The sequence below is a fragment of the Ostrinia furnacalis genome, unplaced genomic scaffold (genome assembly GCF_004193835.3).
Source record: "Ostrinia furnacalis isolate ACB-3 unplaced genomic scaffold, ASM419383v2 OfSCF0688, whole genome shotgun sequence".
Taxonomy (NCBI): domain Eukaryota; kingdom Metazoa; phylum Arthropoda; class Insecta; order Lepidoptera; family Crambidae; genus Ostrinia; species Ostrinia furnacalis.
The window spans coordinates 45,438-189,616 of NW_021130927.1; the positions used below are offsets into that span (position 1 = coordinate 45,438).

Below are 144,179 nucleotides of genomic sequence, written 5' to 3' on the forward strand. Positions count from 1 at the left end.
ACACGTCCCAGTATTTACCCTACCACTGCTTTTGGATAATAAATGGGCCAGTGCTGAGAAGAAGCAGCGCAAGAAACTCAGTCACTGGTGTCAAAATACTGTAAGTAGCATCTTAAATGTTACTAATCTGTAAAAGTAAAAATCTGATTCAAACAACAAACCTTCGATAAAAATACAGGAGGACCACGGCCTATAGACATTTTTGATTTGTACTACTACTAGTACTCATAATTTAGGTGGACCATGACCGAACAGCCGAGCACTGCTCAACAGTGCATCGCTTTCCATAATGTGAGATTGGAGAGATTCATACACAGTTCTATAGGTATTTTCATACCCAATCTACTTACAGAGCTGACATTTACTATCTCTAATAAAACAGGATTACAAACATCTCAAATCCACAAAAACTGTTTGAACGAACTGATTTTATCCGCCGACATATTTATTACAAAGTCCCTAAGATGGGATGATTGTGTGTGCTCTAAGCATATTTAAAAAGATGACAGCATATCATGCTATAAACTTTTATTGCAAAGTGGTACCTATTACAAATACATAAGAAGCCACGGTGTTTACGTTGATGTGTACATGAATTGCGGAATAAAGGTCATAGCACACTTATCAACCTGAAAAGGGATCAACATCGTATCGACTTTCACCGCGCTGTCAACCGCAAGGCGAGGCATTTACGTTACGATGCGGAAAAAATTTATTTTTATGCATAACAAGGCAGGTATTTGACCACAATCGCACCTGGTGTTATGTGTGCGTTGCAGCAGTTGCAGTTCGGAGTTTCCTACAATGAATACTGACCGCCTCGAGTTGATACTTTTACCATCCGTTTCAGAGTTGATAAGTGTGCTTCGTCCTTTAAACGGACTAATACAATATTCTGCAAGAGGGAAATCGTTGAGGAAACTCCCACCATATTTGATTACGTACACGTTTATTTAGGAGTAAAGATATTTTTAAGGAAGCAAACGTCGTATCACATACTGCTTCCAAACACGAAGGTTGATTCTCTTCTGCTTGTAGACAAAATGACACTTTGACAGATACAATTTTGTTAACGCTTGCTGTAAACAGTGCTTTTACCATGAGTTTACGTTAGTCGTGCTCGCTAACGAATGTGTCAAAAACATCTATGAAGATTCTAATTCTTGAAAGTAACCGCTAGAGGCGCTGTATAATCTGTCATACAATTATTGTCATTTTTTACGCAGTCGCGAGCACACCTAACGTTAACTCATGGTAAGCACACAGGTCAAAAATGACGAAACGACCTGATAATTAAATTTAATTTGTCACAAATATATACATATTTATTTACTTGGGTTAATCACATTATCTAGATATAGGTTGTAACATCTAATCCCTACATTTACGGAATGTAAGTCAAGTCACTCAACGCGAAGTCGACGAGTTTATTCGACTATTTTGCATATTAAATATGTGTTTTCTCTTCCTTTTTGGAGAATTGAATAGAGCTCTGTCGCCCGTACTCACAAACATTACTATGAGGTCTCACAGTGCGCGTGGACACACAGAGTGACTCATGAACCAATCACAGAGCTCTATTCAACCCTGTACGCTCAATTTGCTGCTTCACTTAAGCAAGCATCGTTTGTGAATACGGGCGTTAGATTGGTTCGTGTATCACCCTATGCGTCCACGCGCACTGTAAGACCTCACAGTAATGTGTGAATCCGGGCTTTNGAGGTCTCACAGTGCGCGTGGACACACAGAGTGACTCATGAACCAATCACAGAGCTCTATTCAACCCTGTACGCTCAATTTGCTGCTTCACTTAAGCAAGCATCGTTTGTGAATACGGGCGTTAGATTGGTTCGTGTATCACCCTATGCGTCCACGCGCACTGTAAGACCTCACAGTAATGTGTGAATCCGGGCTTTAGTATAAACCGATTACTCAAATTGATCTTTTGATTGAAGCTGACCAAACTATTATAACGGCCGATAAAAATTTTGTATCAACTCTGTAGTCTGCAGGGTCTCTTATTTTAGCACGTGTCCAAAACTATGAAGGCCTCATTCCTGAAATAAACTTATTTAATAAGTCGAACCAGTATCGCTGTTTTTCATTACTAAGCCCGTATGAAAGGAATATAATGGATTTATCAAATAAAGTTCGGCCCATGAATAATAATTCCTAGAAAGACTGTGAACAAAATAACTACGAGGACAAGTTTTTGTTATTAGTCTCAGAAAATATGGAAGTGAAAGTTTTTATTGTAACAGTATTGCCCATTTAAGTCACGTATTTTACCCCGACTCCCCAGAATAGAGGTAATGTTTTTGGTATAATACTGGGATATTGAGTTTATTTCAATGTATGTTTTTACGTAAAATCCACTCCCATTTTTTGGTTATGGGCTCTTTTTAAGGCCTTACTATGTGAGTACATTATTTTAAAAATAAATTGAATTGATATAATGTTTTTACTTTTCTTTTTCTTTTACTTAGCATGATTAAAATTATTTCTAAACGTTAGTTATCAAATAAGGTAATAAGACAGAACTTCATTCGCTATAATAATACCAATGCAAAAGTAATGTCCAAAAAACTCCCTTCCCATCAGTATTTATTGCTATTTGGAAAGCTCTCTGCACCATTAATAGTGTTTTCCTACGTGTTTTTTCCTTCCAATGTAATATTTAAACACAAATTCGTGACTGATTTCTTAAAACCTCAAGAGGATTTTCGACACTATTATAATCAAAGATGACATGTTTTAAATAAAGAAATGTATGTAATAAATAAATAAAATGTAACCCCAAACTAGGTTTCTATCACCCAAGTAGGCCCACTGCCCTCGCTGTCGCACGGCGTGCGCAAAGTCTAAACCAGTACCGCGTAGACCTTACTACGGACGGACGTCCGCCGCTACGAGCCGCGATGGTAGTGACCGTGTGTGTGTGACTTTATTGTGCTACGAACTTTCTACGACTGAGGTTGGTTAGTATATTGGTGTTCTTTTTTGAAGAAAATTTTTCGTAGTGTATTTTTGGAGAAATTTTTGTAGTGTATTTTGTGTTGTTTTTGATTGAGGTATGTTGGTTTTAATTTAATTATGACGTTTTGAAAAGCAAGCACTTATATGGAATGCTTGTGTGAAAAGTTTGTAGGTCAAATTAATTAGCTTTTCGTAAATTATAATCTTTGAAAAACGTTTACGATCATTTGATATTTACTCTCTTATTTAATTTTTTTACCAACACATAATTTAAAGCACTTTATTTCACTATGATTCTGATTTAGCTAAGAATTTATCAAGTGATTTGAACAAGTTTTGTTTTCATTGACATAAAACTGCGCAAATAAAATTTGTATTGGAAGAAAACGTCATTAAATAATATTTGCCACACTTTGAAAGAAGGTAAGGTATTATTTAACTTAAACCTACTATAGTTTACGAGTACCTACACTCTAAATTATTTCACAGACATTTTTTTTATAATAAGCAATTATTCATCATATTATTGGTAATAGCACAGCTAGAACACTTCTTCTGACTTCTGAAGACAATTTGACTATATTATTACATTTATTTTACAAAAATATCTTTGAACGAAATTCAAACCCACGGTAAAACTGTTACCATCTTTAGCAAAAACCAATAAGCCAAGGCCGTAAAATGCTACAATAAGTAGATCGTTAATGTCCCTAGATCTCAAAATAATGACGGTCGCTAAGCTTGGTGGATTGCTTATACAAGCCTCCTGCGGTTGCAGGTTGGAATCTCACTGTCACTGGGGACATATTTTAGAACCCTGGGTTACGGATATGTTTTTGCATACTTAAGTACGCATCTTTATGAGTACTATGTGTTATCTACCTGATAAGTAGTTGCTACATGTCTGCTTAGTTTTAAAAAAAAATACCTCTCTAATTTAAGATACATTCCCTCTATTTTCTAGAGGTATTTTCTAGAGTCTAGATAGACTAAACATGTTTGTGTAAAGACTGTGTGTGTACTTACACAAAATAGTCCAGCGGTTACTAGATATCGAATTTATTTGCTAATGCCCTTTAAATAGTCTAAAATAGCTAATTTCACGTCAAAATTGTGGATAATATTTTTTATGCAGCCCATACAGCAGTCTAGTATGGTACATACCTGTCCTGTCAGTACCAATTCACTCTCGCCTTAAAGAGGCCCGGACTATAATTCTCGGGGAAGACAGAAGCAGTGAATTCCAGTCCCTGCTGTAATCAAATAGAGATTGAAATTTGACAGTTGACAGACAAAATTGGATTGGGATTGATTAAGGAGAGCGGGCATAAGTAAGCTTTTGTCACCTTTGTTTGTAGTCTGGGTCTAGTTGATAGGATTGTTGGCTCAATTGATTTATTAATGAGGTGCGAACTCTACTCTCACTGGTGTCACATGCAGGTGGTAGTTCACACGGTGAAGAATTGGGCTTTCACTAAGTAAGCTTTTAGTTTCTTTGTGTTTGTTCTTTTAGGAGTTGTTTTTGAAAAGGTTTTCTTTTGGGGTGTCTTTTAAACCAACTATGTATGTGGAGTTCTTTTTTTTTTTCTTTTTTCAGCCAAATGACGTCCACTGCTGGACAAAGGCCTCCCCCAAGGTTTTCCACAATGAACGGTCATGTGGAGTTCATAACTTATTTACTACATACGTTTGTCGGATTACAATGAATATTGGCCTACAAAGTGTCATGCAATTTAACATGGAAAATAAATTCTAAGTATCTGTTATTATTAGAGAGTAACAATCAAAATTGTTTGCACTGAAGCTGAAAGTTACCGTTAGTTGAACTTATAAAAACTCTAATTTCAGTTTGTAAAGAAAAAACAATAAAGCCATAATTAAAAAATGTGATGAAATATGTATATTCATTGTCAAAAATTGCAAGCAACTGTCGTATCCCACACATAAATAACTGTTGTCTAGGTAAAGCTGAATTGCAGGAGTCAAAATTTGGAAGTAGTATTTTTTTGCTACCTTGTATTAGAGTAAGTTGGATAACTAACCCAAGGTTGGTTTCAAGTACACGCAGATGCAAACAGGGCGTATTTGTACAGGCACAGATGGATACTCAAGTTACTTACGGGCCGTTGGATACTTCACACGCAAAGGAATTACCGTTACTCTAACTAAAGGATCGATCGAATCCGTCTTAGGACCGATACGTGACGCTCTTATTAATCAGTTTGTTATTCTGTTGCAATCTGTAATTGGGATTATCTCGATTGTTCTGCAAGGAAATGGAATCTACGTAAATAGGTAATCTCAAGTTTAATTCTTCATTCAAGAAACGATTGGTCTAACTAAATAGTTAATGACATAGGCTTGAATCTGTATTTTATAGTAGTATTGAGCTATCAGCGAAATTCGATATAATCAAGCCATACATTCTGTTCTTTGATTGTTCTAAAATATATTGAAATAGAACCGATCAAAAGCCTCGATTGATGCTTGAAATTGAATCGAATTTTGAGCATCGTTCCAAATTTCCAAATACATAGCTAATTTTCTCAAAGTCGGTCCCTCCAATCAAAAATAATTACACACACACATCAATGTTAACGTAAACAAAGCATGAAAAAATCCTACAAAAAATTCGCTTGTGGGCTTAGGTGCCCTGCTAATAATGAAATGAAAATGTAGTCTTGTAATCCTTTTGGATCTCCTTCTTATATGTAGTTAACATAAACCCTCTACAATGTCTGTTGAACTATTTACAAGTAGCCACCTACTTTCCTGTGAGTTTCCACGAGGGTTTTCTTTTCTCTTGATCTTTTGGATTTTACTTTTCTACTTCAGAACTCTGACGGCATCTCCAACTGTTGTGTTCAACGTGAATAAATGATTAAGGCTTTACTTTAATATGCTCTACCTTGGCTAGAATGAATTTGTTTTAGTCTAGTAAAACAAACAAAATCCTACATTTTGGTGGAATAGTTTTACTGTAGGTATCCAACTTCCAATTACTCCTTCTATGTTTTTCTGATTAATTTAATTGCGGGTCCAGTGGCAGTCTTACTTTCATATGTAGAGTTGGGAAAAGTTTAGTTTTTGTAGGTATCAAAGCTTTCCACATTAGGAGACATGCCTGCTTAGATGAGATTGTGATTACTTTCGTTAGAAATATTACGATTTACTTCGAATTTTCATGCTTAACAATCAGTGTTTAGATTTTATTGGCCACTATTAATCTTGATGACACAGGACTTGAGTGAAATTGTATTGTGACCTCAATTTCAGAATTAATCCATGAAAACAAAGAAATCTTATCATTGAGTTCTTGCTAAACTTCAATCGATATTTTGCAATACTTTGAAACACCCATTTTAGAAAAAAAAAACATTCAATATTTCACCTTCCATACAAACTTCCCAGGTTTTTAGTTCCATAAAAATAGGTCAATCTAACATTATTATTAAAACGCAAATTCAAAACATTTTTCGTCTTTGCACGGAAAAAGGTTCGTACTTTATTAATTTTCCAACTTATTTGGAAGTTGGCAGTAAAATGTTGTATAGTTGGTTATAATTAGATCCCAATTACTAAAGTTTGATGAGGCCTAAATTTAGGCTATGAGGCTTCACATTTGCTCTACACTGACGTCCTTTGGTTGAAATCACTAGTTAGGAATATACAGGGTGGAATTTTGTAATGCCACCTGGAGGGAAAGTACTCTTAATACTGGAGATAGAAAATTTTACTCAAAGAAAACATTCCTTTATTTTTGAAAAGAAAGAGAACTGCATTCAAAGATTTTTGTTTTTTTTTCGAAAATTCACCACCACACCGTACAATTTTCTGTAAGTAATTAAAATAATTTAAGATTTCATGGCTTTTCTTTCATTTGATTTATCAAGTTTGTTACCGAGATTTTATCCTTATACTTTACCCTAACCAACGATGCAATAAAAATACAGGATGTAATTTTTAACAGATTTTAGTTAATTCGATTCCCGGGGGTGTGGTACGCAAATTTTTGGAAATGTTTGAATGCAGTTTCTTTTCAAAAATAAAGGAATGTTTTCTTTGAGTAAAATTTTCTGGCTACAATGTTGAGAGTACTTTCCCTCCAGGTGGCATTTCAAAATTCCACCCTGTATATGGTTCGATCAGTTGGTACCAAATGCCTGGCCTCTAAATAATAATATTGCCTTTTACTGCACCAAACAAATCTCTATGTATCTTTTAGTTGCATCACAGATCTACTATGGCAATTAGACTGTGTTCCAATGCTATGCTATGGCTTTTGGCATCGAAATCCGGCCTAGATTCGTTGATACGTAAACCATGTTGCATAAGTCTAGCTGATGGTAGTTCCACATGGGACAAGGTTGCTGGGGCAGTTAAGACTTTATTAATGGGGTAGAAAGTCGTTTTCAGCTATTTGGTTTTAATTTCACAAAATAACTGACTTGATATTAAATGAAAATTACTGTTAACTAAAGAGTTTTCTTGCTTTAAGGTTATGAAAACGGCAGGCAACTGGGATAAAGCTTTAAATTTTTTTAATTGCCCTGTTAACCCCTCCAATTAAGCTAAATATTATGCTTTCATTAGGAGAGGGTTCACTACAATAGTCTGAAGTCAGTTTCGAACTGAACCTTATTGAATCTTAAATCTGCAGTCTGATGGGCCACTGAAAAATATTATGAAAGAATGAAGTCATAAAATATCAACTTTATATTTTATATAGGAAAAATAAATTAATATCTGGACACAAATAAATTTCTTAGAATAAATCGGTGTAGGACTGAAAGAAAACGCGCAATGGACATTGGGAACTTTACTATGAGAAAATGCCCCACGGCGGACAAAGATGAAACGTATTTTATTTCAAAGCTTTATACTTGTAGGTATATTCACTTAAAGCGCTATGTTGTGACATATGGGAATTTTGAGATATGACGAGTCTAAGTTTAAAATATATTTGTCTAATGATTTGATATTTTTACATGTTATGTTGTTTGGCATTGCAGAGTAACCAATAAGTAATAATAAGTAAATAAAATAATATAAATAAATAAAATATTATAAATAAATTAATATTAGACAACATCTCATACATTACTCCAACCCAAAATAAGTAGCTAAGGCATTTGTGTTATGGAAATCGGGAACGACGAACCACAACACACCCAAACCAGAGACAATGTGAAAAGATCGTTTTCTATATTGTCTCGGCCGGGAATCGAACCCGAGACCTCAGGATTGGCCCGGCACATCTTGAAAACCGGTGTGTGCGCCTCTCCGCCACGGAGGTCGTCAAAAATGTTACCTATGTGTATTTTTTACTTAAGTATATTGTGGCGCTATTTCTTGTAAAAGAAATTCCACGTGACCTCTGTTTGTCTCAAGGAATGCTTGAGATAGTCTATGTTTTCTGCGCCGCAACACAGATCGATCACAACTAAGACAACGGTTTTGTCTATCCATTTTAAACCGAAACCCAATCAAAGAGCAAATGTCCGTAATACAAAGCAATCAGTTGGTTCAGTAATAAGTTAAAAAACACGGGAGCGCACAGATCACAACGACAGATGTCATTTGGCGTATTTTTGTGATGATACTATTAATATTTAGATGCAATAAAAAGTTTAAAAATGTAAAATAAAATAAAATATTAAAACTTCATTTTCTCAATATTCCCATATAAAAGAGAAAAAAAAAATGCACGAAAATTCATTGGATATTAGTATGTATCATGTGATAGGTTTCGTTTGTGTCCGCTACTTTTCGAAAATTGGGGCAAAAAGTTCCCAATGTCATTTACGCTCAAAATAGAATTTAATAAAAATGATTCCAGTTATTCTTCCATTTTTATTCAAGCTTTAGATCTTTTGTAAACTGACACAATAAATTAGTTTAAATAGAACATAATTTTTGACTTGAAACAATTTTTTTATGCATAACGAGGCAGGTATTTGACCGCAATCGCACTTAGTGTTGTGATATGCAGTCGAGGATGGTACATATCTGTCCTTTAAGTGCCTCACTCTCACCTTGAAAAGGCCCGGATTATAGTGTCCAGGAAAGACAGCAGCAGGCTGCCTGTTTTACACACTTCACTTCGTTATATTTTTGTATCATACTAATATAGTAGAGGTATATTAAAGTACCACGGGAAAGGACTATTTACTAATAATGCGCGGGCACGTTTAACCTCGGTAAATAATTCTCATCATCGCGAACATCCCAAATATTACGCGTTCCAGTTTAAGAGAGGACGTCAATTAATAGCTTCCATATTACAGTATGTAAGTTAGTTTAACAATATAGGTAATATTTTTCTTTTAGCGCCATCTATTGACAATTAAGTTTTTAACACTATCCCCCTAATAAAAATTACACACGCGTTGTGTACTAGTTTAAACTGAGGCTTATGAAGATGTCGTTTTAAACAAGCGTTCGACATGCAAGCAACATTATTAGTAAGGAAATAAGTTAAGAACTCTAATAACAGTAACAAAGATTACTATACCATAATGGCTTCCTGTATTTTCTCCATAAACCTTCGACTTCCATACCAAGAAGTTTCCATTGCGCCTACTGCTTGTATATTATGTAATTACATGCACGGTATACTGGTTTCATATAAATGCTAGATTGCACATACCTTTATCGCTCCGTAGTCACGCCATACGTTCCTGGTATTTATTTCTACCCTCGGCAATTTAATAAGCCATTAAGGTCTTTAACAGTTGGAAATAGAGTGCTTAGTGAAATTGAAAAGTGTCATGAATGTGTTCAGAAAGACGGATATGAATCAGCCATAATGTGCAGATGCGGGGAATGGTACGTAAAATCTCTGAGTTGACAAATGTAACCATTTAACTACTGGCCACGTAAAAAACAAGATAAAAGACAAGATGCCCACTGCTGGACAAAGACCTCCTCCAAAGAGTTCCACAATGACCAGCCTTGCACAACACTTACTTACAGCCCGCGTCCAGGCACTTTGTGACATCATACTATAATACGTAGTGTGCATGATGACAAAAATGCTGCTGTAGAGATAGATAAAAACTTTATATATAGACATACACATAAAATACATTACCCAGCATTACAATTTATTTTATGATAATTTGTTACAAAGCTTCCAGTGAAGTTCTATGTAATCCTATCATATTACATCATTACACTTTACAGTACACAATATAATTAACATTAACATTTTAGCATTAGACACTACAATGAAAATAAATGTGTACTGTACTAGTAATATTATTCCCAAAATACGTGGAAACAAATTATTTCTGTGCTTAGATGATCCCATGGCTTTTGAAGGTTAACTCACTATGTTTTAATTAAAAACGATAAAGCGGCCGCTTCTCTGATACATTTTTAACCCGTCTCATGCGGCCGGGCTGATACAACGTGAATTTTTAACTCCAGGTCTAAAAAACCCCGCTTGTAATTATCGCCACGCTGGTTTTTAAATTGCTAATTTTAGATTGTAGATCGTATCATAAAAAGGTTTTTTCGTTATGACAGACTTGTTATTTTCTGTTTGTCAACTGATAAGTTTGTGTAATATTAGTGGTTTTTAAGATTCATTTTGTGAATCTGAGAAGAAACTGTGCCTCTACGAAAACTAAGAGTGTGGCTTCCATAGAAAATAATGTATTAAGTAAGAATTACAAAATTACAATTTGACTCGAAATTATTATAACCTCAGATCATAGAAAGAGAATAGATATGAAGTCGCGCGTAACTACAACGAGAACCAGTGACCCCACATTTCCCCCACCACAGCTCCCACACACACATTCAACTGTGTAAAAACAAAGCGACTGAGAGTCTACGTCAACATGTGCAACCGGCTTAAAAGTGCTGTGATTGGCCAGAAGGCGTGCCTTATGGCCAATCAATGGCCGCGTGACGTGACGCACACTTTGAAAAAAGCAATTAGAGAGAAGAAAGATAAAATGGAGTCGATAAGATATCGATACTTTAAATCCTGGGGGCAAGGCTCGTACAGTCACGGAATGAAAAGGTTCGTCAGTTTTCAAATTGATTCCTTCAACGAATCGCGAGCACATATTACCTTTTGAAACTATGTTACAGAATAATCTCGAGTTAGAGAAAATAATCTTTAACTGTTCGGCACTAAAGTTCAAAATTATTCAGATTAAAGTTGTTTGACGATTTAACTTGTCAAGAAGATTATTATGATTGATAAACTAAAACCTTCTTGTTGGTACAACCTGCCATTATCTATTAAATAAAATAAACTACATTTTGTAACATTGCACTGATGGGATAGAAAAATAAACAAGCAAAAACTTATTCGTTAGCAAACGTCATATTTATTTAAATGTTAGCAGCAATGTTTCTTGCACGGTTATGTTGGCAGGTTTGACTCTTACAGTACCTAGCGCAAGCGAAAACCGACACTAAGGTGACGAACCTTTTCATTCCGCGACTGTACATTAAACGCAATGCACTTTATTTATCTATCATAATAATATTATCATAATGTGAGTAGAGATATTCTCTGTCAGTTCGTGTGTTACATCTTTGATTTCATTTGGATCCATAACATTATATTTCCAGCCATACTAGTTATCGGTATAAAATCAATCTTCGATACATGCATTCCAGACACTAATTACGTCAATCTCAACTCATATTTATGACGTATAAGTTATCTTTACAACGTACATGCAAAAATGTTTCGTAAAACTGATGTATTAATACGCTCGCTGTTTTAAAAACGTTTGTATCGCTTGCGTTTGTGTTCTGTATTATGAAACCGTACGACTGACAGCTTGTGTACACTTCATAACGGGCGGGTGCGTTAAAAATACTTCACTTCTATTCGCAGAATATCAGGAAAAAGTGGTATACATGTTACATTTTGTTGGCTGAGCTATTTGTTAACTTGACACCTTGACAACTTGGGATTTGGAACGTGCTCAGACAACCCAAGATAGACTGGCCAAAAAAGAAATATGCCTCACGCAGGACCTCCCTGAGGTCCAGGAAAGCTCTTGAGAGCTATAGGGATTATTTAATTACTTTTTAGCAATAAAACACTAGCGTTCTATAGACGTCAAAAATAATATACAGGCAAAAGATGCAAGAAAATACAAAAGAGTAAATTAATAGCAAAAAGGATGTGTGTTCTGCACAAAAAACAGTTCAGTTTGATAATATTGATCTCTCCATCGACTTCAGTTTTAAGCTGAGACATAGAAAAGGGAAATTTCTTCACATTGTTTCAGAAATTTCTTTGCATTGTTCTTCGCATATTACAACTTTCCACACTTTATTAATAAATCTATCTGACAACACTGACAAGTAATATTCCTCAAAGTAACACGTATGTAGTATGTAAAGCCATCGATCCGATTGTGTCATGTCAGAACTATATGGCTGCTTAGCTAAGCTCTGACATTGGGGTTACGGGACTATTCTCACTTTTCTATACGAATACTCTTTTATAGAGAAAAGATTTGATTGTTTGCTTGTATTGGATAGACTCAGAAACTACTGGACCGATTTGAATTTTTCAACCTTAATAGGTCATAGCACAATTATTTATCAATCCGCCGCGAGGCGATGCGTTTATCTTAGGCCCAGAACAGACGGTGAAACGCAACTGCAACGAAACTGCAACTGCTAGTTACTTTTGAGTTGCTTCTAAGTTTCTGTCATAGCGTCCGTTGAGAGACCACACATGACACGACCAGTTTGAAACTTTCAGTTTCAGTTTCATTCATCAGAATCATCACAAAGTTGCAGTTTCGTTGAAGTTGCGTTTCACCGTCTGTTCTGTGCCTTACGGTGCAAATGAGTGCGTTGAAATACGGAGTTTCATACATATGTAGAATGCTGACCACCTCGAGTTGATACGGTTACGATACGTTTCCTGATTGAAAATATAAGTGTGCTTCGTCCTTTATAATCCTAATTTTTTTCTGATGAATATACATAGGTGGTACGAAGACGTGGTCCTGGTCAGCTAGTCTTTCCATAAACTCGACGTTTCAAACAACTGATTTATTCTTTATTTTTTGTCATATTCTCAAAAAAATGACTATTGTTATTACATTTAATAGACTGTCTCTAAACTTATAAAAACTCATATTTTTTTTGTGCAAGTAGGCTTTTGAAAAGCACTTTCACACGTCCCAGTATTAACCCTACTACTGCTTAAGGACAATAAATGGGCCAGTGCTGAGAAGAAGCAGCGCAAGAAACTCAGTCACTATTTTCAGCCTCGTTTTCAAGGGCTTACAGAATTTAAAATATACATAGTTATAAATATTTATGCGAGCTAGGCTAGGCTAGATTATTATACATAATGTATGTATCCCAAATATGATTATGAAGCAAGAACCTCAATAAGACTTTGAAAAAGAAATATTGCTTTTCCATTACCCGGTTCGATAAACATTACGCATCGCTAATCGCGTATGGCTCATCACTCATCGTTGGAAGTAGAGCACACTTTACGAGTATATTTTTTACGCTACAGAAGAATACGATAAATCCTTAGGGTAACGAGGGTATTTAGACGAAGACATTAATATAATTTTAAGCCTTTTCTCAAAGCATTCGCTAAGGCTGGGTTGCAACATCTTACTTCAACTTTGACAAACGTCAAAAATCTGTCAAACTCCATAAAAAGCACCGGTTGTTGCAATAGTAACCATTAAAGTTAGGTTTTTCAACTCAGCCTTAGTATAACAAAGTGACGTAAATGAGACATAATTTTTGAAAGATTTCGTCCTCCTCGCGAACTAAGAACGACTTTTTAGTTCAATTCTTTTATTTTTGATACCGTCAATTTTATTTCATGGTGTAATAATTAGAGAGAATTGGTTGTAGGTATGTTTGGTAAATTCAACATCTTATCGAATCTATGTCATTTAGTATTTATAAGACAAAATATCATAGTTCTTAATTTATTAAAATGACAGACCATTGTTCCAGTTGAACTAAATAAGATACTAGAAATATCACTGACACAAATCGTCAATCACAATCTTTATTGTCTAACTCATAACACTTTAAAGATGCAAAACTAACAACTTTTAAATCGGGTTATTCAGTCGTTGCATCGCAAAAACTAATCTAGACCAGTTATCAAAGTATTCTATTTAAAACAGAATCTGCTAGCTGGCCGAAGACTGATCCAAGTTGGGTCGTATTGCTGTTATTTATAAGCCGTACAAAGTCTCGCCGAATCGATCTCTGTCAAACGTTTTCAGTGTTGTTCAGATGAAAAATTGCAGGCTATAGAATGACAGCAACGACCTACATACCTATTGAGGCTATAAAGGCTAACCCCGTAAAGTTAATATTTTAAGGATAAGGGTATGATGCGGCTGTGATCGCGATAGTGGCGGTGTTAAATGGGGAATGCAGAATAGTTTAACAAATATAATTGTTATGAAATGTTAAAGACAGGTCCTTAATCAACGCTTTTTTTAAACATAGGGACATTGTTTATTTGCTGATACCTTCAGTTTCAGTTAATTAGTTTCTTTTGAGAAAGAATACTCGTGTAATACCTACCTCAATCTCATCAGTAGGCAATGTGCACCACAATAAACGTTAATCAGCATGCATTTGACGTCTAAAATCATCGACAAGATTTTATCACAGCGCGCATCATAGCCCGGCTGGTAACATAAAACACACTTACTTCTTACTAGAATCTGAAATACCTATGGGAAATCATGAAGTTTCCCACTTTCTAAAATGTATCCAATACTGACAGACAACTATTCTAACAACTATATTTCAAATAATAAACCACTCATCAGAATGTAACGCAAGCAGTTAAAACTATTTTTAAAACATTCAATAAAGCAACAATGAACTTTAACCAGTTATTAGTTTTCCGTTTGTACAGCGAAGTGAACATAAATCCGGTGCAATGGGAACGCTGATGTGAAAATACCGGTTCATTTTACCGGAACCGGGCGACCGACCCGGAAAATAAGTGTAGTTCATCTGTTTTAAATACCGGTTTTGTTTACCCTTGCCTTGTTTGATTGGGACGTTATTGGAGGGCAGTGTTGTAACTGTGAGGTATTTTAATCTGGAAATTGTTTTTCGTTTTCTACACTAATATTTAAAAGTGGGAAGATTTGATTGTTTGTTTCAAGCGAATAGGCTCCGAAACTTCCGGGTCGATTTGAAAAAATCTATCAGTATTAGGGCATTTCTACTGTACGGTGTATTTTATCTCAATTCGGTGCTAAAATTTATATTTAGTTTTTTAAGTAGTTTCAATACAAAAAAATAAATGTTACTCCATTCTGAATATAAAAATAGCATTGTCACTAAATATTGTTAAGTGGTTTATGAGAAATGTTAAACATCGAATTGAGAGAGCACCGAATTGAGAAAATGAATCACGGAATTGAGAAATGAATCTCCAAATATAAAAATCGCTCCGCAAACTTATAATACCTAATGTATTTCAATAATTAATATAATAAATACTTAAAACGTTTTGATATCTGATTGCTGGTCTATTAGTTAGATGGTTTTATGTGTCTGAAATACCAATGGAATAAAACAAAAATCCTAATCAATATGTTTAATTTTTTAATAAGGAACTATAATAAATTCTTATTTTTTATATATTATTTTAATTTTATTTAAATAAAACAAATAAATACATAACACAGGGTCTCTTTGTTTATTTATTCTTAACTTTAAACATAAAACAAATATTGCAAAACCCAAGAGCTAGATTGACCTGACACTATACCGAAGAAATTATATCGGACGTCAGTTTGTACACGATTAAAATGGCACTCAAATAGCTGAAATACAACAAGGCACCAGGTGTTACGGCATTATAGCGGAAAAACGAGTAAATTCTGGAAACCGGACACTCCATTTTAGGCCAAATTTCGCCCGTTTTTGAACTTTCGGATTTTTTCAAGGCGAGATGTAAAACCTGGCGGTCTTCTAAATATGCTCTCCATCAAGTCAAAAGTCCTATAAATACGTGTGATTTTTTTCAAGTCCGTACTTCAATTTTAAAGGTACTTTTTCGCCCCAGTAGGTCGATCGGTCGTCCCCGTAGAAATGCCCATTAGAATCTTTCGACATTTCGACTTGTATAGATAAGTTTTTATTGCTGGTACAAAGTTCGCCGGCTCAGCTAGTACTAAATAAACTGTGTGCCTACACAGTCACATTTTGTGTTTGTCACATCGATAGACGGGATTTACTAGTGTGGGTTGGATTCTGAAATGGCATTCATAAAATATCTTAAGCCATTGAGAATTTTTAATAACTACATAGCTTTTGAATTTTATTGATAAAGTAAAAATGTAGCTGTAACGGTGCCGATATGGTATTATTTTCTCGTTTTTCTGTAACATGAATAAACACTGATAGATTTTTATTGAATTTATATTTTTACTCTTCCATGTCCGTTTCCGAATTTTTAGAGTTGCTTACAGTCTTAAAAGTATTACTTTTTTTGTTATTCTGACACCCGTTTTCAAATGAATTTAAAATATTTGAAAAGGACCAGAAAAATCTTAAGTTTTAGGTTCTTTTTGTCTTAGACACATCTATAATATCTTATTTAATTCTTTCACTACATTGCAAAGAATACAGTTTAAAATACAATACAAAAGCCAGACACAGTTGTGTAAAAATAAGAATTTCAGCCCAACAACGATGAACGTGAATACCGGAAATAGGAAAAGAGGGGTAGACCGGATATAGCAGGTTCCGTAGTGGATCACTGGGCTTTGGATGGATTACATTCTCATATCCGGTGCAAAGGAGTTTTATATCTACCCACATATTGATGAAAAAAGTTTAGTCATGCACGATCAGGGGGATGAATCTCAACATGATGGATCATTGTTGGAACTTTCATATTTATTCGGGTCTGTATTTCAAACGAACAAAAAAAAATCCTGAAGAATTACTTTGTTTGTTTGTCAGTTATCTGTTTGTGAGTCAAGTACTTTTTATAGGGAATGCGTTGAGTTTAACGAGCTCCGCTGACTTTAACAAACGTTAGAAAACACCGGTTAAAGTAACTTGGTGCAACTCAGCCCTACTGCAAAAAGTCGTTTTATTGTTTTGTTTCCAATATTAGACATTAGACAACATTTTACTGACATAGAAAAATATTCCAATAACGTTTAAGTGTGATCAAGTGAAGAAAACAAAAGAAATTAAAATTTGGCTTCTTCTTTGCCGATATCGTTTCTCGTTTTTCATAGCAAATACAAAGAGAATCCTACCAAATACGGCAATAAATCAATACTTCTGTTACATATTTTGGGACAAAAAAGAAAGTTTTTGTCGCTTGTATATTCTGTAAGAAAGTATGATCAGCAAAACGATTTTTTCTTGCATTTACAGTAACATATTATTTGTAATAACATATTTTGTAGAGTTAGTATAAACGTAATAGGTAATTGGGTTCGTTTAGGTATGTGTAGAAATGTAGTTAGGTTCATAGAGTCTTGTACACAGAACTTTGATTTTAAGTGGTTATTTACAGATAGGCTAGGAACTGGAATTCGCTGCCCGCTGCTGTCTTTTCTGAACACAATAATCCGAGCTTTTTCAAGGCAAGAGTCTATACCGAATAGGCACTTACAGGGCAGATAATAATATGTACCATCCTCGACTGCATTTCACTTAACATCAGGTGCGATTGTGGTCAAATACCTGCCTTGTTCTGCATTTAAAAAGTCACCCTATGGCAAACAAATTATAATTTCTACAGTTAACAAAATATCAGAATAAGATTTGTTGAAAAATGACACAAAACATATAAGATGGCACAATGTACCGTAGTCTAAAAATAGTATCTATCTAATATATAAGTAGCTATAGGTATATTCAATTATATTATTATACTGACCAGAACTTGCTGACTGCTATTGCCGTTCTTATGAAATACGCAGTCAGGAAAAAAGATTTATGAGGGAAGCCTAATCAGGCGTACCAACCGTAAAATTTATTTAGCAGCAATACCCCGAAAGGTTTCGTTCTATTATGTATTCTATTGGGTATGTGAGTTCTTTGCCCAAATATATTTATTGGCGGAATTTCTTAGATGTTTGCAAAAACAAAAGGGAATTACTCGAACAAATCTTATTTTTCATCGCCAAAATATTATTTGCTTTGTGGCGCAAATCATTGCTCAAATATTGTAGGTAGTATTTTCATTAGGTAACATGCTAAGATTAACAAACTATTTGGTTTATATTAGAGACTAGCTTTTGCCCGCGGCTTCACCCACGTGAAATTTGTTTGTCACATTATCACAGAAGATCGTCATAAATTATAGCTTAAATGTTATTCTGGGTTATAAAGAATAATGTTATAAAGTTTCATTAAAATAATCATCGTCCAGTACTTTTTGCGTGAAAGAGTAACAAACATGTTAACATCCAGACATCCATACAAACTTTCGCATTTATAATATTAGTAAGATAAGATGATTAAAGCCCAAAATAAATAGAGGTATCAAGTTTAAGATAATGATAACAATCAAGTATAAGTATGTATAAGGTTATATGTAAATATAAGGTCAAGGGTACGGAAATAAATGCAGCAGTTCCACGGATAACTAATTTCATCGGAAGAATAAGGCCCAGAACAGACGGTGAAACGCAACTGCAACGAAACTGCAACTGCTACTTACTTTTGAGTTGCATCAAAGTTTCTGCCATAGCGTCCGTTGAGAGACTACACATGACGCGACCAGTTAGAAACTTTCAGTTTCAGTTTCATTCATTAGAATCATCACAAAGTTGCAGTTTCGTTTCACCGTCTGTTCTGGACCTAAGGGAAAAGTTTCAGTGGCTATAACGTCAACAAAGCTTTAAGGGAAATAAGCATATGATTTCTGAAATCAGCTATTTTTAGCATCCAGTTTAAGGAAAACCTCAGTAAAACAACTTAAAGTTAGCCAAACACGTGACACAAATTTATGGTCCCAAATTGACATGAAGGGACACTGTCAGTAGTCAAATATGGCGGAAGGGACATCCGAGTTGGCATGATCAAAGAAACTTTTACTTCCTTATCAAGATTCGACGTCGACCTATTACATAGGGTAGAGCATTTACATAATCGAACAAGAAGGTCCAGAATTGTAAATTGAAAAATTGGATGGAAAAGTCTCTTGGGAGACGTCTGGAATTTTTCAGTGGGTCGCAAATAATGTTAACTATTTCTTCTTAGGAATTGTATGAAATAATGTCAAGATAATGTTTTGCTTATTTACCGTCGATTTTGTGTTTGTGGCCTATCTATAAGGCATATGCACCGTGTCGTAATACTTAGTCTACATCATGAATTTAAGAACGTCATCATCATTATCATTTCAACCCTAGGTCGTCTGCTGCTGAACATAGGCCTCCCCCAATGATTTCCATGTTGACCGGTTGGTAGCGGCCTGTATGGCATAGCATTTTATCGTGTATCCTAAAAATCATACCTATTTGTTTAAATAATGTTCAGAGTCAATCAGTCACTAAATGATGGCAAAACTTAACCATGAATTGGAGGTGTAAAATTTATGGAATGGCTGAATGAATTAAACAAGCACTCAATTACCTTATTTAGGTACCTTTTAACCCTTTTTTGCAGTCGGGTAAAAGGAAAAATATTTTCCTAACAAAAAAAAACTTTTTTTGCTATCTCTACCAAGTCATAAAACAACTATCGCCGCTGGTTTACCAGCTGTTACGAACAAAAAGAGACAGATTAGTTTCTTAACTTAATTAGTTGTTCTTGGTAACAGTTTTTTATTGCATTTGTCATTGTCTTCCGCGTCCAGCATAGTTTCTTTTTTTCTTTTATTGTCTTTTAAAACGGTATCGGTCTATTCAGAATTGATTTTTTCTTGTGTTGATAGAACAAAGCTTACTTTTTTTATTAGTCATGAAGAAAACTTTTCAGCAGTTAGTTTTTTTTGTGTAGTTAAAAGTAACTTGACTAAATTGATTCTTGTTTTTTATCAATTTATAAAAAGTGACAATTAAATTGAAGTTTAATTTGACTGGAACTTCTATTTAAATGTATAAATATTTGTATCATTAAAATCAAATTACTTCATGACTTTCTGGTTTCGACTCTACATACGCATAATAGGCAGGTATTTTTCTCGCCAAATAACAAAGGAGCATCTGTATTTTTGCCTAACGCGGTTAACGTAAAGAAAAAACAGAAGGGAACAATAATAGCTTTTGATTGATCAGTTTATACCTTCACGATAATCACTTTAACCCGTGAGAGCTCGCTGAAAACCTGATTATGAGGCGCAGAGGGCCTGAAAGACCCACTGAATTCAATTTAGTCTATTGCCAGTGACAGTGTTTTACAATTCTTCTTCCCAGAAATGTACGCTGGGAATATTATTTTTGCAAAATGTGGTCTGATATGAACACGTGTAATGAGAAAAACAGAATAAAAGGTAATGTTTTTAGAAGAAAAAATAATTATTTAGGTAGTAGGTACTTTGTGTTTGTTAAACGAAACGAAAATTTTTTATAGTACAAAGGCCTTTGATGGACACTGCCGTGTAAAAATAAACTAAACTTTATTAATTTATTACCAACTAAGCGCTTCTTGTCAACCATTTTTTCCCTTATTCTCTCGACACACGTAAAAAAGTGGCCTATGTCCTACTCCTAGGTCTCATCTCTTTCTATAGTAACCAAAATTCATCAAAATCAATAGTTTAAGTGGTTTAATCATGAAAATATTACAGACAACGTTACTTTCATGTCGGTTAATTTATAAGATTTTATAATAATTTTAAGTTTGGTCACGTTTCTTTTGGTATCAGCTATCACTACATATTATAATAGGCAATAAAAAAACGGGCAAAACACATTAACATGCAAACTGACATTTGTCGCCATTTCCCGTCAAATGCCGACCCAACTATAGCCGCTATAACCGTTCCGTACACGCAATTGCGTTTGATGACTGTTCTGCCATTTTCATTTTCTTATATCCCGGCCAAATTCCGGGTGGCAGCAGCAGCGCATAAGTGTCCTTCTAGTAGTAATCTCTGTGTACTATTAACAGTACAAGAATTTTTAATTAAATCTCGGTTATTAAAAAAATCATTGAAATTATTTTAAGCAATTTCATCATCATCATCATCATCATTTCAGCCACAGGACGTCCACTGCTGAACATAGGCCTCCCCCAATGCTTTCCATGTTGATCGATTGGTAGCGGCCTGCGTCCAGCGCTTCCCTGCTACCTTTACGATGTCGTCGGTCCACCTTGTAGGTGGACGTCCCACGCTGCGTTTTCCGGTACGCGGCCTCCATTCCAGAACCTTTCTGCCCCATCGGCCGTCAGTTCTGCGTACTATGTGCCCTGCCCATTGCCACTTCAGCTTGCTAATACGTCGGGCTATGTCAGCGACTTTGGTTCGTTTACGGATCTCCTCATCGAGGGCGATTCCACTGCAGCGAGGCGTTAGGCAGGGAGATGTTATATCTCCGAAACTGTTTACCGCTGCATTGGAAGACGCTTTCAAACTCCTGGAATGGAAAGGATTCGGCATAAACATAAATAGCGAGTACATCACTCACCTTCGGTTTGCCGACGATATTGTGGTCATGGCAGAATCGTTGGAAGATCTTGGCACAATGCTCGAAGACCTTAATCGAGTTTCCCAACAGGTAGGCCTGAGGATGAACATGGACAAAACGAAGCTTATGTCGAATGTCCATGTTACGCCCTACCCAGTTTCAGTTGGGAGCTTAATTCTCGAGATTGTCGACAAGTATGTCTACCTCGGACAAACGATTCAGCTAGGTAGGTCCAATTTCGAGAAGGAGGTCAATCGTCGAATCCAACTCGGCTGGGCAGCGTTCGGGAAACTACGCAACATCTTTTAAGCAATTTATGACTACTATATTATGACCCTACTATACACCATTATAGGGTTGAGCTAACATGGGTTAAATGGAGCTAAAGCCTCAAATATCCTGACCAGATTGATCGTCGTATATAATAACAAATCCTTTTTTTTTTAAGTAGAACAAGGCAGGTATTTGACTGCATTCCCACCTGATGTTATATGAAATGCATACCTGCTCAGTAAAATACCTTATAGGCTATTGAGCAACTGGTCTGCTGAAGGTCTGAACGAAATCATAGTAATTTTACATCAAAATCGTCCAGAAACCGCATGTAGTAAACCGGTCACGTAGTGCAACGTTGAATAGCCTCAATAGCCTCATTTCAAGCTATAAGCCTTTATTGTCTCCAGACAGATAATGCGTTAAGGCCTGTACCACAGAATATGAAGATGCAGAAGGTCCACTTTTTCACACAAGATCATATCAAGCCTAAGACTTTGACGTAACCGTCATCACACACAAAAAGAGGCGTGTCTGGTAGAGTCATGCCTGTTTTCACCATCAATCCCTAATTTTTAAGTGACCCCTATGGAAGCAAAATTCCTGTCATGTGTTACCATAGGGGTCACTTAAAAATTAGGATTTGATGGTGAAATTGGGCATCAGTCACCTTTGATGTTGATCTGGCATTGCTACTCCTGTGTAGTACCTAATCAGGATCTCCTGCTTTCCCGTCAATAACAAAAAAGGTAATAAACAAAAAAACGACAGGATTTTGTCAGCGCCTATTAGTTGTGAGCTTCCAAAAGGAATTAGGCCTGGTTTCCACCAAAGCGGAGAGATATGTTTGATTAACCATTATGGTTTCCGAGCTGATGCTGAGCGTCGAGATAATGTGGAAATACTCGTTATTTCTGATTGGTTATTCAAACACATTACCCCTCTGCTTTGGTGGAAACCGGACCTTATTGTCTAGGACTAAGAGTTCATTCGTTCATATCATCCTAATGACGTCCACTGCTGGACAAAGGCCTCCCCCAAGGATTTCCAAAACGACCAGTTCTGCGCCGCCCGCGTTCACGTTCTTCTAGCGACCTACACCAGTGGGCGTAGTTTAAGTTTACATAAAAAAAATTATTCGATATCAAGTGCGTCAAAAATACAGTGTGTCACGTTAAAGTGCACATATGAAAATAGATGAAACTAGACCTATTTTTATCGACAAAAAAAAGGTCTAAATTTTTTTTTTTTAAGTTTTTTTTCTTCATTTCATTTTTTACCTCTTTTTTGTCGATAAAAATAGATCTAGTTTCATCTTTTTTCATATGTACACTTTAACGTGACTCACACTGTATATAAAGATTTTAGTAGTTCTTTAAAGTATCCGCTAGGGGCACTGTACAACCAGTCATACATTTAATGTCATTTTTTTACGCACTCGATATCAAATACGTTTGTTGTAAACTCGCTCTACGCCCCCAGATCGTCGGTCCACCTAGTGGTTCTGCCTATGCTACTAGGACTAAGAGTACTGACCCTTAAAGCATTACGTCTCCATTCTAAATAATGCCAATAAATAGGCCAAGACACGATTTCTTTAGCGGCTCGAATGGAACGTATTGTGTCGTAAAGGTTATTTGAAAAGGGTAGGTTTTGATCCTATTCATAGTAACGATTTGTTTTTGCTTTATTTGTTGTAGGATGACGTCAGCCCTAGGTCATGACGTAACACGTTATGACGTTTGCGATATCAGAGTCGATTTCGTCATAAATAACTAGGTATTAAAGGAAAATGAGAAATGAAAATATGGTTTTACATAAACATTCTTCGTAGAGGCGGGTTACTTCAGCTCTAGGGGACAAGTTTAGCCTGAAATTATAGGATAAATTTCCCACCTCTTTATAGCAATGTCGACAAACGACTACTATTCGTAAGGTAATGTTAGATAGCGATAACCACGCCTATTTATTTTTAGTTTGCTCAATTTCAATACTTTTTGCTGAGCCAAAGTTGCCTTCTAGGGCTAAAGTAACCGGCCTCTACGTATCTATAATAGTAAAACAGGATTTAAAAATCAAATCCATGTAATACCAAACTACTTTTCAAGTGAAATATTATAACCAAGTGTAATCTAACGCCCGTATTCACAAACGATGCTTGCTTAAGTGAAGCAGCAAATCAAACGCACAGCATTGAATAGAGCTCTGTGATTGGTTCATGTGTCACCCTGTTTATCCACGCGTACTGTGAGACCTCATAGTAATGTTTGTGAATACGGGCGTAATACTCAATATCATATAAATTATGGCTATCAGAAACTGTATTTTGACCTCAGTAAAAGGTTTATAAAATATACCTCATAACATCTAGGATAATCACATTTAGGCGATGTAACAAGGATCTTTCAAATTTCATGGTTCATGTGCACAAATTCGTTTTGGCACATACTTATTTTGTGGGCCATTAAGTTCATGTTGCCACGGCAAACGTGGGCTTTACTCGTAATGTGCGGTACACACGGGATCCAAGCAAATTGTTGTTGACAATCTAATTTGTTTCATTTGCTTGATGTAAACAGATTTGATACGTGTTTCAGGAGTTTAATTTTGTAGTGTCATTTTGTTGAGAAGCTTAGGCTTAAATAATTTAGAATTGAGAAGTAATTTAGAAGTAAACCTTAACAACATTGTAAGAGACATACAATTTTGTGCAATAAATATTAAAATAAATAATTAAGAGTACTATGCTATAAACTGGCAGAAAATTAGTGGGTCAGTTGATAAAAATTGTGTTTATGAGTTTTGTTGCAAATGATAATGTTCGTGTCATTAACTTATTATTCGCCAACTGAATAAACAACAGAATGACTGAGAAAAAAAGTAGAATAATTTAGGCAAGGGAATCAAAACATAGATACTTCGAGTTTTTTATTAGAAGCGAAATCACTATTAAATTTGTTTTTTTTTTTCAATAATAAACATAATCTACATTTTTATGTTTTTTTCTGAATATTCTCATGTTTACCTTTCCACCTAAATCTTCGACAAGCGTCATAAAACTCCGCGAGTTTTCTCGTTATTTTTGGTAAAATATGAGCACTTTGTTTTCTTCGACACAAGCTTACGTCATCCTTCAACCTTGAAGGAGAAATATTATAGCTATTATAATTTGCATTTTGTATAAGGCAAGAGTTTTGATCTATGTAGGTTTTCTCTAAGAAAATATGAGAAGTGCTTGTCATGTTGTGAAAAGTTTTCAAGTGAGTGTCACGTCATGATTATTATAATATAGGTAATATTCTTTAAAGATCAGTAGAACCAGTTCTTACCTCCTATCAGTTTTTTTTTTGAGTCATTATTTTTAAGAAAAATCTTAACTTGCTAACAATTGAAAACTTTGGGAGTTAATACACATAAATATGCCCAATTGATTTCTAAGTGACTAACGCCCGTATTCACACACATTACTATGAGGTCTCACAGTGCGCGTGGACACACAGGATGAACAAATCACATATCTCTATTCAACGCTGTGCGTTCGATTTGCTGCTTCACTTAAGCAAGCATCGTTTGTGAATACAAGCGTAAATTACTTTAAAGACTTGGGTTAAAATGATGTGTATTTTATGATAACGGCGATTAGGTAGGTATCAATAATCACAGTTGTGTGTTTCGATTGTGAACGCAACAAGATAGGTAAAATAATAACTCCTAACGTTACGTTAACATAGGAATTTTAGTTTTTTTTATTTTGTTCGTTAAACATCGTGAATTTATGGGACTTCACCCGATATCGTCTTCTAGATGTACACGTGCACCAATAAACCCTAACCGGTGAAGGTTGAGTTCCCCGAGGGAACGCTAAACTGTTTCGGGACCGCACGAAATTGACTGGAATTGAATAGCTTTCTGCATTATTAAGTAAGAAGATAAACTACAACGTTTAAAAAAGGAAGATTAATCCAATACAAGAACACCAATATTTAATAAGACTTAACTGCGGAAAATTGGAAGTCTTAACAGTTTTCTTTTGAATTACAAAATTTCTCCAACTCATTTTGAAGGCACCCGGAGCATAGAGCTGAATTGGCGTGGCGTAGCGTAGTGTCACGTTTAGAGGCTTAGTGGCGTAGTTTAGTGCCAGTACATTGTAACTGTGTGTACAGAGGAAGAAATTTTGATTCGAGTTTCTAATCGTTTCACTCTGTCCCTAATCACAAGAATGTTAATTTAAAATCATTTCAGTTTCTTTAAAATCAGTAAATAGCCAATTTAATTATCATAGACAAGTCAATCAATAGATAAGTGATGTCATCTAAGTATTAGGTTGGAACAAAACCTTCAATGTACGAGTATTATGGACTTTATCAAATCGAAACCAATGTCTCTGGAAAAATCTGAATTCACCATCGACACGACATTAACATGCTTGAGCATCAAGAAATAATAAGTAACATTGTTCTTTTAGACTTTAACCCAACTTTAAAAATCAAATCACTCCTATACACCATGTGAATGTGAAACTAATAGCTATAAAAACGTACCCAGGCTTTGAACCCGTCGCCATTTAGCTTTGTTTCTTCAGCCTTCGGGATGTAACTTCCCTAGGGAGGTTATTACATAAGCACTTATAAAGGCGGCAGTTTTTTATGGCCCGAACGTGATCAGAAACGCCACCTGAATTAGGTATACGAGATCAGTGGCTTCGGAATTGCTATCGTTAAATGTCTATCTATTTATAGCAGCCTTTGGGGTTCGTCTTCGAACATAAAATCCTCTTCAACCTTCCACCGTCTTCTGTCTGTCCAGTTTTTTCCAGCTTGTCATCTGCCCATCTTTTTTGTAATCATTAAATGTAACTAGTCAAAGTTATTGATAAGTTGCGGTAGAACTTCCAAAAACTTACATTTCCTTGCAAAACCAGCTGATCCAATTTATGATGAATTGAAATCATAATATTGAAAAGGAATGTTTACAAAATATTTTCTTTAGTGCTAAAATAAAAATGATAATTTTTACAAGGATCCATCCATCTTTCCATACCTACTCATGATGTATATAATAGCACATCTGACTAATCTTTTTTTCTACTGCCACAATAATTAGGCTGGGTGTCACAAACATTGTGTTTCTTGAACTGTCGTATTCTGCACATTAATCTGTGACAGACCAAATTCAACTCACGCAGTTAATAAACAAGTCTCACTTTTGTTCTTGACCTTCACCCCACATTCCCTAATGGTAAAACAGTGCGTCACCAGGTTTTTGTGGTCTGGGACTCTTGGCACGCTGCCAAGGTATTCTTGCCGTCAAATTTCTTACGACAAAAGGGACTTTTAGTTTTCTTACTTTATAGCACATGTAAGGAGGCTGTGTACGTTTATTTCTAAGGATCCAAGGTTGCGTTATAGTGACACTATGGGTGTTTTTTATCCACAACGAGAAAGCTCTTGGCTTGCATTTCACCTGATGGAAAATGATGATCAGGCCTAAGGTTAGGGAAGCAAGTTTCACCCAGAATCTTCAACCACAGAGGAACTGGATATTTTCCAACGGTTAGAATACAAAAAATATGTAGGTGAATTAGGTAATTGGGTAATGCTTTCTTATCATTATTCGATGATCATTAATAAAATAAAATTTATGAGTCTCTACTATCTGTCTACTTCAAAGCAAACTGATACTCACATAACAAGGAATATTACGTTCCTATAATATTTTCATGATCAAATTGGGATAGTATCTAGTATTAACTGTATGAGTTTGCTGCCACAAATTGCTTGACAGTGGTAATTTCCACAACTATGCACCCTTGCAACTATCATAAGAATCTATTAGGACATCCTTTTTTTTGCTTCTAGAAAAATTGCCGCCTCTTTTTTAGTCAAGTTAAACTAAACATTTTGACCATTTTGACCAAGTCTGTCCAGTTTGTGGCCTGAAAGCAATTGGTCTCGATCCCTTTCCTTAATACCGCCGCCGATCGCCTAATTTCTAAAGGCCGTGGACCATGAGATTTGAGATACTCGTACTTTGTGACAGAAATTGGGAAAATTCCATTTTTGAGAGGAAAAAGGAGCACCGAAATGATAAAATAATTTTTCTACGCTTTTTTAAAAGTAATTTTATTCAGGTCAATTTTAGGACACCAATCGTTTTTGGAAACCAAAAACTACTGTTTTGTCACTAGTAGTGTAACATAATATTAATTAATTAGGTACCTACCTAATTATTATACTACCGTTATCTTAATTATGCTTATTTTTAAACAAACACAAATAACGATTTTTAATTGAATTTCGTAATGCTAATGTCGATTGAAAATACATATCTCTAAAAAGTCATAAATAGAATGGTTCCTATATTAATTTTGACGTCCAAAAAATGAAATCATCTACATGTTGACTTATTGCCTCAAAGCCATGAAATATTAACAATTGATTTCCGCCATAAATTCACCATGAATGCCAATGACCCAACCCAATATCGTTATTGTGATTCCTATCAAAACTTAGCTATGAAAATGCCATTGAATATTCATACGATCGTAATAGGGTAATCTACCCAGTCACCGGACGCTATACGATTTTAGAGGAGGACGTTAACACTTGGTGGTGACTTTTTATTTAACACTTAGTTGCCTAAAACTTTTTTTTAATAATAAATATCCTTTGAAATTTAGCACTGCTAAGCAAATATGCAAAGTTTGTAGGTACCAAAACGAATATAAACTTACCTAATTATTTTTTCGTGTTATGTAACCGATGCATAATTTAAAGAAAACACCCAGTCTGAAACTAAAAGATATCTAATATTTTGCATAACTGTTTGTGTCGTTCGGATATCAAACATCTTGACCTCTGGTATATCAAAGTCCAGCTCGCGAACGACTTTTATATTTCAGTTCATCAAACATTTAGTCCAATAACTCGACTACCTTTGAGTGGCCTATAACTGGGAGTTTACCCTATAGACTTAGTTAATAATGGAGACAGATTGGGCTCGTAAATATGTAGTGTTATAGTCATTAAACATAATGGGGCATCAAAAAACGATATAATGGACGATAATTTGAACGCAGCTATGTTGGTAACCACTTAAATAAAGTAGTGAAATTGAAGATTAGCATATTTGTTTAGTTATTTCATTTTCCTTTTTTTTCATCAGTAATAGGATAGGTAATTAAGACAAAAGATTATTGTTAGAAATATTTCTCATTTTTCAGAGCCTAAAAATAAGTCTTATTAAAAAGTTGCAATTTAAAAAACATTTACCTTAACTAATTTCAACACAGACCATTTGATCTCCTGGATGCTATTAAAAGCAACCTTTAAATAGACGGATACAAACGAAGAGCAAACGGGTTTGTATTTATTTATGACTTTGCAACATATATAGAAAAAGAAGAATGTTTATTGAATAAATAAATACTTTATCTCTTAACTTTAAAAAAATAGAAGCCGATATGATGTCAACTGTAGTCTGTAACTGTATACAGTCCTTAAACGAAAAACAGATTATTTTTTAAATATTTTTAGACACGGAGATAGTATGAAAAACTGTCTGACAAAAAAACGGAATACAACTTACCATATTATTTTTCTCTCCCTATCTACTACTAGTAATGTTTTTAGAACGTCTGTCGGGGCAGTTAATATGATATTACATATAATAAAATGGAATACTAATATTTTTTTTAATAAGTAGAAAACATGAAAATTCACCTTACTACAATATAATACTGTAAAGTAGTAGAAAATAATAAGTCTATGATTTTTTGTCTGGACTCAAATAAAATAAACAAAAAAATAGAACAACGACTGATTTAAGTTAAAAAAAGTATTTTTCTACAAACTCGAAAAGACAAAACTAAACAAACGGCCCAGAATAGTATTGAATTCCAAATGAATTGTCGTTGAAAGCAAAACTAGGTCTGGTCTAACTGATCATGAATATTTTAACTTGTTGAGGAGAACTTTAGGTTAAAGTGTTTTAGCAAGAAACTTACGAAGCTTTTGGTGGTTTTGCTTTTTATAGTTTTGTTTATCAAATAAATGTAACTTCGTCTCAATATTTCTGAATATAAATTCTGGTTAGAGTTTCGGTAACGATTATTGTTGTTTATTCTGTATTTTATTACGGCGGGCGATGTTATAAATAAGCAATGACCAACCTATCAAAAATATTTTTGTTTATGTAAGCAATGGAGCTATTTATTCATCTGTGCAGAATATTAATGAAACTAAATGATTTTATGTTGAATATTCCGTCCAAATAAAAAATAAAACCATTTTAATTGTATTCTACTAAAGACTACATTTTGTGGAGTTTCCTTTTTAGTTGTAACTACTATAATTAACTAACTGAGATCTATATTTTTATTTTTACACTTTGATTGCTATTGATAATACCTGCCTTGTTTTTGATAAGCAAAAAAAAATATGGTTGAACAAACCCAATCTTCTTTACCACATCATTTTTTTTTCTATTGACATAAAATTTGAAAAATAAATATACTTATCTGACGGTACTTTTAATTCATGGATTGTAAAATGTTGTATGTTTATACTGCAAAATAGAATTTCCCACTGAATCATTGAATTAACACCAACAGTTAAATAGATTTCGGTCATCCCTGACAGGAATAAATTGTTCATTCTGAAATAATCCACACACAATTTGATCATCCCAATTAGTCTCGACAATTTTATGTAACAAATCCTCTGAAATCTGACTCTATTCATAAATATTATAAAGCTTTGCAATACATACACACAAATTCACTCTGTCTATTTTAACCACTCAACCGATTTATAAAGATAGATTTAGACCCAGACAAAAACTTAAGTTTTTAATTCAGGTTTTTAAAAGAGGGACGCGCGCAAAATACTTTGTGAAAACCGAAATACTCGCCGTAGAAGTTGTAGGTTAAATGCAGTGTAGTTATAACATTTTAAAGGGTATTAATTCTTAACTTATTAGTTGATTCTTACCTATACGATCGCAGAAGTAGATTAGGTACCTTGTTTTAAACCAAAATCTTTTTTTTTTCTTCAAAAATTTTACCTTTTTAATCAAAGAAGGAATTTCACAATATTTTCCCTATTAAAGTCCCTATTTTTGCCTTTTCGGAATCCCTATTAAACAGGGAGTTTTTCCTGTAATGTGCAGACGAATCCCCGCAGGATCATTTTAGGACGAAGAAAAATTAAATTTTGTAAAAAATATTTACAATTCAGAAAGCTGTTTGAGATTTTTGTGGAAATTATATAATATTTTTCTCTGTAGTTTAGGCAGCTATAAATATAAAATGATATATTATGAAAAGAATAAGAAATAGAATTGTTAATAAACTTATAGTATGCACTAGGCTATTTCAAAAACTAGTTAGTGAGACAACTCTATAGAAAAACATCTTGAAGGTAGTGTAACTTTTAACAAGTTTTATTTTAGTCAATCTACGGCTTTCGCTAGACATTATTTTTATGATACATCCTAGTTGTCCGGAAAATAGCGTACCAAAATTAAGAAGATGATAGACTAATATGACACCCTGTATAAGCCAAGCTACAGTTGACCAATGGGCTTTTAAGCACATAGCAACGTCATTCACAGCTGCAACTGTGACTGCAACTGCAACTGATGTTGATTGATTTATTCTCACTGGTATTCAGTAGGATGGAAACACACTGAGGACAGTTTATTTCAATCTTTAGTACAGTCAAACCATTGATCCAAAAACGTATTTCATTTTGTTCGTTCGTTTCAGCCAAATGACGTCCACTGCTGGACAAAGGCCTCCCCCAAGGATTTCCAAAATTACCGGTCTTGCGCCGCCCGCATCCAGCACCTCCTGCGACCTTAATCAGATCGTCGGTCCACCTAGTAGGGGACTGCCCTCGCTACGTCTTCTGGCCCCTTTATTTTGTTTTGTTTTTAACCATTAACATCTCTATTTCGGTTAACTACAAAGTAACTGGCCCTAAGGGCTAGTTTTTATCTGCCGTTAAATCAACACATAATTAAATACAGGACATAACTAGCAGAATACAATAAGGAAAAACATATCTAAACATGATGAAGATTATTATGTCTCGAATACCGACCGCGACACGTGTTGCTCTAACCACTAAGGAAACTAATTATAATAATAACCATAATTGAACTAAAACATAACGAATACGAGTAATAAGGTTGTATATTTTACAGATTCAATATAATCTACAAACTCGCTTAATAATTATAACTATACTAGTTTCAGGACTATTGGTCTTAAAAAAATATTGTTGTGTTGGATAGCACATTATTTTCAAAGAAAGCTACCGTAATAGTCGGAGCACATCATCAATGAAAAATGTCGCGAAAACGCTAAAAACTTATTCAGTCTTAGTACCTATCTTCGCGCATACGAAGTCGTGGCTAGTAGTTACTACAAAAATACATTGTTATGAACTTATTAATCACTTTGCCTCATGACTATTAATTTTTAGTTTTTTATATCGGACATCGGACATTTATGATATTGAGTAGGACATTTATATTGCGTATTAATGAGATAATACAGTCTATTGTTTATCTCTAAATAGATTGTATGAATGGGAGTATTGGTAGGTAGTTGTTAATTGCCCTTAATTGATATTTATTGTCCGTGGTGCATAATCTTTTCTTAAAGGTTTCAAACCTTTGTTTATCACCTGTCATCCGCTTTGCAATGGAGGGAAGTCGAACCTTAATTTCGAACTCCTCCTTTCGAAATGTGAGGTGGGAATAGTCCCTGTATGAATGGGAGTCGTTACGAGTACAGCACATCAAGCTTAACATATTATGCATCTTATTTCGTTATAATAAAGGCTGTTTTACAACAAAAATGTGTAACCTGATGTGCTGTCGACTGTACAATTGATTGGAACAATTAATTGTTTTGACGTTGAGGAAACTCAGATGTTACTTCTGACATTGTTAACATAGATGTATTTTTTATGTATAAAATCTAAGTACACAATAATTACTTAAGTGATATTAATTTATGGTACCTAACATACCAGTATTATAAATATCACAATTACTTATTGTAATCTTGTTTCTATTTATAATAAAACATTTAACATTACAAAGTAGGTAGTAGCTGTGGTAGTAGTAGGTAATATTCTAAGTAGGACGAGGTTTTCTACTCGTAGCTACTTTTCTAAATGTTGATTTCCATTTCGAACAGAAAGTCAAAATGCACGTCACGTAACTCTCTTGAATACATTTTTTTTTAAATAATATCAATCAGTATTTTATAGTAATACTCAGATAGGTACTTACCTATAATTTACATATTACTGAAAACCTCATCATCATCATTTCAGCCACAGGACGTCCACTGCTGAACATAGGCCTCCCCCAATGACTTCCACATCGCACGGTTGGTAGCGGCCTGCATCCAGCGCCTTCCTGCTACCTTTATCAGGTCGTCGGTCCACCTTGTGGGGGACGTCTCACGCTGCGTTTTCTGGTACGCGACCTCCATTCCAGAACCTTGTTGCCACATCGGCCGTCAGTTCTGCGTACTATGTGCCCTGCCCATTGCCACTTCAGCATGCTAATCCGTCGGGCTATGTCAGCGACTTCATTTCGTTTACGGATCTCCTCATTTCTGATTCGATCTCGTAAAGAAACACCGAGCATAGCCCTCTCCATAGCACGCTGTGCAACTTTGAGCTTCTGTATAAGGCCTATAATAGCCACATTTCCGAGCCATAAGTCATCACAGAACTGAAACCCTAAGTTGATTAGTTTATTTATTAGTATTTAAAAAAACAAATGACAGTTTTTTTATTGTTTTATTCTTTATTATGGAAACAAACAGCATGAACAGATTTCAATAACAAAGACACTTTTATCCCCCATTTTGTCCTCTTCAAATATTTGAGACGAAAAGGAATCCTACGCCTTATTTTTGTCTTCCTATAGATTGAATGTCTATCTTTACACAAAAAAAATGATTTAATGATAAAGAAAGACATGAAAACGTAACAACACAAAAATTACTACCTACTTATAGCTAGTATAGCACATAACTATAACGCCATAATGCGCTAAGTATCAGTTAGACGTAACGACTCTTTGAAATAAGCTGCAAATTACACTCAAACCGCCATAAACCGGTTATTTCTGGAAATTACCGGAATAACAAGCGTTTTATGAGTAAAAGAGTTAGAGCCGCCATTTTGGGTGGCAGTGATATTATTCTCTTTTATCTTTGGTAGTTGTAAAGTAAATTATGTTTATATCTGTGCAGTTGGTGCGGAATATCCCATAATAATGCATATAAATGGTAATAATAAATATGAAAGTTTGTGAGGATGGGTGTTTTTTACTTTGATGAAACTTATTATAGTCAGAAGTATATTTAGACGTAACGGCTGTGGCACATAATATTTTGACTAATATACCTACGTGTACTTGCCTAGAGTATGTTTAGAAAGGGCCTTTAGAGTTATATGGTTGCTTCTACATGAGAGAAGAAGCGATATCAAAGCTATTCGTATTTAGCTATTCGTGAGCTATTAGTTACAAATCAACTAACTTGACTAACTGATAATAGAGAAAAAAATTATACTTTACTTTGTAAGAGGGCGCCGCGTTGGGTCGCCCTATTTGTAAGAGGGCGCCGCGTTGGGTCGCCCAATTTGTGGGAGGGGAACCTAACCTACAGAGAGAAATGGCCAAAACCAATTTTATAGGGCTTTATCTCGTGTTTATTGCCAATCAACCTATGACTAAATTACACGATCAAAGCAGACAACCTCTCAATTACGGAATAGTCGATACAAACAAATTATCACAGTAAAGTTAGGATCGGCATGTACATATGAACAATACTTAATAGTAAACAATACTAATTTGCATTGACTAATTAATCTTATGGCAAAGCGTCATTTTAACATTTGAAGCAAAAATGAGGATCGGTATATGCATTTGAGCCGGATCCAATGGTAAACTATACAATTGTATTTACTTGATAGACTTTATTANAATTTTAAAAATACTCATAATATGTTGTCAGGCTGTTCCCAGAATAGCATTCCATTGGTATTCCCTATCCTTAAGATGTAATTAAACTTTTAAAAGAACTAAAAATAACTTCTGCATCGAAATTGTATTTTTAAAAATTTATCAAATTTTTAACAAATTATATTAGTAAGACTAAATACATCAATGAAAAAATTTGTTAGTTTTTATTTTTAAATCACCTTTAAACTATTATTTTAGACAGACTACAGCAATATATAGGCATAAACACACTTAACGTAATTTTGGCCAACTTTTGAGGAAATTTCACCTGTGTGCGGCGGGCGCATCGTGTTCCGTGGTACGGAAGCGCGGAGCGTCGCGGACGAACTGACTTCTAGGCCGGCTCGCACGCCTTTTATAGCCAGCCGGTGAGCGCGTGTGACGCACGCGGCGGCGTGCGGGGTCTCGGGGCAGGGTAAACCGGCTGCGCGCGCGCGTAGACCTCGCTGTGACGTAGTGGCCGGCTCGGCGCTGGTACTACAACTTTGAGTAATTTACTTAAATAAAACTTAGCACACCAGAATAAAGAGAAAATTTCAATACCATGAAACTACGAAGTAAGTTTCAAAAGAAGTAAGTAAGATATTGAATTAATATTAATTTAAAACTGGAGCTCATTCATCCATACTTCGTAAACTTATCTTGGAACTTTTGAAGTATGGTTTTGCATTTTGAAGAGTAGCTTGGGGCCTTTATAGTTAATGCGATGTTCAGATCGTTATAATAAAACTTGACATTGATTATTAATAGCTATTTTACTTGAAAAACTTGTTAATAAAACAATTTTATTAGCTTCCACAAATGTGGAATCAGGTAGTTATGCCTGAGGCTCAAACACAATGTATCGACTTTAGTAAACATATTACAAAAGATTTAGTGCTTAGTAAAGCTTATTGTTGCAGTTGTGTGTTCTCTTTCGAGTTATTTAAGTGAAAATAAGAAAAATCCTTCAAAATTTAGGTCCAAAAATAAACTTGCTGAACTAGGCCAAGGATTTGTAACCCAAAATTTGAGGGACTGGTGCCTAAAATATATTTCAAAAGAGTCCCATTATGTCCCAGTAATGAAAAACAGTAGGTAGCTTGGTTTCAAAGGCCTGATGTCAACTATGGTGATCATAGTAAGAAAAATGAATAAAACGCTATTCGTTCTGACTGTGGATAAATAACTAATTTCATTACTGACACCAGCTCACACTATAAGCAAAAGTAATTCTTAGGCTACTACTTAGCGATTGCAAACATGTTTTTTAACATCATAATTAAAACCTATCTATCAGTTGTAAAAATGAAATTGAATTCCCCCAAATAATACCGATATCTTGTCTGGCCGACGGGCTATATGTATAAGAAAACTATGCCAAAGCCATAACCAAGACAATTTTTCACATAATATACCTTTCAATTCTAGACCGCATTGACCGGCCATATAAATTCCAGAGCACCCATAATGGCTTCCCTATACACTTTAGTGAGCAATATCATTCGGCTCAAGCGGATTCCAGGCTATTAATAAAAATACTAATACCCTCGCACTGTCACGTGCATTCGCAGTATTTTCCTATTTGTATACCTACAGAGGTGATATTTGAATGCACTGGAATGAAATAAAAGTGCTTATCTTGAAACAGGTACAGTTTATATTGGCGTTAGAATTAACCTATAAATCTAAAATTAATGAGTTTTCAATCTCTACATTTCTACAATGCAATGCTAGGTGATGTACGAGCAGGTATAATAATATTATCTTAGTCTATCTGAGTCAGGTATAATAAGAAAACTGTCATTTTTGCTTTATTGCGTCTAAAGCTGAATTTCACCATCTTACTTTAACTTTAACAAACTTCAAAAATCCGTCAGACTTCATACAAAAAAAACACGGTTTTTGTTATAGTTACGGTTAACGTAAGTTGGTGCAACTCAGCCTAAGAAAACAGAAAGCATTTTTGAGTTAGAAATACGAGTAGGTACTTATGCCTTTTCTTCTCTTATCTTGTAGGCTGTAAAATCGGAGTTTACAAGTATGGTGGCTTTATGAGGTGCCGTAGTCTTATGATAGGTGTTGAAATCTTGCCATAAATAGGCTCCTTATAATTTGTGTTCCCAACTTAAAACAAGAAAAAACTACAAATATTTTCTTCACCTTAACTTTACCATAATATTATTCAATTTCTCTCTAATTTGACCCAATGTAACCGCTATAATGCAACGTCATTTGTACAGTTACCGTCAATATTTCGTGATACCCAAAGTCACGATAGCCGAACGGTGAAGGGGTCGGAGTGGCCGACTCGAGATCCGGGGAACGCGGGTTCGAATCCCACCGCCGCTCGACTATTGTGGTGAGCCCACTCGTAACACAAGCTTATTTAGCTTAACACGAGGGGCTAAAGGGACTATTAGTAATTTGGGCAATACAAATTGCTAATAATCTTAAAAAAAAAGTATAGTCAACAAGTTCGCAACCTGTGTTTGTTACTTGAAATAAGGTTGTGCTATCAACTTTTTGGTCACTTTGGGTGTCACGAACTATTGGACGCTGACTGTACTTAAGTAAGTGTGTGCTGAAGTGGTCGCGTGCATCAAAACACTTCCCCTCATTGAAGGGTGTTTGAAGGCCGAGACTCATAGCACTTTGTATTTCAAGGTTTGTTTATTAAGCTAAGTAATTGCCTTTAAGTACCCTTTCATTTTGTTTATGTTTCGACTTCATACACTTAAAAATTGTTTGAATATTTTTTCCGTTTTCAACATAATTTTATTGATGCTCTGCTCCGTGACAGATTATGGCCATAGCCTTCCTCGATCAATAGACAAGTATCCAAGACAAAAAAAGATTTTTAGGGCCCTTAGTGAGCAACTACGTTCTAAAAGGAACCCCCATGCAAAATTTGAGACTCCTAGCACTTGTAGTTTCTGAGATTTCTTGATGAGTGAGTGAGTGAGTCAGTAACCTTTCACTTTTCTATACTATAATATTATAAAGCTGAAGAGTTTGTTTGTTTGTTTACTTGAACGCGCTAATCTCTACCGCTAAACTACCGGTCCGATTTGAAAAATTCCCATGTATCGAGGAAGGCTATTATAGGCTATATACCATCACGCTACAAGTAATAGGTGCAAAATGTTGCGAAAACGGGTTTTCACGCGTACGAAGTCGCGGGCACAGCTAGTATAGATATACATTTGGAAATATCTTGTAAGACTAAATAAAACCTCTATTACTTAGATATAAGGCTCGTACTCATTCTAGAAACATTTTCTCGTAGATAAATAAAACATTTGACCCTTCCAGACTACAATACAGATAGTAATAGTTTCGTATTCCGGTCGTCGATAAAGTAGACCATTTATCTTCATTTTGTCTATTCTGTATCGTGAAACATAAAGTTGTATAGTTTAGTTGTAGCTGTTTCTCTATTACGAGTAGATGTGACTTATTTTGTCTTTTCTGAATTCTGAATTATCATTATAAACAAAATTACAGCTTTGATTTGACAAAAACATGGATTGTTGTTTCTTCAACCAACTTAAAAAAGGAGGTTCTCAGTTTGACCAGTACCTATGTTAATCGTGCCTATTTAAAAATAAAGTAAGTACATAAGTTGGCCTTTAAAGAGCTATTTAAACGTCCCACATATTTTTTTTTATTATGAAACTAGCTTTCCGCCCGCGGCTTCGCCCGCGTGGAATTTTGTCTGTCACAGAAAAACTTTATCGCGCGCGTCCCTGTTTCAAAAACCGGGATAAAAACTATCCTATGTTCTTTCCCGGGACTCAAACTATCTCTATGCCAAATTTCATCAAAATCGGTTGCGAGGTTTAAGCGGGAAAGCGTAACAGACAGACAGACAGACAGACAGAGTTACTTTCGCATTTATAATATTAGTTGGGACTAGTTGGGATTAAACTACTAGACTGCATCCCACTGAGCACCAGGTGTGATTGTAGTCAAATATCTGCCTTGTTATGCATAAAAAAAAAACTCTATCAGGTCAACGGTGAACACTCGGTCACTATTATTCTCTATCTATTTCATTAATTTTACATTATTATTGTACTGAGGATATTTATAATTTAAAACAAGTGAGAAAAGCTCTCTTTCGTACTCTCAAGTATAATTTCTTAGAAGTTGTAAGTAATTTTCACGTGAAGCACTAGTTGAACCGAACAAATAACACGACCTAATCGAGCAACTGAGCACTTCGAATGAGTTCTGTCTAGTGATGCTTAATAATCGGTAATTTATTATAGATAGTTTGGCAAATAAATCATAGGTACTCGTAAGTTAAGTCAGCGCCTACCCAGTTGCTGCCTGATAGCTCATAAATTAGTGTAGCTTTGATGTAATAATAACTGAGAAATAATTGTAATATTATCCTCAGTATCTTTTTGAAAGTACTAATCTACTATCAAGTACTTGTTCTGATAGTACATAGCTTATTGTATTCGAGATGTACTTAAAGAAAAACATTATTAATTTGTACTTTTTATATTGTATTCCCTAGAATATTTCTTTTAACAAAGCTTGTCATAGTTTTTCCTTATTATTTTAGGTAATTAGAAAATATCAATCTTCTAGATTCTTACAGGACAGTAAAATTTATCTATTAAAGGCTAACGGTATTTCAGCATCACTAGTTTTGCCAGAACAGACGCTGTGTAATGAAGCGAGTTGTTAGTTGAGTCGACAACTACTTCGTACTATTTAGTTCAAGTATTTTACAAACCTTATTCTTAGAAGACATTCGGAGAGATGTTGTATTTAAATACTGTTTACTTTTCTAATAGCTTTGCTCAGTTTGTTCATTTTGTTCACATGAACCAAATACCTTTCTTTGTTCATTTCAACGAAATATCGCTTTGGAAAATAATTTCTTTCTAAGCTTATTTAAGCTCCCATCGAAATACACAAATTCCTTCAGAGTTTCATAGAATTAGAATTTTTGTGTCCAATAGAGCAGTGGATTAAATTCCAAGAAGGCTCAACTGGATTTTAATAAAATTTAATTAATATTGTACAAATAGATTTTTAAGCTGTGATTTGATTGATTCTGTAATATTTAAATTATTTATCTAAAACAAGCTTTATAAAGGCTTATAAAGAACTAATGCAGGTTCTTATTGTTTTAATCAAATTTCGTGGAACGTGCGCTCTTTAAGCTCTAAAATAAATACATAATACCTCTACTAGAAAACCTGGATGTGTAAACCTTTTAAGGTATACGTAAATTTCAAAAGCTGGAATGCTGGACATAGGGCTCTCGCAAAAACGCACCTTTCAATTTTTACCTTGTCTTGTACTTTTCATTTTTAGCTTCAAATAATGAAAAAGGGCTACTATAAAGTCGATGATTATTTAAGAGATAAAAATGTTTGGGATGCGCCTAGCTCGCATAAATATTTATAACTATGTATTTTGAAAACCTGTAAACCTTTGAAAAAGAGGCTGACAATAGTGTCTGAGTTTCTTGCGCTGCTTCTTCTCAGCACTGGCCCATTTATTGTCCTGAAGCAGTGGTAGGGTTAATACTGGGACGTGTAAAAGTACTTTTCTAAAGCCTACTTACAGAAATAAATGAGTTTTACTGAGTTTTTACTGAGTTAGAGTTTTTAACCAGCGACCTTTCGCAAGTTGTCACTCTACCTAGTAGGGCATGTGTATATGTATGTACTTTTATACAAAAATAACATACAGACATCGACATAGTTTAATATGTACTACGCACTAAATGTCTTGATCCGAACACTAGCTCTATTCAACTGAACTGTACTGCAATCCATACACTTTTGGTTGACATTAAAACTGCACTAGTACTCTTAAAGCGATCAATGCATGTTTTAATAGTTTGGTTAGACGACACAACTAATATTTTTAACGCTGCAGCGAACTCTAATTTAAATTATTTCCAAACGGAACAATAATTTTGCTACCGACAGCTTCTCTATCCTTTCAAACTCTATGTATACGCCTCTAGTTTTCCATACTTAAAGCAAATTAAATAAGCAAAACAACTTGTGCAAGTCCACTTGAACGAGCGCCGTACTAGAGTTCCACTCGTAAGGGCCGGTTTCCACTAAGATGCGGGGACGAGAGATATGCGGCGAAGCTGGCAAGCTATTTCCACCAAAGCGGAGCGGAGAAAAGCGGTGCGGAGATGAGAGGAGAATATGTGCGGTGAAGCTGGCAGGATATTTCCATCAAAGCGGAGCGGAGAAGAGCGGAGCGGTGCGGAGACGAGAGGAGATGTGCGGCGAAGCTGGCAAGCTATTTCTACCAAAGCGGAGCGGAGAAAAGCGGCGTGGAGATGAGAGGAGAATATGTGCGGTGAAGCTGGTAGGATATTTCCACCAAAGCGGAGCGGAGAAGAGCGGTGGTGCGGAGTCGAGAGATGTGCGAGCTGTGCGTAGCTGTCAGCTGTTACGCCTGTATTTACAAACGATACTTGCTTAGGTGACGCAGCAAATCGAACGCACCGTTGAATAGAGCTCTGTGTTTGGTTCGTGTGCCAGCCTGTGCGTTCACGCGCACTGTGAAACCTCATAGTAATGTTTGTGAATACGGGCGTTAGTCTATTGCTATCTATGAAACTCCGCACCGCGCCGCGCCACCGCCGCTGTCAATTTTATAGAAAAACAAGGGCGCCCAATACTTCTTCGCTCTACTCCTCTTCATTTCCACCAAAGCGGAGCGGTGCGGAGATGTGCAAATAATGGAACCTGATTGGTATTCAAAAAACCTCTCCGCTCCGCTTTGGTGGAATCCGGGCCTAACGCGATCGAGCCAGCCGAGTGTGTAATGAACGCTTAGCATTGTTTGCGCACGTTCGCTCAGGTGTGTTTGGCGTTTACTGAGTTCCGGGAAACTTAATTATTTCAAATCGCAATGCTATGATAGCATCTGAGTTCAATAGCTGATCGAATCAGTAGGTCCAATTCTACATCCAAACAGTAGTGGGTACTCCACACGTGTTTCAGATTTTTTCAGAATCCATCCCCTTATCACATTATTTGAATATTTTATGGCGTTTATTGCTAAGCTCTCTCCAACAATGGCTTCCGCAGAATAACAGCATCATGTTCTGGATTCTACTATCTCAGAGCATGACACATGCTGAGCGGCAGCCATTTTTTGTTCTAACTCCCTTTAATCCAACTGTTTAATTGTGTTAGAACCAAAATAAATGATTCTTTCTTCTTTAAAAGGAGGAAGTGGGTAGATAAAGTCTGAAAATTAACATAGGTATTTGTATGGTTTATGGAGTCGCTAGTTGCATTTGTATTGCACAAATGACTTATTAACTCCTAGAGCTAAGTTGAATACCTATGATTGTGTTACGAGTGGGTTCACGACAATAGTCCAGCGGCTATGAGGCTAGAAGTACTAACTAAAGTAGTTTTTTTTAACTTTAGATATTCGTAGAATCGGATCAAGGTTAAATGGTCAAAGTTCTCCCTGAAAGATAGTCGATTTTACCGAAAGAAAGTCAATGAAGCTTTGAATTGAAGTTCTCAATTATAAAAGTTATTATCATTTTTACGGTGCGTATTACGAGTAGATTAACGGACTTTATTACAAAAACTGGCTCGCAGTAAAATTTTAAAACTTTTAAGAGAGTGAAGATTGAATCTACAGTTAATTTCAATATAATTGCGTAAAATACCTGTATGGGAAAAGATAAGTATCGATGAAATAAAATATGTGTGCTTTATCCACCTATGGTTACTTTGGTCGATGCATTAGAATTACACAAATAATTTTGGAAATATTGTATCCATTATGAAGGTATATTTAAAGTCAGTTTTGTTACCCAAGGTATAATAAATTTATATAAACTAAAGTGGTATACATATTTTTAATACATTACATGTAAATAAGTAGCTCAATTACTTGAGTACTACAATAGAGTTAATGTATCAACCACCATTAGATAATTTTATAGATAGATCAAGTGAACTGTTGTTATGTAACATTCTTCTGTCGTGAATTTAGCCGAGCGTGTAATTCGCTCGAGCATTCGCTCGGCGCGAATGTTAGCTCGTACGGATGCATTCCAGCTGCAGGTCGAATAGGAATTCGTGCTGGAGCCCAAACACTCGGGTATTCCAAAGGTGGAACTTGTGATTTTAGCTAGCTTTTAAACATTTTTGGTGGGGAAAATCTGTAGAAAATAGGTACGAACAATTTATTTTGAAAGAACAAAATAAAATTTTCTGAGACATTTTAAACTGCGCTGTTAAGTTTCAAACTAGCGACACCAGTATTACAGGTACCAGAAAACGGTTATAAAAGCAAGCAGAAAATACCTGACAATGAATGAGTACAAAGGCTCATTTAAAGAATACAAAAACTAGTTCATTATTTCAACCACTGCTGAACATAGGCCTCAATGATAGCCAGATTGGCCGATTTAACCTTTAGTCCTTTTTGTCACCTTGTGGGTGGTGGGTGTGTGGACGTTGCGCTTGACAGTACGTGGTCTCCATTCCAGAACCTTGCTGCCCCATCGACCATTAGTTCTGCGTGCTATGTGCCATGCCCATTTCCACTACATATACTGCAGATTCTCCACCTACAAGGCACCTGCAGGCGGTCCACCTACAAGGATGACATCGTAAAGGTAGCAGGGAAGCACTGGACGCAGGCCGCTACCAATCGATCAACGTGGAAAGCATTGGGGGAGGCCTATGTTCAGCAGTGCTCGTCCTATGGCTGAAATAATGATGATGATGATGATGATACTGCAGATTCTTGCACTTAGTGCACCAAACCCTCGACCCCTGGCGTAGCAGCTAAGCAACTATAGCTTTTTAATCGTGTCCTTAACCACCATCACCATAGACCCATAGGGTCTTCTAATAATACAATGTCAGCTGACTCATAAAATAGGATATGACAACAATAACTAAGACTTAATTGATATTCCACAATAGTACAAACACACGTGCCCGGATACGATATAGATTTATGATATCAAATTCCGTTGACTCAATGTTAGAATCATTTATTACATTATGAGCCATTGTTTTTGGCAATGACAATGAATGGACAGTTGCATGTGGTCTGTCTATTAGGAGACCTAATGGGTTTTCGTATTAATTGATAACACAATGTATTAAATAAGTATTGCTTGGGCTTTGTATTGATTGATAACACTTAATGGCAAATAAGTATTGCTTTACAAATACTAATTGAGTCTATGGCAATAGGTTTGTAGTAAATACTTATCATTCATCCCATGCGATTTTGCGAGAATGTCATGATTGCATCTTGCATCAATAGTTTTTTCTATTTCTATTTAAATTTATGACTTTAAAAAGTAAATTCAGTTAGGATGTAGTCAACTACATTACAGTACATTACAGTACACTACGTAGATATTTACTTGATTAGTTGTTCCTCGTTTTTTTGTTTTATCATTTTCAAACCTACATTTTTAAAAACTTTAAGGTTGCGCCACAAAATATCAAATTGCATGTAGCCTGTACCTGAAGGTATTCAAATTATTGAAAGAGTATAATGTTTATTTACTTTGTAAAGAAATCTTGAAATTAAAATGGCGGCGTAGAATAATTAACAAGAAGCCTTGGCAATGACATTCTCTGAAACGGCTTCGCCAAGTATGTGGAAAATATTTACGACGTAAAACTAATGAAGTAAAGCGCAGTAAGTTCTTTTAGAGACGATAGTGAAAATATGATAATGCAAAGGTACTACAGAAGATGGTATGTTAGCCTACCAAACGTTGGACCGACGACCTCATAAAGGTATCAGGAAGGCGCTAGATGCAGGATGCTACCAACCGTTAAATATAGAAATATTTATTTCACCATTGGATTTTGAACTTTGTTTTTTTTTTCTAATAAGACAGTAGATTAAACAATATTACTTTAGAGTGGCAGAGAGTGATCCTGCTGCATCGAATTCCTTTGCATTACACTCATGAAAAAATAATTCATTTCAAAACATAATGTAGTCACGAAAATTGTCGTTTTTGTAAAGTCACGCGAAACAAAGGTGTTCCTATTATTCGCGTGTGTTTGAGGCCATGGCTTATAAATAAACATATATTTGCATATAACCACACCTAGGTACTTTGTTATTGTTGGCATATCAAAGCCTTCGTGTTGTGTTTTCAAATAATAAATATGACTACAGCTTCATGATTCGTTGTATATTCGCGGTATTTTTCACTGTATTACTACAAATGCATTTTTGGAATATTAGTCATTTGTTTTTTGCACAAATTACTAATGTCCCGTTAGCCCCTCGTACTAAGCTAAATATGCTTGTGTCACGAGTGGGCTCACCACAATAGTCGGGCGTCAGCGGGGTTCGAACCCGCATTCTTCGGATGACGAGTCGGCCAGTCCGACCCCTTCACCGTTCGGCTACCGTGGCATTGAACCTTATCACTGATAACTCAGTTTGTAATTCAACTAAAAGCTGTCTTCTTAATTCTTAATCTCAGTTCAATAACCTGTCCCTAAAATTTACCACTACTCTAACCATCTAACTTTTATTTAGTTCTAACTTCAGACATAAATTAATGAGTTTATTACGGTGCTTCTTCTCAGCACTAGCCAAATTGATACAGCTAGTCTCGCAGCGTTGTTAAACAAATTGAGACTTTTCTAGACTTTTATTTCGATTTTTTAATATTTACTAAAGTTTGACGACTTTTAAGTACATCTATGTTCATACATCATCTTCGTTAGGTTAGGTTAGGTTTATCCCTGTGTATGGGCGAACCCAGATTCCGAGCAGCTTCTGAGGGGGAGGGGGAAACAGATTTTAGGCAGTATCCCCGCTTAGACACTCAAGGACGAAATAATAGGGTCGTACCATTTGCAGGGGGGCAGCTGCCCTTCTAGCACCCCTCGATACGTTCATATCCCTGTATCCAAGATTCAACCAATTGAAATTATACATGTATTGTCCACAGATGAAGCGGACCAGTTAACGCACGCCGTCACCATGACCTGTCCATTCCGGAGAGCGTCTTCGCAGCACCAATTCGCCAACGGCTCCGGATCCGGCACCAAGAAACCGGAGTTCCGGTCGCGGCAGTCGTCGGTGCATCTGCCAGGCCCGGACGAGGATGAGGGAGAGAGGAATACCCTGACCCTGAAGAATCTGAGCGAAGCCCTGCAACTGCTGACGGCTCCGTCTGTAAGTATTTTCTTTCAACATTATACAGTGTGTTTGGGATAGGGCTAGCGATGAAATATAAAGAAAAAAGATAATGAATTTTAGTTTTATTCATTATCCCCCAAGGTTTTCCACAATGAACGAGTTTGCGCTGCCCGCATCCAGGCTCTTTACGCGACCATTGTTATAATATACCATATTGGCCTGAGTGTGACTCTACTTTACACAACTGAACTGCGCTTCTTCATACTAAATGCAAAGCTGGGCCACTCCGCCTGCAATCATAAACTAAAGTCTCCAGGGTGAAGTAACGCAAGGTTGCCTGCTCAGTAATACATGGAATAAGTTATTAAACTCAAGGCAAACTGCATGTTCTCAGCAATCTTAATGTAAATAAAACATTACTGTTTTAATTACAACAAAGATGTCTGGGTGAATTTTATGTGACTTTTGTACCCTTTCTTATTTTTATCGTAAAGAGCTACGATTTTTTTATAAATCTTGAATCGTTAGGTACTCTCCTCTGCAGGATATTAAATTCTTCTTCTGTAAAATTATAGTAAACTAGCTGTGCCCGCGACTCGAACGTATAGAAATAGTTTGAATATTTTTTCCCGTTTTCGCAATATTTTTCATTGATGCTCTGCTCCTATTGGTCGTAGCGTAACGGTATACATACATACAGCACATCTATCTCTATAAGTGGCCTACCCATCACAAAAAAATCGTTCCTGAGATTAGTGCGTTCAACCAACCAGACTCTTCAGCTTTATAATATTAGTAAGTATAGAAGTATAGCTGACGCATATCGTTTAAAAATATGAACCTATTACTTTATTATTACTTTTAAAGTTTGATTTACCTACTGAAATCTCATCATGAATATCGTTTTGTTTCCACTACAGGAGCACGCCCTTTCTAGTCTATCAGAGAAAAATGGAGGCTATACAGGGTGGAATCGATAAGTGATCTCATTCGATTATTTATAAACTATACAAGATATCGAAAAACTGGTTACTGATCCTGAAAGTGCTTCACGAGCTCTATCCAACGGTACCAAAATTAAGTTAAAGAATTAAATTGATCTATCCGAAAATTGAATGTTTTCAGTCTCCATACTAAATGAATGCCAGCCAAACAAAATTAAAAGTATTTTTTTTTTATTAAACAATAAACACTTAAAATGAACTCGTAAATTGCATTTTTATTTAAAATTATTCAAGGACAACATTGGTTTTAGGTTTTACTTGCTATAATATTATCAAGACATGAGTGCCATGACTGTGGCTGTACTAAATGTATGGAAGCTGAAAACATTGAATTTTAGGATGGATCCAGTTAATTTTGTAACCTATTATTGGTGTCGTTGGATAGAACTCGTGAAGAACTTTCAGGATCAGTAACCAGTTTTTGAATATCTTGTATAGTTTTTAATATTATGTGGTTTTACTAAATGTATGGAAGCTGGAAACATTAAATTTTTGGATAGATCCAGTTTATTATGTAACCTATTATTGGTACCGTTTGAAAGAGCTCGTAAAGCACTTTCAGAATCAGTAACCAGTTTTTGGATATCTTGTATAGTTTAGAAATAATCGAGTGAGATCACTTAACGTTTCCACCCTGTATGTACCTCATAAAGGTAGCAGGAAGGCACTGGATGCAGGTCGCTACCAACCGGTCAATAGGAAATTATCATTGAGGGAGACCTATGTTCAGCAGTGGACGATGATAAAATGGATGATGTGGCTGTGTGCGGTGTGTGATTAAAACAGCTCAGAGTCAGACTGAGCTGTCAGTGTGGTCTCTCAAATGATGTACAATGAAACATAAAACTGGTTTCATTATCAGGGCTTGCGCAATAAAAACAATTGTACGTAGCGTGAATACAAAGTAGGTTACCTAACGATCGATTGAGATAGAATGCGGAGTAGCGTCTTGATGGCCTCTGCGCAAAGCAGCGTAACCCGCAAAATAACCTTTTTCTTGAGTAAGCACTGTTGATAAGTAATATGCTGATAAAAAATATTTAAACTATCATACCGGTCGTCAAAACATAAATATTTTCAAGGAAATTGCAACAATTTTTAAAAACTTCAAAATATTTATTTTTACTTTTTTCAACGGATAATATAATCTACGAGCATGTATCCAATAAAGTCATACATACATAAACTAACTGTAGTTTATTCCACCATTATCTTCTCATGTTTATGTTAAAGGTTTCACACTTATGCCATTTTAGGTAGTAACCATCGATATGAGATCGGAATTCTATTACCATTCATCGTAATACATTGACGTCTCTCCATCGTAATGTTTTATTTATTTGGATACATAACTATTAATAAGTATACCGTAGATTGATACTAGGGGGAAACTTGGGCTCAAAACAAAAAGGGGTCTCTATCGAATCGAATAATTTTTTGTACGCCTAATGTACACAAACTTTAAGCTTATTTTTATGCGGTTTGGGCCAATTAAATTAGGCTTAAAATGTTAGGCGTACCGAAGGGCACCCCAAAAAAAGATTTAATTTCCCACCTCTTCATAGCAATGTCGATAAATAACATAATCATTACTGACGCCTATTTATTTATACTTGGCTACAATTTCAATACTTTTTGTTAAGCCAAATACTTCTAGTGCTAAAGTAACTCGCACATGTAACATACGAGTAGCAATGTCTTGTTAGAAATTACATTTTAATTACTTATGTAACATTATATCGAGGTTGGAATTATTACTACGACTTACCTACGTAAAATCATATTATACGGAGTTGGAATTATTGTTAGGACAATGTTCTTGGAAGGGATTTGAAGGGATTATCATTGTATGTGTACTCAATCAACATGAAATAACGTACGCCTGCCTATTATGCCATATTTAGCACTTAATATTGAAACGTGAATGATGTTCAAACCAGGTTATTCAGCAATAATAAGGGCGATGGAGCGTGCTATGCTCGGGGTTTCCCTGCGTGATCGAATCAGAAATGAGGAGATCCGCATGAGAACCAAAGTGACAGTGACAAAGTGACATAGCCCGCAGAATCGCTAAAATCAAGTGGCAGGGGGCGGGGCACATAGCTCGTAGAGCTGATGGCCGCTGGGGTAGAAAAGTTCTCGAGTGGCGACCACGAGCCGGAAGACTTAGTGGGAGGACTAGGTGGACCGACGATCTGGTAAAGGTCGCGGGAGGTGCTGGATGCGGGCGGCTTAGAACCGGTCTTTGTGGAAATTCTTGAGGGAGGCCTTTGTCCAGCAGTGGACGTCTTTCGGCTGAAACGAACAAAGATGCCATATTGTTTACCTTGACGTCAGTACCTATGTATTTTGTCATACAGACACTTGAAAGTTTAGGTGAGTATAGACAAGAGCATTTAATTGTAAAAGCCGCGAGCGAACGAGCCGCTTTAAAATGTTAGTGTATCATGGTGTATCATCTGTCACGAACCAAACATCATACATTTTACCTGTATTGTACCATTCTCAAGAACGTTACATTACATAGAAATGATCTATTCCATTTTACTTTTGAAATTAAGAGTTAACAGCAAATTTTTTAAATTATTAGATTAGTGTATCAATAGCTCAATAGATCAATCGAAATCTATTCATAAATGCAGATTGATACTTGAGTATCGTTTCATTAAGGGCCGAGTTCACAATACGCGCAACTTCTGAGTGGACTAAACTCCTAACAGCTACAGTTTGTAGTTGCACTTTGTAGTTGTAGTTATGATTAGTTTGTCGAGTTACGTCGTTAATGATACTGTAACGGAATCGAAATACAGGTCACTGTGGAATTGATGAAAGTTGGAGTTAGGGTGTTCTCTAATGAAGACCTCGTCTACTACTTCATTTTAATATTTCCTGGCACTTAAATGTATTTTTTATTCATTTCATTTGATAACCGATTTATGCCCGTTTTCGCCATCAATCCCTAATTTTTAAGTGACCCATATGGTAACACATGACAGGAATTTTGTTTTTATAGGGGTCACTTCAAACCGGGCATTATTCAAGCAATGCATTTTGCAAGATTGCAAAAACACAAATCTGACTCTAACGTCTCCCTGGGAAATAATGTAAGCTCGTAAAATGCTACTAAACTCAACCTTCAAAGGGTAATGCATCGTCATGCGACGCGTCCGTGCCACGAACGTGTCACTTGTGAACTATTTCTCTGAATTATTCGTTTAAATATGTATATTAGATTCGTAGGTACCTACTACCTTATTCCGTGACTTATATTGTATTGATAAATGGTAGCGTGCCCTTTTCCTGAAACAAATACGGCTTATGCGTATACTTTTATGTAACACTTACCTAGGTGTAAATAAAGAGTTTATTTAATCAGGTTAGCTGAGCAACGAGTACGTTATAAATACTGGTAAATAATGTTTTGACGTCATTAATCTAAGTATACTTTATTATTTATCAGAAACTTCTAGATATCAAAATACCCGTTTTTAACTAAACTTATTAACCGTCTAAAACAGTTAAATTTAAACCAACAGTGGTTTCATTTCGACCGCAAACGTCCACAAAATTGTTCATAAGCCGTCCCAAAACTTTGTGGGACAACCAAAAACGTGCAACACAGGAATGCAGAATTTATATCGACAAAACCGATTATATTCAGTGAGTCTATTCCATTTCTATATCTATTCGCCTGGTCATAGGCTTGTCGAAAATATATCGATATATTGGGCTGTATAAATATTTATTTCTATTATTTACAAAACTGATTCCAGGTATGGAAAATGTTTAGAAAAACATTCCATGTAACTATTTCTATGAACTGACGTATCGCTAGCAACGGATGCTGTTTCATAGAAATACATAGAAACCAGTAGTATCGTGACAACACGTCGTCTACAGTTGCAGAGGAACCGACTACGAACTTGCACTCAATGGGGATGTTGCCTGGGTCAAAAAGCAAGAGTTTTAATTAGTCCGTCAGTTAACTTATCAAAAAATACTTTACACGTATTTTTCACTTTTTCAAACTAATGAAAATTTAAAGAGATATAGCGCCCCAAAGTTCATAAGAAGAGGCCCGTGACGTCACCGCTTGCTTAAAAATGCCGCACGTTGTGACGTCGTGCGCAACTTCAACGCACCATAACTATGTAATTATTTGTTAGATTGACAAATAAAATTATATGTGTCCAATATTTTTTGATATTAAACATTACGGACTAAAAAAATTTTTTTAGGCAACTAGCCTATTTATGTAATTTCATTTATTATTTCAATTTCATATTTCAAATCCCAATTTAGAATCGAAACAGGTTTTTGTAGTTTCATAAAACATTATCGACACCTAAATATCGACGTTCTTAGCACATCCCTAGTCCATGTTGGAATCTCATCCCGAATTTGGTTCACGGAAAATTGAAACGATAACATTTTCAGGTTTTGCTTGGATTTTATTTTAGAGGTGAAATTCAAAGAAATATGATTTTGATTTTAAAAAATTTAATGTTTCTCGTTTTATCTACGAGTACATCCAATAAAATGATTTATAATTACAATGATTAATTTCTGTAAACCTCTGAATACTTTTAGGCCGAGTTGCACGATCTTAATTTAGCATTAACAAACGCTAAAAATCTGTCAAACACCATACAAGTAACATGGTTTTGTTATAGTTACAGTTAAAGTAAGTTGGTGCAACTCAGCCTTAGTTATACAGCAATTATAGTCAAATATGAAATGAACCGCTAAAGTCGTTTCTGAGACTAAAAAACAAATGTCATACTTCATTAACTCTTAAGATCCAAACGAGTTTTTAACGACGCACAAAAAAACGATACAATTTATCGCTAACGACAGCCCAAAATTCGCACACAACGCGACAACTGGCCGGATCTTTTTTTAATTTCCGAGAGGTGACAGCTTTCATAATGAAACTTCCCGAAAAAGCTCCCTCAGCGATGGGGAATATTAATAGACTAAAATAATACATTGGCTTCATCCGGTTAGTTGTTATTTTTAACTGGCTTGAGAAAAAGGCGGAGGTTCTTAGGAAATCATCATCTCATGTTGATGAAATGATGGAATGTTGAACTCCTTAATGCTTAGGAGTTGGAGGATAATTCTTTTCATTTTATAGATAAGTAGGTATAGTTAATAAAATCGGTGCCAGCAAATTTCATAGTACGTTCATAATTTTGGCACTGATTCCGAAAGTATCAATAAATTATGGTACATATTATATTAACTCGTCCTAATTTAGTCATTATTTTATACTTTTTGAGCATGATTTTTGGAATCGGTTTAATTTTTTTGTTAAAATTAATCATTTTATTTTATACCTAATCCATTTGGAAAAGAATTAGGGGGTTATAATCATGATTTATATTAAAAATGTTCCCTAATATGACTTATGGAATGGAAAAAGTTTGGTTTGATGTTAAAAGTTATTATTGCTGGGCAAATGATTAAAAGCCATCAATTGCCGGTTTGAAGATATTTTTGTGGTTTTATTTTTACCTGAATCGTGTTCAAACGAACCGCAAACTTTACTCTTTTGGAACAAAGTTTATGGAGATGAGATTATTGGAATTATTTATGTTCCACTTGAAACGATGTATTTACCTCTCCCGTTCGAAATATTATATGATTTATGTACTCATATCGCTAAAAAATATTTTAGAATATGAGTGAGACAAGTCATCATCATCAATCATCATCATTATGAAGGTGCACGACTCTCTCTATTTACTCGAACCATAGCCAAATTGAGGATTTAGAAGCTCACTCATTTAGGTATGGGTTACCTACGTGAGTGCGACAAACGTTACATCGAATTTTGTTTCTTCGAAAACCTTTCTGCGAAGTTATTATACTGCGACGCCTTGTTATATCGATGCCTTGTTACTGCGATGTTACGTTACACCGAAAAACTTTACTGCGTTTGTCGCACTCACGTAGGTAACCCTTTAGGTATACACTCCCCACCTGGCCAGACGGGTTGTAAACATCAGAACTGGGTGTGCCCAGTATCAAAAACATAAAACTCTATTACATGCATATTTTATTACCTGGTCTTTTGTCCTTTTTTTCACTTTGTTTAACACCTAATCCTTTCTAAACCAATATTGTTGTTTGTCTCAAATTCGTGTCATCTGCCCTAAATCTGTCGCGTTTAATTAAGCTACAGAAAATTAATCACTTGGAATGGCGCCATAACTTGTTATGCTCAACACAACATATTCGCAGGTGTTTTGCTTAAAGTGGCATATTTCATCATCGTCATACAATCATCGAACATAGGCCTCCCCCAATGATTTCCATAAGGACCGGTTGGTAGTGGCACAGAATACATAAGTAGTGGCCTGCATCCAGCGCCTTCTTACTACCTTTATAAGGTATGAAGTGGCATATTTTTGTACTAAGACTGTGGACTCGTATAGAGTGGACAGAACAGTGTTTTTGTAACATGATTGAGAGTAAACATGTAGTCATCATAATAAATATGCAGATATTGTCGCTTATCATTTGCCACCTGTCATTTACGTATATTAATATATCGATCCTACACTTGACTATTTCGTATTGCTTTTTGATCAATTTCTTTGATTGTTGAAGGATAGTTTAACTTTCGCTCAACCTTACCTTGGTTAGTTAGATTAAGACTAAAAGCTGACAAATTCATAGATTTGCATTAATTTAATTTGATTTTGGAATTTCAAAACTCCATCATGGTACTCTCTACACTCATCAGCTAGCAATTACCAGTTAAATCGATCGCAAATGTCGGCTTAGGCGCGAATGTAGTCATAGCAACACGTACCGTTATTTCCTGTAAACGAGTAGAAAGCAAAATCGACGACGAACAAATTGCTTCGATGTGAAACCGATGTGTTTCCAACAAACTACGTCTGGCTGGTGCCAAAGTTAAGCTGATTACAGACTCGATCGGCCCCTGTGTCCCAAATCTGCTCCCTCCAATTAAGCCAGGACCCGATCGCTCGAAGCGCGACATACGCGATCCAATCGTTTTCATTACTCACACGTGGACCTGGACACCCATCTCAAAACTAACCATAATGTGGTGAACATAAAGTTCGTTCTCAAACCTTTGGGGAAACTGCCAAGGTGCTTTATAAATTGCCTGTAAACATTTTGACAAAGAGACTGTGCCCGAGTTTGTTAGTATTAATTAAAAGGGCTGTATCTCAACCAGCCCTCATTTATTTTAATAACATTGTTAGAGCTGGGAAAATTAAAATTCCGAAAATTTAGGAATAGCGATACAAAACAATTAAAAGGTGTCTGTGAGATAGAATTCCGTGTACTTTTTAAAGGCATGTATTTAAATGATCTTTTTAAATTAGCAAAAACGGCAAATAAAAAAATCTAAATGGTCATCTATTTTAATGATTGATCCTCTTTCTTTGAGACATAAAATAAATGAAATCGATCGATATTTTAACCTCTTTTGAACTACGCAAAAAAAATTTGAGATGTAAAAATTATATCTGATCGTTACTTGTTGGTCCTCAAATATAAAAGAAATGAGCACCAAATATTCAATATTGTGATACTTTTTTAAATAATTCGATTTGTATAAATTATTTTTTGTCTATATCAAATAATCTTCAAAATAAAATAATTATGTTATGGTACTTATTTTTATTAAGTTGTAGTCAAAGGATGGAAACTATTTAAAGGCACTTGATGTTCAAAGATTTCTTTTTATTAAAAAAGCATACTTAACACGTTCACACTGCGTTAGCGGGTCGAATTGACCTTAGGTGCTGGATGCGTTGGTGCGGGATGGATATATTCGGTCTTTTCAGTAGTACGAAAGATAAATACTGTTTTGCAATTGTTTCGTCAAACACAGTAAATATTTGGAAAAAACAACTTATCAGGTCCTTACAACCCGATGTCGCACTAAAAGTAAACAAATATCGTTTAGTGCTTTTATCGTGTCTAATCGACCCGTTGACAGATGACTTTATGGTCACTGATCACGGTCGAGATCGGTATACTAAGGGAAAATCAACCTTGCGATTTAAAAAAAATAAAGAGGTAAAAATTATGATGTCGGGTTCAGGGATGTCGGAAGTAAGAAAATATTTTACATAGCGCCTCTAGTCCCAAACTAAGCAAAGCTTGTAATTTAAACAAACATGGCAATGTACCATTCTGCTTGCTTATTGGCCGCTAAGCCCTTAGCCAACTCAGTAACCAATGACGGACGATTGTCACTCAACCACAAAGTACCGAGTAAATTAAAAGATATTTTTTAATTAAAAATATTAACCAATAATATTTTTTGTTAGATCAAATATATTTTAAAATTAAGTTATACATAGATCGAAATGTATTTATTAGGTGATCAATATTCAAAGGCAAACTTGATATAAAAATCATCAAATTAACAAAATTAAAGATCAATAACTAAAAAAGAGGATCAATTATTATTTTTGATTACCAAATAATAAAAGAGTATGTTAAACATAAATATTATGTTACCTTAAATGAAGATCATTCATAATTTATCCGTAGATCAACTAATATAGACCCAATAATTAATATAAAGATAAAATATAATAAAAAACATCATTTATTTTTAAAAGTGCACATACAAAAAAGATCAATTAGTTTTTAGAGGATCAAATAATATTGTCCCCTTTTTAAATAGGCTTTGTCCCCTGTTCTGCACGCGTTTGATTTTAAATAAAGCGCTTCTTCGAAAATTTGGAAATACATAATGTATCAGCTTAAGATTCACTTATCAATAACATTTTTCTTTTAAATTAGTCAATAATCGTTAAGTACATTGTTCAAATTAAGATTAAGTAGTGGCTACTTTGATAGGCCCATGGGAAGCGCAACTACATGCAATCAAAAATTGACTATGATTGTTGGATAAACTTAAAACCTTCACTGGTTAGGTTTTTATTGGCAGTCAAGCTGTAGATCCTGGCTACACAGGAGTTGCAGCGGTGTGAACGAGAGTTGGGAATAATCCCAAATCCAGCTGGAAATAATGGTCGAATATTCTATCATTTTAGAGAGTAGGATCATAGATAACTTACGTACTTATTTGTTCTTTAATAAGGTTTAATATTCCTTAATGATTTTACAATTTACATCGTAAAACGTATTTAAATTACAACGTTGGCGCGGAGTCAAACGGATTCAGATAACACAAACAGGAAAGACAGAGGAACTCCAAAAACAAACCGCAAAGCGACGGAACCCGCTTATCAGGTTCCGTACATGTGTTAATACTAATATAAGCTTATTATTTCACAGTTCTACATAAGCACTAGATTCTTTATGATAACATAGCTTCTATAGATTTAGTACCAGTTATGTTTTATTCCAAGTGATCACATATGAATTGAATGAAGAGATCTGTAAATAAACTAAAGTCGCTGACATAGCCCAACGGATTAGTAAGCTGAAGTGGCAATAGGCGGGGCACATAGTACGCAGACCTGACGGCCGATGGGGCACCAAGGTTCTGGAGTGGCGGCCACGTACCGGAAAGCGCAGCGTAGGACATCCACCCACAAGGTGGACCGGCGACCTCATAAAGGTAGCGGGAAGGCGCTGGATGCAGGCCGCCGCCAACTGGCCGTTGTGGAAATCATTGGGCATTTAGCAGTGGACGTCCTATGGCTGAAATGATGATGATGATGATGATGACATATGAATTTAAAATTGATAGTCTTCAAAATGATATTTATGTTCATTACCTATTTAGGTTTAAGATAGCTCGAAACAATAAGAGTGATTCCATTCTTTTACTCGCAAATGTATTTGAGTATAATATCTATCCAAGATCTTCTAAACAGCAGGTGACATCAAGTACTCTGAAAAGTAATCTTTCACTCTCTTTCGTCTCTCACACACGTGATTGCTCGCTCGATCCGCTCTTTTCCACTGAGCTAAGCGAGCAAAAGCAAGACAATGAAGTAATTCTACTCATGCATATTTTCCTTCATGATCTGTTTAGATTGTGTAGTAACTTTAGTATAAATATCTTGTTAAAATTTTAAAAATAACCTTTCACAATAAGCCGGCCTCGATAAGATTTAATGATAACATGCTTTCGCCCTTATCATCAGATACTTTGGACAATTCATTAATTTATTTACAAATAATTAACGTTCAAGTAAAACAATAAATTATAACCCTGACACCCCGTAGCGAAACGCTTTAGCTCAGTTGAAGGTTTAAGGAAATTAAACAACTTGGATCAAGTTTCCCCAAAAGTCGTGATTACAGAATGTAAAATAAATAATAAATAAAACTTTGGACTTCTCCAACTTCGAGTTTCGCACCCATGAATTTGGTAAGTCCTTAAATTTTCAATGAAAGGGTACCGTTTGGAGATCTTTAAAGTTTTTGAAGAAGTACGTTGTTTTCAGATAAGCCGCTATAATTGTCTTGATACAGGCTGTTTCTAATTTATAATTGAAACGAGTGGCCTTATGGTTCGCCAACCCCATTGAATACGAGGCTTAAGAAAGCAATGTAGGGTAGGTATGTAGCATGATGACTGATGATAGATTAAAAAGGCGTTTCAATGGAGACTAATTACTGCTAATATGAATGAAGCAATTGTTTAAGCGCACTCATTGTTGTATGGTTTGTGAAATACAGTTCAAGGCATCTTAGAGTCATTACTATGTTTTCAAATACATATCATATCTCCCTCTTAAACAGAATAAGATAGAGAAGAGAAGAAAGAATAGAAATTAGAAAGCACTCTACGTCATCGACAAATATAACGTGACGTCATTTTGTCACGTGAAGTGACGCGACGAGCGTGATAAAAAATAATTTAATTCTAAACCCAAAACTTTCAACTTCATTATTAAGTTTATTTTTAAACAAGAATTTCCTTATTTCCTCCACTCTGTCCTGAGTTCCAGTGGAAATTCCACGAATAGGGTTGCCATCTCAAATTGCAAAATCAATTAAGTAATAGGTATTCGATTGCTGAAGAGATACTTTTACTTCACGAGGAGTAGGTACTTATTGGCTATCAATATTAGCATCAAGGCAGCGCCCTTTTTATCTACTGGAGGCGTAGCTAAAATGTATATCTGGATTAAAGAGCCTCCTGTTTTAAAAAGTAAATAAACAACATTATAGAATGCAATAAAGATTAACCTCACACACTTTAAGCTAACCAATATGCCATCTTATAGTAAGTTCCATGATTGCAACAAATACCTATCTCTATAATAGAGTAATTCTAATGTGTTGTCGACAGCTGTACTTCTTTCATTTTAATTTCTATCAATTGCGCTCAAATTTTTTAATAAGGGTACCTATACTTAACTAGTTATTAAGTTCCTCTAAGAAACAAACTTCTTGTATCTGTCAACCCTACATTTATGGAACAAGTTTTCCCAGGGACGCCGCAAGAATGTTCCAATAAGAATAGTTTGTTCCACCTGCAAATAAATGGGGGATTGATGTTCCAACCCTTTGGCTGAAAAAGCTTCTGTTTTTCCATTGTTTACGATATGTTCCGAGTAAATGTAGGGTAGTGTATTTGAATTGTTTCTGAAGTCAATAAAAGAACTACATATTGGTATTGAAACCAATGGTATGGATGGTTTTATTATGAAAATTACACTGGAATATGGAAAGTTTAATTGCAATGCTATTTTCAGGACAATAAAGGCTGATTACATAATAATTTATCGAATACACTTTTAGTTCTTGTTTACTTTGTACATGTATGACGGCTACAATAAGTAAATAAAACACATCACCACTCATTTGCGTCACGCAGTCGGGTAAAAAGAACAAGTTTTTTGAGTAGATCACTATGTTTATATGTATATCTGCCAATAACATCTCGCCCGCTAAATCTTCAGTTACTCCGTGATCGTAGCGCTTGAAACAGTGCCGAAATATTGGCGGCTCGTCAATAAGGTAGATGGTAGCAATCCTACCATATCCAATTTAGTTCATAATTTACACTGACGCGCCTCCCTGACACATTCAGTCAACATTCAGTCTAGGCCAAGTCTCTGCAGTGGAAACTAAAATAAAAAATACCAATAATGATGATGATGTTGATACAGTATGTTTATAGTAAGGACCTTGTTTTATTTGCTTAATTGTTAATTAGGAAGTAAGGTACTAAGAACTTTAATCGGAAATCGTGAAAAAGGCCTTAAGTGTCACATTCACAAACATTACTATGAGGTTTCACAGTGGGCGCGGACGCACAGGGTCACACACAAACCAATCACAGAGCTCTATTCAACCCTCGTTCGATTTTCTGCTTCACATAAGCAAGTATCGTTTGTGAATACGGGTGTTACTCTTCATAAAAAGGCTCCACGCCCTGCTTTGAGTTTCACAAGCTTCAATATGCGTAATAAAAAGCTTTTAAAGTATCCGAGCTCCTTTTAATATTATCGTCACTGAACAGACGCGGGTGATGGATGGGACACTTAAACCGATTTTTAAAGGCATGTTGCAAGTGGGAATGAACTATTAGTCTTGCGGACAGTGCGACGCGTGCGCAATTAATATGGGACAGAAAGAGTTGTGGCGAGATTGTGATAAATTGTAGGAGAAATCTGTTGGCTGCGACTTGTTTTAAAGCGTGGGAAAAGAAGATTGGGACAATGAATCAAGCTTAACAATGTGGCTTTCTATGAAGAATGAAGAAAGACGTCAGGTATTAAAACCTGACGCCTTTTACTTCTTTGATGACGTCTTATTCACTTTAACAAATGAATGTCGCAGTACATTTGGTTTTAGACTAAAATCTCATAATGGAAGTTGTTAAGCACAGTATGTTTTTGCAAGTAGGCTTTTAAAAAGCACTTTTACACGTCCCCGTATTAATGCTGAGAAGAAGCAGCGCAAGAAACTCAGTCACTTATTCAAGGGTTTACAGTCTTTAAAATATTATTTTTTCACTCTGACTTTCTTAAGTACGAATACTCTATACTTACCTATTGAGGCATTACCTATACATATACTTACGTATATTTGCCTACTTGGATAAAATGTTAAATTTTGGAAAGATGGAATTTTTGTTCGCTAGTGACTGCGAGCAAACATAGATAAAATGTGAGAGAATAAAAACATATTCATCAAAGTTATGTGTGTAAAGAAAAGAGAAAGTATCGTTGTTATGTGATTCTATTGAAGGCCAACTTCAATACTTACCTTACATGCACTATTCCACCTAGAGAATTTCCAATTCGAAGTACCCCAACGTCAAGTAGGGTGAAACCTCCGATTTTCTCCTGCCATCTTTATAAAAATAGTCGTGTTCGACATACAATTCTCATTTTACTTAGATAAATTTATCAGAAACATATCTAAGAAAGCTAACAGCCATTTAGGCGTTACTTAGTAACAGAACACCTTAAGTGACCGCCGGAGGTGTCGCGGCAGAGGCAAACGGACAAAAACGGCTCAAACCCTATATCGGGTTACTAATGGAGCCGTTGATTGGTTGCACGGCTTTATTGTGGCCGAAATGTCGTTAGCTCTAATTGTTCTGTATAACTGGTGTTATAGGAGAGGCTATTGACACTGTAATAGAACCCGAGGCGTTACATGGGCTACATTTTAGTCTCGTTATACGTTTTACGGAACCCTAAGTTCCGTAGCCAAATGGCAAAAAACGGAACCCTTGTAGATTCGTCGATGTCTGTCTGTCCGTCTGTCCGTCCGTATGTCACAGCCATTTTTTTCCGAAACTATAAGAGCTATACTGTTGAAACTTGGTAGGTAAATGTATTCTGTGAACCGCATTAAGATTTTGTTGCAAAAATAAAATAATAATAATAAATATTGGGGGCTCCCCATACTTAGAACTGAAACTCAATTTTTTTTTTCATCAAACACATACGTGTGGGGTGTCTATGGANAAGAAAATGAAAAATCGAAAAAAAAAAACATATGATGTACATTACTTTAAAAACTACCAACGAATATTGTTTTGAACAAGATCTAGTAAGTAGTTTTTTTTTAATACCTCGTAAATCGTAAACCGCTTATTACCGCGTAATCTTTCATACAAATAACTTAAATTAAAAAAAAAACATTTCATAAATCAATGGTACGGAACCCTTTGTGCGTGAGTCCGACACGCACTTGGCCGGTTTTTCTTTGTAAGATTAATTGAATACGAATATCCATATACATAGGTACTCTAAACGTTAATTAGATAGGTAATTAAATAATGCTTTTGTTACTGTTTTCAACACAATAGGTCAACGGTCGACGAGGTCGAACTAGCGTTCCTGGAATCTTCAATCGACAGTTCAATACCACCGTTGGGCTATTTTCATCTCCATTTATAGTTAACTAGTGATTTTAAAAGGCTATTGCGTCGGTTGATTGCAAGAAGTAATTAACTAGTAGAAACATGATTGCCATTTCAGGCACTGCGGTATTTTGGACGAAAAGATGTTACGTAGTTTCCCGAACGCTGCCCAGCCGAGTTGGATTCTCAAAATTGGACCTACCTAGCTGGATCGTTTGTCCGAGGTAGACATACTTGTCAACAATCTCGAGAGTTGAGCTCCCAACTGAAACTGGGTAGGGCGCAACATGGACATTCGACATAAGCTTCGTTTTGTCCATGTTCATCCTTGGAATCGCCTTCGTGCTCTGCTCCTGTACTCGGACCGACATGGTGGCGTTTTTGTACAAGCACTTCAGCACCTCGATATACCGATAGTCAATACGGCACCGCTGGAGAGATTGTAACACTGCCCAAGTCTCAATCGAATCGAAGGCCTTCTCATAGTCCACGAATGCCAAGCATAGTGGCAAGTTATACTCTTTAGTCTTCTGTATAACCTATCGCAGCGTATGGATGTGGTCTATGGTACTATAACCTTTTCGGAATCCGGCTTGTTCGGGAGGCTGGAAGTCATCGAACCTACGCGCGAGACGGTTCGTGATGAGTCTCGAAAACAGTTTGTAGACATAACTCAGATTTTATCACTATTTAGTTCCAAAGTTTTTACACAAAAAGTCATTAAAAAACTTTATTAAGTTCTGGCAGTTACTCAAAACAAAGTGTGTATCGACTATGTTACGACACAAAATCATTAATGGACAATAATTATTTTAATGCTATAAAAATTGACGAAACTGGATTTATCAAGTTTTACAAAAATAAATCTTCCAAAGTACGGCAGATATCCATTGAGCGATTTTTGCATAATCCCAACTAATATTATAAATGTGAAAGTAACTCTGTCTGTCTGTCTGTCTGTCTGTTACGCTTTCCCGCTTAAACCTCGCAACCGATTTTGATGAAATTTGGCATAGAGATAGTTTGAGTCCCGGGAAAGAACATAGGATAGTTTTTATCCCGGTTTTTGAAACAGGGACGCGCATGATAAAGTTTTTCTGTGACAGACAAAAATCCACGCGGGCGAAGCCGCGGGCGGAAAGCTAGTATAGTATAAGTCGCGGCCAATATCGCCATGCTAGTATGACTTTTTGTAGTTAATGACTTCTTGCAATCAGCCGACGATTGACTCTCAAAGGTTCTGAGTTTGATTCCCACTAACATCTGTATGAAACAATTACCTCAAAACTACATTCAAACAGAAATTCAACCTAATTATTATATGTTTTTGATTTCCAAATCGCAGGAAACAATCAAATCAAGAAATGAGCCTTATATTTCATTTTGCCTCACCTTTTCCCAATTCAGATTTGCTATACGGATTCTTATTCCATGTTCTATCCATAGGATATTATTGTGCAATACAGTAACCCTGACAGCACTACTATGGGCTCCCGGCTTCCAACGTAAGGCGGAGATATCCGCTTAGCTGTGACGTATCCTTGCCTAGAATTAGTTGGGTTTAGTCTGGCTTAGCTTTATGTATTTTTAGAGCAATGTGAAGTCTAAAATATATGGTATTTATATTATTTTATTTAAAATACATAAAGCTACTTACTTATAACCTCGAATTTTCCCGAAGACTATAATCCGGGCCTTTTCAAGGCGAGAGTGAATAGGCACTTACAGGGCAGATATGTACAGTCACGGAATGAAAAGGTTCGTCAGTTTACAAATTGATTCCTTCAAAGTATCGCGAGCACATATTACCTTTTGAAACTATGTTACAGAATAATCTCGAGTTAGAGAAAATATTCTTTAACTGTTCGTCAGTAAAGTTCAAAATTATTCAGATTTGTTTGACGATTTAACTTGTCAAGAAGATTATTATGATTGATAAACTAAAACCTTCTTGTTGGTTCAACCTGCCATTATCTATTAAATAAAAAACACTACATTTTGTAACATTGCACTGATGATGGGATAGAAAAATAAACAAATAAAACCTTATTCGTTAGCAAACGTCATATTTATTTAAATGTTAGCAGCACTGTTTCTTGCACGGTCATGTTGGCAGGTTTGACTCTTACAGTACCTAGTGCAAGCGAAAACCGACACTAAGGTGACGAACCTTTTCATTCCGCGACTGTACCATCCTAGACTGCATCCCACTTAACATCAGGTGCGATTGTGGTTAAATAACTGCCTTGTTAGGAATAAAAAAACTAAATGTATTTTAGAGGAGTATGGAGTAAAATATACTCGTAAGTATGGTAGAAGCAAGGTAGTAGAATTACTTATATTTTGTACCAAAGGAATTCCAAATTAAAAAAATATACATATTTAATCACAGAACGATCTTTTGTAATTTTCCTTGGAAAAGGTAAATATTTACAGTTGAGTTGCTGGAAAAATCCCACGGAAAAAATTCGTTGGCATGTTTCTTTTATAATGTAACAAATTAAGTATTTTTATTACTCATTGATTGTTTCAAGCTAGTGTAAAGCAGAAAATAACTGCTTCGTTTTTAAATTAAAATCGAGAGCGAATATTACAGTTGAGAAGACAAAGTTTTTGATGTATTTTCAAGGTATTTCTATTTTGAGACTGCGACAGACTGAGAGAATGTCGATCTCAATTATTTACTTACTAGCTGTGCCCGCGACTTCGTCCGCGTGGAATAATGACTTTGGGTAGGCACTTTTAATGATTTAGTCTAATTATTTTACAAATAGCTTTTGCCCGCGACTTCGTCCGTGGAGAAGTCGAAAACGTTCTCATACGATTATTTTTAAATGTTTTAACGTTATTATCTAAATGTTTGAATACTTTTAAAATATAAAAATCAGGTTAAATAAACATGAAAATATTTTTTCTTATATTTTATGAATATGCAGCTCGGCCTTTGATCCGGTGAAAGTTACTCGGTGGTATTATTTTTTTACAACGAAATCGAAAACTACACCTACCGCAGTATTATTGGTAAACTTTTTTTTATATTTTCCTACGGGTGCTAGAATCACCAAGCTTCCAGCATGCCACTGGCCGTGGGAGAAGGAGCTTTTCCTCAAGACTACTCCCACTACCTCAAGGGCCTCCGCCAAAACTCTCGCGCGAAAATGAGTTTATGTATACAGCGCAAGCAGGTGCCCGCGGCTTGACCGTCATGCATTACTATGCATTGTTAGGCGAGCGCACGCAGCGGGCACCAACTCCGAGGTTAAGTGGAGGCCCCTAGAGTATGATAGTCTTTAACATGACATGATTGTAAAAAAAATGCACTAATGAGTAATTAATATCAACTTTGAAGCAAATCACCACTAAAATAACTTTCTACCCCTTTTTAACATAGTTAGGGGGTGCATTTCACTAAAATACGAAACACATCTTCCATTAATTCTGTTATAGAATGCTTATGCGAAATTTGAAGTAGATTGAACGAAGGAATCTCGTTATCCCATACAAACTTTGCCCCCCCTTTTTACCTCCTTAGGGGTAGAATTTTGGAAAATCCTTTCTTATCAGATGCTTACGTCTTACAAAGAATACACCGTCCAAGTTTCAGGTCTCTACGATCAGCGGTTTAGGCTGTGCATTGATCCATCAGTGGCGCGCGCAGTACTTGATCATTATTTTGCTGCGATGATATTTTAAAACTGCGATATCTTCTAAGATATTTATTGAAATCGAATGGTGTAAAGGCCAAGTATGTTTAAAATTAAATACTTGTGATGAATAACTTATTTATTTGGATAAGGATTAATATCATGTTTATGAAAAAACCTCCGCAAATAATGCATTAATTTAAAACAGATTTCTTTTTGCATAAAAAGGGTTACTATGAGCCAACCTTAAAAGATAGACATATGCTATCGCGGACTTTTTTTTAGAATTTTTAAAGGGGAACAATTCTGTCATACATGATTTTTGCGTAACTTTAACCGTTTACGCAGCGTCAGCTCTCAAAAGGAAAAAAATCACTGATTTGAAACATTCTTCATTGGTGCTCCGCTCCTATTGGTCTTAGCGTGATGATATATAGGCTAAAGCCTTCAGGAACTAACGGGCTATCCAACACAAAAAGAATTTTTCAAATCGGTCCAGTAGTTCCTGAGATTAGCGCGTTCAACCAAACAAACAAACAAACTCTTCAGCTTTATAATATTAGTATAGAAGTATAGATAAACTAAATTCCATAGGGCATTCTTAGAGCCAAAATAGATGCTTGAAAGTTTTGAAATATTTGGCGTTGGCTATGAAAGAACAAATTTAAAAATGAAATCAGTATGACAGAAAACTTAGGCTGAGTTGCACCACCAAACTTTGACCGTAAATAGTAACGATAACCGGTGATTTTTGTACGAAATTTGATAGATTTTTGACGTTTGTTAAAGTCAAAGTAAGATAGTGCAACCCAGCCTTTAAACATTTTGAACGTTAAATTAAACCTATTTATTTATAACTGTTTAACAATATCATCAAACGAATTTCCAATATCATTATTACCGTGTTTAAAACGTATCTTAAACTTTTCATCTGAACAAAGCCCTCTACAATTCCTTTGATTAAATATTCAAGAACAACTTTGCTACTTATTCTTTTAATTCTCAAAAAAGGAATAAGTTCACCTAAGTTTTTGTACATTATAATTTGTTTGTCGTTTCGTCTTTGTCAATATTATTATTTATTGATTTGGACGAAAACTTCTAGGGGTTCTTGTGAACTTACTTCGGGAGAGTTTTGTCAGAAAGAAAAATAAAATTGAATTTCTTTGTGAACGCCAATTTCTTATTTATGAAGACCGAATTACGTGAACTTCGAAGGCTTTTGTTACGTTCCTTTTTGTTGGATGAGTTGAAATCGTTCGCGAATGAAAGTTTATCTTTTTATACCCATTTGTTTAATTTTTCGCAACTCTCGTTCAGTTGGAAAATTTAAATTGGCTCGATGTTTTGAGACGTTACAATATTGTCTAGCGACTCAAAGATTAGCACTGTTTGAATAAATTCAATTTTCTGTAAGTGCTTATTACGTGTAATGAATAAGTTAAGCTGACAAAGTTTGTATATATGTAGACTTATAGCCAAAAAGCAATATCTTACAGACTAACTTAAGATGGTAATGCAAGTAACAATAATCCCCGGTAGAAGGAACATAATTGGAACTGACTTAGATACTGTATACGTGTATTATCATGACATTTTGTTCTACAAACAAAATTATTTTATTTGATTTGTAAATTGATTTTCTATGTCGTGGTGTCATCCTTTTTGAAAAATTATTAGTTTTACATTTATATATAATTTATTTTTCTATTAATCAAATCCTATTACACTAGCAAGATACTGCTCTTGATTCTTTGGACTATCCCTATTACCTTACTAATCATTTTAATGCTAAGCACAAAAACATTTTCCTAGACATACTTGACTACTCAGTTTAAAATGGCCTAAGTCTAGTTTCTAAGCAAATACATGGTAATATATGCAAAGGAATCTCTCGCTTGAGCGAGAAATTAAAAATAATTGAGAGTAAACCTAATTAAGTAGTAGGCCTGCTGTCCTAGTACGTAATTAGGTTTATTCTCAATTCTTTTCATGTAAGACAAAAAAGTAGGCCAATTAAGGAGGTTAGGTATTGTAGGATTGTTTTCTTAAAAATAAAGAACGTTAAGTTGAGTATTATAGACTATTGCAAGCATTTACTTATAAGTTATAATAGAATAACGAGCCGCTCTATGAAATGTTCTACATTCACGAACTAAAAGTGCTTTTGTAAAACTAATCTTTTACCTGTATTGTACTATTCGTAAGAAAATATATTGTTCAACTCGTACATACTCGTAGGTATTAGGTAAACAAAAACGACAGTTTAAATTATGTAATGAAACAGTTTATTTATCATATTTTTTCTTTCCAGAATGAATGCCTGCACGCAGCCGTGACATCACTAACGAAGAACCAAGCGGAACACTATGACAAGTATAACTGTTTGTAAGTACCTACCTATCATATTTAACAAAATGATTATTATTACTATCATCACATTATAATTTATAAAACAAGCCTCACATCAAGTCCTTTCGCGGTAAACTAAAAAACTACTGAAAGCATTTTCATGCAATTTTCACTAACAGATGTGTGATTCAGTTAAAAGTACCTCATATGTTTTCAAAGAGAAAAAAACAGGATACGGCAAATCTCTACAAATAGCATGTGTCTCACACTTATTAGGCAAAAACAGAAAAGAGGCAAGTACCGAGACTCCAAAAAGATAAAAGCTAGATAGAAATAAATGCGGAAGTAACTCTGAAACTGAAAACGTGAAAATGTCCACTCTAATTCCTGAATACGAGGAAATTCAATTGATATTTTATTCACACTGCAATATATTACAAAATGAAAAGGGAGATTAAAGGATGTGGGCTTACGGTAACCTTTCCGTGAATCAATTTACTACACTCGGCGTCAAATAAATCGCACCTCCCGCGACAAGCACTTTCAAGCGTATGTATTCCCACTTCCCACCAATACTTATTGGCATCATTTGAAAGCCTAGTTCTAAGCTTTATTTCATTAAAGGTTGGTTACCCAAAAAATGTATCCTTTTTAATTAAAAGATCCCGTGTCTCTTGGATTTTTAATAGTGTTAATAGTTTACTAAGAAATTAAATGTGCTTAAGTTTATTTATTGGGCTTTCAAGTTCAAGTAACGCCAATATTGATGGAGAACCATGTTTAAGATAGAAGAAATCTTAAAAGTAATTATCGCGGCAGGTGCGATTTATTTGACGCCGAGTGTAATTTCCAACATAAAACGTAATTATTTTGTTTAATCTATCCAACTTTCTTTACACACGGGATTGAATGTGTAAAACAGTATTGAATCTACCTACATTCGCGGAAATAAGGTAAAAACATTATAGTAATTAAAAATAACCTTTACATTTCTAAATAAAACCCCAATTTACTCAAACAAGACCCATTACCAAGTAGTGAGGGGACAAGTAATGAACTAGGGACAATTAAATGGACTAGGGACAATTTAATGAACTAGGGACAATGTAAATTGTAATGAACTGATCTGGTCACTGACCGTAATTCTCGTTAGTGTAGTCGAATTAGGTAATTAACTTATGCTAATTATATTGGGTCATGAAATTTAATATGTCAAACCTGTTGAAGTGTCGTGTTAATTGTTTTTGGATGAGGTTTAAAATGAATCAGTTGATGTTCAGAATCTTCTTTGGTTCTTATGTTCATTTAGGTAAGCTGTTAGATTCAGACGTATATCTAACGTGGTTCTATTCCCACCCACATTTCCTTACTGAACACAATTTGATGACCTACGTACAATTTTAAAAAAAGATTTTGATCAAAATTATTTCTCAACAAAATTTTTTCTACTTCATTCTACTGAAAATATTTTTAGTTAAACACTATTCTATACAGGCTCAATCATTTATTTCTCGTACCTGTCCATACGTCACTATTTCGTCCACTCAATCCGCAGTATGGAGTGCTAAACAGATTTTTACGTTCCGAACCGTTGGAAAGAATTTCGTTTAATTGCCTTCAGGCGGGGTTGTAAAAATAATAGCCTCCGGTATAAGCTTAATTACTCCAGTCTTCAGGGATTTGAGTGGGAATAGGGCTTTTTTAAATGCGGAACACTTAGAATAATGTATATTAAAGAAACTTTTTAGACGACTAAAAATAGAATGAATAATCCGGTCAGTGAATAAATCAGAATTGTCGATTATAAATGTTTTAATAACGAAATCAATGTCAAATCAGCAGCAGACTACCATTAGTATTTATTTATCTAAATAAATTCTTTATTGCACACAAAAAATTGCAGTACAAAACGACAAACTTGTAACTTAATAATAAACTAATACAAATAAATAAGATGCTAAAACCCCATCGCGCAAACTGCGCACCTCGTTGGAATGCGACTCTTTCTCCCACTTATTCGCACACCTCCGCGTTCGCCGTCCGTACCAATAGGTACGGCTAGCACGAAAAACTTTGAGTTCAAATCGTTTGCGTACTCAAATCGCCACCAAACGATTTAGTAAGAAAACTACAACAGCGCCCTTGTGAACGTGCCGTAAATTGAACTTAGTATGAGATGTGGTTGCACGAAACTTATTTTGAGAATCAAAATTGTCACGTTATCGTTTAATCCGAAGATTGAGTATCGAATTTTATCGAATACGCAAACGATTCGAAGACGAAAGTTGTTCATGCTAGAGGTACAGTACCTCTAGTACGAAAATCTTTCGAGTTCGTTTCGTTGCGTATTCAAAGTGTCATCGAAAAATTTTGTATGAAAAATTAAACAGCGCCCCCTAGGGCGGCTATAATATAGGGGGCGCTGTTTAATTTTTCATACAAAATTTTTCGATGACACTTTGAATACGCAACGAAACGAACTCGAAAGATTTTCGTACTAGAGGTACTGTACCTCTAGCATGAACAACTTTCGTCTTCGAATCGTTTGCGTATTCGATAAAATTCGATACTCAATCTTCGGATTAAACGATAACGTGACAATTTTGATTCTCAAAATAAGTTTCGTGCAACCACATCTCNAGCGTCGATGTGACGTCACGGCCACCAAGTGCGCAGTTTACTGGGTTGTACCGTGTTTACCAGGATTATGCTGTTTCCTAAACAGTGACCAAATCCATAATTACTCAGTTGTTGAATATTAGGATTTACTACAAATATTATCTTTTTCTAGACGGAGGCTACCAGACGACGTGCGATCATGTAAAAACTACGCATACCTTCAAGAAATTTACGACGCGGTACGAGCGACTGATAGTGAGTATTCCTTTAAATTTTACTTCCCTTTCATTATTATTTAAAAAATAATTGAACAACTGTACAACAAATTACGAAATTAATAACGTCAAATGAAAGCTTTAATTCAAATTCCCTCTACTGTAAAATTAATTACCTTGAATTAATCGGAACTAAATCTGAGGCAGAAAATACCCGGGCAAAGTCGAGGACGAAAGCAATTTCATTATTAATTTATCTTTGTCCAATACATTAAGAGTAGGCGCACACCGTTGATTTTTAGTTGGCCAATAGTTGTGCCCGATTTTAAATTGTATGAACGATCGGCCAAATCGAATCGGCGTAGTGTGCGCACTCCCATACATGCCCATACTGATCAACTGCCCGACTAAACTATCGGCCGACGAAAAATCAACGGTGTGCGCCTACTCTAAAGTAAGTAGGTATGCACAAATGGCAAGATAAATAAATAGTTACTATGTAGCTACACCAAATGGCTGGCACAAATTAAAGTTGACATTTATTTCATAACCTCGAAACGTCGTTGACAAACACTAAAAGAAGTGCACGACGCTCTGCAGACGGGAACGGCTCTCTTAAGTTGATTACTCTTCTATGAGCGTCTACACCAGTGGTTCCCAACCTTCACTGGACCATGGACTACTTTGGTTTATGATTCTTAGCGGGGACCATTTCAAAAGAGAATTCAAAATTACACATAAATCAAACTGTATACATAATATAATAATATAAATAGTATTTAGAAGGAAGACATTTTTATTTTGTATCAATGTGATTTTTGAGCATGCATTCTTCTGTACATTCAGTAATTCTAGAACTAATTTTATTACTTAAACCCTCTTATAACACACGGAAGTTTTATCGCTTCCGAAATTTAAAATCGCTCGTGGAACATATTTTTACTCCTTGGACCACTAGTTGGGAACCCCTGGCTGGCTGTCTTTGCAATCGACACAAGTTTAAGAGCTAAGAATTGGGCTTTGAAGTAATTTAGGCGAAAATTCTTTTATTTCAACCAAAAGACATCCATTAATAGACAAAGGTGTCCATCAAGAATTTCCACAACGATTGTTCTTTCGTTTCAGCCAGTTAAAGACGTCCACTGCGAGCCAAAGGCCTCCCCCAAGGATTTCGAGGGTCCCTACAACGACTAATCCTAAGCAGTTTTAGGTTAGAACGCTAGAATACAAAAAAACATATGACTTATTCGTTTATACATATCTATTATGTTAGCTAGAGATTTATTTTGAGATTGTAGGTATTAGTGGATTAATAAGACGGCTATAATACGTTCAAAACACGCAGTAGGTAACGTACGTAATATAATTGAACACAAAAGAATTTATTTATACACCTCCATTTTGAGGCCATTTTGTAAAGAAATTCCAGTACGAAATATTACGCGTGCGAAATCATTGGCAAAATGGAAACATCGATATTCATATTGTGAGCAATTTAGATGAAAGAAGGTATATTTTTGAAACATTACAATTCCAAGTCGCATACGAATTCTCACAAATTACGAAGGTATTCGTATACAAATGTACGGGGATTGGAATTCGATGTTTCAAGAATGTCTTCAAATGGAACTTGACCTATAAAAATAACCTTTTCATTTCGGCGATTTAAGGCAAAAGGTAACGGCGGAGTTTTTGGAATTGGAATTTTTAAGACGAATAAAAGAAAGATACTCCCAATGAAAGAATGAAGGAAAAATCCAAATCTTTCCTAAATGATAGAGCAGTACAAAAGGCAAATATTCATAAAGACGACCCAACTTAATCTCGTTCTCTAAACTACCAACTATCACTGTTCCTTGACAACTTCAGCTCCCAACTTTAAATTTCATAATCTAGACAGGAGTTTAAAAAGAAACAAGATTTTTCGCCGACTACGCTGTCTCAAATTGAATTTGAAAATGTACTTTGCAATATCTTTATTAAGTTCCAGATTATTTCTGCTTAAGCAGATGACACGCGTCTTGGCAAGAAATTTATGATAATGTTGGCTTTTCAGCAATTTTATTATTGGGGAGAAAAGCTGTTGCAGTGGGAAGAAAATGTGACCTTTAGGTTATTTTTAGGTTATTATCATTTCTTTTACTGCGGTATGCTTCAAATTACGCCCTCTGTTATTTTTTGTCAGACGATTAACTAAAGTACATACATACTTACTTATGCTATATACCTAGAACGCGTAACAGCAACGCCACTTGAATACGATTGTGTAATTATGTAAATATGTATGTCTTCCCGTGGATGTCATAATTATGACGACTGGAGAAATATGCAAACATTAGGTCTCCTCAACCCGTCTGGCCAACGTGGGAATGTAACCCAAGTACCTACTCAATTTGCTCTTGGTAAATTAAATGGGGTCGTTGTCGCGGTAGACTAAATTACCAGATGCATAGTAGTATCCATTGACCTTGATTGTGATGATGATGATGAAGCATGTGCAATTGTGCATGCGCATTTGTGGGTTAATCCATGTCCAAGTATGTTCAAGTCGAGTTGATGTCACGCCATCTTTCTGCTACAAATTACGGTCACTTAGTTCAACGACAAGGTTCTAAAAAACAATTTTCATTGGCATGTTTTAAGGATTCCAAATAGGAATTTAGAGCGAGAAACACAGAAATACGAGGCCTTATTCAAATCAAATTAAAATATTTATTTAGTTCTTTGGTCCTTTCCAGGACACTCGTACCTACTATTAGTAGCGCCTATTCCAACTAATCTAGCATATCCCAGTGCTTAACTTGTCGTGATATTTACTTTCTTCCTCTTTTAAATATTTTTGTTTTGTTTCAGGTGTTAGCACCAAGGACTTTATGGCGAAATTAGGGGAATATTTAATTTTAACAGCTTTCTCACACAACTGTCGACTAGAAAGAGCATTCAAATGTTTAGGCACCAATTTGATTGAATTCTTGACGACACTGGACAGCGTGCACGATGTGTTACATGATCAGGTATGTTTGTATTAAATAAATAGAGTAAGAAACACATTAGACCATACATTTTTGTTGAAAAATGAGACGTATTATAATGATATAAGATGCTCAGTGTTTTGATAGATGTGCCACCTACGAGTACCACACAAATTACCCACCTAGTTGCAAATGAGTAGACCTTATAACGACTAACTTTAAAATTTTACGTTTATATGATATAATATTAGTTATCATTAGATTTCATGATCATTTCTTATTTATCAAATGGAAATCGATAGAAGTGACTTTTTTATTCCAAATTTTAAACCTTCAAAGTCACAATTTTCATAAGTGACTAGGTAATGAATAAAGTAAAAAATGAGTAAAAAAGTAAATTCGGATAATAATCGTGTGACTTACTAACCATTCTTATTCACTGACACATTGCTTGTTTTTTTTATTACACGATAATGCTCCCAATGATTGAGTACCTACTTATCCTAATAAATCATTAAAATGCTAAAAATAAATTTAATTTCATTGTTAACCATTGTCACCGGCTATTATCCTGAAAATAGACTTTGAAAGGATTCAAAGTGACGGTAAACTCAATTACAATCCGTTTTGAATCCAGTCTTAAAGGATGGAGTTTTTTAGTCTAAATAATCTGATTACTCTCATTTTAGCTCGGTCATGAATAATTCCCGCCAAAAATCAAGTTTTTAACTCCATTGTCGCCGGCGTTAATTTTGTATCAGACTGAATTTTTAAAGTCCTTCCATTATACTCAAAGTGACCAGTAATATTGTATGTAGGTAAGTAGTTAAATACTAAACTAAGTTAAAAAAATAAAATAAATCGTTACTTATAGTTAAACTGGGTATAAAAAAGCAGTCATGAAGATGAACTTCGTGTTTTCCTAATCTCTCTGTAAATTAATTCATATCATTCATCATTGAATTATTCAAAAATTTCAACTATCCTAAGATGAATAAATTAACGTACTTCTTGAGATAGGCTACAGATAATTAGATTAGGAGAAAAGTGATTTTACTCTAAGAAACCCAACCCGTCTGGCCAGCTTATGGTATTCAGGCCAAATTCTCCATTTTCTCTGGAAAATTGCAGATTCGTGATTCTACAGTGAATACCTACTATTTAATATTCGTGTGAGTGAGTCTTCAATTCATATAGACTCATTCTTGGATATGGACTCTTATTCTTCTTTGGTTAATGGTGTTCTTCATGTTAGTACACACTGTTTTTGCTAATGTCTCGTTCCTGTCTCTAGACCTTTTCTCTTTTCCTACAGGATGACGGCCTCAAAGACAAGACGGAGTACGAAGCAGCCTTCGTGTGTACCACATCACAAGAAGGCAAGATCGAACTCCACCTCACGACAGAGAGCGAGCCTGTGGCGTACCTCCTAGTGGGCAGCCTGAGGATGATCGCCCGCCGGCTGTACGCCACACAGACGGACATAAGACTGAAGAGTTACACTAATGACCCTAGGAGATTTAAGTAAGTAAACTTCTTCTTATCGTGTCGACAACAAACCTACACAGTGTCAGCCCAAAACTCCGCTACAAGAGTGGCGTTGTCAGCAGCATTCATTAAATCCTCCTGCGTGCAGTTGCTCGGGCACTCAGGGCACGACATCATGTGCCTCATCGACTGGGGAACAAAACCGCACCTGCACTCCATGTTTGAGCCATCCAAGAATATTCACCTGACCAGATTGTCCTTACTACGGCCAACCTGCATCCTAAGTCTATTTAAAGGCTTCCAAGTAAGCCAGTGGAGCTCATGTCCAGGTGGAGAACTCTCAGACATAGGGACAAAAGGGCAGGGGAGATCAGTTCTCTCGCGCCATAACATGCATCTATTTTTTGACCGATCGTCATGAAGGAGAGGGGACACACTTTTATAGTCAGACTTCTATGTACTACTGTCAGAACGACAGAGAGTGAGCCTGTGGTGTACCTCTTAGTGGGCAGCCTGAGGACGATCGCCCGCCGGCTGTACGCCACACAGACGGACATAACACTGAAGAGTTACACCAATGACCCTAGGAGATTTAAGTAAGTACACTGTTCACACACATAAATGGCAACCCCGAGTGCTTACAAGACACTAAAGTCCGGTCGCCGAGCAGACAGAATTTCGTCCAATGACCCCAAGCTACTCATCCTTATCGCTCGCGCGTAATTATATTGCCGTCGGTTCGCACACTCACTGTCTGTTACTGTCACGACTGTCACGCCTCCCTAAGGAACGTTTTAACCGCCATATACCACCCGTTTTCATGCGAACGGCAATCATAAGATTCATTCAACTGTTTCGAACTAGAAGTAAGGTACTTTTGTAAATGTAAATACGTGTTATTTTTTTAACGTAGAGGTGTGGATCTCATGCAAAAAGCTACTGCTTTTTAGACACCATGAAATTGCAGAACTAAATAGATTTTCATTCAACTCTATTCGTGCAAATACATGCACGAATAAGATACTTTCTCAAAGAGAAACGTTGATTCCAATTTGTACACTAATGAGCATGCTGAGTGTCACACAAAAAGATCATGTTGGCGGCTCTTGGTTAGTTTCATAGAATCCAGATGTACCGTCGTCAGCACATTATGCTTACATTTGTTGCAAAATCGCACCTATTTCAAATGCAAGAGTGTTTACTTTGATGTGCCGTCGTTTGTTCATAAGATTGTGAACTGTTGACAAATTCTATGAACTTTGCTACACTGGGTTTTATGAAACTTTCCATTCCCTCGTGACAAAGGAACAAAGACAACAAATGTGCGGTTAAAAACTGACTACAGCTCTTTAAACTTTCTCAAAACACTAGATTCTTTGTATCAGATGTTCAGGTACGGTAAGTACCTAGTTACGTACCTGCCTAGACGCTGGTTTACAGGTATGGCTGGTTTTAGTGTCACGCGGACTGTCAGTGCGGATCGCTCCGCATAGCCGATTTGTATGAACTGCTAGGGAGCAGAGCGGTTCTTCCGGACCGCATTACTCTAAAACGCTCCCTAGAAGTTCATACAGATTGGCCGTGCGGAGCGGGTCCACACCGGACGGTCCGCGTGACACTAAAACCAGCCATACCTGTAGTCAACTTTTTGGCCACTTTGGGTGTCACGAACTATTTGACGGTGACTGTAGTCAAAAAAGTCCTGTAAACCAGCGTCTTCAGTGCACTTCAGCCATTTTCGTTGCAACACACTTCCTACAACCACATAAAAGTCCACAATATCTATAGTCTGGTCTGTGAGCGCGTAGAATTTTGTCCAATGACCCCAAGATACCCATCCTTATACAGGGTGTTAGGTAAATGGGTATATGAGCCGACACTAGCCCATGTTAACATGGTCATATAAATGGTATGGTGAAGTCAGAAATTTGATATGATATCATTTTAATATTTTTAATTTTCATACAAAATAAATTTTATAAAATCCAATTTTTATAAAAAAAAATAATTAAAATGAAGATATCAATTTTCTGACTTCACCATACCATTTATATGACCATGTTAACATGGGCTAGTGTTGGCTCATATACCCATTTACCTAACACCCTGTATAATTATGTTGCTGTCGCGCTCTCACACTCGCACAGTCGCGACAGCAATATAATTACGCGCGAGCGATAAGGATGTGTAGCTTTGGGTCATTGGACAAAATTCTACGTGCTCACAGACCGGGTTTTAGCTACTAATCCTTACAATGTACACTTCACCTAATTATCTCCTTAAACAAACACATATCGACCCACTCCGACGTGTGGTGACTCATTCCATTCACATCACATCAGGCTACCCATTTGTGTTGGAAAATAGCTCTAATAACAACCACGTAAGATCCACGTCCATTGATTGGCTTTAGTACGGTATTGTGTTGAGGATTAGCTGGTATTCAATGAAGGATGAACAATATAAACTTAATAGACTCTATTAAGTGTTATTTGGAACTATGTATTGGCTGTGGTATTGGTCTCAGGGTCTTACTAATACTAATGTTGTTACCACTGTGTAAATGGACGCATCATTTATTACGTATCTTAAACGTATAAAGAAGTTATTTTTGTATGGGATTTTCAATATACATTTTGTCGTAGTTTCCTCATATCGTTTTCAAGGACTTAAAATCAGAAGATTTCATACTTAATCCCCACAAAACGGCATAGGTAGTTAGTCAACATTAACTATTCATTGTACTTAATTATGGGATCACCCCCTTTTTATTCTTTATTTAAGCAGTAACGAAAATTGAAGTAGCAATCGCAAGAACAACTAACATAAATTAATTAACAAATGTTCTAGGTATTTATTGAACAAAGAAAATAGACAAGAAAAGAAGAATAACACTGAAATAAATGATACAATTCACAACAATAGCATAAATTGTGGAGTCCCGCGCCGTAATAAAGTAAATGTAGAAATAAGACATTTACATATTTATTCCACGCTGCAGAGTACATAATTTTACAATACAACAATAAGTTGCTTGTTTAAAATGTCAGAAAGGGCCGAATTTGGTATTCTATTGTGGAAAATTTACAGTTGAAAGAAAAATCACAGTAACATTTTTGACTCGAATTTGCGTCGCACTTACTGAATTATTCAGATATTTTATACAGATCTTTGTGGAGACTTTATTTTGATTTTTATTGAAACAAATATTTTAGGGCGCGGTATATGAATATGTAGGCTTAAGAAGTGTTATTTTATTCGCCGAGCCAAATAATCAGAGAACGACATTCACATTTTTGACAGTTCTTAGTAATTTGTTTTATCAGCACTTGGAAACTTGATTAATTTGTGTACACGAATAAATTATAACATGACTTTTGAGATTGTTTACTAGAGACTTAAAAACAGACAAGGAAACTTTGTACAGTACCTACCAAAAAACTACTAAGTATACCTATGATTTTATTTAATCGTAGGTGCGCAAAATACGCAAGAAAGACTCCTTATAAAGGGATTCTAACTTTGATATAATACGTGGTCAACTCAAATTTTAATATTCCTGGAGGATTTTAATTAGTTAAAATGACGTAAGTATTTTAGACTATTTCTAGCCATATTACCTAAACTTTAATTAACGACGAAGCAAAGACATCAATCTTCGTTTACAATACATTTTTTCATCGGCATAAATTAAATTCTTATCGTGATCGTAACGACATTTTGTAGGAAATGTTCGAAAGTGGCAATATCATTATTTCGTTGTTGCTTATCGAAGAAAGATCTTTTTCTTTGACTTTCTTGCCTAAATTACAAAGAAAGTCATTCATTTATAGTACCTACATTTTGAGTAATTGCATGTCCTTCGAAAATGATAATATCTTTCAGTCATTTTACGATAACTATAAAAAATAACCTTCCGAATTAGTATTACAATGATTAGTAATACCTATTTAAAGATGTAATATAATAGATGGTTTAAATTATAATGATTACAAAATTATGTGTCATATTTCCACACTTTTCATATTTTTCCTTTTGTGACCAAAATATCACTCTTGTGCTCACAATGTTTTTATTATTTATTTAAGAACGTTACTTTAGCATCCTATCGGTGACCTAAATCTGTTTATATCGCAATGCGGCATCACTTCACTAGATTACAAATATTTTTGTTAACTTTCCATGTAAAATATATTTAAGAAATTGCAGTAATTATAGTCTTTGGCGGAGAAAAATATACGCCCTCACACTTTCATAGAGTGTTATAAGAAACGACAAACGGACAAAATATGCAAACATAAGTCATTAGGTCTCTCCAACCCTTCCAGGCCTGTAGGGATTATAGAACAAGTCCTCGATTGGCCTTTGGCAAACAGTGAGGCTCATATTCTTGAGGTAGAGACTAACGCCCGCTCGCCAATCTGTAGATTGGTTTCATACCTGCATCCTAAATGACCTGATGGTAATTATGACTATAGCATCAGTTTATTCCTAAAGTTCATAGCACACTTATCAACCCGGAAAGGGATGAACACCGTACTGCCATAATTTACTCTGGTATCGCCTTTCGCCGCGCTGGCAAACTAGGAAAAGTGTGCGTTACAGTACGGAGTTTCATACAAAGAATACTGACCGCCTCGAATTGATGCGGTTACGATCCGTTTCCGGGTTGGTGCTTCGTCCTTAAAACGAAATAATCTAACTATAAAAACTTCGATGTCGATCTGAATGTTTGTAACAGTATTTTATTTACAGGTATGAAATAAACGCTGTACCGCTACGCCAGAAGTCCAAAGAGGAGAACTGTGAACCAGTAGCTGAGTCGGTCACCATCGCCTCCTCAAGCAAGGCAGCTGATCTCAAGATCGGAGTCGCGAGCTTCTGCAAGGCTTTCCCCTGGCATTTTGTCACGGATAAAAGATTGGAGCTGGTTCAACTTGGTGAGTTTTGGACTTTTAAGTATAGTCAGTGTCAAATACTTCGTGACACCCAGAGCAGCCAAAAAGTTCGGAACACGTCTATGTTACGTTTGGAATAAGGTTGTTTTGCCATGATAGTCACGAACTATTTGACGCTGACCTACTAAACAAGTGAAAGTTAATCTCTGTTTGTTTATTTTTCACACCTAAATCTTAGATGGTATTTTTTAATTATTAATTATGAGAAATCATAAATCAAAACTTAGTTAAACAAACTAATTCACGTCTTCAAAGATATCAAACAGCAATACCTACATTAGTTTTTTAAATGCTGTCAAAATATAGCGACATACATAGAACATAAACCGGGAATTTTAAGATAATTTATTATCAGGTATTGGATACAACTAAATATTAACAAATAACTACTTAACTAAACTATAACTAAATAAAAAAGGGTAAAAATTAAAATATGTACAAGCTTTATAAATAAAAAAATTCGTTTAAGTCGCTCCCTTGGGGGAAGGTGCCCAAATTAGTTGTATACAGGGTGGAAACGTTAAGTGATCTCACTCGATTTTTTCTAAACTATACAAGATATCGAAAAACTGATTACTGATTCTGAAAGTGCTTCACAAGCTCTTTCAAACGGTACCAATAATAGGTTACATAATAAACTGGATATATCCGAAAATTAAATGTTTTCAGCCTCCATACTAAATGCATGCCAGTCAAACAAAATTAGAAGTATTTTTTTTATTAAACAATAAACACTTAAAATGACCTCGTAAATTGCATTCTTATTTAAAATTATGCATGGAAAACATTGGTTTTAGGCTTTACTTGCTATAATATTATCAAGACATGAGTGCCATGACTGTGGCTGTACTAAATGTATGGAAGCTGGAAACATTGAATTTTAGGATGGACACAGTTAATTTTGTAACATATTATTGGTATCGTTGGAAAGAGCTCGTGAAGAACTTTCAGGATCAGTAGCCAGTTTTTGAATATCTTGTATAGTTTTTAATATTATGAGGTTTTACTAAATGTATGGAAGCTGAAAACAATTAATTTTCTGATAGATCCAGTTAATTCTGTAACTTACTATTGGTACCGTCGGATAGAGCTCGTGAAGCACATTCAGGATGAGTAACCAGTTTTTCGATATCTTGTATAGTTTAGAAATAATCGAATGAGATCACTTATCGTTTCCACCCTGTATATAGAATATTGCTAATAAAATGCATCATCATCGGTATTGGATTATCCTGAAAATTGACTGTGATGTGGCAACAGGTTTTAGAAAAAGTTTATCAAACTGTCCAAAAATAGGTCTACAATTTAAATAACTTCAAAATAATCCTATGTGTTGAATTCTATTCTACTCCATGCGAATTCTGACTAAACCAATTTCTATTTCCCCCAACTTATTTCCGTGGGGTATTGAATATTGACATAGGAAATAGTATTTGACAGAAATCACAAAATAGAATGCAACACGAACACATTCCCGAATAAATTCTGCGGAATATCTGAAATGCAGTTATTTTGGCTTTGGATTTGATCTAGGAATATTTGGCCCACGTACGATAAAGTTAGAATTATTGTAAATTTACTGAAAATTTCAATTAGATATGTACACGTGATAGAAGTTGACAGGGACACTATAATATACATATTATGTTATTGTGTATATTTATTTATGTTATACATATTATAGTATTACTGTAAAAATATCATTTATTCTTTATTTCGAATCCCAATCAGATACAACTCAAAAGAGTTATCTCAAAATAAATTAAAGGATTTCAGTAATAATATTATTGAATATTTCATAATATTTAGTGTGTGTATCAGAAAAGTTGTTCCATAATAATGCTTAAAGTGTACGAATTAAACCTTTTCATTTTCAAAAACTCAACCAAAGCAATTGGACAAAAAGGAATATTTTTGCAGTTCTAGCAGTAGTAGTTGAAGCACCACCACCGACCCAGTGCAAAGTACTAAGGCTGAGTTGCACCACCTAACTTTAACCGTAACTATAACGATAACCGTTGTTTTTTGTATAGAGATTGACAGTTTTTTGACGTTTGTTACAGTTAAAGTATATTATGGTTGTACCATACCCAGCCTAAGTTACTCGACCTTCTTAGCATATAAATGCCTAAAAGTTAGGTTTCTAGGTTTGTCGCCCCTGCCAGCAATAGGCCATTTTGGCTACCATAGAACCGCACATTTTTGAGATTTATTCCCCATGTTTATTTTGTCCCACTTTGGCACTGCAGTGTAAAGTCTTGCCAAAATTATAACCTAATGCTACTTTCAACTACACGAATCCCGTGAAATTATGGTCTAAAAGGCGCCAACTATTTCCATGGATTTAATTCACTTTGTATCTGCAATCTAGCTATGGCCTATTTACTAGCAGAATGATTTTTATGGACAATGAGGAAACGTTTGTTTAATTAACTACCCTCTTTTAAAAGAACTTACACTAGGGCACTGAGTTTTGTGAAATAAAGATCTTCTGAAAAAAGAGCAAAATGTACATAGGGTTTAAACTTTTTTCTTTGCAGTTAAGTATAGGTATCTTAAGTATCGATTTTTAAGGCTATCTTTCTTTAAAGCCTAAATTGCGCGTAGCAGTGAAATTTTCATCACGCTCGACACTATAATTCTTCTCTTTTGCACGAGACCTATTATATATCTTTGCTATCACACTTGAATAAATATACTATCTGAGACTAAGTATACTTACTAAGTATTAAATAGTTCAACACATAAAAGAAAACCATGGGATTAAGTATAAATAATCTCACAACATCATTCAAAACTACCAATCTACCCAAAAAAATCGGTGCAAAAGGCAGCCGGCTAAAAATACAGATTTTTCCCCGACCCGTATAATTTAGGCCCCTTTTTACACTACCGCCTTCCCTAATGATCCAGGGCTGCCATTAAAGTCACGGTTTCGTCCGTAGATTATCAGGGCTGCTTTTTACCTTAATTTTCACTTAGAATTCGGCTATTATTTGTAATGGTGCTTACTGACGAGATTTGGAATGGTTATGTTGTAGTAAGGTAAGAACTTCATTACAATAAGGTATTAGTTGAGATAAATATCAATTAGAGTGATTGATGCAGGGGCATCAGATTGAAATATGAGAAAAATCGGTCTGAAGCAGCAACAGTTTAGTTGTATTTTTTGTATTTAAAAAGATTTCATGGAGCGAAATTGAATTCAGTGCGTATTTTTTCACTTACTTTTTGCCGCAAAAACTATTTAACATTTTATAAATTAAACATTTGCTGCTTTTGAAATGCGCGTTAACGACCGACATCCAAGCAAATTAAGCAGCGAGCAGAAATATATTATACTTAAATTATACACGTCAGTTTAAATCTAATTAAAAGTTTATCATGTAGATCTTGAACTTCTCCTTAATTAAGTAATTACGAGCTTAAAATGTTCATGTTATGATTAAAATTACTTTTGATATACCTAATATTTTACCCGTATCTTACCAGAATACCAGAATCGAGCACCTTCGAAAGGGAATGTCTTAGAATATACCCCCTAATGTATGAGAACACATAGCCTCCCGGGAATAAATAAGAATGAGTGCCAGATAACTCACCTTATATACAATTCAGCTGATGCATTATTTATATAGATGTATTGATCGTTGCCTTGGGAGGCAACAACAGTTTTTCCATTGGCCTGTTTAGTTAAGTGCGTTATAACTTGAGATGTAATTTTCCTGACTCCGGAGGCTTTTTCTACACATAGGGCTTTGGATACACATAGGGTTTGTAGAAAGTCAGTGAAAGTTGTAATATATTGAAGCCTGTAATTGATTAAACTTCAAGCATCACAGCCAATCTATTATTAAAAGAATCGGGTTATGAAATCAACACTTTTATCTAATTTAAGCTTAGGAGATAGTAAATAGCCAAACATTCTGCGGGTACTGCTGCATTTTTGTCCGAAATATCCGAATATTAGATCACATCTTTTCTTTTACTGGTCCAGCTTAATTGCAGTAATGATTAACCGTGTTGAGAAGAGTTAACCGATAACTGGGTTCTGATTTTACTATTAATTGTTAGTAATTTTCCGTATGATTTCACAATACATTTTTAAATACAGATACGGAGTTATAATCCGTGTCATGAACATCGTAAACTTCAAATTCTTAATTCATTTATTCAATTTTGTCTTAACACAAAAATATTCGCAAAGGCAACCTCGCAAAAATCTTTTACCACTCAAAACTAACCCACAAAACCAAGTCTGGGTTTGATGCCCCATATCTTTCAATCAAAGTATTCACTATTCACGAGTCCCGCATACGGTTTTTGCTAGATTAGGATCGGTCGGGATGACGTGGGGAAAGGAAGAAGTCTAGCAAAAACGGGGTTCACGTTAACACAGTAGAATCTAGCTAGTTTAGATAAGATCTGAGAATACGTTGGAAAACACTACTTCAGTGTGTATAAAATTATGCTGCTTTATATAAGGTGTTATTTTTTATACTGATCAAACTTTACCAACACATCTAATAAAATCATACAAATACAACCCAAGTGATTTTAAAAAAAATTCAGGCTAGTTTTCGAGTAAAACGACAAAGAATGTTTCGAAAAAAATAAAAAATAAATCATCCTTTGAGCGCGATGAGTACTCGTTTACGCACTATCGTAGTAGCCGGCCGAGGGCGACGACCGCTGCCACGTGCCGCGCCGCGTGAGTCGGCCATATTGATATCGCTGCCAGTCGCTCCGCGCCCATAGCCCGCGCCGAGCCGCCGATCGGCATGCGGGAGCGCAACAACTTACAACATCGTCCCAGTCCGTCCAATGTCCCCTAACGTATTGCAGTGTATGTGCGAGTTATTACAATGCCGCGCTTGATAAATAACAAATCGCAGGTGAAATTATGTTTCGGGCACACTGACTGGCCGACGAGAAACATTGACGAGTCGAAAACCTTCACACCTTGCCGTATCCTGACTTGACGAGATCCCGTGCGCTTCGNATTAGATTTATATTTTGCTTTAATTTCTCATAATTATTTCGTATGATAAAAAAAAACAATTCCTCTCTATCTTTCTTTCCTTTAAAATAGTTACTCATTCTTGTATCCATTATGCAAAAACATAACCCTCCTTCTGGCGCAGTCGGATAAAAATGTCACTTATCTTTAATGGCGGCGTGATACCAAAGTTGTGATCTCAGTGGTTAAAAGATTATGTTATTTCCGTGGATTATTTTTTCCCTGTCTCCTCTATTACGATGATGTTGATCTATGATGATGAGCCTCACTTTTTTAATATTATATATATATTTATTATATACACCTTTAAAAGTGTACCGTGTCAATCTTTCATGCATGCAGTGTTTACCGTACTATTATTGTGCACTTAGTTCTAAGTTATTGTTATCTAATTTTTTGTAAGCATTGGTGTAACAATTATTGGTAAACCAAATAAATAAAATAAAAATAAAAAATTACACATTCTAGCAAAACAAAATAGTGTCCATTCGTTTCAGCCATATAACGTCCACTGCTGGACAAAGGGCCCCAAGGATTTCCAAAACGACCAGTCTTACATTGTCCGCTTCCAAAATCACTATCACTAGCTACATATTATAAAACAAACTCGCTTTCCTGTCTGTCCGTCCCTATGTATGCTTAGATCTTTAAAACTACGCAACGGATTTTGATGCGGTTTTTTTATAAATAGAGTGATTCTAGAGGAAGGTTTTTAAGTATAATACATTGTACCTGTGTGAAGCCGGGGCGGGCCACTAGTACCTAGTATATAAAACGAACCAAATATAAATATCGAAATTAGACAAGATTCTATCTTTAGAGATGCAAGATGCTTTATATTACCATGTTCAAGTGATTGTTTGGGGAGTCAGTTTTTGAAGTTTCTACCTCCACGAAGCACTCCAACTCTACCCGTAAATTGTATACTTTATTGGCCCTGAGGGCTTTCCCAATAATGTACAAGCGAGCTGTCTAATAAGGTATGAAGTTCATACCTTAGGTGAAGTTAATTATGCAGTAAGTAGATAAATAATTAAGTTACAGCTCGCCGATACTTGAAAGCGCTGTGAACGCTTTGAAAATATTCTATAGGTAAGATAATGAAGTGTATTTTTAGTTAGTTTTGTAATAGAGGCTTAATCGTTTTGTTAAGTGAAATATTGATTCTGGTATCATAAAATAATTGGAATCTTCGATGATTTATGATGTGTAGGTGACTCGTTAATTCTGTTATCAAGAGTTGCATTAGGTAGGGAACTAAAGAACAAACAAAAGTGTTTAAGAGGCGCTCTGTCTCTCTGTTGTATTTTTTTAATATGTAGGTGTTTTTAGATTCAATTTGCTATGGAGATATGAAAGTACCCAGAAATCCCTTTACGATTGCTTTTATATATTTTTATTCAACATTATTTTTACAAAGAACTTACTTACTTATGAAAATAATGTTAGAATCTACACAAAGTCTCGCCCGGCAGCCTACAAAGAGGATTTCCTCAAAACTATCCCAGTTTGCTAAGCTTTCATTGTAATTAAATTTTAATTAGCTACGTGTCTAATTTTCCAAGGAAAATCTGCAAAATTTACTGATCTCTAGATGACTTTGTTTGATCAATTATTTCTCGAGCTTAGAATAATATAATTATTTAGGTACTGTGATGAGATGGGAATAATTGAAAGTAAAAAATACGTTTTATATCGCTTCTTTAAATATTTATGATATTATAAGCGAATCTTTTGTAACTAGATGTAATAATTTTTGGATCTATTAAATATTTACGCAGCTAATAAATGATTTGATTTCTTGTCTCTAACACCCGAAACAATGTAATGCTCCAGCTGCGTAAATATTTAATAGATCCAAAAATTATTACATCTAGTTACAAAAGATTCGCTTATAATATCATAAATACAGGGTGGAAACGATAAGTGATCTCACTCGATTATTTCTAAACTATACAAGATATCGAAAAACTGGTTACTGATCCTGAAAGTGCTTGACGAAATCTTTCAAACGGTACCAATAATCGGTTACAGAATAAACTGGAACTATCCGAAAATTCAATGTTTCCAGCTTCCATACATTTGGTAAAGTTACTAAATATTAAAAACTACACAAGATATCACAAAACTTGTTACTGATCCTAAAAGTGCTTCACAAGCTCTATCCAACGGTATCAACAATAGCTTACAGAATAAATTGGATCTATCCGAAAATTCAATGTTTCCATCTTCCATACATTTAGTACTATCACAGTTATGTAACTCATCTCTTGATAATATTATAGCAACGTAAAGCCTAAAACTAATGTTTTCCACAAATAATTTTAAACAAAATGCAAGTTACGAGTTTATTTAACCAACTTTTTAAGTTTATTATTTAACAAAAAATAAATTACACTTCTAATATTGTGTGGTTGGCATACATTTAGTATGAAAGCTAGAAACATTGAATTTTCGGATAGTTCCAGTTTATTCTGAAACTTATTATTGGTACCGTTTGAAAGAGCTCGTGAAGCACTTTCAGGATCAGTAATCAGTTTTTAAATATCTTGTATAGTTTATAAATAATCGAGTGAGATCACTTATCGTTTCCACCCTGTATTTAAAGAAGCGATATAAAACGTATTTATTACTAGTAAATGAATAGTTAACAATATAATTTTAAATTAAAGCGTTTTTATATGAAGTACCTAGGCGTATAGTCCCAGTAAATTAGAAGGGCCTGAAAATGCAGCGAAATGGTTCCAATAAAGGATGGTACAGCAGTGTTTGTTTCGCGCTCGACTTGGCGGGGGCACTGCCGTGCCCCCCGATAGAACTACTCTCTCAGATGTACTTGTACCGTGTATATTGTAACAGGCGACTAATAAATATGTGAACATTTAGGTATATGCCTCTCCAACCCATCTTTCCACTTTGGGGACTGTAGGCCAAATGCTCCATTTGCCTCTGGGAAATTAGAGAGAGTTGTTTTCTTTCAGTGAAAACTACATGTTCCAATCTATAAATTACAAGTATATTCCAAATTACATCTCTTTTTAACAAAACTAACCTACTCGTAAAATAAATGTCCCCGATATCCTGTGGGTTAATAACCGTTACGTTAACCTCGTGTGTCCTTTATTAACCCCTCAATTACTCAACAGGTGGCGGGTTCATGCGACTCTTCGGGACGCACCTCGCGTCCCACGGGTCGTCGCTTGGGACGTATTTCAGACTGCTGCGTCCCAGAGGTGTCCCGTTGGACTTTCGCGAGATATTGAAAAGAGTGAACACACCGTTCATGTTCTCCTTGAAGATACCTGGATCGTCATTGGCTGAGGTAAGTGTGATTTTGGACAGCAGTTGTAGGAATCAATCTTCAGAAATGAACTTTATCTATTTCGTCGTAAAGTCTGGGATTGATTATGCCCTCAGTTATGACAGAAGAAAAACAAATATAACTATATATATAATTCTAGTTTTGTTAAAAGAAAGGTCCTTCTTTAACCTCTAGCCATAAAATAAAGCTAAATTAAATAACAAAAATAAAAATAAAAATATTTAATAAAATACCTTTTAGTTTTTGTAGCGCCAATCCAATCTTAAGATTACATTTTCATTAGATATAACCCTTTATCGTTATTAACTTTAGTTTAAATACAACCTTCACAACAGAAAAACCTTGAACAATACAGACTTACACCTACTAACGTGCGAAAATCAATCTATTCTATTCCAATTAATCTAATACGAAGCATCTGTCTGACCTAGATTGCCCTATTGTGACCTTCAGACACTAATCCCAGGTGTTTCTTGAAATAACTATTTTTATAAAAGAATATAGACAGATACATCATAAATTCTTTATTCTACAAACAAGGGCATATCTAGATGAATACTGTGTCTTATGTACGTAGGTAATAGAAGTATTTTGCAACAAAACATTTAATATATGATATTATGTAAAAAAAAAAAAATTTAGGACCGAGGCTGACAATATTGACAGAATTTCTTGCGCTATTTCTTCTTAGAACTGTCTCACATTATTTTCTCAAAGCAATATAAGAGTTAACGCAAAAAATACTGAAACGTGTGAAAGTGCTCTATAAAAGCCACTTATTAAAATTTGTGAATGTTATCTACACTAATATCTTCTTCTTGTCGTGTCGACAACAAACCTACACAGTGTCAGCCCAAAACTCCGCCACAAGAGTGGCGGCAGGCTAATATTATAAAGAGGAAAACTTTGTTTGTTTGGTTGTAATGAATAGGCTCAAAAACTACTGGACCGTTTTTAAAAATTCTTTCACCATTCGAAAGCTACATTATCCACGAGTAACATAGGCTACATTTTATTTTGGAAAAAAATATGTAGTCCACGCGGGCGAAGACTTATTTTTAGTGGCCGATAGTTCAGTCGAATAGTTTATCAGTATGAATATGTATGAAAGTGCAGTCATTACCTACACCGATTTGACGGCTGATTTTCATACAACTCGTTCACAAAACTCTTACACTGGGTTGCACCATCTTACTTCAACTGTGACAAACTTCAAACGTCCGACAAAGTCAATACATAAACACCGGTTAAAGTTATAGTTACGGTTAAAGTTAAAGTGATGAAACTCGCCTTACTAAGGCCCAGAAGACGGTGAAACGCAACTGCAACGAAACTGCAACTTCTAGTTACTTTTGAGTTGCATCTAAGTTTCTGCCATAGCGTCCGTTGAGAGACCACACATGACGCGACCAGTTTGAAACTTTCAGTTTCAGCTTCATTCATCATAATCATCAGAAAGTTGCAGAGCTTCGTTGCAGTTGCGTTTCACCGTCTGTTCTGGGCCTTACAGAACTGTTTCAACGCATCCCTAGGCAAGACTGGAGTATAAAGCTATTTCCAGTTACCCTGTAGGCTCTATTAGGTTAGGTACTATAACCATTGTAAATTACAGACTCTGGAGGTCTCCTATTACTATGTAGTTTGTTACTGGGTGCTGTGTAGACACACGGCAGTAATGGGTTGGAACGTTTGTCTCAACAAGATCGTACCTATAGTTATATAAGTTGTTACAATTCACGAAGGCGAGTGAGCTTTACATGTCGTCCCTTACATGACTAACTCTTTTATGTAGTTTTGCCACTTTCTCAAAACCACGTGTTTTCAGTTTTTCAAGTTATTGTTTATATACGTTAGCTACACATATGTCTATAAGTTGAGAACCAATGTACATACATATACGTGAGTTAGAGAAAATCGTAGACAATGGAAGCAGGAAAAAAATTGTAGTCCTAACTCAAATCGTCAAATTACTGAGATAGGATAGTTAGTCATGCGAGGGACGATGTGTGGTGGCTCACTACTGTTCGTTTTTCTAAAGTTTTGATATACATTACACTATCGTTATGTGCATATACACGTACACACACAAGTAAAGCTCACTCGCCTTCGTGAGTAGCAACTGACTATATTAATGTGTATAAGTAGCGTAATAGTGGTAAAAAGTAGGTATATTTAAGAGGTGTTGTATGACACTATATTCCTTGCAAATAAGGTAACGGGGCTATTCCTACCTCTCGTTCCCACCGCTGCCACAACTGTGTAGCCTGGATCTACAGCTTGACCGCCGAAAGTCAAGTTTGTCCCGGGGGAAAGTTAGACTGTCATTGGACCCGCAACGAAATTAATCAGAAGAACATAGGAGGAGTTCGAAGAAGGTTCGATTTCCCTCCATTGCAAAGCGGATGACAGGTGACAAGCAAAGGTTTAAGGTTGCAAATAAGGTCTGGTATAACTATAAAAGTGCAGTATTTTCTCTGTAGCATTTGAAGTACCTACCAGCGAATCAGCGGTCTCATGTGACCATTTAGTGTTCCACAAGTTTTAAAAATCATGGTCAGAATCTTTCCAATGCTAAGGTTCGTGAATACTTCAGTATACCTAGAGCAGAATAAAAATTCTACTCTAGAAAATTGCTTACATACGAGTATAGGTACTTTTACCTACAGAAAAGAAAAACTTGATCTTACGTAAAGAAAAATTCTTATAAGTGCGAGCTCCGAAGAAATAAATGTAATAAGTTCCTAGATTCCATTTCCAAATTGGAATAAAAACGAATATCTCGTAATAATTTTAAATGTCGCTTCGTAATCCACCTGGAGCTTCTCAACTCCACTTAACAATACGCTACATTTGTCAAAGAAAAGTAATCTTTGAATAAAAATGTCCTAATCCCAGTTAATCCGTTATACTTTGCCTTCCTCCACAATTGTGGATTCCAAACGAATTCCAACCTTATCTGGAGGTTGTAAGACGTAGTTAATAACGTATTTTGCTTCTAAGAAGTTATTAAGGCGCGTTATTCACAAAGATTATTGTACTCGAGTAAGCAACCATAATGTACCTTAATCAATGTCACAGTGTTGTGGTAATCTTACCATCGAATATGAATCAGATTTTTGTCACAATCATTTGTCACTTGTAATAGTAGAAGAGTCTATAAAGAACTACAATATTCGCAGGTTCGATTCTTTTAGGGATTCATTTTCTTATAGAAAAGAGTATCAGTCCGCTTTAGTAGATTGACCCAGTTCCTGAATTGCTATTTCTTAGTAGAATATTAATCCGCCTATATTATAATGTAAATATTTTAAGCGTAAGTGATTAGAATACAGGCTTAATTTGAGCCTAGATAAATTTTGTGGCATCGCGTATTTTAGCGTTACATTATAGCGTTAAAACAACGTCTTTACAAAATAGTAGCATTTATGTATTAGTTATACACACATCTCGTGCGTACCCTTCCCTTTGTTGGCTGCGGTCGAGAGAGGCTCAGAACACTTCCATCAGCGAGACATTCCTTTGTACTGAGGCACTTTGCCGTGTTTGTCCAACAATATTAGGGCGTCGGACGATATTTGTGTTACAATATAAATGTTTGCTGGGATTCAAATAGTGGGATTTATTACCAAAACTACAACATTTATATGCGTAAACCTAAGGCACTGCTTTTTCCAACCAAAGAAGAACGGTCACGCCCCATACAAAAAAAACCCAGACCCGACAGAAACGAGACATACCTCAGTTTTTTTGTCATGTCTTAATTAGTTAAATTATATATTTTTTATATTCGAAATCTATGTATAACACCAAAATATTACCCTTTGTTTTTGTTCAGGCGTTATACAAAAACTAATACAAAATGCCTATTTATCACCAAAATTGGTAAATGTATGTACCTAAATGTCTATTACAGTTGCTATGGAATGTATCTAGGTGACCTGGAGATACAGCCGGATTATACAGGGTGGTTATACATATGGAACGATAAGTGATCTCCCTCGATTATTTCTAAACTATACAAGATATCGAAAAACTAGTTACTGATTCTGAAAGTACTTCACGAGCTCTTTCAAATGGTACCAATAATAGGTTACAGATTATGGAATCTGGTAACATTGAATTTTTGGATTTTGTAACTTCTCGTTTCCACCCTGTATAATCCAGCTGTATCTCCAGGTCACCTAGATACATTCTATAGCAGCTGTAATAGACATTTAGGTACATACATTTACCAATTTTGGTGATAAATATGCATTTTGTATTAGTTTTTGTATAACGCCTGAACAAAAACAAAGGGTAATATTTTAGTGTTATACATAGATTTCGAATATAAAAAATATATAATTTAACTAATTAAGACATGACAAAAAAACTGAGGTATGTCTCGTTTCTGTCGGGCCTGGGTCACAAATGACCGTTCTTTTTTGACTGAATACTTTTAAAATTAGAAAGCTAAAGATTTTGTTTAGTTGTACGAGCTAATCTCAGAAACTACTCCAATCCATTTATCGAGGAATGGCTATTAACATCACGCTACGACCAATAGCAGCGGATCATAAATGAAAAATTTTGCAAAAACCGGAATAATTATTCAAACTATTTCCACGCGTACGAAGTCGCGGGTACAGCTAGTCATTTATAATTTGGTAAACAAAACCAACGAACAGTTTAATAATTTATACTATGGCTCGTCTTTTAATCCATTACTGTTCTCTTATAAAGAAACCAATAAATAATAAATGTTTCAAATTTCCAGATCCAGACACTACAAGACTTGGCATTTTGCTCTCGTTTACTTTTATTACATTGAAGTTCTATCAATAAAATTGGATTTTTTATTAGAAAAGACATCTTTATTCGTCATGTTCAAGTCCATCAAGTTTTTATTGTAATAAGAAAACATTTTGAACTCCATTATGGTTGGAGTTGAAATGTAATATGATAGAAGAAAATAAATGAGACTTAACGCCCGTATTCACAATCATTACTATGAAGTCTCACAGTACGCGTGGACGCACAGGGCGACACACGAACCAATCACAGAGCTCTATTCAACGCTATGCGTTCGATTGCAAGCATCGTTTGTGAATACGGGTATAAGTGTGATGAAGTGATAATAACTTTGTTTTAAATAAAAATTAAATTATAGTACCTAATAAGTTTCAAAACAAGCAGTTACCTACTTCACATTATAAATACGAGTTTATAGTAGATAATATTATTAAGCGTTTGTATTATTACGTAATGTTCGTCTTTAACAAGGCTTAAATAGTATATTGGTGAGGCGTTGTCACCTGGGTTTAATTGGTCAAAGACATTGCTTTGAAATGGCCTACCTTGAAAAAAGAATCATGTCCAACGTTCCAAGTGGGCAAATACTAATGATCCGAGGATTTTTCTAATCAAATTCCAAACAAAGAGCATTTCAACCCAAACGGGTCTTCTAACGAAATGACAATGAAGAAGATTCGGGATCAGAATGAAGCTCGTGACGGTGGATTTGCTAGCTATATAAATAGTGGTGTGTCCGTCCCTTAACTATGTTTGCTCAAGGAATTGAGCCGACCTCGGATCGTGGACGTAAATTTTACTTATTTTCCTGGATGGGGCACTGAAATTCCATTTTAAGCCGCTTTCACATTAGGGCGTGAGAAGCGCGACAGCAGCGCGTCAGCGGCGTTTTTATAATGTGAAGGCAGGCATCGTCGTCATAGTACTTGAAATTATATCATCGGTAGCGTGTCTGTTGCGCGTTTGTCGCGCTGCTAAAGTCGCCTATGTGAAAGCGCTCTTGGGATCGGATACCGGATGACCCGGGTGGATATATCGGACGACAGCATATAAAAGCTAACATTGTAGTCTTACCTCAATAGTTGTTTATGTAAAACTAGCTTTTGCTCGCAACTTTACCCGTTGAAATTTACTTTGTCAAATATCTATATAATATAATATATGTTATTCTAATGTTAAACAATAACACTGATTTTTTCACTAGTATCTTAACCTAACAATAAGGGCTCTTTCAAATTAGACGTTTTGAGCTGGACGGATGTCGTGCGTACTTATGCAAGTCCCCACACTTTACTGTTGGTACTTGTCAATGTTATTCCGACGCAATTACTCGTACCTATCATACAATTTTCGATGTGAGGTCCTACAAACGAACGACAACCGACCGTTTCAATACGTCTAATTTGAAAGAGCTTTTAACTTCAGATTTAATTCACATTCACATTTAGACAAAACTGAGATAGTAACCTAAGTTTTATTCTTATCCCATCTTGAAATAGAATCCAGGAACGAATTGTCACTAAGTGTATTTTCACCTGCAGACTTAAAATTCTTGATCGATTCATGAACCATGACTACAAAAATCTTTATTACTTTTCATTTCATTTCCACATCACATCATCACAATTTCCATACAGAGAAAATAAGCCAAATGGGCATCTCCAAGAAATGGATTTGGTTAAAATATTGCCATTAATGTCTTCAGTAAATGGGCCCCATTACTAAGAACAAAGTCATTACCTCGCCTACCTTAGATGGGTGAAGGAATAAAATTTTATTGCTGTTAGGTAAATGAACGAAAAAATCATAGAAAACTACAATTATTTCAATGTATAAGTATGTCACTCAATGAGAGTTGAGGCCGTCAACACACGCAATCGTTTGTGCAATTCACGAAGGCGAATGAGCTTTACATGTGTAGTGGCTCACTACTGTTCGTTTTTCTAAAGTTATGATAGACATTACACTGCATGTACACGTACACACACAAGTTACGAACTATACCTTTTTGTATGTATACGCTGTCTCTGCTGACGTCTTGCATAGTCGGACTAATGCTTTCTGTCTCGCTTGCAGTCACTTAAAAGAGAGTGGTAACTATTAAATTCGATATTTGTACTATCGTTGAGCGACCTATATTTACCTTCTCAAATTGAAAAATGAATGCGTTCAAAACAAAAGAAAACGATAAATAAAACGCTTTGAATGCAAAAGCACTGGCCACTCACTAGATTGTAGTTTTTTAAGAAGGAATAAGTTTGATCGTTTACGTCTTTCGTTTTAGCTAAAATAACTTAAAAAAATGAATGTTTCTTCTGTAAAGGAACATCTATGCTTTTCCCGTTCACAATTTCAGTTCCATACCTGTAAAATTGAAAATTTGTGTTATCTTATTACGATCCACTTTCTAAGGGTAGAATTTATAGCCTCAAATGAATTTTTACACTTCCAATTTATGTGAGTTTTCCCAAAATCCTGTGGAAGCTTTATTGATATGCAAATATATCTTATTTAGATCCTTTGGCGTATCCATAAAATTGTGAATAAGTAAATAGGCTCTTTTGTAATATAAATTTCGGGTATCGAGTGTATTGTGTTGAGACTTAAGCTTTTTTCTACACATTGGCCGAGATATTCCGTTCCGCCTTTTTCATGTGCACGTAATGAAGCGCACTTGAACTATTCCTCAACGCATAAGGAAAAGTTGCGTTGGAAAACCACTAAAAGATGCACTTGAAATTAGGTGCGCTTCGAGGAATAAGTATCTTATTATTCTCATTGAACCGACCACCTGAACTAGTGTTTGTCAGAATACCATGTGAGATGATTAATTTATTTTATACCTGTTCAGTCCTTGTAAAAATATTGGCGGGTATTCTCACATTTGCTTCGCCAACTTTATTTTCCTACCATCGTCCAATGGTCGGAGCAAGCCCCACTTGCCCGGCGACGCTCATCGCGCACACCCGTGTGTCGCGCACGCTTAGCGAGTCTACGAGTGACGTTCACTCCCTGAAAAGACCGTGTCTTTTGCTATAATTCGCGTGTAGCCGTGCTCCGCGTACCATCATCATCATCAGCATCAGCTCCGAGCATACTCTGGCAGTGCTCCACCGCCCAGAACGCCGTGCGTCTGCAGGTTGGCTTCCGTCCGTGGCGAGGGTCGATTTTAAGGTTGGTGAAGCTCAGATTACCTGTCTCTGTGTTGCGAGGACTGATCTACCTTTCATCAATTTTCTATTATAAAAAACCTATACAGTCCACTTTCAAATCAAATTCCCTGAACCAGCGTAATAAACGCAATTTTCAGTGCGACATGCGCACAATACCTATCGCATGGTAAATTCTCATAAATACATCCGATCGTATACATATTTATTTGTAATCGATTCCCCGTAATACCAGGCCTGTTCATCTCCGCGAGTTTACATCGAAAACAAAACACGCACGATTGCCCCCTACAGGAGTACTATTCGACAAGGCCTCACATACGAGCGAACTTTGACTCACGCACGCGTATTCTTGTGTATGATGGAAAAAAATAAAGAAAATGGTGTACTAAATACTGTGCAGTATTTAACTGCCTAAATAATAATAAAAACACAGAATGTACTTTTTTAAGTTGCCTGAAGACACTGAGAGGTAAATAAGTAGTTAATATTATTCATGATAATTCATGCTAAATCATGTATTTCCTCCGCCATTTTCTGCAGTTTGGCACCTCACGTCACATCATTTTACCGAAGTCAGCCCTATAGCTTCGGCGCAGTACCGATCACTGACGTTTGTCAACAAAACTTTTGACAAACTTGCTTGACTCTTGAGACAAGCTAAATTACACCATATTGTTAATGACATTGAGCATACATTTTTTAAATACCTTCGCGAAGTAAAACTTCTGTACGTAGTACTTATTATTATTCTGTGGTAATACACACAGGAAAACCTACTTTAATTGGTCTGGTTTTTGATTTACAAATAATTGTGTATTTACTAATAAGAAAAGTATTTGCGCGGTTTTGTGTTTCTCTGAATCTTCAGAATAATAACCACTCTCTACTAACAAATTAATAGCTGTTTCAATAAATTAGATTTCCTACGGGACGCCATTTTTAGACTCATTAGTAGTTCTTTTGTTATCCGTAACAAAGAGTTTGGATTGAATTAGGTCAGCTCTATTAATTAAAAGTTTGAAGACTGTATCCATTCGGAGTATTTTTAATCTGGAAAAGTGTGGTAAGATTCTTTAATAACAGTTTTAATAAAGTTTCTAAACTTTATTACTGAAAAGAAGTTATATGCGACGTGAATTACTTACTAACTAGCAGTTTTAATAGCGCTGTTAATAAAAGAGCTTTTAAAAACTTTACGGTGATTACTTTGAAAAAAAAAAACAATAAAACAAAAGAAAAAATTGTTTGCGGATTCAACTTCAATTGAATTGAAGTAAGGTTTGACCTTACGTTGGAATAATTTACATAGAAGATTGTTCGTACGTTGAAGATTTAGTGCTCGTGAATGTACAGAAGACAGCATCAACTTTACATTATTATTGTTTACAATTTACTTACATTATCACATATATTAGCGTGCTTTTTCATTACTTTTTCAAGAGTACTTATGTTCTCTAACTAACTGATACCAAATTAACTGTAAGACTGAGTTGCACCACCTAACTTTGCCTATAACCTGTGTTTTTTGTATGGAGTTTGACAGATTTTTGACATTTTTTAAAATTAAAGTAAAATGGTGCAACCCAGCCCAACTAAAGGTTCTATAACGAATAGGACGTTGCTTTTTCTGACCTGAGGAAAGGTCAGTAAACATACAAAGGCCGTAAACATTATTGTGGAACGGAATTGACAGGACTACAGTCCCTTGCTAGATTAATGACTGACCACACATTGCCTTCATTCGTTTGGCCCAACGATCAATATGTGCCGTCTCTGTCCTGGAGGAAAGACCGTTAATACTGATTAGCGTGTTTTTGTCCTGTCTTTGGACTATTTGTACTTCTTATGTCGTAAGTAGAACTGACGTCATTATCCCTGGTGTTAGACTTTTTTAACCATCTTTAAATATCGATCATAAGATCGACGCTAACGGTTTAATTCGTCAATACGATAACGGGCGTAAAAAATCTATCCCTAAGCCGAAGGCAACTTATTCTCCACATCATGAGGATCATTTTTTTCTTCGAGACCATACCTTAGAACCTTATGGTTTCGGAAATATTGAAGGTCAAAGTCACAATATATTCCTTTCCGAAAAAGCAAAGGTAAAAAGGATTTTATAAAAGGTGACTTGACAGGCCTCCTCAAGCAGTCTAGCCAGTGTGGGAACGCGTTACCGAAAAACTCTTTATTTACCTTTGTAAATTAGAAAGGGTTCATATGAAAGACAATTCATATGTACACTTTAACGTGACTCACACTGTATTATTTCTTTTTTGTAATGGTCTTGATATCAGTTTGTTTTGGACTTTGTAAACTAGGTATGCTTAATGAAAACTAGAATTGCAGTAGGGTATATTTGGATATTGCTAGGAAAAGGAATGTGTTTACTGAAATCACTACAAACATAGAGTGTTCGGCGTCTATGGCTTTATTTATTAGAAAAGTTACCGATTCCTATTGGGGCGTAAAAACCAATGTCTGGCAGGCTTACAGTGTCCGATAGCCCGTTAGAAATGTATCACAGTGCCCCAGAATCCATTGTTTTTAGTACGTTGTGGTACAGTTTAGTTGTAGAAATTGTATATGTGAGATTTTTCCATTTTATTCACTAGCCCGCGACCTCGTACGCATGATAATAGTTTGAATAAGTTTTTTACAACAGTTATCCATATGTTCCACCCCTATTGTTACTCGTATACAGCCTTCCTCGATATATAGGCTATCCAACACAATCATATTTTTTAAAATCAGACCAGCAGTTCCTGAGATTAGCGCGTTCAAACAAACAAACTCTTCAGCTTTATTAGTATAGATCTGTGTGTATAGAATTAATTTTACCTATGTTGTAGATACTGAGATTACAAATCTACTGAACAATGTTAGGCTTAATTTTGAGCGGATCGTTTTCTGCTTCTCAGCATAGGATCAGGGTATTGTTGGTTTACCACAGTCAAATGAAACAGTAAAATTATACAACTAGCATAATAATATTGAGCAATTGTGACAAAATAATGATGTAACCTCCTAAAATAGTGATCTAGCGTTTATGAAACAAATAGTTGCCGATATTTATAATAATTGTATTATTAAGGCCCTATTATTTTTTTCATACCAGTAAGCAGTAATCCATTAGATGTTCTTTTGAAGCAAGAATTAAAAATACAGACGTATACATTCTTGTGATCATTTTCATAATTGCCGATATAGTTCTAATCCGATTACAGCAGCTGTAGGTGACGTATTGCAGCGATGCACTGATTTCTGATATTGGTTATATGTATTTCATATCGTACGATGCTATTTGATAGGCATACTTAAAGACCAGCATGTTGTGACGATCTACTACTGCTACGTGGAGTCGTTAAAAATTGTAATACAAGATTTTTTTCGTTTTGCTGATTCTGTAATGTTGGCTGTTTATTATAATGAATTTAAATTTCTGTGTGTGTGATGGGCCTGGGTGTTACTATGTATAATATGTATGTATTTACAAAAAAAGTATTTAAGTATGTTTATATCCGTTGTCTAGTACGCATAGTACAAGCTTTGCTTAGTTTGGGACTAGAAGCGTAGTGTCAAATGTTCAAGGATATTTATTTATTTATTATTATGTGTATGTATGTGTTTCCATGTGGCAGCAAAATAAACGAGTTTCTATTCTATTGTAAAAGGCCAGAAGTATACTATGAGTCTTACTACTTTCATTTGACTATGTCTTGACCGAACATTTACTCTGGAATCAATCTCCTAGCTATCCCTAATACATGATGCTCGTATGTAAGGTAAATAGGACGTTATACTCTTTTCTCGGAATACGTTTTCTCATCAAGCAACCGAATAGGTTTATGTTTGTATGTAGATTAGAAAAGAAAGAGGGGATCAAGTATATTTTGGTAAGTAAATAGATATTTTCCTTTATTTTCGTCTTATACTTTGTAATTAACCAATGGATTAAATGGATACTTTGATATCAAAAGCTGGGTTTCACCGTCTTACTTTAACTAAAATCAGCGTCAAAAGTCTGTCAAACACCGCTGCACCGTATGTAGTACAAAAACACCGGGATTGTTAATGTTAAGGTAGTCCAACTGAGGCTAACACCCGTATTTACAAATATTACTATGAGGTCTCACAGTGCGCGTGGACGCACAGGGTGACACACGAACCAATCACAGAGCTCTATTCAACGCTGTGCGTTTGATATGCTGCTTCACTTAAGCAAGCATCGTTTTTGAATACGGGTGTAAGACGTTTTCATTTATGCAAATAGCGATTCAATATTTTAAAAACACTTATTAAAAAAAAAATATGTTCAATTTCTTCATGATGATGGTAATACAAAGGTGTTAAATACTACTTATGAAGATCATTATTAAGAGCCTCCTAAAGCACGGTAATTAGGAGAGGAGGGCTTTTTGTTTGTAATTTACCTAATCATGTTATTTCATCATTCAGGAAGGTACTAATTAATGGTAAAGTATTCACTAATTAATGGACCATTTACCTTATTCTTATAATGTTGTTCACTGTTATTCTTTATTTTATTTTATTGGGCGTTTATCTACAGTAATATTATTAAAAAAACTAGCGGCCCGACGCGGCTTCGTACGATTGCAATGGAGTTTCTTGGGTTTTTTCTTCTATATTATGCATGTTTCATACCCATAAACCTTCCTCTTGAGTCACTCTATCTATTAAAAAAACCGCATCAAAATCCGTTGCGTAGTTCTAAAGAACTAAGCACACATAGGGACAGACAACGGAAAGCGACTTAGTTTTATAAGTACCTACTATGTAGTAATTGATATGTATTGTATATGATAGGTAGGTAAGGCATGTGAGGACCACTTTCACTGGTTGGGTTTCATTGGAGGCCAAGCTGTAGATCTCGGCTATACAGAAGTCGCAGTAGTGGGATTAGTCCCATCAAAGTGACTACCTACTAAACTACTGATCCGATTTTGAAAAGTCTTTAAGCAGACAACTGTCTACAAAAATTATTCCTGAGTTATATCGACTATTTTAACATACAAAACCATTCGGCCGAATTAACATAAAAGCCCCAAACTTTATACCAGTGACTCGCAGACCTAAGTAATGTTTTATGTATGTAGCATTGCTATAGAATAGCTGCAAGTTGTTGACCCAGTAGTGAGGTGTTGTTTACATTGCAAATAACTGAGTGACCCGCCTCTCCCGAGTGAAACGGCAAAGAGGATCTCGGAGTATTTTTAGACGTATACTTTATAAAACAGATATTAAGGCCTGGTTCTCGCTAAGTTTTGGATAAAACTATACCTACACAAGAATATTTGTCATTCTTTAATTCGCTGTCAAAACTAATTTCAGGTTTATACAGGTTATTATTACCGTTAAAGTACGTTAGTCCACTGGGATATTCCTTAATTTACACGAAATTAATAATGATGAACTCTTCTGTTTTTTCTTTTTTGTCTTTTTTGAGATGGTTTTAATAAATTAATTCTATCAAATAAATTATGAAATAAAATACAAATAGTTTATGTCAAGCTGTCTATTTTGAATAATTAATATCAAAATACTAACTAGTTAGTCCTGAGTATTCATTTAATGCAAAACGATAAACTATCTCTAGAATTAACACATTTGAGCCCGCATTCAAAAACTACGCCCTTAGCTCGATTCTAATTACAGCATAGATTGAAATTGAAACTTCGTCTGATTAAAATTAAAACAATCAAGAGCAAGGCATTAAATTGAGACTTGTCTAACTACGAACCCCAAGTATTAAATAAAGCTATCGACAATAAAAAAGTACACGCCATTTTCGTCCGTAAAAGCCAAAAACACTATTGCAGTCGTTTTTAAAACTGCTTAAAGGCGTCAGAAGCAGTGCTTTACTTCACACAAGTTCCACATTCTGCAGCTTTAAAATAACATCGCACTACAGTAAGAAGATTTTAGTTAAAAGCCGAAGAGCGATGACGTTTTAAGTCTGCCACTTCGCTCTAAGAAAGCAACTTAGGCCGGGTTTCCACCAAGCCGAGCGGAGCAGAGGAGTTTTTTGGAATAACCACAGTTCTCAGAAACTAAAGGGAGATATGACAAGGGGGCGTGGCCGGTATCGCAGCAATATGCCCAAAAACAGAACACATTTTTCGTGAATGCAATGATGACAGTAGCGACGTCATAATGTGTAAACAGTCTACATTGCTTGCGTACTTAGTACTGAAGATTATTCGAACGTTGAGTACTGATACCGTAGTGGATAATGAGCACATATTTTGATTACTTTGTGCGTGAATTTCTAATGCGACACTGAGTTTCGAACTCAGCGCATTAGTTTGCATTTCTCTATCTCTATGGGAATAACCAATCGGATTTCATTATTTCCACTTCACTCCCCGCTGTCGAATTGTATAGAAAAATTTGACGGCCCGAGACTTCTCCGCTCTTCTCCGCTCCGCTCCGCATTGGTGGAAACCGGGCTTTAGGCTCAAGTTTGAACTAAGTTGAACAACACTGTTCTGAAGGTAAACTCTAAAGTTTTCTGCCTGTGTTGCCATAAGAAAATGTTTATTCATTAGATCAGCCATTGTTGGCGCTGAGGTAGCTGAGAATTAATGTCTTAAAGATTCATTAGTATTGAATTTTCTAAGAGATGTTATGGAGAGATTAGTATTATACATACAGTCTTTAAAAAGAACTTCACTTATTTTTACGTGACTTGAATTCGTTCAATATAATTTGATTCCAAAATGAAGACTAGAGTTTTTTGTATGTTAATTAATTAAACTTCAAGCAATCTGATTTCTTAAAAATACATTTATTCGACATAACATTTTAACATTTTGAAGTACGTACTATGTATAAATGAAAAACGTAGTTAACAAATCCATATTAAGCAAACTATACGTGTCATAATGTTCAGGAGTTCAATTGTTTGGTATTGACTTGGAAACCATAGAAAACATAACTATTTATCTAGGTACCTAAGAAGAACAGACTGTTCGGTACTCTGTGCACTTAAGTTTATGCACTTGTAATTTCCCTCATCCATGAACCAACAGAAAAATGTAAAAGCGCAACCGTCAGAGCAAATAAGTCAATACTGCCGATGCAGCCCGAGAAAGTACACACGACAGCATATCAGGCTTCCCATTTTTGTTGCAAACTCGCCCCTATTACAACTGCACAAGAACTGGTTGGTTACGTTGACGTGCCGTCGTCTGTACATATTAAATTTTTCTCTCGGCAAACATCATGTTCGCTCGCTACGTTTTTCAACTCACCCTGTATTTTCTGCATCAATATTTGGTATCGATTATGAATATTGGAAGCTTTTGTGATAGTAGCCACTTTGTAATTGCGAAAACAACTCTTTGAAATGGGTAGAAGCTTTTTCTGTTCCAATACTTTGTGTAATTTTGTGCTGAGCTGGGCTGTTTTTCAGTAAAGGGCATGATTTCAGACTCATTGAAAGACTGAAAATAATACCTACTTAAACTTTAATTCAGATCAGAGTCCATTTAAATGGTAGTTGAGTTACTTAATAAGTTGCTACTAAGCAGAAAAGTAAGAAAAGGCACCAAAGTTAAAGTTCGCTAAACGAAAATTGAAACAAAGTTCGGCCCAATCCTAATTATTCTCACTTTCGTATTTGGTGCGATGTAAATAGTGGCAATGGGCCGGGTACGTAGTGGACACAAGGTGGACCGACGACCTCATAAAGGTAGCAGGAAGGCGCTGGATGCAGGCCGCCACCAACCAGCCATTGTGGAAATCATTGGGGAAAGCATATGTTCAACAGTGTTAGTCCTATGGCTGAAATGATGTTGATGATACAACACAACGGTGAAATGTTAATTAATTACTTATAAAAGAAATAACGCGGGCTGTAACTTTAAGTTTTTGATAGTAACTGAAGCGGAATAAGCCATACTGAGATACAATTTTCATCGCATCTCGCTTTCAAAGCCTGAAAATAGTGCATTTTTTCACTATCCTTTATACACTTCAGTCTTATTAAGTAAAGTTGTCTAGCAAAAACTCGGTTCCCTTTGAACAAGAATAACTTCGAAATAATTAAACTGGAACGCTACGTTTAAAATGCACGTTACTTTCTTTGTAAATGAGTTTTTATATCGTTTTTCTTATCTACCCCTTGTTAATGGTTTCGAAATGGATTTTTGAGATTTATTAACCAAATCATAATTGCGGTGCAGAGAAAAGCTTTTGTTTTAATTAATAGTCGACGAACGTTTGATGTAGAACTCATTCCTCCTGTTTCACAATGAAAGCAAATGGAAGTAGTACCTATTACTAAAATACTGTTATGATATTTTGTTGATACATAAATTATACTTGGTCAAAAATGCTTAATCCAAAAAAATATGTTTTTATGCAAAAAAATGCAAAATATGGTTAGTAGGTATTATTATGAAAAAGTGGTCGCTGACTCCTTGGCCGCGCGATGCTGGCCACTAAGAAAGAAGAAACTGATTTTTTTCTCGACGACTAAAATCGATATTCTTTTGTTTTTTCACTCACACCTACACCTTCGGATGGTCACGCATACGTATGTCTTGATTTTGTAAATAATTGTACCTAAATATGTAATTATGTATATTCTAGTTTTAACCCCGAATCTCGAGCATTAATTAATTACAACTAGGAAACCCAGAAGCACACATACACGCAATATTAGGCAGGCCCATCGGTCACTACAGTCACCCTTTACGACATCTACCCGAAGAGTGGAGGTGGTCTAAATTCTACTCTGTCGAAACCACACAACTATTTGTTTATTTTTATTTTATTTATTTTAGGAATTACAAACAAATGTGTGAAACCATGTAATAAAGAGCGAGGCAATTACAATTAAGGTAGGTACCTTATAAACGCGGTGTAGCTCAACACCAAGAAGTAATTAATATTATGTTCAGACTTAATTATTAATTTTGTTCTGTTTTTTTTTTTCATTTAATTTATCTTAATTTTAATTTGGTCACTTTGCAGAGTGTCTAAAATATGCTTTTTAAATTTTAAGGGACTACTAGCTTCTATAACCTTCTCTAATCCAGTTTTTTGTCCACAGGGTCTGGAGATCAAAGGCCAAATGGTATTCTGCTCAGAATCGGACTCGCTGCTCTTCGTTGGGTCCCCATTCCTGGACGGTTTAGAGGGCCTCACTGGAAGAGGGCTGTTCATCTCTGATATACCTCTTCATGACGCTACAAGAGACGTCATCTTAGTCGGCGAACAGGCTCGAGCTCAGGTATGAATTCATCATCATCATTTTGGTTACATGACTTCCACTGCTGAGCATGGGTTTCTGATTCCCAAATTGTCCAGTTGGCATGCATTCAGCGCCTTCCATCACATTTTGAATGGAGTTAAATAACTTTGTACCTACTTACCAGTTCCGAGCTAGCTAGTTCGAGGATACCTGCAGCGCACGCGCAAACACCGGTCGCTGTGGAAATCTTTGGGAAATCAGAGACCTTTGTCCAGCAGTGGACGTTATCGGCTGAAATGAACGAACCTACTGACGAGTAGATTAAATACTTATCTAATACTTAAACTTACTCGCATTTATTTTTATGACAGGATGGCTTACGAAGAAGAATGGACAAGCTGAAGAACTCGATAGAAGAAGCAAGTAAAGCGGTGGACAAAGAGAGAGAGAAGAATGTCAGTCTTCTCCATTTGATATTCCCGCCACATATTGCGAAGAGACTGTGGTTAGGTAAGATAAATTATACTACTAATATTATAAATGCAAAAGTTTGGATGTCTGTTACTCTTTCACGCAAAAACTACTGAACGGATTTAGATGAAACTTTACAATATTAATGTTAATAACCCAGAATAACATATAGGCTAAATTTGTGTCGAACTGTGACAAACTAAATTTCACGCGGGTGAAACCGCGGGCAAAAGCTAGTTTATCAATATGTCCTTCTTTATATTACAGTCGACATCACATAAGATTTTACATCTTATTACAAATTATACTTATTTTATAAAAGAACTAGCTTTCCGCCCGCGGCTTCGCCCGCGTGGAATTTTGTCTGTCACAGAAAAACTTTATCGCGCGCGTCCCTGTTTCAAAAACCGGGATAAAAACTATCCTATGTTCTTTCCCGGGACTCAAACTATCTCTATGCCAAATTTCATCAAAATCGGTTGCGAGGTTTAAGCGGGAAAGCGTAACAGACAGACAGACAGACAGACNATATTCATAAAATATAAGAAAAAAATATTTTCATGTTTATTTAACCTGATTTTTATATTTTAAAAGTATTCAAACATTTAGATAATAACGTTAAAACATTTAAAAATAATCGTATGAGAACGTTTTCGACTTCTCCACGGACCAAGTCGCGGGCAAAAGCTATTTGTAAAATAATTAGACTAAATTATTAAAAGTGCCTACCCAAAGTCATTATTCCACGCGGACGAAGTCGCGGGCACAGCTAGTGATAGGATATTTTTGAAGCAGCTCCATATTCGTATGTTTCTTTATGCAAAAATTACGTGTTTTGATATATCAAAATAGCAGCAAATAAGTAGTATTTTAATATTTTTTCAAATAAGTATGTTGAGCAGGCTATTATGCTATTATGAGACGTGTATGTACCTATAAGTCCTACATATTTTATATTTACCTAAAACTTAATGCGTCAAAAATGTACTAGCCATAAAATGTAAAAGGATGTACACCACTTAGGAAAACCCATCAGCCCCATGTTTAATGACGACAAAAAGCATAAAACAAAGCCTTATAGGGCTTAAAGACATAATGTTGCCCTAAAAATGAGTACCCTTACTTATCGTAGCCTAAGTATGGTTTAGTGTGGCCAGTCCATATCAGGTGTAAACATATCCAGGGGGCTTTTATCCCAGCCCTTTACCATGTTTTATGGCGGTCATACCATATTTTATGGAATGAGTGAGGCGGAGAATATTAAATTTTAGAGGTATTTGGTGGAAAATGTACCCATTGTACTTGTTTTCATGGTTTGACCCTATTGCGATAACTCAAAAGTCAAAACTCTGTTTAAATTCTAGTAAAGATTTGCTTGACTACAATATTAAAATTTGCTTCTTTTATACAGTTACAATTTTCCTTGTAGTGTTATCCTACCTTCCATCACGCCAATTATGTTCACAACCATAGTGTCAATAAGATACTATAGGCTTCAAACATGCCTCAATAAAACCAGTAAATGTTCCATCCTAGACTCATACTGCTTTTCGAAAATTATTTAAATAAAACCTAGAATATAAATAAACCAGGAATATTGGTCATTCAGCCACTCTGACACTGTCCATTTCATTCCCCGAAGGTCAAGACCATGACCATATTTGCGTCTTAACCAAACGCTCTCAATCGCTTTTGGAACAAACTTTGGAGCAGATGGCCTGGCCTAATTGCTAGTGCCGCTAAGTAATTGTCGCTCAGCTCTGAGTCAAGCTGAACGAGCTATCACTCGTTGCAACACTGATTGTGAGCAAATACAGACGTATTCGGAAACGACGCTTGAAACTCGATTCAAGTTCGAGCACAGATTTGAATCGTGATTGGTTGGATTGCAATTTAATAAGAACCTCACAGTTTAAATCTATTCGTAAGTAGTTTCGTAATAAGTTTAAATCTAAGTTTAAATCTATTCGTAAGTAGTTTCGTAATAAGAGCTTACGACATCTATTATAGCTGATAAAACCATGTGCGGATTCGATTATTTGGAATTAAGGTGTGTTTTGATAAACTGGGTAAATTACACCAATGCTTCTATATTTTATGAGTAAGATCTACCTACGTAATGGAAACCAGGGAATTTGATATCTTTCCATTTGTTTCCTTCCATCATGAAATAAGTGTATCAGTAAATAATTCATATAAATATATTGGGGAAAAGTCAACCCATTGGGTGTCATGGGAAATGAGCTCTGTCTTCCTTCCTTCTTATCAACATAAAAAGCCTCATGATGTTTCAGCTTTTATTCAGTACGCAACTACATTCAAGTGGTATTGCGTCGACGCATGTGTAAGTAGTGTATCTTACGATATCTTTGTCCAGCATAAAAAAAAAAACTCAAAAAGAAAGATAATATTTTTAGTTCAAATTACCTTGATATAGATCGTTTCATCCACGAAGACGCGCCCCACTATTTTTTGATCGAGGGAAGCGCGGGGTGCGGAGAGTTTGATCCAAGCAATACGAGCGTCATTATTGTAGTGTGCGTGTGCACTCATGAATAATTAAGCGTGTACCGATAACACTCAAATATTAGCGGAAGAATGGTGGGGCGCGTCTTTGTGTATGAAACGATCTATACTCCTTGCCTTTTTGTATACTGGGCAGTCATCAGGCCGCAGCAAATGCCTTTAGGCTTTCGGCCGCCCAGGCCCACACCATTTCATCAACTGCAACGCTATTTAATGCGACTTTATTGATTTATTCACTTACCACGCATACATCTCTTGTCCCAAAGGCGAGAAGATAGAAGCTAAGAGCCACGACGACGTGACTATGCTGTTCAGCGATATAGTCGGATTCACGTCGATCTGCGCCACCGCAACTCCCATGATGGTCATCGCTATGCTGGAAGACCTGTACAGCGTGTTTGACGTGTTCTGTGAGCTGCTGGATGTGTATAAGGTAAAAAAATAAATAATTATAAACTGTGTTTTAGTTTGATTAGATGTAAATCCGTGTTTCTTTATGAGAGCGAATCTTTATGAAATCAGAAATGAGAAGATTGGTAATCGAACTAAATCGCTGACAAAGCCCGAGGGATCAACAAACTGAAGTGACAATGTGACGTTCACCCACAAGGGCCTTATAAAGGTTGCTTGAAAGCGATTTGTCCAACGGTCGGCTGGGGTCCAATGGGTCATTGTAAATTTTCCAGGAAGTTAAAATTTAAGTTCGCAGTCATCTAAGGCCAGGTAGCAGCTCTCGTACATTTGCATCAAGCCGTTACACACAAATTAACACGTATGTAAATTATTAAGGGGTTAAAATGTATATTTTTGTCCAGGTGGAGACGATAGGCGACGCATACTGCGTGGCCAGTGGTCTTCACCGCAAGATTGAAACGCACGCGCCTCAGATAGCTTGGATGGCACTGCGCATGGTCGAGACCTGCGCGCAACATCTGACGCACGAGGGCAATCCTATCAAGGTCAGATTTTAGTAAAACAGTACTTAATAAGTACGTGAAATAACACAGTGTTATGTTGTGACGTCACGTCGTCTGTTCAACAAGAGCCAAAGCACACGATGCGTTGCGGCGGCGGTGTAACGCCGGAGCAGTGTCGCTGCGTCGTCTTACATTTTAACAATATCTAAGGCGGTCGCACGAGTGGTGCGGCGGCGTTCTGCACCTTGCGATACGGCGAAGTCATTGTGGTGCAGCGTCACAACGCATCGTGTGCTTTGGCCGTAACATGCTGAAAAGCTTGATTTTTTTTTAAGTAAAGGGAGCATAATAATTATCTCTTCTCATTAAAATAGTCAGTGCTATAACGGTGCTATAAACAATTTTGATTACTGTTTTGCTGTGCATCAACACATTCCTAGGTAGTAACTCTATACTCACAGCGAAATTAACAAAGTTGGCGCAATCGCACAGCGCTACCTTACTTTCCCATTTTGACCTTGTTTTATCTATGTTACACAATCTCGCTATTTGTCAAAATAAGACAGGTAAAGCACTAATGGCCCGCCCAATCTCTTGGCGGTGTTTGGCTAAACTCCAAACAAATTCCTTGGCTCCCATCCCCCTAAGCAAACCTTAATCGTATTTACAGAAACCAGCCATTTCCAACAAAATATGTACATATTTGATGAGATTAAGGAAGCCGAAATAAATATTAATCGGTACTTTTTGGAAAAATGCGAGGTTCAGATGAATTGGATGTGATGATTGGAAGTCAAATGATGGCAATTTACTTTTGCGCGTGATGCTTTACAATATTTTGGTTATATTCAAGTGTCGCTGTAGGTTTATTCTGTCTGTGGGTGTCGAAATACTATGAAATACTATTTTATCATACCTTACCATTTGAATCCCAACTAATATTATAAATGCGAAAGTAACTCTGTCTGTCTGTCTGTCTGTCTGTTTCTTTCGCGTTCGCTTTCCCGCTTAAACCTCGCAACCGATTTTGATGAAATTTGGCATAGAGATAGTTTGAGTCCCAGGAAAGAACATAGGATAGTTTTTATCCCGGTTTTTGAAACAGGGACGCGCGCGATAAAGTTTTTCTGTGACAGACAAAATTCCACGCGGGCGAAGCCGCGGGCGGAAAGCTAGTTACTTATAAAAGAAATAATCCCAACTAATATTATAAATGCGAAAGTAACTCTGTCTGTCTGTCTGTCTGTCTGTCTGTTATAAATAATTTGGATTTGTTAGTAGTGTCCATTTAATACAGCTGGCTTGTTGTTCAAGCTGAAAGAAAATGTTTTCGGAAAATCTTTGTTTCATTTTACAAGCATTGACCACAAAAAGACACCGCTAGAATATTGCTTTAAAAATTAAAAACAAACTTAACTTTGTAGCTGAAACTCACGCTCCTCCATACTTTCCAACTGCAAATAACACTGCTTTTTCACCAACAGATGCGGATCGGCCTCCACACAGGGACGGTACTAGCTGGAGTGGTGGGCAAGACGATGCTCAAGTACTGCCTGTTCGGACACAACGTGACCGTCGCCAACAAGTTCGAGTCTGGCTCCGAGCCTTTGAAGATCAACGTCAGTCCGACTACATACGAGTAAGTTTCATTTGTTTATTTTAATAAACCTGCATTTTTTTACTAACAGCGGTCATTCTTCTTCTTTTCGTGTCGACAACAAACCTACACAGTGTCAGCCCAAAACTCCGCCACAAGAGTCGCGTTGTCAGTAGCACTCATCAAATCCTCCTGAGTGCAGTTGCTTGGGCACTCAGGGCATGACATCAGGTGCCTCATCGACTGGGGAACAAAACCGCACCATTGAGTTATAATGTACTACGTACTAATAACTTCAGCGATAAGATGACAACAATTTATCCCCAACGGGAAAGCTCTTGGCCTGTATCTCGCCTGATGGAAAGTGATGATCGGTAGTTATTTACACCTGTATTCACAAACATTACTACGAGGTCTCACAGTGCGCGTGGATGCACAGGGTGACATACGAACCAATCACAGAGCTCTATTCAACGCTGTGCGTTCGATTTATTGCTGCTTTACTTAACCAAGGGTGTTAGAGTTGCTACTCAAACTAAATTATAAATAACTTGGAAAAAAAAACAAGTGAAAGGTCGTGGGTTCGATTCCCGCCTTAGGCAGTTAAATTTCAAGTTATTTATAATTAATGAAGATCAGGTCGAAGGTGTAAGCGACCTTCACCCGGAATCCTCAACCACAGAGAAACTGGTTGTTATGGTGACATTTCCCTTCTTAGACGATGGCTGTAATACGATTTACTAGCCAGTGACACCAGAATAACAAACGCCAACGCAATGTCAACTTTATGTCCAAACGTTTGTTCCATTAATTGACCACATTCTACGCAGACCGGCGTCAAATAGCTGACAGCTTTATGTCAAACATTTGTTCCAATATTGGCCACAAAACGGGTAATCAAAAATCCCTTATCCCTCATTGGGTTTTAAATTAAAACAAAAGTATATCGATATCGTCCCAAACTTCCCCGAACAAATCTTTTGTGCGGCGTTGAAGCGTCAAATAAAGCCAATTCCCGATAGCGTTATTTTGAACACCAAATAACCTTTTATCAGGCGCCGGCGAGCCGTGAAGACATCGGATGACGTCAGCTCGACTCAACTGTCGCAATAAACTGCGTATCGTGCCCGGTCAAGCGTGAACCGCCATTGAGAAAGGGTTCTCTTTTCAAAATTTTCATCAGTCTTCTTCTTTTTCCATTTTTTCATTATGGCTTCGTGCGGTTTGCTTGCACACAGCCAGCCAGTTTCAAGTAAAATATAAGATTGTTTTCTTCAATTCTTTCTCTTTGGAGACATCGTGTGACATCAGCTCGACTCAACTGTCGCAATAAACTGCGTATCGCGCCCGGTCAAGCGTGAACCACCTTTAAAAAAGGGTTCTCTTATCAAAATTGTCATCAGCCTTCTTCTTTTTTTTTTTAATTGTGGCCTCGTGCAGTTTGCTTGCATATGGCCAGCTAGTGTCAAGTAAAATAAGGTTGTTTTCTTTGGTTGTTTCTCTGTGGAGACATCGTGTGACGTGTCATAAACTGCGTATCGCGCCCGGTCCAGCGTAAAACACTTTTGGGAAGGGGTTCTCTTTTTAAAATATTCATCCCCTCGATCAAGCCCACTAGAATGAGTCCGCCGTAGGCTGGACTTTTGGTCCAACACCGCGGCGGGCAACCCTCTAGTTGGGTTCGCCACTGATCGGGTGCCTTATGCGCTTGCCTCTTTACCCGGTAAAGCTGGAAAAGCTCTTAAAGCAACCAGCTCGCGTCCGCGGCCCTTAAAAAAAATTGTTTTAGAACAATTTCGTAGCCCTTCGTAGCTGGCTACGAAGTGGGAAAAAAATCCCATTTCGAAGCTTGTCGGTATGACTCCAGCTTATTGTCATCATGTCAGGTTTTTCCCTCCGCCCACGGGACCCTTCAGTCTGTGTGTAACAACGGCAACTTTCGCAGGTGGCTTATAAAATTCCCCGGGTTCGCGATGGAGCCAAGGGACCGCTCGTGCCTCCCAAATTCGTTCCCGAAGGACATACCGGGGACTTGTTATTTCCTACACAAGTACACGCATCCAGGCACCGACCCGACCGCGCCGCAAGTAAGTGAAAAATTAAAGAAGTTGGTATGAGCTTAACGCCCGTATTTACAATGGGGATGTTGCCTGGGTCAAAAAGCAAGAGTTTTAATTAGTCCGTCAGTTAACTTATCAAAAAATACTCTACACGTATTTTTCACTTTTTCAAACTAATGAAAATTTAAAGAGATAAAGCGCCCCAAAGTTCGTAAGAAGAGGCCCGTGACGTCAACGCTTGCTTAACAATGCCGCACGTTGTGACGTCGTGCGCAACTTCAATGCACCATAACTATGTAATTATTTGTTAGATTGACAAATAAATATATACGTGTCCAATATTTTTTGATATTAAACATTACGGACTAAAAAAATTTTTTTAGGCAACTAGCCTATTATTATGAGGTCTCACAGTGCGCGTGGACGCACAGGGTCACACGCGAAATCACAGAACTCTATTCAACGCTGTGCGTTCGATTTACTGTTTCATTTAAGCGAGCATCCTTTGTGAATACGGGCGTAATTTTCACTATGTAAAAGAGCGCTTTAGGTAATGAACTTAGTTTCAAAAGTGGAATTTAATTTGTATGTACATTAAAAGAGTTTTAACTCCGCTTTAGGTAATGACCCACGTGGTAAATGTTAATTTGGTGGGAATAAAACACAAGACAATGTTGCACTGAAAGTTTTAGGAGACTAATGACTTGCAAATGTTTCACGGGATTTAGAAGAATAAGAATACATGTATTTTCTTAAAACACGATATATACAGATGTTACACATAAAAATGTTCAATCATGTTTTGCTTACACGAATCATGCAAATATTAATTTTGGGTCAAAAAAGCCAGAAATGTCAACAAGACACAAAATAGTGATTAAATCAATCACTTTCACATTTTTTACATTTGACTAAACTATAACTAAGCATTTTATTTATAGTAGAAGATTAGCTTCAAAAGAATAGCATTCCGAATATAAATAGCATTTTTTCAACAACAGCAACAATTTCCTTAAATCATCTTCAGGTTTGTGGAAAAACAATATCAAAATTATGAAAATAATTTGTCCTTCATTTAAAACTTTATTACGTTTTGAAAGTTATTTGCGTTTTTCCATAAAAGCAAAATTAAAGTTCTTAATTAAATACAATAACAAACTCAATAGCTTTTATAATAAAGTAGAGTTTAGCTTACTAAACGATACGACCTGAGTGTGATGCAGGGTGGAAAATAGAAATGAGCATGGAAAATATGCATGAATGCCTCCATACATTTTTTTCTAATAAATACTTAGGCAAAATACAGCTTATGTAGTTCTGATAGGGACTACTTTGCAAGACAAATGTACCTTTACCCGACTGTACATTTGATTCGTACTGCATACCTGCTTCACGCTCCAGCTAGCTATACAGGGTGGAATTTTGTAATGCCACCTGGAGGGAAAGTACCTACTCTTAATATTGTATGATAGAAAAAAATTGTCAAAGAAAACATTCCTTTATTTTTGAAAAGAAATAGAACTGCATTCAAAGGTTTTTAAAAAAATCGAAAATTCACCATCATACCATACAATTTTCTGTAAATAATTAAAATAATTTAAGATTTCATGATTTTACTTTCATTTAATTTATCAAGTTTGTTAGAGAGATTTAATCCATAAACTTAACCCCAACGATTGATGCAATAAAAATACAGGGTGTAAATTTTAACAAATTTTAGTTGGTCTGATTCCCGGGTGTGGCATGCAAATTTTTGGAAATCTTTGAATGCAGTTCTATTTCTATTAAATAATAAAGGAATGTTTTTTTTAGTAAAATGTTCTATCTACAGTATTAAGAGTACCTACTTTCCCTCCAGGTGGCATTACAAAATTCCACCCTGTATATCTCAATGTTAAGTCAATGTCAAGTGCTAGACCTATAGTTACTGAAATACCGATGACGGCACTTCAAGCTATACATTGTGGTAGTACTTATTATTATTCTGTGCCTCTTATTTTATGTGCTGTCGTCTATACCTAATAACATCTCCCCTCAGGATTTATATAGCACTTACTGAGCTAATATTATTACACAGCTCAAGATCCAATCGATTAAGCTTCCCAATCCGCAGAACTGAAACCCAACAAAGTTTCAAAGCCAAAATTTTATATCTGCCAATTCGGATAGCTAAACTTCATCCGAAATAAATTCTCTGGCGAGATGAAGTTTTACATCGAAACGAGTTCGAAGAAAAGTAATATATTTCTATTGACAGGTAAAACACATCGAAGACGCCCTACGGGATTTCGAGATCGGCCAACAAAAACCATTGACAGAAGAAGAAACAGAGGAGCCAACTTAGTAAAAAACTCTTCAAACTCCGAATTCCAAGAAATCCTGTTAACATTGTAAATACTTATCTTAATTGCTTTATAAACTGTTTATTTAGAAACTTTGTTCATCAAAATATTTAATGTAAAAATGTTTTTCGAAGTTTAATACTCTTAAGAGTTGAGAGCCGCTTTTCTTTTGTACATCATTTGAATAAGACCTATGGGTGTTTGTTGTCGTTTGTCAGGCTGCCGCCATCGTTGTGATCCTATAAACGTTGAGATGTTGTGATACACGATTTTTACTTATACTTAACACAGTTTTTTACGTCAGCGACAACGTAACGCGACTAGGGTTGGCAGGTCCAAAACCACAAAAGCCGGACTCTGTGCTTCATTTGGCCGAACATTTAACCCTAATTTAGTTAGTGTCATAGCTCACGAGTGAATAAGTTGATCATCGGTTGCCCAACTTCATGATGCGTGCGCTTCATTTATTTTGTGGATCGACGTTCGCCTGATGCGGCAGCCAAATAAAAAAGCCTAACAAAAGCCGGACTGGCCGGACAAGACCGTAAAAAGCCAAACATGTCCGGCTAAAGCTGGACACCTGTCAACCCTAAACGCGACACAATGTGTCTAGTCTAGTGTGACATATAAAATCTACGCTACAATATTCTTAGCTTGCGGTCTACCAGTCAGTCTGCTATGAGACTCGAAGATAATATTCTAATTTGCACAACGTAGCGTTGTGTCGCGTAGCGTAGCGTAGTGTCGCGTCACGTAGCGTTGACCGCTTACGTCGGATACCGCATTCACTATCCTAATAAATTGTGAAAGTTGTAAACTTCTATTTCAGTACATACTGATGTTTGTTAATAGGCAGCAGAATTAATTCAATTCCAAACAACCGTGTACTCAGCTTAGCCTATTTAAAATCCTGTTAATTAATAAACCTAATTAAATGTACTGACCTATATTTTTATAGTCACTGCGGTTTTCTCTCAAAGCTGACCCAATTTGAACTACGATTAAATCAAAAATATTAAGAGCTGGTCCAGATAAGGCATTTTATACGCGTTTTGAAGCCAAACGCGTGACTGCATGTGGTCAGAATGTATGAACCTCTATGCCTCACAATCGTGCGATTCGAAACGCACGATCGAGGTTCTTAGGCAAAACGTGCGACTGCATGTGGTCAGAATATATGAACCTCTAGTACCTCACATGACACATCACAATCGTGCGATCCGAAACTCGCGAGTAAAAACGAGACATCTTACCAGCTCTTAGTTCTAACTGGTTTACCTTTAAAATATAGATGTCATCACAAAATATTAAAAATAACTCTGGACACTATAATGTTCTTCTTAGTAATTGTGACTCGTGTCTTTTGTACATAAAAGTACCAATTCTGATGTAAACTGTTTTAGGTAATTTTATAGTGATCTATGTGAAGCTTTACAATGTCGGTTTAAGGAAATGTACATAACGTTGGATCTGGGATAATTACGACTTACATAGCTATTAAACGCAAAATGCCGTAGTTAAATTTAATGTTAAAAGTGGTAATTTTGGACGATTTGCTTCGTGGAAAGAATAAAGTAACTGGTTAAAAAACTCACACATTCAAATTAATCTTTCGACAAATAAATAAGAAGTAACCGGATTTGTAAAAACCTTTTTTAAGCCAATAATATCTTCCTTTACTGTAATAACTACTCAACAGAAAGGAAAATCAACTTATTTTTCTATATTAAAAACATCATATTGCAAGTTACTTTATCATTTCCAAAGTAAAACGCAAAATTGCTACTATCATAGCTTAGAATAATATAAATAACTTAAAGGAATAAAGTAAAGAACATAATTATATTTCCTTTTCAGACATTCCTTCTTTTTATGAAATAAAAATGTAAAGTTTTGAAGGACAAAAATAATTTTGGACATTTATTTGAAAAAAAACCGCTCCTTACATTTTTGAATCGTTAAACTGTGTTACATGACTTTTCTCATTTATTATCATAAAATTTAGTCATAAATTGATTCATTACTTAATAAAGATTGTAATTTAAAACCAAAGTCATTCGTAGTTTAGTGCATTTATCTAGAATAAGATTCTGAACGATATTCACGAAAAAGCGTACGTTCTAAAGTAGTTAATGTGCTTACAGCAAAACTATGATACTTATAGAATAATTACCAGTTATTATAATAGATGACAGCTTAAAAAACAAAACGACCAACTCAGCTCATGCTCGATTGTTTAAGTCTTAAAAATATAGACTTAATTAATATTAAGACTTTAATTAAATAAATTGTTGCTTTTGGTAATTAATGAAGTTACATACACTTTTTAGTGCCATTCAATGAAGTGGAAAAAAAAGCTTTTAAAGATTTAAACTTTTTGTTTTTACGTTCCTTTACTGGTGACCGTTCTTAAAAACCCGTTAATTCAAAATAGAGACATTGAGCTCTTGATAATCTTCTGTGTTCTTTAAAAATAGTCCTAAGTATATCATATCATTTTTAGCAATTGAGAAACTCTGACTAAGCACATTGTTGTTTTTTACTTCGTCATAAAAGTCCACTGTAAGAATAATGAAAAGAAACTTTAGAACTTCACTTAATAAAACAAGGTAATCTTTTTAACCTAAATAGCATTTACTTAGAAATTTCCTTACATCTGTTTTGTTTCGACTTTGTAATTTTTCCTTGAGACGAACTCATTATAATAAATTAGCAAGTAAATTAAACACAAAATGTTTGAGATAAACTGCGAACTGTATTTTGTTTGGAGCATGAGTTACCTTGTAGCAAAAGTTATTTAGAAGTAATTAAAACTTCGGGGTAGATATAGGCACAGCCATTAGTTCCCAACCTTCAGGTGACACTCACATAAGTCTAAAATTAGAGGTTATCTTACTTTCTTAAATAAAATTTGTCAGTAAAATCTGTCTTAAGTAAAATCAATAGTTAAGAAATACTTTTGTTTTAAACTTGAGTAGTTGACAGATGGTAGAGAAAGTTCTTTTTAATACTCATTGAAAGAGCCAAAGCAGAAGATGCGTTGCGGTAACGATGCGACGCCGTAGCGGTGGCGGTGCGACGCTGTAGCGGTGGCGGTGCGACGCCGTAACGGTGGCGGTGCTACGCCGTAGCGGTGGCGGTGCGACCCCGTAGCGGTGTCGCTGCGCGTTTAAATAGAAGTATCTGTGGCGGGCACAAGCGGTGCGGCGCCGCAATACGCGATACGGCGAAATCGTTGCGGTAGAGCGCCGCAACGCATCGTGTGCTTTGGCAAGTTTACATCGTAACCCAAAAATATATTCTAGTCAATGTATAACGATCGTTTTAATTTTGTCACTTAATACTTAACAAATTATGTATAATCTGTGGCCTAATAGACATTCCAAGACCAACCTGTTTAAATTTGCTGTGTTGTGATTTAGCGTTATCGTATTTTAAGCCTAATGTGTATTATAATAAAACTCGTAATGCTATGCTTTAAGCGTTTATGCACATATCGCATAGTGTACTTTAATCCATCTAGTCATTAGGATAAGGAAAGCTTATATTAAGAATATAATTAATTAATGCTTGAAATCAAAGTAAAATAAGTTCATAGGACTATAGTGTTAATATTATGTAATTTATTTTATCATTAGACAATAAAATGTACATCTTCTGGTCACTTCAAATATTACAATAGATTTAGAGATAAATAACTGGAAATAAACTCTACACGCTCTATAAAATTCATTAATGACAAAAGAGTGTATATTTTTAGTTAGACAACTTTGAAAAAAATGATGGTAAAAAAGAAAATGCCTACCATAATATTTTCAGCTCAAAATATTGTAAAGTCGCTAACATTTTTTTTACAGAAAAGTCGCACTTAAATTAAACTAAACTGACAATTTAAAGAAAACTGACATTTATTTAAACTTAAGCGGTTTTGGCATGTATTGATATATCTTTTACAAGCTATGAACATACATAAGGTCATTCAATTTCACTATGACACCATTAAAATAGTTATGGCATGCTCTAAAAATATCGTAAAAGTGTCGTTTCAAACAATTCGGACAGTTTTATTCCGAAAAGTTGTTTCATCTTTTTCACGATCAGTATTATTATCATATTAAACTGAATATTACTGTAAAATTATTGCAATAATGTTTATGTTTCCACTTTAAATTGAAAACAGAAGTGATGTTTTCATATAACCCTGTATTTGGAGGCACATATTATGTATTATACATTATGTAACACTTATCAATGCAAAAATTGGAAATCAACATATTTGTAAATTTAAAAAGAGCATATTTTTCTATATTTATGTTTCAAAAAGCAACGTACACAATTCCATGCTTTAAAGATACTACAACTGAATGTATATCACCTGTGTTTAACGTGTTCTTACCTTAATACCTTAACTTTAAGAATCATAATCATTTGGTCATTTGATCTCTACTGCAAGAGATCGATCATCTCTAATTTACCAAAAGAAAATGGAGAATTTGGCCTACACTACCCAAATTGGTAAGCTAAAGAGAAATTCTTTACCTTTCTGGTAAAAGTATCAGAGTAAATTAGCCTATTTATTAACATAACTACCCCATAAATGACACTAACTGAGACCGCGACTTCGTACGCGAAAACTATTTTCCAGTGCAGTACCTCATTACTTCAAGACCAATAAACTAAGATCCTTCATTCTAATAACAACGCATTCAGTAAAGATGTCAAGCTAAACTATAAAATCTAATATCAATAAAAAAATTAAACACCATATTTCAAGTTACTTCATAAGCTATCAAACAGTGTACTTAAAGTAACAATCCAGTCAGTAGCTTTCGAGTACATAAGTGACAAACATACAGACAAAACATAATTTTGGACATAAGCGTCTTAAATATAAGGCTTCAAACATTTTTTCTTTCTAGTCAATGCAGTCGATGGCACATCAGATTATAAAATTTTGTTGCAAAATTGAACCTATTACAACGACATAAGATGCTTGTGTATAGCTTGATGTGCTGTCGTCTGTACCGAATAATTCATTCTAGAGTTTTACTATATAAATAGATTATAATATAATAAGCGTAATCATAGAAAGTAAGATTACACAAATACTTTTCAGAATATAATTTGAATTGTTAAAAATAAATTGTGAAAATGAGAGAAAATTCGATCCTGTAAATTAGTTGAATAAATTATGTAAAGTGAGAATATGATCTATTTCCATTGTTTTGATGTTTAATAATGTCATAATTATATGTTACGTTGTAAAATTTGATGTATTTACTGTTATACTTAGTATTGAATAGTCTTCTAATAAATCGAAGGTTTGACCACACAACGTATATGTAATACGTTTATATTTTGCATCTTAATCCGACTCTACAAAATCAGCAGCTCTATTTCTCTTTCTTTCATAGCAAAATGTTGGTACAAGCAACAGAAAAAGATAGACCCGAAACTTCAAAAAATATCTTAATCTTTACTTTAAAACTGGCACCCAATTTATTCTGTTGACACTTTAGCCTATTTGAATAAAAAAATCTAATTCAATTGCTTTTTTATTCCAAAGTTAAATAACTCTTCAGGCATTTGTTTTTTTACGTATTTTTGTTTCTTCAAAAAACAAATGAAAAACGCTTGTCTGTCATCTTTTGGCGCGTAATAAAATTTACGCTAAATCTGTTCTAACCTCAAAAACAAATGAACGTTGTCTGGTCATAACTGAAGCGTATTTATTGTAGGGAGTGAATACATCATGTATTGTATCGGGACAAACTTGACCTTCACTGGTTGGGTTTTTATTGGCGGTTAAGCTGTAGATCCTGGCTACATAGGAGTTGCAGCGGTGGGAACGAGAGGTGGGAATAGTCCCGTTCATGTGTTGTAAATACTCGTACGCAACTTTGTTTTGTAAAACTAAAGCATCATCACGGCCTTCTAACTTGCGTAGAATAATTAGAACGTAATAAGGTGTAATTAGATGGATATCTCACTATCAATGTAAGCTAATGTTTGTATTTCACGCTGTTTCTTAAATGTATGTAATATGTATCCTTTATACAGTTTCTTGCCGCAAGAAACTGCAACTGTGAATGCACTTTTAGTGAAACTATGAAATAAAATGTTTCTTTCGTAATTCGTGTTTTTATTTATTAAAGGTACCTCTCTTTTTAACGACAGAAGAAAAGGCTAGTATTGTACGAATATTTGATTGGACAAGATGCATACTCTAAAATTTGTTTCATTTTTAGTTAGATAACCTGATTGATATAAGTCTTAACTAATCGCCTTCAAAGTATGATAGCAATTTCTTCCAAACTCTATAGAGCTCTTCCCTTCGTTCGTTCGTTTCAGCTAAATGACGTCCACTGCTGGACAAAGGCCTCACCCAAAGGATTTCCTTAGACGCATTCAGGCTCTTCCAGGCTCTTTCAGATCGTCGGTCCACCTAAAAGAGCTCTTCACTTCGCCTCTTAATTCAAATACAGTAAGGATCTATGTTAACCAAAGTTTTTGACTAGGTACATTTTTCTTTCCAGGAAAAAAGCTGAATTCTCTAATGAGGAAAGTTAGATTTGGGTGGAAACACGTTTCTTAGGAACTGTCACATAATTTGGTACCAGTGAAAGTCCTAAAATTTCCAATTTACATAATTTGATAAGCATGAAAATGTCAAATGAACTTTTATATGTCTTTGTCTCCAAACCATTCCAACGTTTTATCTAAAAGTGCTTAATTCCTACTTAAAGTAAGCTACGCACTTTATACGCCACTTCGCAAAGCAATACATAGCCTGTTATGTTGTCTAATAAAAAGACTGTATGTAGTCACAGCTTGTAGAGAACAGTTAAACAACACATTTTTAGTTACGAGTAGTATAATCAAACAACAACCGCCTCTGTGGTCTAGTGGTAAGACCACTTCACAAGGCTTCAGATGCAGAGGTCCCGGGTTCGATTCCCAGTGGGGGCAGATTTTTCTGTTCGGTTTGGTTGGTGGTAGGGCTTGTTCTAAGTCCGCCTGGCTAGCTACCACCATCTTAACTAAGTCTGTCGTCGTAACAACAATGTTAACAGCATTATTATGTTCCGGTAGTCAGAGGTAAAATAGCCAGTGCCTCCGTGGTTGAGGATTCCGGGTGAAACTCGCTTCCACCTTCGGCCTGATCGTCATTTACCATCAGGTGAGATACAGGCCAAGAGCTTCCTCGTTGTGGATAAAAAAAAATGCTATCGGTGATTTTCAGTTAATAAATAGCTTTAACATAGTTCCATTTTATAACAATAATCTGATGTACAAATTATATTGTTCACGTAATAACTGACTGTTTGGTTAATGAGATAAGTAATCATTCGTCAATCGATTCCAAAATGTGATGTATTTTCTTGAACTGTGGCAATATTTTCTGGATCAAAAAATAGGGAATATCTCTACTTTTCGAGAGAAAATTCGGTTTGATTTCACAGTTTAAGATTTTGCCAACTGTTGCCGACTTATTTCTTTTATTATTCATAATAAGCTAATTGATATTTTCAGGCGTATTATCTAAAATACTTGCTGATCTCTCTACGCTAGCTCGTTCACGCGGATCCCCTCATCCGATATACATAAACGTATTTGCATTCAGACAGAGCGTTTAATAACTCCTAAACGACGGGGTATATCGTAAATTCGATGTTTATACGCAAAATGACATACATACCAGCCGTAATTTGGTGGAAGGATTGTTTAAGCACTCACGGTTACACGCTTCGTTGGTTAAGGCGCATTATGTCTTTAACAAACATGATAGAGGTAATGGATTTCCTCGGTAGAGATGTCGGAGATTCAGAACGTGGGGAAACGATGTTTAGTTTCATATAAGGTGTTATACATACCCACTATTTGATAATAGAATGGCATAATGTTTTATTGTTCACTGTAAATGTAATTTAAAATAGAGAAACACAAGTTTCAACGCGAAATTTTTATAAGAGTACATATTTAATTATACATACACGCTTTTCACAATTAACTTGTTCGTGATAGTATCTGTTTGTAATGTATAATATGTTTAAGTACTCACAGCTTGAAGTTTCGGCTGCAATGCTGAAGCATATAAAAATGTTGCGTTGAGACTCGCATTTCTCTATTTTAATTGAAATATGTCATCTTACTTTCTCCCGAGAAAAAGTTGGCCCTCACTGGTTGGGTTTTTATTGGCGGTCAAGCCATAGATCCTGATGGTTACACAAGAGTTGCAGCAGTGAAGATGAAAGATGGGAAGTCTCAGTCAACTCACGACATCTTTATGTAACCTCTACACTGCTAAGTACTTTATGGATGAACGATAACTTTTTAATCTTGTAAGCAGTCTGTATAATAAATGGGCTGAGTATACACTTCGATGTATACTTGTAAATGTAATGACAACGCAATAGCTACTTTTGGAATCCTTTGTTGGACTTGCCAGATCATTTCAAAACTTAAGCGAAACTCAACTTTATTTTCTTAAAGTTAGTGTAAGTAGAATTTAGAAGTTAGTACTTATCTTGCAACTTAGTTCTGCTGATAATATTATGTTTTCAAAAGGATTTAAACTTCGAGTCTGTGATATTCCGTATCCAGCCAAATGTTCATGTTTATGTTTATGTTGGAGTAAATTTAATAATTGTTCTTCATTATGTACTCGATTTGACATTACAACTTTCCGTGGAATTACAAATGAAAGTGTGTAAGTATGCAAACGACAGTGATTAACAATTTTGACTTAGGGCATCGAATAGTTAAACGATCTTAGCTTAAACGGGACTATTCTCACCTCTCGTTCTCACCGCTGCAACTTCTGTGTAGCCAGGATCTACAGCTTGACTGCCAGTAAAAACCCAACCAGTGAAGGTCAAGTTTGTCTTGGGAGAAAAACTGTCATTGAACTCGCAACGAAATTAATCAGAAGGAGATCGAAGTTAAGGTTCGACTTCCCTCCATCTTAGCTTAAAATAAAATGTACAACAGCTCACAAAAGGTCTTGAATGGCTACCACGAACTTGTAAGCCTAATATAGGCAGGCCTCCCACTCGAAGGACCGACGATCTGATGAAGGTAACGGGAAACACCTGAATGTGAGCAATGAAGGGCGTTGTGAAAATCTTTGGGGAGGCATTTGCCCTGCAGAGGACGGAATTTGATTGAAAAGAGAACTGACAACAAAGAGCACGTTAGGCTAGTTGTAATTTTAAAACACTCCATATCTAATAGTATTAGTTTAAAATTGCAAATTTTTAAATAATTGCTAACATATTTTATTGCTTTTAAATTGCTAAAACTTTCTTAAACTTTTCACTTTTCCGAATTCGTGGCGTAAAACCAACACGATATAACCAGAAATTCGGGATACTGTTTATATATTGATGCAATATTCATAACTCACGATACCCATACCTCATCTTCATCCTCAAAAATACCGCGAACATGATTTATCACGCCGATGCTGTATTTATAGACTACTAAACGTTAAGGTGGATACTAACTTGGGCATTAGAACGTATTAAAGTTCGCCGTCTGTTTAATGTATTTCTTTCTTCTCTTGTTTTATGTGGAGAAGATAGATAAAGAAAGAACAAAGAAAGAAAGAAAGAAAGAATAATTTAATTGGCACAAGAAAAGAAACAATAAATCTTGATTAAGTTTTTATCTATCTATCTCACGGTTTGAAATGAATATTTGGAAAGGTATATTTTTTGCCCTTATTTGGAGAGATATAAAGAGCAACACGTGAAATTGATTAGTTAATTAACCTTAACTTAACCTTACGAATATCTTCCCATTAATTTGTGGGATCTAAAAGTGAAAAACATTCACTTTCTTAAAATTGATTCGGCCATAAAACATGTCTCTCGTATTCTTTGTGCCATAAAAAGTAGTTGAATGCGATAGTTCAAGTACCTACTTAAACGACTTCCACTTTACTAAAACTTCAGTGTACAACTGTACACTACAATTATAATAACTTTTAATCTTAATGTAATTGGCACACATATTTAAACTAAAACTTTAATCTTAGTGTTATTGCGAATATCTTATGTGTTTTGTTGTTGGTGTACCTTTATAAAAAAACTAGCTTTCCGCCCGCGGCTTCGCCCGCGTGGAATTTTGTCTGTCACAGAAAAACTTTATCGCGCGCGTCCCTGTTTCAAAAACCGGGATAAAAACTATCCTATGTTCTTTCCCGGGACTCAAACTATCTCTATGCCAAATTTCATCAAAATCGGTTGCGAGGTTTAAGCGGGAAAGCGTAACAGACAGACAGACAGACAGAGTTACTTTCGCATTTATAACATTAGTTGGGATAAATAAAACTATTTCACTTACTGGGTACATCGAACACAGGTGAAACTGTCAGGCCATAAGAGACATTTATTTACCTTGAATATGTTAATAAATGATTCTGAGTTACAAATGTTACAGTAAACCGCTCTAAGTGGCCGTCCACCTTACAAGATCTTGCGGTTTTCATCACATCTTCTAATGTAAATATTTCATAAATGTTTTGACTAATTTCAAAACCCCATAATGATAGAAACTGAACTGGAACGGAAGACTACATTACATAAATATGTTTTTAGGTCTTTGCACTCCATTTGTGTACAATATAGTCGATTGTTAAAGCATCATTGAACTTTATTGTTGAATAAAGTCCAACAATGTATTTGATGATAAAATATCCTTTATTTTGATTTAGTTTCCCAAAAAACAATTCTCCCGTGACACTGTTGATGACATGACAAATTCTTCTTTTTATTACTTTATGGTATTAAACATTCCGCCCACCATGACCGGAATGGTCATAATTCCGCCCACCATGATTAACCACCAACGAAAGAGTGGACTGTATAGTTAGGTAAAAAACAAAACAAAACATTATAAGAAATTGAAATTGGTTAAATCATGGTGACCAGATGACAAAACAATAGTTAGAGTTTAACCTCATAAATGGATAGGTATACAAAAATATTGTTCTAAGATAACTTAACAACTTGACTTACTTGTTCACAAAAGTGGTTAAACAAAACGAAAACAACAAAACTCATCACTTAAACATGATAATATAAAATAAAATAGCTCTATTCAGCCACTGGCAAAACACACAATTTCACAACAGGCCTTTTAATAATGGTATCTCTACATTTTATACTAACAACTCTCGTAAGGTTGTCCAAACCTTTGTGCTTTTCGGTAATTATGCCCATTAACCACTTCGCAGGAGGAAGATTGTCTTCTTTAACTAAAACTACATCCCCAATTCTAGGCTCTGGTGTTTTATTTGCCCATTTGTACCGTTGCAAAAACTGAGTTAAATATTCGTTAGACCACCTACGCCAAAAGACCTGGAGCATTTGTTGAGCTAGCTGCCAGCGTTTTAAAGATGATATTGTTGACGTTTCATAATTGTTACCGGGCACAAGTACTAAAGGTTCACCGATGATGAAATGACCTGGTGTGAGAGGTGTTGGATCTTGTGAATTGGTACTGATCTGTGATAACGGCCTTGAGTTGAGACACGCTTCAATCTGGTATAACAACGTAGATATTTCTTCATAGGTAAGGGTTGCTGTGCCGATCACTCGCTTCAGATGATGTTTTGTCGATTTTATTCCACTCTCCCATATTCCACCGAAATGAGGAGCTCTTGGTGGGATAAAATGCCACGTGGTTCTGTCCGTGTGTGGACAGCTGTGGCCAAACTCTCTGCGATTTCTCTAGCCATGGTTGAGTGCTCTTGGGCCACCAAGATCTTCAACTCTCGAGCGGCGCCCACAAAGTTCGTTCCATTATCGCTGTAGAGATCTGCGCAATGTCCACGTCTCGAAACAAATCGTTTAAAAGCTGCTAGAAATCCCTGTGAAGTGAGATCGGTTACAGCCTCTAGATGCACAGCCCTTGTGGCCATGCATACAAATAGGCAAATGTAGCCTTTGTATGCTCGGTAACCTCTACCTTTAGAAGCTCTGATCTGGATGGGTCCAGCATAATCAACTCCACTCTGATAAAATGGGCGTATCGGCGTGATGCGTGCTGGAGGTAGCTGTCCCATGAGTTGATGTCTAAATTGTGCTGCATGTCGTACACATGTGACACATTTGCGCACAAACAATTTTGTGCGGTTTTTTATATCAAGAATCCAATATTTCGATCGTAGATAATTTACCATCAATTGAGGTCCTCCGTGAAGGGTTCGTTGGTGAGCATCGGCAATGACAAGATCTGTGAAGTGAGATTTTGATGGTAAAACAATCGGGTGTTTTTTGTTATCACTGATGTTAGCTCTCTCAAGACGACCACCAACTCTCAAAATGCCTTCACGATCCAGAAAAGGAGTCAAAGTGGTAAGTTTGCTCTTCTTGTTAACTGTACCTGTAGTCTCGATATCTTTGATTTCTTGTGCAAAATGAGCAGCTTGACACGCTCTTATGCTAACTAGAATTGCTTCTGAAAGTTCTTTGCTAGTTAACCATATCGGAAACGTCGTTGCTTCAATAGATTTCTTTGCCTTTGATGCAAATCTCCTACAATAAGCTATAACTCTTATTAGTTTTTGTAAAGACGAATACTTGGTCCACAATTCAAATTCATCTTCTTTGGTTACATGGTAAGCTTTCTTTTCTTTCTCTTCTAGGTTCGTGTCCTTTATGTCCGTTCTGTCGTGTTCTATGGTTATGTTTTTTAACCATGCAGGTCCACTTTTCCAGAGAGGAAGTGTATCATATTCAGATGGGTTGACTCCACGGGAAGCGCAATCTGCAGGGTTATCAGAGGATACCACATGTGACCACTGTTCTCGGTCTAAAATAGCTAAAATCTCTGACACTCGATTTGCTATGAACGTCTTCCAGCGACTTGGATGACTGCTCAGCCAAGCTAAAACGATCGTTGAGTCCGTCCATGCATGTAAGTTTGACTTTGGTACCTTCAAAATTTCTGAGACTTCCTTTAACAACTTCGCTAGTAGAACAGCGCCGCACAACTCAAGCTTCGGGATGGAAATTTGCTTTATTGGAGCTACTTTTGTTTTGCAGGTGATAAGAGTGACCATAACATTTCCAGCTTCATCTACCACGCGCGCATAGACTACAGCAGCATATGCATCAGACGAAGCGTCGCTGAAGCCGTGTAACTCAACTGTGATACACTTTGAATTCGTACCAATCCAGCGCGGCAGACGAAATTGAGTAAGTGCAGTAAGTTCACCTCGGTAAGTACTCCAATCTTTAAAAAGCTTTGCTGGTAACTCCTCATCCCAACCGATTCCTGCTAACCATAGCTTTTGTATGAACATTTTTGCTTTTACGATGACTGGAGCAAGCCATCCCAAAGGGTCATACAACTTTGAAATATCTGAAATAACTTTTCTCTTTGTTACAGGTTCACTGATAGGTGGTAGCTGCACGGAGTATTCGAAGACGTCAGTTCGTCGGTTCCAGGTAAGTCCAAGAATTTTGATAATTTCATCTACTTTGAGTTCCAAATTGCTTGTTGTTTTTTCTGAATCCTTGCTTATTTCGTTCAACAGTGTTTCATTATTGCTTGACCATTTTTGAAGTTCAAATCCCCCTTTGCTTAGTAACTCATTCATTTGTTGAAATATTTGTTTTCCTTCCAGAACTGTGTCACATCCAGTAAGTAGATCATCCACATAAAAATCATTTAGGACTCTTTCAGCTGCCAATGGAAACTGTTTACCTTCATCATACGCGACTTGATGCAGTGCTCTGACTGCAAGATATGGGGCTGAGGCAGTGCCAAAGGTGACTCGCAACAATCGCAGATGTTCGATATCTTCTTGCGGCTTGGATCGCCAGACTAATCGTTGATAATCTACATCTTCGTTAGCTACTTTTATTTGGCGATACATTTTGACTATATCAGCCACCAAGCAAATAGGATGCAGTCTCCACCTCATCGCCAAATGACGAAGATCCGATTGAAGCCTTGGGCCTACCAACAATTCGCTGTTGAGAGATACACCGTTCTTGTCTCGACATGAAGCGTCAAAAACCACTCTCAGTTTGGTTGTTGTTCTATTGAGCTTCACTACTGCGTGATGAGGTAAGTACACACTTTCTGTTTTGTTGATCTCGTCGTTTGATACTTTTTCCATGTGACCCAGCTCCAGATACTCTGCAATAACATCGGAATAGAGATCCTTGAGATTTGGTGATTTTGCTAATCGTCTTTCTTGCATTAAAAATCTGCTTACTGCAATTTCTCGCGAATTGCCTGATTTACAGTTTGGATTTTCTTCTTTAAATGGCAGTTTCACAATATAACGTCCAGAAGGGTCTCTTGTGGTTGTTTGTTTGAAAAATTCTTCGCATTTTTGTTCTTCAGGTGTGTGGTGACGTTTATCGAGAAGACACTGATCCGATTCTATTTCCCAAAAGCGTTTAAGATCAAACTCTTCTTCGACAACTTGAGTGTGTAATGTTGTTATGATGTTTCTACAGCTTTGTTCAGTTTTCCTGTCTTCAGATACTTGACCAGATAATATCCAGCCGAGTCTGGTGTTTTGAGCTATAGGACACCCTATTGGACCCTTAACTAGTCCCTCAGATAATATCTGACAGTACACCTCTGCACCTAACAGCAAGTCTATTTTGTTTGGAACGTTAAACTTTGGATCAGCCAACTTCATTTCAGGCATGTGTGACCAAAGTTTCAAATCAACCTGTCGTTCAGGAAGAAATGTGGTAAGTTTGGTAAGAACGTGAGCTTTCACCCTAATTGTGAAGTTCGGATCGTAGATTGATTGCAGTTTGATGTTAACTACATGTTTAGAGTTGACTGATGAGTTACAATCACTCCCTACCCCAGTTATAACACTTCTGCTTGCTACTTTCTTCAGCCCAAGTAATTGGACTGCAGACTCCGTCACGAACGAGGCCTGTGATCCCTGGTCCAATAAAGACCTAAGTGTTATGAACGATCCATTGTTTGTTTCAGCTTTTACCAACGCGGTTGCTAAAAGAACTTGACTCTTGTTGTTAGAGAAACAAGTGGTAATGTTGGTTTGCTGGTCAATGTCATCAGATGTTGTTGCTGTTGTCGCAACGACATGATTGGTTCTTGATGGGTTAATTGATTGTGTTGTTTGAACATTGTTGGATGGTACGTTGTTATTGGTTGAATGCAATAAAGAGTGATGCTTCTTATTGCAGATTCTACATCTAGTAGGCAAACGACAAGTCATAACCGAATGATTCGCGCCTAAGCAGTTAAAACAAAAATTGTTGGTTTGGACAAAGTTACGGCGAGCTGATAGTGTTTCATTTGCGAATTTCTTACAATTGCCAAGTTTATGATTGTTGTCAGAACAATATGAACAAGAAACCGATATTTTGCTAGGGCTGTTCTCTACTACATGATGGGACTGGGTACTTTTCATAACTTTGGGATCCAAAAATTCGAGAGACCTAAAGCGATGTTCTATGAAATCTAAAAATTGCTTTAATGTTGGTAAATCATTGGTAAGGTCACAAATTTTTGCTTCCCACAGTTTGCGAGATTCATTATCTAATTTTGAAGACAAAATATAAATAAGAATGATGTCCCAATTTTCAGTTTTCACACCTGTGTTAGCTAATGCATTTAGACATTCATTTGTAGTATCAAACAGATCTTTAAGCGCAGTTGAATTTTCATGAGCAATATTCTTTTGACTGAAAAACCTTTTTAAAATGCAATTAGTTACATACTTCTTATTGTTAAATCTACTTTCCAAAAGGCTCCAACACACAGAATAATTGTCGCTTGTAATTGGTAGATGACGCACCAACTGTTCCGCTTCACCAGTTAGGTAGCTTTTCAGGTAATGAAGTTTCTGTACCTTTTGTAAGGAGCTGTTGTTGTGGACAAGTGACAAGAAAAGATCTCGAAATGTGATCCATTCGGCATATTTCCCAGAAAAGCAGGGTATGGAGATCTTGGGCAGCTGCACTCTGACTTGCTCCCCCTCACTTTGTGATGTTTCCTGATGTCTGACTTCTACCTGAATGCACCTTTTCAATTTTTCTTTTAGTTCGGTCTTATATTCGGTGTATAATTCCTCGGTCTTGCTGAAAAAGTCTTCGGTGAAATATTCCGATTCTTGGTACTCTGCATCGCTTACTTCACAAATAATTATATCGTGAGTTTTGTTGAAATTTTGCCACAATTCCGATAAATTTTCTAATTTTGTTTCGATGTAACTAGTTGTTATTCTGACACTTGGAGACTTGGCAAAATTTATTTTGGATTTGTTAATTCGGTTGAAGATTTCGTTTTGACTTCTCACTAGTTTCTTCATCATTATCGGCTCGAATGACCATGAATAAAGTCCAACAATGTATTTGATGATAAAATATCCTTTATTTTGATTTAGTTTCACAAAAAACAATTCTCCCGTGACACTGTTGATGACATGACAAATTCTTCTTTTTATTACTTTATGGTATTAAACAATTGTGATAATATGATAAGAAAGTGCTGTTAAAAGTAATAAATTAAAAAGACAATACGGAAATTACATTTACATGTTATTGCAAAATCACCTTTATTAACGTGATCCATATAAAACTACTTACGTCCGTATTCACAAACATTACCATGAGGTCTCACAGTGCGCGTGGACGCACAGGGTGATACGCGATCCAATCACAGAGCTCTATTCAACGCCGTGCGTTTGATTTGCTGCTTCACTTAAGCAAGCATCGTTTGTGAATACGTCAAAACGTCATCCCATACAAAATTTCACGGTCAATTAGTTCAACTCGCTGCCGCGCTCACAAGTGAGCGCTAGAGTAAATTCGTATCGACGATAGAGTTTTTAGAATGCTAATCAAAGAACTCACCGCGGTTTTATAGAATCGCACTGCTGGTGTTTTTGTATAGAGCTATACGCTGAAGACCATCAACGCCCTGCGTGTACAGTATAATAACGCGTTCAGGATGTTGCTGGGGCTGCCACGGTACCTACTGAAGTGCGTCAGGCATGTTTGCCGAAGCACATACAGTGTGCTTACCATGAGTTTACGTTACGTGTGCTCGCTAGCGACTGCGTAAAAAAATGACACCTAATTGTATGACATATTGTGCAGCGCCCCTAGCGGCTACTTTCAAGAAACAAAATCTCCATAGAGATTTTTGACGTTTTCGCTAGCGAGCACACCTAACGTAAACTCATGGTAGGTACACTGATGGCTTCTATGCCATCCTGCGGAAAAGGGCAGCCCCTATGCTGAGCCGTGTGCGTGGGAGCTCCAACGACATTCTGCGCGTTGTAGCTAACCGAGTAGACTGTTCATTTATCACACAGTGGGTTCGGCAGCATGGTGTAAAATTGATAGTTCTTTTTTTGTTTTGGCTTTTAAATATTTCTCCTTATTGTATAGACTGTAGTGTCTGAAATAAATTTATTGATTTTATTTGATTTGATTAACAGACTTGACGTTTATTAATGTTAAAGTAAAATGGTGCAACCCAGCCTTAGTGTGTATTCAAACAACATTCAAATGAAATACCTGTTCCCGCACCCTGTTATTAGTAATTACAAAGATACAAACTCAGCCCAATAATATGTCGCACACAGCAATGTGGCCTAATAAATCATCGGTGAAAACTTTGCCATCAAGTATGTGTGAATTACAGTTGCTAAGTGAATAGGTTGTTCCGAATAAAGCCGTACTGCCTACAAGAGTTGCAGGTAAGGCGTTTTTTTAAACGCTCGATAAAATTATTATTAAGACTAGCGATTAAACTGTCCTAGATTAAGGCTGGGTTACAACATCTTACTTTAACTAGAACAAACGTCAAGAATTTGTCAAACTGCATACAAAAACACCGGTTATCGTTAAAGTTACTGACCAAGTTAGGTGGTGCAACTCAGCCTAAGTCACATTCGCAATAGTTTCAGTTCACTTCACAGAGAAAAGCAAGACTGCATAAAAGCGATTTCAGGAAAAAAAATACTATTGCCACCTAAATAAAGAGATATTAAATTCAATCTTTTAACCCTTACACGCTTATAACTATTCCAAACCATAAAATTATTTTTTCTTTAGTTATATCTATTTGTTTTAGTCTAATTTAACATAAAAGTAGTACAGAAAATATAAGTGCTATGTATTTCAGTGTTTTTCAGTCGGGGACACATATGTCCCTATATGCGTTAAGGTAAACATTGCCTCATATATTGAAAATAGAATACTTCGACGCTTTTATTGCAAAATAAATACAAATCACACTAAAACTACACATCAAATTTAATCAATAAGCTTATTTTTAATATTTATAATAAGAAATTTAAAATAGATAGCATCATATCTTACGTATTTTTATGTTTGGTCCTCATCTCATCATAGACCTCTTTCTTGAAGTTAGACGTACCTAATTAGACTGTTTGTTTCAAGAACAACTTTGAGTGTAGAGTCTCCATCGTTCAGAGGAGTGCGTGTAACACGGATATTTGACATATTTTTATCGTCTTGTCCATGTTTATTTTGATTTGAATCCCATTTATTGAGAGCCTCTACTGAGGCTATAGAACATTGATTCTAGGTCTCCCAAGGTCTCAGCCGTGCCGTGACTACAATCGTTGAATCTTACTTGGGGGGACAGCATCCGAGAGGCTTCGCGACTTCTTCTTATCCAAAATACCGCAGTATCTCAAAACCTTTGACTAAAAGTCTTTGACCAATGTGTGTTGGCTTGGCGGCGATGACGCACGGAACGGAGCCGTGTTCCTTCACTATGAACCTTATGAGAAGGCTCAAAGCCACCCAAAGGGTGATGAGGAAGTCCGAAGGAGACTCAAAGTAACAGACATAGCCCGCATCATTGCCACACTTTCGCGGTAATGGGCAGGGCACATAGCCAGCAGAAGTGATGGCCGTTTGGGCAGAAAAATTCTCGAGTGTCGCCTATGGATAGGAAGACGCAGTGTGTCAGGCCTCATGTTCCTGTGCTGCTCATATACATTCATGTATACGAGCAGCACAGGAACGATTATTGTGGAAATCATCAGGGAAGCCTCTGTCCAAAAGTAGACACCCTTTCATCAAAGAGAAAACCATCTTCGTTGTCACTATTGTCAGTCATCATGACTTCTAAATTTCGTCTTTCCTGAGTGAAATTTCTTCAAGTCGCTTTGATGGCAAATGATTTACAAAAAAAATTTATGAATTATAAATAAAACATCAATATAAACATACAAATTATAATGAGGCAAACAATATCCTTAGTAAGAACCAAGTTGCCTTTGACGCACATAGGGACACCCGTGTCCCAATACATATTTTTCCATAATATTCATTATGCATACGAAGAAAATCGAAAATAAGTAATAAAACGATAATTATACTTATTAGTGAATGTAAATCGGAAGAAAAATAATGGCCAAAAAGCTGCTAAGTAATATTAAAATATTTTTTAATTTTGACGTCTAACGAATTTTATTTTCACGTTTTGTGCCAGTCTTTTTTTACACAAAGAATCGCGTTTTTTATTATTTATAGCGCATAAACATAAAAGATAATAATAAAATTTAAGAATATACAAAAAAAAAACAAAGGGTTTAACTTAACTAGTATTACTGTAAATTGTAAAAACTATGCGGGGACAAATGTGTCCCATATGCGTGAAAGGGTTAAGGTTTGCATTATGGTGCGTCCAGACTAGACGCACGGGCTCGCGCAGCACGCTGGTCATCCTGCTCACCCTGCTCTTGAGTGAGCAAGATATTGAGTTTGCCGCGCGAGCCCGTTCACCCAGCCTGGACACGCCATTAGATAGACATATGGGCATTTCTACTGTACGGTGTATTTTTTCTCAATTCGGTGCTAAAATTTATATTTAGTTTTTTAAGTAGTTTCAATACAGAAAAAGAAACGTTACTCCATTCTGAATGTAAAAATAGCATTGTCACTAAATATTGTGAAGTGGTTTATGAGAAATGTTAAGCATCGAATTGAGAGAGCACCGAATTGAGAAAATGAATCACGGAATTGAGAAATGAATCTCCAAATATAAAAATCGCTCCGCAAACTTAGAATTGATGACATTATGAAGAAATACGTAATGTATTTCAATAATTAATATAATAAATACTTAAAACGTTTTGATATCTGATTGCTGGTCTATTAGTTAGATGGTCCATTTTAGGTTTATGTGTCTGAAATACCAATGAAATAAAACAAAAATCCTAATCAATATGTTTAATTTTTTAATAAGGAACTATAATAAATTCTTAATTTTTATATATTATTTTAATTGTATTTAAATAAAACAAATAAATACATAACACAGGGTATCTTTGTTTATTTATTCTTAACCTTAAACAAAACAAATATTGTAAAACCCAAGAGCTAGATTGACCTGACACTATACCGAAGATATTATATCGGACGTCAGTTTGTACACGATTAAAGGGGCACTCAAATAGCTGAAATACANCGGCTCGAAGGACCATGAATAAAGTCCAACAATGTATTTGATGATAAAATATCCTTTATTTTGATTTAGTTTCACGAAAAACAATTCTCCCGTGACACTGTTGATGACATGACACTTTCTTCTTTTTTATTACTTTATGGTATTAAACACTTACTTTACTTTCGCTTTTGCATAAAGCTAAAAACGAAGGTATAATTGCATGTTTTCAAATGCGTGTGATGTCTTGTGCCATATTTGAATTTCCTTTGATGATTAGACAAAAATCTAGATTAGTTACCTCTGACGTATGCCTCTTTCAAAGAGCGCTGCAAAGCACGATCTCCGCCTTTTTCTCAAAAATAAAATCTAGCATCTTCTTGAGATAGTCGGTCCATCAAGCAGTCTGAAGAATCCGTTACTTTTGTACTATTCTGTTGATTCTGCGATATATTTTCGGCCAACTAGCGCTTTCAAAATTTTTGGACATCAAACATCGCAGTCCAAAATGCTTGTTAATTATGTATTATCGCAATGTGCGAGCACAAAGGCTGATTAATTACTTCCCGCGGCCGTCCGCGCCAGGCCGGCGTTTGTGGTCACATTGCGCGAGATGTCAGAGGCTGGTCTCACCGCAAACAGCAGGCATTGCCACAGGAATGGTGGGAATTAGGTATTTAGTTAGCAATGCAACAATTAGGCTGGGTTGCACCATCTTACTTTAACTTTGACAAACGTTAAAAATCTGTCAAACCCCATACAAAAAGCACCGGTTATCGTCATAGTTACCGTCAAAGTTAGGTGGTGCAACTCAGCCTATGTGTTCAAATAATGCATGTATAGTCATCCAATTTGATTCCTAAGCCACTATGGAAACTGTCATTGCTACTGAAATTGACTTTACAATAATTTATCTGTAGTATGTATTATTTTTTTTGAGTAAGTAACATTTATTTGTACCTGTAACATTTATTTGTTTTCACCTTAATTGCTATGATCAGAATTTTAGTACTGCAGCATAGTGATAAAAGAAAGTATGAAACGTTCAACTTTAACTTTTCTTTCTTTCTCTCTTTCGACCATTATTTTTTAAGCCAATCTTTTATTTATTATAATAAACTAATGGTATCAAAGTAATTCTTTTACATCCTAGGACCTACTTACAATTTATTAAATGCAGTGCCTATTTTATGGACTTTGTTGTAGAGTGCCTCATAAATATAGACTTAGAACCCATTAAAATCGATTTATGGCTATAATTTAGACTGAAAAATATTGCGTCCAATTTTAAAATCCTTTTCGAAGTTTTGTTGACTTAAGATATAGTAGGTATTATAAATTCATATAAACAATTAATTGAGGGTTTGTTTGTAAGCGAATTCAGACTTTAAAGTTTACATTATGCTAATTAATGATAAAACTTTACCACCAATTAATATTGTAAGCCGCAAATGTTTTATTCATTTAATAAATTAACATGCGAACTGCAGCGGAGTGGAATTCCCTTCCAGCATCTGTTCTATACCGCGGGTGTCTTTAAATCATGAGTAAATAAATTCGCATTTGTTAAAAAAAAACGTATTTGCTTGCGGATTTCGTTGTGACTTACCATAGGATTAAAATGTTAATCCATTTTTTTAAGTCATTTACTTATCACTCCAGGTATATTGCACGTAAATTGATTTGTCACAGTGCAATAAAATTTCCTATCATGGTTTGTTAGGTACATAACTGCATATCTAGGAGAGTCCGAATATAAATTAAAAGGATTTAGCGGAACCATAAAAATTCACAAAAATTTCATTGTTATTTCTGCAATTACTATTTGATTATGTCTAAATTCTTCCAGCTTGCTGTTAGTTTTCTCCAACTCAAATAAACAAACATTTAAATAAATGTTATAAAAGTAATTGTCCTCAAATTAACTAGTCCTTGGTCACCCTACTGTATAAATATAGGTAAGTTACGTCAAAAGCCTCCGGCTGCATTCTGAGCTAAATACGGAATGCGTTTGATAATGTATTTTGGGACTGCATCAGACCGTTATGCTTGATATTTATAGAGTTAGACAATTTACCTAAATATTGGGGTTGAAGTTTTTCAGTATTAAATTAAGAGATCTGAAGAGTAGGTACATATTTTTTTTAGGGAACAAAATGAAATAATTCAGAACCACAATAGCATAATAAGTACATAAATCATCTTGATCCCATCAATAGAGTTTGCAATATTCACAGTTGTTTTTTTTTTCAATTTCATTTGTGTACGGGACTATTCCCACCACTGCAACTTCTGTGTAGCCAGGATCTACAGCTTAGCCGCCATAAAAACCGTCAAGTTTGTCCCGGGGGAAAGTTAAACTATCAATGGACCCGCAAAGAAATTAATCAGAAGAATATAGGAGGAGTTTGAAATTAAGGTTCGACGGTTCCCTTAGTGTAGTGACACATCAGTGCCAAAAGTCGTTCATTTCAACCAAATGTCATTCACAGCTGGACAAAGGTCTTCTTGCTACCTTCAACAGGTCTTCGGTACCCCGGAGACCTGCCTACACTGAGTTTTAGAATCCCATTCGTTCTACGTTTGTATCCAAGGGTATAGCTGCATTATATCACTTCTAAACGACTTTAGATTTAATTCTCGTTTCTTCCATCTGTGTTATTCTAGTTAACTAAAAGCCTGTGAAGATAACTTTATTGTCCCAGTTTATTTTCAACTAGCTTTTGCCCGCGGCTTCACCCGCGTGAAATTTAGTTTGTCACAGATCGTCATAAATTATAGCCTATATGTTATTCTGGGTTATAAACTAATACTAAATAATATTTAATAATACTGTAAAGTTTCATCAAAATCCGTTTAGTAGTTTTTTCCGTGAAAGAGTAACAAACATCCAAACATCCATACATCCATACAAACTTTCACATTTATTATTATTAGTAAGACAATGAAGTCTCTCATTCGAGAGCTAGCCGGTAAAAGCGAAAAGTCAACAATACACAATATTAAGAGCAATTGACTACGTCGGCGTCCATTTTTCTTTATTTCCTAGGAAATATAATTTGTGTGGGATCCCTAGGGCTTGCTGTTAATTCTTCCGAAACGTGTATTGAGAGCATAATTTAGTCGACGTTAAGGAAATGAAAAGTGAATAAATACAATAGGAGTTTCTTAAAATAGCTTTGCCTATTCTCAGGTCTGGTCCATTTATTGTCCCGAAGCAGTGGTAGAGTTAAAGTGATACCGGGACGTGAAAGCGCTTTTTAAAAGCCTATTTTCAGAAATAAATGACTTACTGCCCGTTCGCACTAAGTTTGCCGGTCCGTGGAATGCGCGGCCCCTCCCCCAACCGCGATTAAACGCAATTAATGTGTCTTATTTTACGCAAATACACAATTTTTATCAATAGCAATTAATAAAAAATATTTTAAATATAGTTTGTTATAGTTATAGACGCTTCCCTTCGAGTGACGTCATATCGCCAACGGCAAATTTAAAGCGAACTACTATCCATTCCTCTTTGCGTCAGAGCTCTCTAAGAAACACACTTTTCAAATATCAGACATTCAGATTCCCTTTTCACCCTAGAAGTCCATTTATTTTCATCCAAAAACTGGTTCCAGGAAAAACCCTTTTTATTAGAGCGTATTGCTCAAATAGCTTTACAATGAGTCACGTGGCATTCAACTTTTGGAACTCTAAAACGAAAATTAGGAATGAAGCAATTTCTGAGAAACCTTACAAAAATACCAACAAACTAAAAAGAGTGAAACCAATGAAAAACTTTTTACCAATTTTAAAACGGTTTGAAAGAGGGTTTTACACAATCAAATTACGAAATTGAATTGAAAATATTTTCATCTTTATTAAGGGATTTTAAATTAAAAAAAAAATACTTAGTCATTTGCTGGTGGATTTGGCGCACCGAGAGTTGACCATAGGGACCAATAGAGACATGTAAAGTGCCCCATAAGGGCTACCTTTTCTTTTTTCTTTTTTACTACATTTTGACGTTCATAAGTGCCACTTGTGGTCTAAACTGAATAAATATTTTTGATTTGATTTTTGATTTGAGAGAACGATTTAAAGATATCGTAAGGCAAGAAACATCTGCTTACGCGGCCAAGACCGAGCGGTCCGGTCGTAGTAACAGAGTTGTCAAAAGTGCAAGAAGAAGAAGATTGATTGGATTTTTTCTCTGGAATGATAGAAAAGGGAAGAGAGCTTGGTTAAAATGCGACGTTCATCTTAAATCCAAGATCCATTACTTTTATAGCTCATAGCAGACTTATCAACTCGGAAAGGGATCAACACCGTATCGCCTTTCGCGAGCTGTCATCGTCTTTCGCGAGCTGTCATCGTCTTTCGCGAGCTGTCATCGTCTTTTGCGAGCTGTCATCGCCTTTCGCGAGCTGTCATCGTCTTTCGCGAGCTGTCATCGCCTTTCGCGAGCTGTCATCGCCTTTCGCGAGCTGTCATCGTCTGTCGCGAGCTGTCATCGTCTTTCGCGCTCTATCAATCGCGAGGCGAGGCATTTACGTTACATACGGTGCGGATAAAGTGTGCGTTGCAGTATGGTGTTTCCAAAGAATACTGACGGCCTCGAGTTGATACGGTTACGATCCCTTCCCGGGTTGATAAAATGTGCTACGACCTTAAGACAGCATGTTTAATGGTTATCAGAAACGGGAACGGATATTGTAAAATATTGTATTTTGATTATTTACTGTCAGAGAATAACTTTCAGGAACACTTCGTAAATAATACATCGTTAAACAATTGAAGACTCATCCGACAAATTTCAAATTCGAATTCAAATTCAAATTATGAGCTTAAATCGTCAAATATTGTTTTAACCGGCTTAAGACTCTCGTTTAGTTCAAATTCGAATTTATTTTAACAATGAAACTCTTGCCATTATTTTGAGCTACAAACCGTGAATGCTCATTTATTAGTATTTCAATTATCACACCTGAAAGGTAATTCTGCTATCGGACTTATTTGTACTTATTTAACATTTTCTGGAAAAGACGAGAAATTTCTACTAAGAGACACCATCAGATTTGTCAAATTAATTTGATATTCAAAAGAAATTAGTATGGATTTTATAGGACCGAGTGGACTATGTAACATGGCTACCCGAATCATCCCTATGTATGTATGTATGTTTCGCGATTTTTGATAGTTTTCGAGTTAAACGCTTTATAATCCAATGACTTGAGCTGCCTATGACTTCAATTTAATTTTGTCGATCGATTAGATTCGTCTAGCTAGAGAAACTACATCTTTACCAATTAACATTCAATAAATCCACCTACAACAGTCCACCTACAAGGTGAACCGATGACATCGTAAAGGTAGCAGGGAATCGCTGGACACAGGCCGCTACCAATCGATCAACATGGAAAGCATTGAGGGAGGCCTATGTTTAGCAGTGGACGTCCTATGGCTGAAATGATGATGACGATGATGATTCAATAAATCCTCTCATATTAATGTAATGATTGACTCTTTCATCGCTTACACAGAATCCTTCGAAGGATCTCGAAAAAGAGGAACATCCAATGTTCTCGAATATTCAAGTGCAATTATGAGAAGTAACAGGAAACTCGGGATTTCATCCCAATATTCTCAGATTTAATTGAGATTTCCTCCCATCAATCTAGTTCGGGTTCAGTAATACGTAGAGGCTTGTAATGACGTGTATCCGTAGCCATAAATATCCGTCGCCGATGACGTCACTCGTGATATATCGCTTGTTAAGTTTAAGCAACAGTTGGAGGATGGAGAGCAGGTTTACCATTTACATACATGGTTTGCTATAATATAGCTATACAATATTATGTACAATCTAGAACTTGTTGATAGAACTAGAATTGAGAGGTGCTTTTTGGCCAGTTGGCAAAAAAAATCTAAGGATGTCGCACCCGTGCAAGTTTTTAAACATAAAAAGAAGCTTCTAAGAGCTTTATTTTTAAACGACATGAAACATTTTAAAAATCTTTGATTTACTAAACATATTTTTAAACACAGCAAAGTTCTGCTTTATTTTGCAATCACTGTACTTTCTTAATGGTAGGTAGGTATTACTTAGGTATTACCTACGTATAACAGTACAGTAACGAGTATGTCGGCGCCGGACACAGATGCTNGATGATTTTGCTAATCGTCTTTCTTGCATTAAAAATCTGCTTACAGCTATTTCTCGCGAGTTGCCTGATTTACAGTTCGGATTTTCTTCTTTAAATGGCAGTTTTACGATATAACGTCAGCTTTCACCCTAATTGTGAAGTTGCTTTAATGTTGGTAAATCATTGGTAAGGTCACAAATTTTTGCTTCCCACAGTTTGCGAGATTCATTATCTAATTTTGAAGACAAAATATAAATAAGAATGATGTCCCAGTTTTCAGTTTTCACACCTGTGTTAGCTAATGCATTTAGACATTCATTTGTAGTATCAAACAGATCTTTAAGCGCAGTTGAATTTTCATGAGCAATATTCTTTTGACTGAAAAACCTTTTTAAAATGCAATTAGTTACATACTTCTTATTGTTAAATCTACTTTCCAAAAGGCTCCAACACACAGAATAATTGTCGCTTGTAATTGGTAGATGACGCACCAACTGTTCTCGCACACCGGTTTGAGAAATGACCAGTGACCAAAAATTCTGAGTGATTTCAAACCTCTGAAAAATGCTCCTCAAAGCTACTGATCCCTCTTTTATACTGCTCGACTACTCGAGTGCAACTGCTAGTTTATGGGAATCAGGCGTGGGTGTTCGTATTGTGCGTTGTTAGTGATATAGGAGCACAAAAGTAAAAATCACGGAATTGAGGCACACACGTCGGACAAAATTTAAATGTGTTACTGTATTAAAACCCAAGGACTTGCAATAAATAAACTCATTTATATAGCTTTATTAACTATCCCTTGTTCTGTGAATGTGGGTTTCATAATGGGGAAGTCATTATTTCAAAAGATATGAAGCAAAAACGAGTAAATTCTGGAAACCGGACACTCCATTTTAGGCCAAATTTCGCCCGTTTTTGAACTTTCGGATTTTTTCAAGGCGAGATGTAAAACCTGGCGGTCTTTTAAATATGCTCTCCATCAAGCCAAGAGTCCTATAAATACGTGTGTTTTTTTTTCAAGTCCGTACTTCAATTTTAAAGGTACTTTTTTCGCCCCAGTAGGTCGATCGGTCGTCCCCGTAGAAATGCCCATATTGGTTCGTTCGTTTCAGCCAAATGACGTCCACTGCTGGACAATGTCCTTCCCCAACGATTTCCACAGCGACCCATTGAGTTATAATGTACTACGTACTAATATTATTTCAATGCAGCGACCGGTCCTGCGCCGCCCGCATCTAGCAACCTCCTTGCAATATTACCTTTTTCTCAGCGTGTAAAAAAACGCTCCCTCTGCAAATCAACATAACCAAAGACTGAACTAATTGCTATAGCGAACGTACGCCGTAACTAAGTAATTACAAGCCGTTTTAGGTAGATGTTCCTATCATGGTAAATTAGTCGATATAGGCCCATAAGCCTTGTAAGTCGTTATCTTTGTCTATAAACTTTAATGGTATCTTTTATGTTGTTGCTTGTGTGATAAAAAGTTTTGTACGAAATCTAGATTCTTACGCCCGTATTCACAAACGATACTTGCATAAGTGAAGCAGCAAATCGAACGCACAGCGTTGAATAGAGCTCTGTGATCGGTTCGTGTGCCACGCGCACTGTGAGACCTCAAAGTAATGTTTGTGAACATGGGCGTTAGTGTCGTTGCTTGTGTGATAAAAACTTTCTTACGAATCTAGATTCTTAGAAACTGGTAATACTCGTATGATGGAAACATTAGCTTTTACCGCTGCTTTTACTTTTTCGATTTCCATTATTCAGTTTGTCACAGAAATACCGACTAAAAGTTTGTCATTACAATACGGACTTTAAAGATTATAATTTTTTTGATACAGTTTTTGGTTTCAGTTTATTTACGATTTTTTTTTAAATAAGGAAATCTAAGTGGTCCCTAGTCCAGAAAAGGTTGGGAACAACTGCTTTAGATAATAATCCAACAAAATTGCCACCAATATTTGCTAATCTGTACGACTAATATCAAAAGTTTTTCGCAAGCTCATTTTGCTTTGCGCGTGGGCGCCCGTTTTGCGGGCGATCCGATTTCTATTGGCAATTTAATTATATTCTGGACTAACTTCAACGTAAATGTTTTCCTACATTGATGGACCTTAGATATTGTCTGTAGGCGGTATTTTAATTTATTGTTTTTGTTCACTAACAACCAATTAGTTTTAAAATATAAGGCGAAAAAAAAGTTTAATGACTTCAGCATCTCTACCGTATTATTAATTTTCCATTTATAATACTTTTTACCTATGGCATAAGGTATGAACTACTCTAGTGCCAGAAACTTACAATACCTATTGGTAATGTATAAAAAACTTGTTTATAACATCTTTTTTCTCCCGCACGCACCCCAAAAATTTAAAAACAAAAATTGCAATCCGGAAAAATCACCCCAAATTCCATTTTAAACTTCGAATTTTTCGTCAATTTTTTACTAATTTATGCCCGATCGACCTTTTCCGACAAAAATGCATAGAATGCACGGAGAGTTCTTTCAGAAGTGAAGGTATTTAAACAAAACGCTTCTCCGAAAGTTTCCGATCGATTACCGAAGGGCG

The 144,179-nt window shown here is 35.9% G+C and overlaps 2 protein-coding genes across 2 annotated transcripts; one reads left to right on the forward strand and one right to left on the reverse strand.

The window, feature by feature from the left end:
- The first annotated feature begins 2,893 nt into the window (after positions 1-2,893).
- Gycalpha99B (guanylate cyclase 1 soluble subunit alpha 2) lies at positions 2,894-115,531 on the forward strand. The gene is made up of 15 exons (XM_028323764.1): positions 2,894-2,978; positions 45,856-46,082; positions 67,311-67,384; positions 70,140-70,222; positions 73,036-73,196; positions 74,470-74,678; positions 79,398-79,582; positions 87,767-87,942; positions 104,986-105,165; positions 105,498-105,636; positions 108,390-108,556; positions 108,939-109,082; positions 110,525-110,679; positions 112,583-112,724; positions 114,955-115,531. Exons 2-15 carry the CDS (start codon positions 45,888-45,890, stop codon positions 115,039-115,041), a joined length of 2,097 nt encoding a protein of 698 aa, XP_028179565.1. The 5' UTR covers positions 2,894-2,978; positions 45,856-45,887; the 3' UTR covers positions 115,042-115,531.
- Positions 115,532-126,665: 11,134 nt separating this feature from the next.
- Positions 126,666-131,357, reverse strand: LOC114366787 (uncharacterized). The gene is made up of 2 exons (XM_028323763.1): positions 130,768-131,357; positions 126,666-130,239 (listed from the first exon to the last, which is right to left on the reverse strand). Exons 1-2 carry the CDS (start codon positions 131,355-131,357, stop codon positions 126,666-126,668), a joined length of 4,164 nt encoding a protein of 1,387 aa, XP_028179564.1.
- Between the last annotated feature and the right edge of the window lie 12,822 nt (positions 131,358-144,179).

What these genes read in the sequence shown, in the direction of transcription:
- Gycalpha99B (XM_028323764.1), top strand. Translation starts at nt 45,888, where the DNA reads ATGACCTGTCCATTCCGGAGAGCGTCTTCGCAGCACCAATTCGCCAAC. An exon ending in TATGACAAGTATAACTGTTT is followed by an intron (nt 67,385 to 70,139) that starts GTAAGTACCTAC and finishes ATCTTTTTCTAG; the next exon opens with ACGGAGGCTACCAGACGACG. An exon ending in ATTGGAGCTGGTTCAACTTG is followed by an intron (nt 79,583 to 87,766) that starts GTGAGTTTTGGA and finishes ATTACTCAACAG; the next exon opens with GTGGCGGGTTCATGCGACTC.
- LOC114366787 (XM_028323763.1), bottom strand. Translation starts at nt 131,357, where the DNA reads ATGAAGAAACTAGTGAGAAGTCAAAACGAAATCTTCAACCGAATTAAC. An exon ending in AGTAGATTTAACAATAAGAA is followed by an intron (nt 130,240 to 130,767) that starts GTATGTAACTAA and finishes TTTGCCTACTAG; the next exon opens with ATGTAGAATCTGCAATAAGA.